This window comes from Syzygium oleosum, unplaced genomic scaffold, assembly GCF_021117445.2.
Source record: "Syzygium oleosum isolate NSW1041296 unplaced genomic scaffold, Sole_v2.1 Sole_v2.01, whole genome shotgun sequence".
Taxonomy (NCBI): domain Eukaryota; kingdom Viridiplantae; phylum Streptophyta; class Magnoliopsida; order Myrtales; family Myrtaceae; genus Syzygium; species Syzygium oleosum.
In genome coordinates this window covers 22235242-22375562 of record NW_026607485.1, presented here as the reverse complement: position 1 = coordinate 22375562, position 140321 = coordinate 22235242, and the positions used below count along the sequence as shown (strand labels likewise).

General features: G+C 41.5%; 12 protein-coding genes, 2 long non-coding RNA genes and 1 pseudogene across 27 annotated transcripts; 11 read left to right on the top strand and 4 right to left on the bottom strand.

The window, feature by feature from the left end:
• Positions 1-3450: 3450 nt before the first annotated feature.
• On the bottom strand, positions 3451-40326 carry LOC115690680 (uncharacterized). 6 transcript variants are annotated; one of them, XM_056302503.1, is made up of 6 exons: positions 11051-11321; positions 5022-5200; positions 4849-4929; positions 4545-4612; positions 4079-4127; positions 3451-3751 (listed from the first exon to the last, which is right to left on the bottom strand). In XM_056302503.1, the coding sequence occupies exons 2-6, from the start codon at positions 5070-5072 to the stop codon at positions 3692-3694; spliced, it is 309 nt and encodes a 102-aa protein (XP_056158478.1). In that variant the 5' UTR covers positions 5073-5200; positions 11051-11321; the 3' UTR covers positions 3451-3691. The 6 variants fall into 6 exon arrangements, 4 of the variants coding, with proteins under 4 accessions (XP_056158478.1, XP_056158476.1, XP_056158470.1 ...); XR_008814306.1 differs by lacking the exon at positions 3451-3751 and having other exon boundaries at positions 3816-4127; positions 4545-4640; XM_056302501.1 differs by lacking the exons at positions 3451-3751; positions 11051-11321 and adding an exon at positions 40191-40326 and having other exon boundaries at positions 3816-4127; positions 5022-5066.
• Positions 13917-24668, top strand: LOC115690673 (uncharacterized; annotated as a pseudogene).
• Positions 26468-27598, top strand: LOC130136884 (putative F-box protein At3g25750). Its single transcript, XM_056307452.1, has one exon. It carries the CDS (start codon positions 26468-26470, stop codon positions 27596-27598), a length of 1131 nt encoding a protein of 376 aa, XP_056163427.1.
• Positions 27618-29653, bottom strand: LOC130134803 (uncharacterized). Its single transcript, XM_056302508.1, has 4 exons — positions 29407-29653; positions 28997-29045; positions 28332-28442; positions 27618-28149 (listed from the first exon to the last, which is right to left on the bottom strand). The coding sequence occupies exons 1-4, from the start codon at positions 29499-29501 to the stop codon at positions 28075-28077; spliced, it is 330 nt and encodes a 109-aa protein (XP_056158483.1). The 5' UTR covers positions 29502-29653; the 3' UTR covers positions 27618-28074.
• Positions 36704-37834, top strand: LOC115668670 (putative F-box protein At3g25750). Its single transcript, XM_030590081.2, has one exon. It carries the CDS (start codon positions 36704-36706, stop codon positions 37832-37834), a length of 1131 nt encoding a protein of 376 aa, XP_030445941.2.
• Positions 40327-60799: 20473 nt separating the features above from the next.
• LOC115690656 (S-adenosyl-L-methionine-dependent uroporphyrinogen III methyltransferase, chloroplastic) lies at positions 60800-63656 on the top strand. Its single transcript, XM_030617086.2, has 5 exons — positions 60800-61467; positions 61695-61772; positions 61895-61964; positions 62150-62427; positions 63090-63656. Exons 1-5 carry the CDS (start codon positions 60874-60876, stop codon positions 63237-63239), a joined length of 1170 nt encoding a protein of 389 aa, XP_030472946.1. The 5' UTR covers positions 60800-60873; the 3' UTR covers positions 63240-63656.
• A 1204-nt stretch (positions 63657-64860) lies between these two features.
• LOC115690655 (uncharacterized) lies at positions 64861-71611 on the top strand. 3 transcript variants are annotated; one of them, XM_056309606.1, is made up of 11 exons: positions 64861-65223; positions 65500-65568; positions 65821-65916; positions 66157-66281; positions 66364-66559; positions 67256-67431; positions 68343-68472; positions 69116-69276; positions 70605-70681; positions 70794-70896; positions 71044-71611. In XM_056309606.1, the coding sequence occupies exons 1-11, from the start codon at positions 64960-64962 to the stop codon at positions 71252-71254; spliced, it is 1608 nt and encodes a 535-aa protein (XP_056165581.1). In that variant the 5' UTR covers positions 64861-64959; the 3' UTR covers positions 71255-71611. The 3 variants fall into 3 exon arrangements, with proteins under 3 accessions (XP_056165581.1, XP_030472944.1, XP_030472945.1); XM_030617084.2 differs by having other exon boundaries at positions 64863-65223; positions 70788-70896; XM_030617085.2 differs by having other exon boundaries at positions 65084-65228; positions 70788-70896.
• A 5063-nt stretch (positions 71612-76674) lies between these two features.
• Positions 76675-79569, top strand: LOC115690653 (probable inactive receptor kinase At1g48480). The gene is made up of 2 exons (XM_030617083.2): positions 76675-78355; positions 78619-79569. Exons 1-2 carry the CDS (start codon positions 77005-77007, stop codon positions 79248-79250), a joined length of 1983 nt encoding a protein of 660 aa, XP_030472943.1. The 5' UTR covers positions 76675-77004; the 3' UTR covers positions 79251-79569.
• Positions 79554-90036, bottom strand: LOC115690652 (probable serine/threonine protein kinase IREH1). Of its 3 annotated transcripts, none has more exons than XM_056317494.1 (19): positions 89066-90036; positions 88168-88232; positions 87885-88040; positions 86431-87792; positions 85752-85924; positions 85104-85350; positions 84639-84731; positions 84417-84557; positions 84245-84337; positions 83906-84110; positions 83510-83595; positions 83338-83426; positions 82817-82868; positions 82666-82722; positions 82389-82559; positions 82188-82265; positions 81812-82004; positions 81651-81708; positions 79554-81127 (listed from the first exon to the last, which is right to left on the bottom strand). In XM_056317494.1, exons 1-17 carry the CDS (start codon positions 89895-89897, stop codon positions 81921-81923), a joined length of 3984 nt encoding a protein of 1327 aa, XP_056173469.1. In that variant the 5' UTR covers positions 89898-90036; the 3' UTR covers positions 79554-81127; positions 81651-81708; positions 81812-81920. The 3 variants fall into 3 exon arrangements, with proteins under 3 accessions (XP_056173469.1, XP_056173466.1, XP_030472940.1); XM_056317491.1 differs by lacking the exon at positions 79554-81127 and adding an exon at positions 81468-81552; XM_030617080.2 differs by lacking the exon at positions 79554-81127 and having other exon boundaries at positions 81468-81708.
• A 12488-nt stretch (positions 90037-102524) lies between these two features.
• Positions 102525-108115, top strand: LOC115690659 (protein TIFY 6B-like). Of its 2 annotated transcripts, none has more exons than XM_030617091.2 (7): positions 102525-102826; positions 106050-106210; positions 106404-106702; positions 106829-106919; positions 107007-107295; positions 107407-107467; positions 107664-108115. In XM_030617091.2, the coding sequence occupies exons 1-7, from the start codon at positions 102754-102756 to the stop codon at positions 107794-107796; spliced, it is 1107 nt and encodes a 368-aa protein (XP_030472951.1). In that variant the 5' UTR covers positions 102525-102753; the 3' UTR covers positions 107797-108115. The 2 variants fall into 2 exon arrangements, with proteins under 2 accessions (XP_030472951.1, XP_030472953.1); XM_030617093.2 differs by lacking the exon at positions 102525-102826 and adding an exon at positions 105758-105943.
• Positions 108116-109580: 1465 nt separating this feature from the next.
• LOC115690658 (TPR repeat-containing thioredoxin TDX) lies at positions 109581-113788 on the top strand. Of its 4 annotated transcripts, XR_008816918.1 has the most exons (11): positions 109699-109893; positions 110172-110205; positions 111059-111202; positions 111288-111375; positions 111478-111558; positions 111656-111720; positions 111848-111988; positions 112072-112185; positions 112613-112643; positions 113015-113402; positions 113626-113788. XR_008816918.1 is itself a non-coding variant. In XM_030617090.2 (10 exons), the coding sequence occupies exons 1-10, from the start codon at positions 109778-109780 to the stop codon at positions 113341-113343; spliced, it is 1143 nt and encodes a 380-aa protein (XP_030472950.1). In that variant the 5' UTR covers positions 109699-109777; the 3' UTR covers positions 113344-113541. The 4 variants fall into 4 exon arrangements, 3 of the variants coding, with proteins under 3 accessions (XP_056168877.1, XP_030472950.1, XP_056168873.1); XM_030617090.2 differs by lacking the exon at positions 113626-113788 and having other exon boundaries at positions 113015-113541; XM_056312902.1 differs by lacking the exons at positions 110172-110205; positions 113626-113788 and having other exon boundaries at positions 109581-109893; positions 113015-113541.
• A 353-nt stretch (positions 113789-114141) lies between these two features.
• Positions 114142-117384, bottom strand: LOC115690674 (ABC transporter G family member STR-like). Its single transcript, XM_030617108.2, has 4 exons — positions 116773-117384; positions 116485-116664; positions 115874-116142; positions 114142-115786 (listed from the first exon to the last, which is right to left on the bottom strand). Exons 1-4 carry the CDS (start codon positions 117124-117126, stop codon positions 114142-114144), a joined length of 2448 nt encoding a protein of 815 aa, XP_030472968.1. The 5' UTR covers positions 117127-117384.
• A 6597-nt stretch (positions 117385-123981) lies between these two features.
• On the top strand, positions 123982-124445 carry LOC130134580 (non-specific lipid transfer protein GPI-anchored 3-like). Its single transcript, XM_056307295.1, has one exon. It carries the CDS (start codon positions 124095-124097, stop codon positions 124443-124445), a length of 351 nt encoding a protein of 116 aa, XP_056163270.1. The 5' UTR covers positions 123982-124094.
• A 633-nt stretch (positions 124446-125078) lies between these two features.
• On the top strand, positions 125079-125580 carry LOC115690675 (uncharacterized). Its single transcript, XR_008816207.1, has 2 exons — positions 125079-125133; positions 125263-125580. It is a non-coding gene; the product is annotated as an uncharacterized LOC115690675 (long non-coding RNA).
• Positions 125581-130568: 4988 nt separating this feature from the next.
• Positions 130569-133265, top strand: LOC115690660 (uncharacterized). The gene is made up of 2 exons (XR_008817219.1): positions 130569-130878; positions 132992-133265. It is a non-coding gene; the product is annotated as an uncharacterized LOC115690660 (long non-coding RNA).
• The last annotated feature ends 7056 nt before the right edge of the window (positions 133266-140321 follow it).

Below are 140321 nucleotides of genomic sequence, written 5' to 3'. Positions count from 1 at the left end.
GACACTAAATTCCGACGAATCTCCGGAGCATATAATACGTCATGTAGGAACAATGTGCGTCCACCACGCATCATCAACTGGCAGGTGCCAATTCCTTTAACTTCAGCTTTGGAGTTGTTCCCTACATAGATCCATTTCGTTCAGGTCGGAACCCGTCGGAACTCCACGAAGGCATCTCTGTCCTTCGCTACATGGTCTGTTGCTCCCGAATCTACAGTCCACAAAGGATTAGACTCAGTTAAAAATACAGAACTTGACACATAGGCAAAGTTCTCAAGAATGCAAGGGGAGTTTACCTTCTTTGGCTCGCCGCAATCGCGAGCGAAGTGGCCCTTCTTGCTACAGTTGTAGCATTTCACCATCGACATCTTCTTAACAAAAGAACGCTTTCCTTTGTCATGTTGATTAAATTTTGGTTTCTTACCCGAAGAACTTGCTCCCTTGCCTTTCCACTTCATGAACCTTTTGACGCGCTTGCGCTTGGAGCCCGAAGCCCCATGTGAGCTAGAACCAGCATAATAGATGTCGGTTTCTGGTTTCGCCGCCATGAGGCGATCCTCTTCTAACTCAAGATGGCGCATGGCATCTTCAAAGGTCTTGATGTTCTCATTATGGGTCAGGTGCACCTTCATGTGCTCCCAGCTTTGAGGCAAGGAACGGATCACTGCTTGCACTTGCTGTTCATCAGTCAGAATGTGTCCAGTATCCTTCAGCTCAACAATCATGTTCGACATCTTTCTCAGGTGTTGTTTCATGGACTGACCATGAGGTTTTTTATACGAGTCAAATCTTATAGTGAGCTGTCTCAGCTTGGTCACCGACGTATGACCAAATCTTGCTGCTAATGCTTCCCACATTTCCTTGGCATTCTCAAAACTCCTGAACTCTCGCATGATATCATTCTCCATGCTACTCAGCAACGCGATGCGAGCAAGCGAGTTCTTCATCTTCCATACAGCAAATGCATCTCTGTCTCTCTTATGCTGTGCAGTGTTCCCATCCTCAGGTTCTTCCATAAGTTGGTTAAGAGCTTCTAGTGCTTCTTGTTCTTCTAGCACATATTGGATTTTCATGTTCCATATTTCATAATTTTCGCCGTTCAATTTCTCTCCTTTGTTCAATTCAGCCACTATGTTCTTAGTTGCTGAAGCCATGGTATCTGAACATTTCAGACATATAGCACGAATTATTAATGCCACTCATTTATGCATCAGTTTTACACAAACTGATTATATTAATGAGTAATTCACATAGTTTTTAGATTCGAAAGTTCACTATGTTCCCAATCATCATCTAAAAATCCTAATGTGAAATTATCGTTAATATAATCATTAAGGTAAAATTACGTTCTTTAAAGTTACTAAAACTTTTAGAACTCCCACTCAACCATATAATATTAATAAGACAAATATTATAATAGAATAGTACCATAAACTATTCATAACAGAAAATATCCATCAACATCTATTCATTAAAAACTATTTACATAAGGAACCAATCCAGCATAGGAAAGAAAACATCAACATCAACATGAACAGTAATATCCACCTAGGATATCTAAAACCAAAACTAAGATAAAATAAAGCCAACGATTCCTAATTTTCTTAAGAACTGGGAAAAGACTTAAGAAATTCCTCATTGTCAAAACCCTTTGAAAGATCGATGGTCGTATCGGGCAGCCATGAAAAGACCGTTGGAAATCCCTTGGGTTTTCCCCATGGCGCATTCATTCTGCGCCAGGATGAGTTCATCCTAAGGGTCGACGTCTTTTTCGCCCCAATCCTTATGAATTCCTTAAGAAAATCCACAGCAAGCTTTTTGTATTCTGGAATCCATAGATCACCCCCGTCATCCCATCCACCATCCTCATAAAATATTATCTCCGGACCCTTCCACAAATCATCAATCAGCATTTTCCACTCATATGGAAGAGTGGTTCTTAGGGCATCAATCTTTTCTGAATCCAACATATGGTATCCATTCGAGATGATAGCCCGCATCATCTTGTTAACCTTCATGATGTGCATTTCCATGTGGCATCCATCCCACCGATAGGTAGCTAAATCAGTTTTCAACTTCGCGAGTGTATTCATTTGTTCATCCACCTCACGACTATCGGTGTGTGTCAATGGCGCGCCTTTGTTCTTGCAACAAATGCAGAACAATAAAGGATTAACACATAATCCATTGAACATCACAATAGACATTCCAGTATGCACATATTGTTGCCAAGAACGCTCCAGTTAGAGCTCCCACGAGACTATTCAACCTGACAGAAACTTTTTTTTTTCTTGGGGTCAGCGCCGGTCAACGGTCAACGATGGTCAACGACTGTCAACGGTCAACGGATGACCGGGTCAGGTCAACGGGTCAGCAGGATAGGGTCACGGGTCATAAACCAGGTCGGATCGGGTTAGGCCTGTCGGGCCGGGCCTTTCGGCCCAGAAGAAATAACCGGCGTAGCTGACGTCAGCGTGACGTTAGCCACGTCCACACGCACACGCATGGCGCGTGCATCGCACATGTGCGTGGCAACCGCTGGGCACGTGCGACGCACGTGCCGGCGAAGCCGCCACTCGCGGCGGCGCGTGGAGGCGCGTCCGGCCTCCCCCGGCGGCGTGCCACCCGTCATTTTGCTCGTCTCGACGAGCAATACGACCCTATGCCTTCAAAAATAAAATTTATCGCACGGAATTTCGAGAAACGATCCCCAACAGTACGGTCGGGTGTCAGTTTTCATACCCGAGCGTTCGTCGGCGCCGTTTCACGAATTCCGGCCATCAATCCGTGTTATAAGCATATTAAACGATCAGGAAACAAGAACACATGCTCTGATACCAATGAAGAGAAACACAATCTCGAAAACGCATTCTAAAACGCGGAAAACGTGCCCACTCTATACTTGAATCACCGATCGAACGAAGCATATTACGTAAACGAACATACCTCTTTGCCACAAATTAAATGCCCCTATTGCAGAGAGAGATAGCGATCATTCTTTGCTTTTTTTTAGTTTCAAGTGAGTGAGAGTTTTTACTTCTGGATTATGAAACAAATTCATACACACTTTAGGGCATACGTGAGTTTTTCTCATCTCACTTTTGTTCCCACAAAATAACTGCCATTTGCGGTTATTTTCTTTCATGGGCTCTTTTAAGGTTAATGGGCTGGGTTTGGCCCAACATGGGCGGCCCATTTATTTACTAAAACCCATCAGTTGGCGAGAAAAACCTGCAATTGAATGATTCAGAAAATCTTCAATATAGCGTGAAACATCATTTCATTATTTAACAGATAAATTTATGAGCAGTTTTGCCATTTAAACATGTTGGATTGCCGGACAACTATAGTGTAGGCTTGAGAAGGGAAGAAATAGACCTTGGCAATAGTAATCTCATAAAACCCATGAATACCTTGAACAATAAATGGAAAATGTGTATGACATTTTTCCTTCCCTTATTCTCCTTCTCTTGTCCCTCTTCTTCCACAACCAAACTCAGTCTCACCGTGTCTTCTTCTTTCTTCTACGTGAACGAACGGAGTCCGAGAAAAAACAGCCCAAAAGCAAATAAGAATGACAAGAAGGGAGAGAAGCTTTTCATTTTTCAACACCCGTGGCCCTTGCACAATGGCGTTTAAAGCAACGTTGCTTTATCTCGAACGGTCATGTGGATATTTTGCGCATTTACTCTCACCGATTGACGTTGTTTGCACAACAAACTAATCCAAAGAGTAAGATGTTGGTACTTACCTGCAAAACATCAAAGACATGGAGATAAAATACAGCACAGTACATCACATCCAAGACAAAAATATAACAATCATTCAACATTTGGCAGCTGGATTATAATCTCGCAGAGCGATGATATCATATCAAACTAACAAAATTGTCCATAATAAAGTGACAAGAACTATCATTTGAAGTGCTGAACCGAGAGAACAACTAGTAAGTATAGAGTCAAAGAGTTAAGAAGCCGAATTCCAAAGGTTGAACTGTTTTATAACGATAGTCTTTCAGACCATAGCTCATGATAGTGAAAATATAAAGGTAAGGCATAGCAAGGGAAAGAAAACATACAAGTTCCCAGGCATCGATACCTCTTGGTGCCGTCTCTTGAAGGAGATTCCTGTCCACACCAGAATGCCACGAAAAGAAGAATAAGGTTACTTATAAACAATTTAGGTACGCCATAGTTAAAGAATTGCGGCTGGAACAGATCAATCCCCTCATTAGTAGTGGATAAACCAATGTCATGTGACAAGGTGAGTGATAAGCCACTGACCATGTTTGATTCACAAAGTGCATTAAGAAAAGCAGAGAGAGAGAGAGAGAGAGAGAGAGAGAGAGAGAGAGAGAGAGAGAGAGAGAGAGAGAGAGAGAGAGAGAGAGAGAGAGAGAGAGAGAGAGAGAGAGATTATACAGTGCATTAGTACAGTTGAATGCTAATCATATTAAAGATACCTCACATGCATAAAGGACATCACTGGAAAATATATAAGATGCAACAGATAGGGAAAGACAGTAGCTGAGACGTTTCACTAACCGAACCCCATAATGCACATCACGATGGTTGCAATGGCCTGAAACACCATAATCATCAAAAGTGATAACCTGAGAAGCCCATTTGATGAGTATCATCCTACGAGCAAGGTCACTCACTATGTTACTAGAGCAGCTAGAGTTCTCAATTTGACATAGTGGATAAAGATACTCAATGCATACACCACAAATGAAGAAATTTCATGACTGCTAGCATAAATTACCAAAGGCGAATATGGAAACAGGGGCGGAGAGCATCTGACTTCAGAAAGATTAATTAAAGTGCCTAATTTCAGTCAATATCTTACCGCATGAATGCCACGAGCAAGGGCTTCCTGTTCTATGATCTTGGATAATAAGTTACGATTCCATTTGTTGCCAAAACCATCCTGGTGATAATAGATAAAGTTAAAGATAACTCAAGCCGACATTTCTAATGACATGAAGATAGACAATAATAGACTTCACTATCAGATGGTACCTGCAAATCTGGATGGTCCACGACTTTAACTTGTTGGCGTGGCATCTTCATACAAGATTCCACATTAGACAATTCAAAATGTGGACAAAATGATGGACGAGTTCTGAAAATCACCCCGAGAGTCACACAAGCTTGGTAGAGCTCTTCTTTTCTCACATTTCCTTTGCCATCAGCATCACCTTAAAAGCAAATGAAGAAGCTAAGCAAGAGAAGCAAGTGCACAACAGATCAGAGAGTAAAGAATACAACTTTTCTAAGAAGATCCTTGACAGAAAGGCGACATGAGACGATGTGCTAGAAATTCCTTCCGCTCCCAAGTTATCACGTGATGAGATGACACAAAACGACATTACCGAAACAATTACCAAAACATTTGGAAGCCCGCAGAGTGATGCATGGAATTATATTCCGATAACTTCTTCTTTGCTAAGATCATACTAGTATTGCTCTCAGAAGCACATAAGCTTCAACTACAGCTCATGGTTTAGACCATTTCGGAACCTTTCCATTTTAATACTCAGACAACAGCGAGAGCATCTGTGCTGGTCCGGCACACCAGTATAATGTGTTAAAGGGTAGTTTAGTCTTTTCATTGTTAGTGAGCCCTAATACTCGCACTATATGTATTGATGTAATCCGTAATTATAAAATAGATTGAACTTTTTCCTTTTCACATGGTATCAAAGCGGGTTTTTAACCCTAGTTGAAGAAGCGACGACTCGCCGCCATCGACCCCTTGCCGGAATAGCTTGCCCGTCTCTTCCTCTCGTGCATCGCCTCTCGCGCGGGTCGCGCACCCTCTTTGCGCGAGTCCCGCCTCACGCTAGGTCGCATCAAAACCGTCGTACTTGATATGCACATCCAATGGTAAAGTTCTCTTTCTTGCATTAGAGTGTATTGTTTGTGTTAATTGTGATCCAAGGCCGTAGGAATTGACTTGGTAGTCAATGGGGAGAGAGAGCAGATTCTGAATTGAAGCTGATTTTGGAAATTGGAGAAGGAATCGAAGTTGCTTTTGGGAAAATAGGCAGATTTCGAATTCTCGAGGAAAATTCATGGGCGTTGTTGTCTTCTGCTATTCGTCGGGAATTCTCGAGGCAAATTCATTGGCATTGTTCCGTTCTGTTGGTGGAGTTCTGTTCAGTTGTTTTTAGATTAAATGGGAAACTTCGTGATTTTGGGAAAAGAGTCAGACAAGGGTTGTCACTAGACCCCGAAATACACGCACTAACCTTTAAATCTCTCTGGCCCTTCGAACATCGACATGCTATCAAGCTCTTTCTTTGTCCTGAGTGAATATGGTGCAGACGTGCAACAGTCGGCTAGGATCTCTTCCTGACATGCATCTGCGAATTTGATGGTCTGGTGTATTAGTGCCCCACTCATGCACAGCCACATATATATGATAGTGTTTTCAATTTTCCACTAAATTTTCGCATGGCTAGAAACCCTAAATCAAGTATGAGTATGGATACCGGTCTTACTAATCTGAAGTTGAGTTCTGTCAAGCTAGATGGGACCAATTACCCTTCTTGGTCTATGGCGGTTGAGACGTATTTGTTGGCTACCAAGCAGTTAAGTTATCTGACTTCACCTCCACCTTCGGATAAAGCAAAGCTGGATGATTGGCGCTCTGGCGATGCTGCCATTCGGACATTGTTGTGGAATACTATGGATTCCAAGATTAGTCCTCAGTTTATGCGGTGTACATCAGCCAAAGCCATTTGGGACAAGTGTGCTCTTATGTTTTCAGGAAGAGATAACATGACCCGTGTTTGTAATGTTTGGGAAGAGTTATTTGATCTACGTGCAGGAGATATGTCTATATCTGATTACTATTCTAGGTTTGCCACTCTTTGCGAGAGACTGGACACTTATTTGCCTGCTACCGATGACGTTAGAGAGTTGGCCAAGCGTCAGGAAGATATGAGAGTTATGTTATTTCTCCGAGGGCTTGGTCCTACTCATTCTTCTCTCCGACAGCAGGTTACTTCTCAGAGTACTCTTCCATCAGTTGATGAGGTCTTTTCTCGGGTCCTTCGATACATGCCTACTTCATCATCTGCACTCTATTCTGCACCAGTAGCAAATGCTATGGTTTCTCAGTTGTCTGGTGGTCGTGGAGGCCGAGGGCGTGGTCCTCGTGGTCATGGTAGATCTGGTTTTTCTCCTGGTCGTGGCCGAGATGGTGGTAGGAGTACTGGAAGTTCACGTTATTGCAACCATTGTCAACGAGCTGGCCATACTGAGAATTATTGCTACACTCTACATCCCGAACTTCGTCCACAGGCTGCTTATGCTGATGTAGGTGAGTCTCCAGTGCAGAAGGTTCCTGATCAGTCACGAGAACTGCCTAACACCATTATGTTGTCTCGTGCTAAGTATGAGTCCTTAGTACGTTCCCACCAGGTGGAGAATTCCTCAGCTCCTACTGCTACTTTGGCACAGACTTCTTCAGGTAGTTTGTCTTGTTTACTCTCTTCTGCGCCCACTTCATGGGTCGTAGCCTCAGGTGCTACAAATCATATGACCGGTAATTCTAACTTATTATCTGGTATCACCTCTATGTCACTTAGTTCTGTTACACTTGCCGATGGTTCACAATCCCACATTACTGGCCAAGGGAATGTAACCTTGGGTCCCTCTCTTTCTCTTTCATCTGTTTACCATTTACCAACTTTTCCATATAACTTGCTTTCCGTTAGTTCCCTTACCAAAGATTTGAATTGCTCTGTGACATTTACCTCCACTGGTTGTGTCTTTCAGGATCTGAGGACCGGACGGATGATTGGTGGAGGGCATGAGTCCAATGGGCTGTACTACCTAAACAAAGATCTTATTGCTGCTGCCGTCCAAAAGAGTACCACTATTCAGAAGAGTACCGCCTCTGACTTCTTTAAGATGCATTGTTGTATGGATCATCCACCGCCTGACATACTTCGTCATTTTTCTAATGTTTCATCGTTTAGGAGTCCTATCCAGTGTGATGCTTGTCAATTTGGCAAACATCATCGAGTATCTTTCCCTTCCCGTGTCCAGAGTCGTGTGTCAAGTTCTTTTGAGTTGGTCCATTATGATGTTTGGGGACCATGTCGTGTCAGTGATATATCTGGTTATAAGTATTTTGTTACTTTCGTAGATGATTATTCTCGTGTAACATCGTTATATTTAATAAAAGATCGAACTAAAGTTTTTTCTAGTTTTCGTATGTTTTACTTTGAAATTCTCAATCAGTATCATGTTTCTGTTAAATGTTTGCGCTCCGATAATGCCAAAGAATATATGGCTGTTTCCTCTGGTTTTCAACCATTTCTTACATCTCATGGAATTCTGCATCAGACCTCTTGTCCCTATACTCCCCAGCAGAATGGGGTGGTAGAACGAAAAAATCGCCATCTCTTGGATGTTGCTCGCTGTCTACTTTTTCATATGAACCTCCCAAAAATGTTCCGGGGGCATGCTATTCTTACATCATGCTATCTCATAAATCGTCTCCCATCCTCTGTTCTTCGTGGAGGGATACCTTTCTCTACTCTCCATCTTGTGAGTCCACTTTTTTCTTTACCGCTGCGTGTGTTTGGTTGTGTTTGCTTTGTGCATCATCTTGCTCCTGGTCATGATAAGCTCGATCCACGGGCTGACAAGTGTGTATTTCTTGGGTACTCTTGAACTCAGAAAGGGTACAAGTGTTATAATCCGGTTAGTCGGCGGTTGTATGTCTCGGCAGATGTAACCTTTTTCGAGGATCAATCATATTACTCTTCTTCTACTCAACCGGTGTCTCCTTATGAAGATACATTGTCCTCGGACATAGTCCCCCTACCACCTATCCCCTTGTCTAGCATACCTAGAACGTCGCCAGATTTTCAGTTTGCCGACAAAACTTATCAACGGCGTCGTACTGTTCAACGTGAGGTAGCACAGTCATCGCCTACATTGGATATGCATGATTCTCCACCAATTTATGCCTCGGCCTCTGATCCACCAGTTTCTTCTGAGCCTAATCCTACTACTGATATTCCTATTGCATTGCGCAAAGGTACGCGTTCTTGTGTTGGTCAACCTAATTCCCGGTTTGCCCCCTATACTGGTTTGTCTTGTCATACACATACTCGTCACCCTCTTTCTCAGGTTTTATCCTACGATTATCTTTCTCCTACATATTCCTCTTTTGTTACTTCTTTATCTGAAGTGTCTGTGCCAAGTACTGTTGCAGAGGCTCTTGCTCATCCAGGTTGGCGGCGGGCTATGGAGGATGAAATGCAAGCGCTACAGCATAATGGGACATGGCATCTTACACCGTTACCTGCTGGCAAACAGGTTGTAGGGTGTCGTTGGATTTTCACAGTGAAGTTTCAACCGGATGGTTCTATTGAGCGTCTGAAGGCACGTTTGGTTGCCAAAGGTTACACTCAGACTTATGGAATTGATTATGATGACACGTTTTCTCCTGTTGCAAAGATACCTTCTGTTCGTGTTTCATTTCTCTTGCTGTCCGATATGGCTGGACTCTCCATCAGCTTGATGTCAAGAATGCCTTTCTTCATGGCGACTTGGCAGAGGAGGTATATATGGAGCAACCTCCAGGGTTTGTTGCTCAGGGGGAGTCTACTAGTGTTTGTCGCCTACGCAAGGCATTATATGGGTTGAAACAGTCTCCTCGTGCTTGGTTTGGTCGTTTCAGTGATGCAGTTATTCGGTTTGGTTTGCGGCGTTGCACTGTGGATCATTCTGTGTTTAGTTCCACTTCTTCTGCGGTGTGTGTTCTCCTAGTTGTGTATGTGGACGATATTATCATCACCGGTAGTGATTCTCTAGGCATACAAAAGTTGAAATAGTTTTTACAGGCAGAGTTCAATACAAAAGATATGGGTTGTCTACGGTATTTCTTGGGCATTGAGGTAGCCTACTCACGTGATGGTATCTCATTATCACAGCGAAAATATGTTCTGGATATCCTCAGTGAGGTTGGTTTTCTGGGAGCTAAGCCTGTCGATACTCCAATGGATCCTAATGTGAAACTTGATGCAGAACACGGGGACCTTCTTCATGACCCCAGTAGGTATCGAAGGTTAGTGGGTAAGCTCAACTATTTAACTGTCACTCGACCAGATATTTCTTTTGCCGTTAGCGTGATTAATCAATTTATGAGTGCTCCTCGTACTACACATTGGGAGGCAGTACTACGTGTTGTTAAGTACTTAAAGGGAGCACCAGGTAAAGGGATCCTGTTCAAGAATCATGGACATCTTAGTGTTACTGGCTACTCTGATGCTGATTGGGCCGGATGTCCTACTGATAGGCGATCAACTTCTGGCTATTGTGTGTTCTTGGGAGGCAATCTTGTGAGTTGGAAAAGTAAGAAGCAACAGGTAGTGTCTCGATCAAGTGCAGAGGCAGAATATCGGGCCATGGCTCATGTAACTAGTGAGTTGCTTTGGTTGAGGATGTTGTTATCCGAACTTCGCATGCCATCTTCAACTTCCTCAATTCTGTGTTGTGATAATCAATCTGCTATGCATATCGCTTCAAATCCAGTTTTTCATGAGCGCACGAAGCACATCGAAGTGGATTGCCATTTTGTGCGATAAAAGATTCAGAACAAGGACATAACACTTCAATACACACAGACTGAAGACCAACTTGCTGATCTTTTCACTAAGTCATTGCGGGGTAGTAGAGTGACCACTTTATGTAACAAGTTGGGGCTCTTTGATATTTATGCCTCAACTTGAGGGGGAGTGTTAAAGGGTAGTTTAGTCTTTTCATTGTTAGTGAGCCCTAATACTCGCACTATATATATTGATGTAATCCGTAATTATAAAATAGATTGAACTTTTTCCTTTTCACATAATGCAAGAAATCAATTAAGAAGAATCCTCATGAGATGAACACGAAGAGAATATCACATTACCAACTGACGAGCATAAAATACGAAGGTAATGTCCCCTTGAAGTGAGGTAACTTATAGATGGCGAGAATGACCCAGAAAATCTTCAATACAGTGTGAAAAATCAAGGCATCGGTACCTGACAGCGACTAAGGAAGCGGATGACACTATCTTCGACTTTCGCATCAAACAGATTCACCCAGCAAAAAGCAAGAGAATGTATGATCCGGTAACAGAGCCACGGGGCGACTGCAAAGGATTCCATTAACATTAAGAAGTAATCCAGCTCAGAGCTAGCAAATTGGCATCGAAATTAGTAAACCCAACAAGAGCTAAACACAAGCACATCCCACTCAACAAGAAAGGGGCTCCTTCGTTTCGTTCCAGGACTTCTGGCAAAGCCGAAGCAGAAGGAGCCACTCCGACGAGACAGCAATCACGACAGAAAAAATGCCCAAAAATTCGAAACACGAGGGGCCGACCCTCCCAATCAAACTACCAAGTTTTACCAGCTCCAACAACTCCGGATCCTCAGACACCACAGGCGAAGTGGGACGCACAAAAAACAACACCCCTCTCTCTCTCTTTCTCTTTCCTCTCTCACCTTCTCCTTCCTTCCTCGAACTCCTCCCTCCCGAAGCCATGCGACGGTGTTCCCATCCCAACTGCGGGATGGTCTTCACCGTGAATGGGCTTGCCGATCATAAAAAGGACCGTCCACCGCAAGAGCAAGGAGAAATCTGGCCATCGCGGCTCTGCCTTCCGATCTAAGGCGGAGCTTGAGGCATCGCTCGGTCCTTGGACACCGCAGGAGGCGAAGTGGGACGGACGGTGGCCGTCGACGGAGCATGCGAGTCAACGGAGGCCGTGGGTCAGGTCAAGCACTCGACTCGACGTGCCGATCCCCGGTGGAGAATCTCCTCCTCCTCTACCCCTCTCTCTCTCTCCCTCTCTCTGCGCTCACGCCCGGGGATTATAAAAACCCATTTCTCTTTTCTTTTTCTTTTTTCTCCATTTTCGCTTTTCGAAATCCCGCCACTTTCCCTCCTCCTCCTCCTCCCCCACGCCTCGGACTATAAATACCACGACGCGCAAAAACAAACACCCTCCCTCCCTCTCTCTCTCTCTCTCTCTCTCTCTCTCTCTCTCTCTCTCTCTCTCTCTCTCCTTTCTCCTCATCCCTTCCACCCTCTCCTTCCTTCCTCCTACTCCTCCCTCCCGAAGGAAGCCATGCAGCGGTGTCACCATCCTAACTGTGGGAAGCTCTTCACCGTGAATGGGCTTGTCGTTCATAACAAGGATGTCCACCGCAGGAGCAGCGAGAAGTGCCGCCTCTGCGGCTCCGCCTTCGACCGGAAGGCGGAGCTCGAGGAGCACAGCTCCCTCCACGGCCGGAACTGCAAAGGAACCGCCAAAACCAGAACATTGACGATCAACGAAGCTGCAGCGGCGGAGGCGACCGCGGAGGAAGCCGCAGCGGCGCAGCAGCCGCACGAGTAGCTGCATGAGGCCGCCACCGCCTTGAGTATGTTTTCCTCTTTTCTCTCTGTTTGTGCGGCTGTGGCGGCGACCACGGCGGCGGACATACGTCCGATTTTCTCTTCAGCTTACATGATGTTGTTTTTCCGTTCCTGTTCCGATTGTGTGTGTGAATAAGGGTGGATGTGACTGCGGAAGCCACGGCAGCGAAGCAGCAGCGACCTTGAGGATCTATTTCCTCTTTTCTCTCTGTTTGTGCTGCGGCGGCAGAAACCACGGCAGCGGACATATGTCCGATTTTCTTCGTTGTCTTTCTGTTCCTTTTCCGAAATAAGGATAGCCGGCGATTCTAGGTTGTCGTTTCTTTTCATGTCTTTTCCTACGGTCGGTGTATCTTCGAATCCTTGGGACACTCCGTTCTTCTCAAAGCCAGACTTGGCAAGTGCACTCTTCAAGAAAGCGCCTGAGATAGAAGCAGATCATGAACATGTGGCTTTGCATCTGAATGTTGAATAGCTTGCTTGACCAATACTTAGCTCACCAGTTTTTCTTCTCCAACCTGCCACTGACAATAGAAGTGGCATCATTGTACCTAGGGGTGATCGGTTCCAGGGTGGGTAGGGTCCAGACCTGGAACCTGGAACCTACCCTGTTACAATCGGTTCCCAGTTTTTGGAATCTGGAACCTACCCTGTTTTCCCTAGACCCTGTTTTGGAACCTACCCTGTTTTTCCGGTCCGATTCCAGGGTCTACTCGATAACCTGTTTTTTTTTTTCTCTGGTTTCAGAAATTTGGAGCAAAATAAACAATCCACAAGCACCTTCTTCCTAAACACCAAAATCCCAACCCATCCCCTCGGAAACTTCTCGAAGTAAAAGAGCGGCTTTGATGAAGGACACGATAGGCAGTGACAACAGATCTAAAGATCCATGTTGTCCCTCTCCAATCCTGCAAATCATCCTCACCAGCCAGGCTATTCAAACACAAGGCTTGGTTAATCAAAGAAGGGGCCTGGTCTAAGGTCATCTCAACTACTTTTTTGGCAAAGGGGAAGATGGGAACATCAGCCACCGTTGCCGATTCACTTCGAGAACAGAACCAGAGCACAAGATTTCAAGCGGCGGCAAATAATCCAAGGTCTGGGGTCACTGAAACTCGAACTTAGGCAATGGGAGAGTATCGAAATACAATATGCGATATGCACATAACATTCTATTCCTTTCCCTTTTTGAGCTCTTTCATGACACTTCCTCGTCACAAGCGATTCGATCGTTCTCGTCTCTTTTCCACATCAATTCGCCCTCACACAGAAATCGCGCGCTCTAAAAACAACAGTAGTAGTGGGAGCGGGATCGGGGGGGGGGGGGGGGGACCGTGAGCTGACCTTCGCGGCGGCGTAAGGGTTGGACGAGCTGGGTTACGGCGACTGAGATGGCGAGCAGCCGCAGCGACGAGCGGCGATGAGGGGCGACAAGCTGGGTTCCGGCAACGAGCGGCATTACGGCGACTCAGGCAGCGAGTAGCTATGGCGACGAGTTGGGTTGCGGCGAGCAGCCGCGGCGACGAGATGCTACGAGCTGGGTTGAGGCGAGCAGCTGCGACGACGAGCTGGGTTGCAGCGACGAGAGGCGATGAGCAGCCGCGGTGATGAGAGGCGAGCAGTCGCAGCGACGAGTTCTCGCGAGCAGACTGAGAAGGGCCAGAAGAAAGGGGACTCGCAAACTGGAAGAGGAGGGAGCGATTGAGAGTAACAAATGCTAGGGTTTTTTTACAGTAACTTACAACCGGTTCTAAAACCGGTCCGGGTGGGTTTTGACTTAGACCCGGGAACCGGACCGGTTCCAACCGGTTCCGAAAAAATAGAACCGTTTCCCGGACCGGTTCAAACAGGAACTGGTTCCCGGACTTGTTTTTCGGGTGGGCCGGTTCGGCTCCCGGGTAAACCCGGTCCGGTTGCACACCCCTAAATTTGTACCTATCATCCCAAGTACTTGGCATTTGTCTCTCCTCTTCGAAGACTGTTTCGTTTCAGATTATCAATAGAAAAAGGAACTCTATGAGGTACATTTACATAGACTCCAGAAGCTAAGCGTTGGTGGTTGAGGTAGCTATTTCATTGAAGAAGATGCTGATGGAACGAAAAGCAGCGAGAATGAACCTCGGATGTCGCTAGCATCCAGCCATCCATTGTGTATCCCTCCTCTACTTGAGCACGTTACAATTGCATCACTGAAATAAATAAAGAATAAAACCTCAATTATAAATAACAACAATAATAATGACAACCGTAAATGAAACCCGATTATAAATAAATAAAAGTGCAGATACCAGTGAAATTTAGTTGATCGAATCAACTGAGCCAACGAAATTGACAAAAATCAACGACATTCTGATCCATTCGCCCTCGGTTTTGGTGGGGTGGAAGTATAATCTCGGTGCAGCCAATGAAATTCACGGACAGACGAACCCAAACAGGTTCCTCTATTTTTCTAACTCTGTCATCATCACCACCCCTATTGGCAGAGTGATTAGCTTTGAGCTCCGACTGATATCGGCCTTGCATTCCCAGATTTCTCGACAAAAACAATAATCAACTAAGGCACTGAAAGGACATGCAAGAGACTAGTGTCACGGGTCGATCGATCTAGCGTTCCCACACCCGTGCGGCCTTAGGAATTTCTCCCCAAGTAAGCCTTCCCACACTCACACTCACAAGAACTTTAGAGAGAGAAATTCTAGAGAGAGAAGCTCTGAACTTTGTATTGCTTCTTGGAAATGAGAGACGATAAAATGAGGGGGAGGAGACCCCATTATATACAAGTATCGGGCTGACCGTATCCGTAGATCTCTCCCCGATCTCAACGGTCGAGATCGTACTCCCCCAACTACCCCACCTACCGCATTTATTACGAAAGGGTACAATTACCGTATCGCCCGCTCCTAGGAGTATTCTAGAAGACATCAAGAAAACCCTAGTACTAGAACACTCGGGGCCCGCCTTCTAGTCCAAGGATCGGTCACGGTCCATCGTCTAGGAAACCTCAGGAATGATCCAATTCTTCGGGCCGTGACACTAGCATGCATGATTTCATGTGGCATGTAATCTAGTTGAGGTTGGTGGAAGCACCTCCATCTGCATGCATGCATGCATATATGCACGAGAAACACACGTGGATGCAACAGTAGGTCCGAATATACACACCAATGAAAAATATCATCATGTAATAATATAAGGAAATCGAAGGTCCACCGCCGCATCAGTCGGTCCGGTAATCGCAAAGAAAAATCAGCCTACTATAGCGAAAATGACGATCCATCACGACAACAGTCCTGAACGTAGTCGCAGAGAGAAAAATAGACAAGGCACGAAAAGGAGAAAAAACCGATATGTGGTGGCCGCTGAGAAATGGCTAAGGGAAAACATATCTAATACCAAGCTCCACGGACCCGCTACTCAAGCGGCGGCGGCTCCATCCGCTACGGCTCCATGAGCTCCGACCGCTGCGACTCCATCAGCTCCGGCTGCTGCCGCTCCGTCAGCTCCGACCGCTGCACCAGTTCTGACAAGTGCTTCTTCAGTGCCGGTGCGCCGGTCGGACCGCTTGAAATGGAAATTCACTGCCGATGCGAAGATGGAGAAAGGTATCGCTGCGTGAAAAAAAGGCCTAATTGTCGTGATACATCGATGCGAAATGGGTTTTTGGGTCGAAGTTTACTCGGTATTCGGAGGTGGAGAGGCATATGCTTTTTGAATAGTTCATCCGACAGGATAATTGATATGGTGTGATCTGCTATGTGAGGCAAAATCAGGTGAAATTGGCCATCTGCGTTGGTTCCGATCGGTTGAGACGTGTAGCTGCCGAGTCGGTGCCGAAACAACCCGCGGCATCGGATTCTGCAAACCGCTCATCTGAATCGTCACTCGACGGTATCGCTCGTGGCCTCTTATCTCTTTTCGCTCTCTCGTTTGGCCGACATTTGGGTATATGATAGCTTATTCAAGTAACGAATTAACCATGTGCTTTAGCAAGTGTATCTTGCCTCACCGAATGAGACTCTTCAGAGCAAATCCATTCATTGTATCTATGCTGAAGCTCAGCTCTTTCCATGTGGGTTAATGGAAAAGCAGGGAGTGATCATGAAGAAGGTGGAGAACTTTGGTCTACTGGACGTTAAAGCATCAGGCCTGCCAATAAACCGCTGCCGAAACTACGGGGCTCTCTCAGAGTATCGTCTTTCAGCTGGTGCTTCTTCCAGACGTTGCAATAGCAAGGGCAGGGGCAGCAGCATCTATGATCCCGTTTTTGGAATTTCATGCCATTTCTGCAGGTGCTTCGTGCTTTCAGGCATTCGCGTTCTTCCCACGAATCTCATTTTGAGTAGAGGATAAATGGGCAGGAGGCCAATGTCCTTGGCACAGTGGAGTTCATACTTCACCTTGTCTTAGTAGTCGTCTTATATTGTTAAATCGCTGAAAGGCCAGTTTTAGTAATCACATGGAATTGTTGATGCTGGAACTTAGTCAAGCTTTGATTAAGTACATGAGAAGTTACTAAGAAGAAGGTTCATTAGTTTTCTTATTTCTGACTTTGGAGCTGGATCATCGATAGCCTTGGCTCGAAGAAGTAGAAGAACCAAGAGTTGGAGCCAAAAGTAGTTGCAATTCGAAATCCAGTACTCAATGACAAAAAAATTTTGCTCTTCATCATCTTTCTGCAAGATACAGCAAGGGTCGGCTTTTATTTATCTGGTTTTGTTATCTTAATTGAAAAGTAATGCTGGAACAATTAATCTGTATCATCAGCTATTTTCCATTTGACAGCGATTGATAAACCATTTTGTGGCTTCACTAATCCATCTCAGATGCTTCTGAAAAAATTCATGGGTGGTGGTTGTCATTATTTCCTTTTCTCTTTTTGGCATGTTCTCTACATTTTTTCCATGCTTATAGAGAATGTACCACGAAGTTGCTCTTGTAAATAGTGTAATGTAACAGCGAAGCCATTATTCTATAATTGAGTGAAGTAATAGCTGCTAACAGGAGCCGCAAAAAGTGCAGGCAAAAGAAATTGTGCGGTGAAGAAGATTGCAAACGATGCGGTAATCTTGATATGGACGAACCATGTATAGGTCAGTTAGGACCTTGACGCATTCTCAAAAGCCAAGGATTCCCATGGTTTGTAAGGTTTTCCATGTCTCGTGCAGGAAAGACGGATTGTTCAGTTTTCCATTCTGCCATCGGTGTTCTCTGCCGTGCTTGTCTCAAGGTTAGATATGGCGAGGGTAAGATGCTCTCCTATGGAAAGTCGATGGAAAAGAATCTGTAAAATCATGGCTATTAGCTTTTGTGTCTGAAAGGAACAATGTGCGAATAGATCCATGTTTTGTTACTGCGATTATAAGAGATATATTGGTTTCTTTTTGTTGGCTCTTCCAAAAACTGGCAATTTCATGCACTGAGCTTTCCAACTGCTGCCAAGCATGCAAATCTTTTGCTAAATTCTCCCTATGTTGCAGAGATGGAGGAAGTAAGAGAAAACAAAGATTGGATGTGCCCTCACTGCGTTGAAGCAACTGGATCAAACCCATACTGGATATGTAATAGGTAAACTTTTATCGGTCATTCACTCGACAGTTTGGAATCTCTCGCCTACGAAATTTTGGGTTCTGCACATCTGTTACTTTCATTATGATTGACACTAAGTTCATCATCGCCTTCATGTTTCGGAAGTTCAATATGCTTGAAGAAGCGAAACAGGGCACCGACAGGAATTGCGGTATACAGAGGTACGGACAGCTGCTCTCCTGCTCATCGACGATCCTTTTTTGTGCTCTGTTAAGTCAGCCCTTATCTCTGAGTTCTCATGACGGAATTACCTTTCGCGATTGAAGCTCGGGAAATGGGATACAAGTCCGTGGCGCATCTTCTAATGGATGAGCTCCAACGAGCCGCAAAGCGCAGGCGGTGATGGCGGGGGGCGGGCATCGCCAAAGCAATGGATTCCGAGGTCGAAATGCGGAGAAAGACCAGCAGCATGAGGAGCCCGGCTACAACATCTCGGCAACGGCATTGTGTTTTGGATCACATGCTAGACTTTCGACGAAAACAACTGCAGTTCTGCTAAGTGTGTCTTGCAGATTTCTTTTTCGTCCAAGTTAAGACAGCCGTTAGCACTGTTGTAAAACCACAGCTTCATTAAACCGTTGGGCATTTTCACCTTGATTTTGATTATTTTTTGGACACTATCTTCTCAGTCCCTTTCTCAATGCTCAAGTGAAATTTTGACGAAAGCCTATTATTATCAGCTCGAAGAAGACTGTCAATTTGTTGGCAATTCAATTTTTCTACGAAATCTTTTTTCGATTTGTGGGAAAATGGGGAAAGGGGGAATGCTTCTTTGTTCGCGCAATCGAATATCTTCTATAATTTCTCAAAGGAAAAAGAATATGGCTCGAAATCAAAATCGGGATTGTTCAACTCAAAAGCCAACTTCTTTTTTTTTTTTATATAACCTCTTCGGAAATCGATCTTTCGGAATTGATGATTGTCGAATCGCAAATCAATAAATTATAAATGCCTAACGAAATTTCAGCTTTCCACAAAAAAAAAAATCGATGATAATTTGCAATAACAATTGACAAGTTTTTTCCATGGTCAAACCGCAATCTACTTCTCCGCAGCCGCCATCGTTCAGCTGTCCAGTCGCAGTGGCCCAATACTTCCGCGACACGCATACTAAGACAGGAGCCTGCCGCTTCATCAGCAGACACGTAGGTCCGTCAAATCACGGCTTACCATGGGCACGACTCCAGCCTATCACACCCTCCTCCGTCAAAATCAGTAAAGCTTGGAAATAAAAAAAAATGAAACCTGAGAAATAAGTCTTTTTATTCGACCGCTCCGGTTCAACCTGAACCGGCTAGACCGAACATAATATAGTATTCCGTGGCCTTACCTCGGTTTCTCTGAAAGGAGAACCACAGGTTATTTCTCGCACGTAACTAAAAATTTCCTTAAAAAACTGATTGTGTCTAAAACAGGCGAACCGATCGATAAAATTTCATAGCATGAAAATTATTGAGTCTCTTCTTCTTCTTCTTCTTCTTCTTCTTTTTTTAAAATGTGTCAACCTATTCGATAAAAGATTAAATCGATTTTCTTATAAATCCAAAAGCATATTATTCCGTAAAAAACTTAAACTCAAACAAACGTTTTTTTTCAACTATTTTCTCACTTTTACTCAAACCTTCACTATACATATCCATGTGTTTGCAATTTTCACCACTTCATGATACCAAAATCCGACAAAAATCACACTATTAGATTTTCTCTTTTGGCTTGACGATATCTTTCTCGCTTGTCTATTTTAGCATTGTATATCTGGGAAGATACTTGTTATCTGATAAGCATAATTCAAACCAGCACTCTGTTTCCTTTTTTATTTTTATTTTTTAAATAGAGAATTTGGATTCCTATTTGGTACGAGTCTATCTTTTTATGAGTAGGCAAATATATATATTCTCTCCCCTTTGTGGAAACATCCATCATACAAGCCTCCTCTCTCTCTGCTTTCTCTCAATACGTGAATCAACAATGGCGGAGAATTGGGCCGACCTTCCCCAAGAGCTGCTACAACTGTGCTCGAGACAACTCCTTCTAAAGGACCGGCTCGCATTCCGATCCGTGTGCTCGACGTGGCGTGCCGCCGCATTCGAAGAGAGGTTCGATATACCATGGTGGATGCTCGAGGACGATAGGTGCACCGAGACCAAGTGGGCTGAGTTCTACAGCCCCTTCAGTTCGCAAATTCACAAAGTTGTATTGCCGGAAGTGAAGGGGAAGAGGTGCTTCTCTTCACGGGGTTGGATCTTGACCGTCGGCACAGACTCGGAAGTCCACATGCTGAATCCCCTGTCCCGTGCCTTGCGCTATCGCGACGACGACATCATTAAGCTCCCTAACGTGAACAAACTGTCAAGTTGGGAAGACGAAATAAGCAAACCGGAAGTCGACAAGTTCATCTTGTCTGCAAGCCCCGCTTCATCTCCAAACTATACAGTTATGGTCATCTATTGGCCCTCTGGACCATTAGCCTTTTGGAAACCAGGCAATGAGGAGTGGAAAACGTTGACTCCCCCGGCCCAGTATGATGATAACAAGTATAATGATGACCTGGAAGATGGTGACCTGTACGTGGATAAGGATGTTTTGGATGTCATATATTACCGCGGGCAATTTGTTGCAGTTAACTCCAGTGGCAGTATATTCACTTGTGATGTGGATGGACCAGATCCGACGGCGCAAGTTATACTGGAGATGCCTCTGGAATTTCGAGATCTCTGGAAGCATAGCGAGGATCAGTACTTGGTGGAGTCGGCCGGCCGTCTGTTGATGGTCTCACAATTATCACGACCAGAACGATATAGTAGTGTGATTACCGGATTCCGGGTTTTCGACGTTGATTTAGATACTAGAGAGTGGACGGAGCTTGAGAGCATGGGGAACGTGTCCCTCTTTGTGGGTTTTAACTCTTCCTTTTCAGTACGTGTTGATGACAACAAGCACGGTATCAAGCCAAACTGTGTTTACTTTACCGGCTTCGGGGGGATAGGAACATACTACATGGAAGATAAAAGAATTGAGTTTGATCAACAGGTTGATTATAATTCTTATCCGCCTCCATGGATCGAATCTCCACCTCTATGGATTGAACCAAGTTTTTGATGCAGCACTATGTCGATCGGATCAATAATTGTCCCTCATGTCCAAGTAGGATTGTTGCTAGACATTTAGAAGTATCTTTCTATTAGTAATTATTTGTGGTGAGATTTGCCTATTTTATGTTGCTATAGGGCTAGTTTTTTCAAACGGAAATTTATATATTTTGTTCATCTTTTTGTATAGTGTATGACAAGTGGAAAGTGTTGCTATATTAAAGTTACCAAAACATTTGGGAGCTCACGGTGTAAAGTAATGCATGAAATTCTATTTCGACAACTTCTTTTTCGCTGAGATCGTACTAGTATTGCTGTCAAAGGCACAGAAGCTCCAACCACAGCTCATGGTTTAGACCATTTCAGAACCTTTCCATTTTAGTACTTAGACAACAGTTTGAGCATCTGTGCTTGGTCCGGCACACCAGTATAATGCAAGAAATCAATTAAGAATCCTAATGAGAGAAACAAGAAGAAAACATCGCATTACCAACTGACAAGCACAAAATATGAAGGTAATGTCCCCTTGAAGTGAGGTAACTTATAGTTGGCGAGAAAAACCTGCAATTGAATGATTCAGAAAATCTTCAATACAGCGTGAAACATCATTTCATTATTCAACAGATAAATTTATGAGCATTTTTGCCGTTTAAACATGTTGGATTGCTGGACAACTATAGTGTAGTCTTGAGAAGGGAAGAAACAGACCTTGGCAATAGTAATCTCATAAAACCCATGAATACCTTGAACAATAAATGGAAAATGTGCATGACATTTTTCCTTCCCTTACTCTCCTTCTCTTGTCCCTCTTCTTCCACAACCAAACTCAGTCTCACCGTGTCTGATCTTCTTCTTCTTTCTTCTGCGTGAACGAACGGAGTCCGAGATAAAACCGCCCAAAAGCAAATAAGAATGACAAGAAGGGAGAGAAGCTTTTCATTTTTCAACACCCGTGGCCCATGCACAATGGCGTTTAAAGCAACGTTGCTTTATCTCGAACGGTCATGTGGATATTTTGAGCATTTACTCTCCCCGATTGACGTTGTTTACACAACAAACTAATCCAAAGAGTAAGATGTTGGTACTTACCAGCAAAACATCAAAGCATGGAGATAAAATACAGCACAGTACATCACATCCAAGACAAAAATGTAACAATCATTCAACATTTGGCAGCTGGATTATAATCTCGCAGAGCGATGATATCATATCAAACTAACAAAATTGTCCATGATAAAGTGACAAGAACTATCATTTGAAGTGCTAAACCGAGAGAACAACTAGTAAGTATAGAGTCAAAGAGTTAGGAAGCCGAATTCCAAAAGTTGAACTGTTTTATAACGATAGTCTTTCAGACCATAGCTCATGATAGTGAAAATATAAAGGTAAGGCATAGCAAGGGAAAGAAAACATACAAGTTCCCAGGCATCGATACCTCTTGGTGCCGTCTCTTGAAGGAGATTCCTGTCCACACCAGAACGCCACGAAAAGAAGAATAAGGTTGCTTATAAACAATTTAGGTACGCCATAGTTAAAGAATTGTGGCTGGAACAGATCAATCCCCTCATTAGCAGTGGATAAACCAATGTCATGTGACAAGGTGAGTGATAAGCTACTGACCATGTTTGATTCACAAAGTGCATTAAGAAAAGCAGAGAGAGAGAGAGAGAGAGAGAGAGAGAGAGAGAGAGAGAGAGAGAGAGAGAGAGAGAGAGAGAGAGAGAGAGAGAGAGAGAGAGAGAGAGAGAGAGAGATAATACAGTGCATTAGTACAGTTGAATGCTAATCATATTAAAGATACCTCACATGCATAAAGTACATCACTGGAAATTATATAAGATGCAACAGATAGGGAAAGACAGTAGCTGAGACGTTTCACTAACCGAACCCCATAATGCCCATCACGATGGTTGCAATGGCCTGAAACACCATAGTCATCAAAAGTGATAACGTGAGAAGCCCATTTGATGAGTATCATCCTACGAGCAAGGTCACTCACTATGTTACTAGAGCAAGCCCATTCTGCAAGATACAGCAAGGATTGGCTTTTATTTATCTGGTTTTGTTAATTTAATTGAAAAGTAATGCTGGAACAATTAATCTGTATCATCAGCTAATTTTCCATTTGATAGCGATTGATAAACCATTTTGTGGCTTCACTAATCCATCTCAGATGCTTCTGAAAAAATTCATGGGTGGTGGTTGTCATTATTTCCTTCTCTTTTGGCATGATGTGCACATTGTTTCCATGGTTATAGTGAATGTACCATGAAGTTCCTCTTGCAAATGGCGTAATTAAACAATGAAGCCATTATTCTATGATTGAGTGAAGAACTAGTTTCTAACAAAAGCTGCAAAAAGTGCAGGCAAAAGAAATTGTGCGGTGAAGAAGATTGCAAACGATGCGGTAATCTTGACATGGACGAACCATGTATAGGTCAGTTAGGACTTGACGCATTCTCAAAAGCCAAGAATTCCCATGGTTTGTAAGGTTTTCCATGTCTCGTGCAGGAAAGACGGATTGTTCAGTTTGCCATTCTGCCATCGGTGTTCTCTGCCGTGCTTGTCTCAAGGTTAGATATGGCGAGGGTAAGATGCTCTCCTATGGAAAGTCGATGGAAAAGAATCTGTAAAATCATGGCTATTAGCTTTTGTGTCTGAAAGGAACAATGTGTGAATAGATCCATGTTTTGTTACTGCGATTATAAGGGAGATATTGTGGTTTCTTTTTGTTGGCTCTGCCAAAAGCTGGCAATTTCATGCACCGAGCTTTCCAACTGCTGCCAAGCATGCAAATCTTTTGCTAAATTCTCCCTATGTTGCAGAGATGGAGGAAGTAAGAGAAAACAAAGATTGGATGTGCCCTCACTGCGTTGAAGCAACTGGATCAAACCCATACTGGATATGTAATAGGTAAACTTTTATCGGTCATTCACTCGACAGTTTGGAATCTCTCGCCTACGAAATTTTGGGTTCTGCACGTCTATTACTTTCATTATGATTGACACTAAGTTCATCATCGCCTTCATGTTTCGGAAGTTCAATATGCTTGAAGAAGCGAAACAGGACACCGACAGGAATTGCGGTATACAGAGGTACGGACAGCTGCTCTCCTGCTCATCGACGATCCTTTTTTGTGCTCTGTTAAGTCAGCCCTTATCTCTGAGTTCTCATGACGGAATTACCTTTCGCGATTGAAGCTCGGGAAATGGGATACAAGTCCGTGGCGCATCTTCTAATGGATGAGCTCCAACGAGTCGCAAAGTGCAGGCGGTGATGGCGGGGGGCGGGCATCGCCAAAGCAATGGATTCCGAGGTCGAAATGCGGAGAAAGACCAGCAGCATGAGGAGCCCGGCTACAACATCTCGGCAACGGCATTGTGTTTTGGATCACATGCTAGACTTTCGACGAAAACAACTGCAGTTCTGCTAAGTGTGTCTTGCAGATTTCTTTTTCGTCCAAGTTAAGACAGCCGTTAGCACTGTTGTAAAACCACAGCTTCATTAAACCGTTGGGCATTTTCACCTTGATTTTGATTATTTTTTGGACACTATCTTCTCAGTCCCTTTCTCAATGCTCAAGTGAAATTTTGACGAAAGCCTATTATTATCAGCTCGATGATGACTGTCAATTTGTTGGCAATTCAATTTTTCTACGAAATCTTTTTTCGATTTGTGGGAAAATGGGGAAAGGGGGAATGTTTCTTTGTTCGCGAAATCGAATATCTTCTATAATTTCTCAAAGGAAAAAGAATATGGCTCGAAATCAAAATCGGAATTGTCCAACTCAAAAGCCAACTTCTTTTTTTTTTATATATAACCTCTTCGGAAATCGACCTTTCGGAATTGATGATTGTCGAATCGCAAATCAATAAATTATAAATGCGTAACGAAATTTCAGCTTTCCACCAAAAAAAAATTGATGATAATTTGCAATAACAATTCACAAGTTTTTTCCATGGTCAAACCGCAATCTACTTCTCCGCAGCAGCCATCGTTCAGCTGTCCAGCCGCAATGGCCCAATACTTCCGCGACATGTGTACTAAGACAGGAGCCTGCCGCTTCATCAGCAGACACGTAGGTCCGTCAAATCACGGCTTACCATGGGCACGACTCTAGCCTATCACACCCTCCTCCGTCAAAATCAGTAAAGCTTGGAAATAAAAAAAAATGAAACCTGAGAAAACGTTTGTTTGAGTCTCTTCTTCTTCTTCTTCTTCTTTTTTTTTAAAAATGTGTCAACCTATTCGATAAAAGATTAAATCGATTTTCTTATAAATCCAAAAGCATATTATTCCATAAAAATAATTAAACTCAAACAAACGTTTTTTTTCCAACAATTTTCTCACTTTTACTCAAACCTTCACTATACATGTCCATGTGTTTGCAATTTTCCCCACTTCATGATACCAAAATCCGACAAAAATCACACTATTAGATTTTCTCTTTTGGCTTGATGATATATATTCCGCACTCGTCTATTTTAGCAATGTATATCTGGAAAGATACTTGTTATCTGATAACCATAATTCAGACCAGCAATATGTTTCCTTTTTTATTTTTATTTTTTAAATAGAGAATTTGGATTCCTATTTGGTATGAGTCTATCTTTTTATGAGTGATGTTCGATTCAATGACAGAATACTTCTATCTTTATTACTTAAGGCGCAATCTAGGACTTTGCCCCTTTAGTATCCTTGCGATTGCTCCGCTTTAGCAGATGATCGTATTGCACCTCAAAACACACTTTTGAGTTTAGTCATAGATAAGATATTATTAGAGCGCCGTACCTTTTTGCTAATTACCGTTATTTCCGGCATATAACCGAGAATTTCCTTAAAAATCAAATCGTGTCTAAATCATTGGATCTCTTCTTTTTTTTTATAAAATATGTTAGCCTATTTGATCTCAATTAAATTTATTTTTCTTTATAAATCCAAAAGCCTATTATTCAAAAAAAAAATTTACTAAAACAAACATTGTTTTCCATAATATTCTCACTTTTACTCAAACCTTCACCATACATATCCATGTGTTTGCAATTTTCACCACTTCATGATACCAAAATCCGACAAAAATCACACTATTAGATTTTCTCTTTTGGCTTGACGATATCTTTCTCGCTTGCCTATTTTAGCATTGTATATCTGGAAAGATACTTGTTATCTGATAAGCATAATTCAAACCAGCACTCTGTTTCCTTTTTTATTTTTATTTTTTAAATAGAGAATTTGGATTCCTATTTGGTATGAGTCTATCTTTTTATGAGTAGGCAAATATATATATTCTCTCCCCTTTGTGGAAACATCCATCATACAAGCCTCCTCTCTCTCTGCTTTCTCTCAATACGTGAATCAACAATGGCGGAGAATTGGGCCGACCTTCCCCAAGAGCTGCTACAACTGTGCTCGAGACAACTCCTTCTAAAGGACCGGCTCGCATTCCGATCCGTGTGCTCGACGTGGCGTGCCGCTGCGGTCGAAGAGAGGTTCGATCTACCATGGTGGATGCTCGAGGACGATAGGTGCACCGAGACCAAGTGGGCTGAGTTCTACAGCCCCTTCAGTTCGCAAATTCACAAAGTTGTATTGCCGGAAGTGAAGGGGAAGAGGTGCTTCTCTTCACGGGGTTGGATCTTGACCGTCGGCACAGATTCGGAAGTCCACATGCTGAATCCCCTGTCCCGTGCCTTGCGCTATCGCGACGACGACATCATTAAGCTCCCTAATGTGAACAAACTGTCCAGTTGGGAAGACGAAATAAGTAAACCGGAAGTCGACAAGTTCATCTTGTCTGCAAGCCCCGCTTCATCTCCAAACTATACAGTTATGGTCATCTATTGGCCCTCTGGACCATTAGCCTTTTGGAAACCAGGCAATGAGGAGTGGAAAACGTTGACTCCCCCGGCCCAGTATGATGATAACAAGTATAATGATGACCTGGAAGATGGTGACCTGTATGTGGATAACAATGTTTTGGATGTCATATATCACCGGGGGCAATTTGTTGCAGTTAACTCCAGTGGCAGTATATTCACATGTGATGTGGATGGACCAGATCCGACGGCGCAAGTTATACTGGAGATGCCTCTGGAATTTCGAGATCTCTGGAAGCATAGCGAGGATCAGTACTTGGTGGAGTCGGCCGGCCGTCTGTTGTTGGTCTCACAATTATCACGACCAGAACGATATAGTAGTGTGATTACCGGATTCCGGGTTTTCGACGTTGATTTAGATACTAGAGAGTGGACGGAACTTGAGAGCATGGGGAACGTGTCCCTCTTTGTGGGTTTTAACTCTTCCTTTTCAGTACGTGTTGATGACAACAAGCACGGTATCAAGCCAAACTGTGTTTACTTTACCGGCTTCGGGGAGATAGGAACATACTACATGGAAGATAAAAGAATTGAGTTTGATCAACAGGTTGATTATAATTCTTATCCGCCTCGATGGATCGAATCTCCACCTCTATGGATTGAACCAAGTTTTTGATGCAGCACTATGTCGATCGGATCAATAATTGTCCCTCATGTCCAAGTAGGATTGTTGCTAGACATTTAGAAGTATCTTTCTATTAGTAATTATTTGTGGTGAGATTTGCCTATTTTATGTTGCTATAGGGCTAGTTTTTTCAAACGGAAATTTATATATTTTGTTCATCTTTTTGTATAGTGTATGACAAGTGGAAAGTGTTGCTATATTAAAGTTACCAAAACATTTGGGAGCTCACGGTGTAAAGTAATGCATGAAATTCTATTTCGACAACTTCTTTTTCGCTGAGATCGTACTAGTATTGCTGTCAAAGGCACAGAAGCTCCAACCACAGCTCATGGTTTAGACCATTTCAGAACCTTTCCATTTTAGTACTTAGACAACAGTTTGAGCATCTGTGCTTGGTCCGGCACACCAGTATAATGCAAGAAATCAATTAAGAATCCTAATGAGAGAAACAACAAGAAAACATCGCATTACCAACTGACAAGCACAAAATATGAAGGTAATGTCCCCTTGAAGTGAGGTAACTTATAGTTGGCGAGAAAAACCTGCAATTGAATGATTCAGAAAATCTTCAATACAGCGTGAAACATCATTTCATTATTCAACAGATAAATTTATGAGCATTTTTGCCGTTTAAACATGTTGGATTGCTGGACAACTATAGTGTAGTCTTGAGAAGGAAAGAAACAGACCTTGGCAATAGTAATCTCATAAAACCCATGAATACCTTGAACAATAAATGGAAAATGTGCATGACATTTTTCCTTCCCTTACTCTCCTTCTCTTGTCCCTCTTCTTCCACAACCAAACTCAGTCTCACCGTGTCTTCTTCTTTCTTCTGCGTGAACGAACGGAGTCCGAGATAAAACCGCCCAAAAGCAAATAAGAATGACAAGAAGGGAGAGAAGCTTTTCATTTTTCAACACCCGTGGCCCATGCACAATGGCGTTTAAAGCAACGTTGCTTTATCTCGAACGGTCATGTGGATATTTTGCGCATTTACTCTCCCCGATTGACGTTGTTTGCACAACAAACTAATCCAAAGAGTAAGATGTTGGTACTTACCTGCAAAACATCAAAGACATGGAGATAAAATACAGCACAGTACATCACATCCAAGACAAAAATATAACAATCATTCAACATTTGGCAGCTGGATTATAATCTCGCAGAGCGATGATATCATATCAAACTAACAAAATTGTCCATAATAAAGTGACAAGAACTATCATTTGAAGTGCTGAACCGAGAGAACAACTAGTAAGTATAGAGTCAAAGAGTTAGGAAGCCGAATTCCAAAGGTTGAACTGTTTTATAACGATAGTCTTTCAGACCATAGCTCATGATAGTGAAAATATAAAGGTAAGGCATAGCAAGGGAAAGAAAACATACAAGTTCCCAGGCATCGATACCTCTTGGTGCCGTCTCTTGAAGGAGATTCCTGTCCACACCAGAACGCCACGAAAAGAAGAATAAGGTTGCTTATAAACAATTTAGGTACGCCATAGTTAAAGAATTGCGGCTGGAACAGATCAATCCCCTCATTAGCAGTGGATAAACCAATGTCATGTGACAAGGTGAGTGATAAGCCACTGACCATGTTTGATTCACAAAGTGCATTAAGAAAAGGAGAGAGAGAGAGAGAGAGAGAGAGAGAGAGAGAGAGAGAGAGAGAATACAGTGCATTAGTACAGTTGAATGCTAATCATATTAAAGATACCTCACATGCATAAAGTACATCACTGGAAAATATATAAGATGCAACAGATAGGGAAAGACAGTAGCTGCGACGTTTCACTAACCGAACCCCATAATGCACATCACGATGGTTGCAATGGCCTGAAACACCATAGTCATCAAAAGTGATAACGTGAGAAGCCCATTTGATGAGTATCATCCTACGAGCAAGGTCACTCACTATGTTACTAGAGCAGCTAGAGTTCTCAATTTGACATAGTGGATAAAGATACTCAATGCATACACCACAAATGAAGAAATTTCATGACTGCTAGCATAAATTACCAAAGGCGAATATGGAAACGGGGGCGGAGAGCATCTGACTTCAGAAAGATTAATTAAAGTGCCTAATTTCAGTCAATATCTTACCGCGTGAATGCCACGAGCAAGGACTTCCTGTTCTATGATCTTGGATAATAAGTTACGATTCCATTTGTTGCCAAAACCATCCTGGTGATAATAGATAAAGTTAAAGATAACTCAAGCCGACATTTCTAATGACATGAAGATAGACAATAATAGACTTCACTGATCAGGTTGTACCCCCAAATCTGGATGGTCCACGACTTTAACTTGTTGGCGTGGCATCTTCATACAAGATTCCACATTAGACAATTCAAAATGTGGACAAAATGATGGACGAGTTCTGAAAATCACCCCGAGAGTCACACAAGCTTGGTAGAGCACTTCTTTTCTCACATTTCCTTTGCCATCAGCATCACCTTAAAAGCAAATGAAGAAGCTAAGCAAGAGAAGCAAGCGCACAACAGATCAGAGAGTAAAGAATACAACTTTTCTAAGAAGATCCTCGACAGAAAGGCGACATGAGACGATGTGCTAGAAATTCCTTTCGCTCCCAAGTTATCACGTGATGAGATGACACAAAACGACATTACCGAAACAATTACCAAAACATTTGGAAGCCCGCAGTGCGATGCATGGAATTATATTCCGATAACTTCTTCTTTGCTAAGATCATACTAGTATTGCTCTCAGAAGCACATAAGCTTCAACTACAGCTCATGGTTTAGACCATTTCGGAACCTTTCCATTTTAATCCTCAGACAACAGCGAGAGCATCTGTGCTGGTCTGGCACACCAGTATAATGCAAGAAATCAATTAAGAAGAATCCTCATGAGATGAACACGAAGAGAATGTCACATTACCAACCGACGAGCATAAAATACGAAGGTAATGTCCCCTTGAAGTGAGGTAACTAATAGATGGCGAGAACGACCCAGAAAATCTTCAATACAGTGTGGCGACTGCAAAGGATTCCATTAACATTAAGAAGTAATCCAGCTCAGAGCTAGCAAATTGGCATCGAAATTAGTAAACCCAACAAGAGCTAAACACAAGCACATCCCACTCAACAAGAAAGGGGCTCCTTCGTTTCGTTCCAGGACTTCTGGCAAAGCCGAAGCAGAAGGAGGAGCTAACTCCGACTAGGTGGGGACAGCAATAACGACAGAAAAATTGCCCAAAAATTCGAAACACGAGGGGCCGACCATCCCAATCAAACTACCAAGGTTTACCAGCTCCAACAACTCCGGTTCCTCAGACACCGCAGGCGAAGTGGGACGCACAAAAAACAACACCCCTCTCTCTCTCTCTCTCTCTTTCCTCTCTCACCCTCTCCTTCCTTCCTCGAACTCCTCCCTCCCGAAGCCATGCGGCGGTGTTCCCATCCCAACTGCGGGATGGTCTTCACCGTGAATGGGCTTGCCGATCATAAAAGGACCGTCCACCGCAAGAGCAAGGAGAAATCTGGCCATCGCGGCTCTACCTTCCGGTCCAAGGCGGAGCTCGAGGCACCGCTCGGTCCTTGGGACACCGCAGGAGGCGAAGTGGGACGGACGGTGGCCGTCGACGGAGGGTCCGAGTCCGACGGAGGCCGTGGGTCAGAGGTCAAGCACTCGACCCGACGTGCCGATCCCCGGTGGAGAATCTCCTCCTCCTCCACCCCTCTCTCTCACACACACACTCTCTCTCTTTCTGCGCTTACGCCCGGGGATCATAAAAACCCATTTCTTTTTTCTTTTTCTTTTTTCCCCATCTTCGCTTTTCGAAATCCCGCCACTTTCCCTCCTCCTCCTCCTCCTCCTCCTCCACGCGTCGGGACTATAAATACCACGACGCGCAAAAACAAACACCCACCCTCTCTCTCTCATTCCTTTCTCACTCCTCCCCTCCACCCTCTCCTTCCTTCCTCCTACTCCTCCCTCCCGATGGAAGCCAAGCAGCGGTGTCACCATCCTAACTGCGGGCTGCTCTTCACCGTGAATGGGCTTGTCCAGCATAACAAGGACGTCCACCGCAGGAGCGACGAGAAGTGCCGCCTCTGCGGCTCCGCCTTCAACCGGAAGGCGGAGCTCGAGGAGCACCGCTCCCTCCACGGCCGGAACTGCAAAGGAACCGCCAAAACCAGAACAGTGACGATCAACGAAGCCGCAGCGGCGGAGGCGACCGCGGAGGAAGCCGCAGCAGCGGAGGCGACCGCGGAGGAAGCCGCAGCGGCGCAGCAGCCGCACGAGTAGCTGCATGAGGCCGCCACCGCCTTGAGTATGTTTTCCTCTTTTCTCTCTGTTTGTGCGGCTGTGGCGGCGACCACGGCGGCGGACATACGTCCGATTTTCTCTTCAGCTTACATGATGTTGTTTTTCCGTTCCTGTTCCGATTGTGTGTGTGAATAAGGGTGGATGTGACTGCGGAAGCCACGGCAGCGAAGCAGCAGCGACCTTGAGGATCTATTTCCTCTTTTCTCTCTGTTTGTGCTGCGGCGGCAGAAACCACGGCAGCGGACATATGTCCGATTTTCTTCGTTGTCTTTCTGTTCCTTTTCCGAAATAAGGATAGCCGGCGATTCTAGGTTGTCGTTTCTTTTCATGCCTTTTTCCTACGGTCGGTGTATCTCCGAATCCTTGGGACACTCCGTTCTTCTCAAAGCTAGACTTGGCAAGTGCACTCTTCAAGAAAGCGCCTGAGATAGAAGCAGATCATGAACATGTGGCTTTGCATCTGGATGTTGAATAGCTTGCTTGACCAAGAATGACAAGAAGGGAGAGAAGCTTTTCATTTTTCAACACCCGTGGCCCATGCACAATGGCGTTTAAAGCAACGTTGCTTTATCTCGAACGGTCATGTGGATATTTTGCGCATTTACTCTCATCGATTGACGTTGTTTGCACAACAAACTAATCCAAAGAGTAAGATGTTGGTACTTACCAGCAAAACATCAAAGACATGGAGATAAAATACAGCACAGTACATCACATCCAAGACAAAAATATAACAATCATTCATGAGACATGCAAGAGACTAGCGTGCATAATTTCATGTGGCATGTAATCTAGTTGAGGTTGGTGGAAGCACCTCCATCTGCATGCATGCATGCATGCATATACGCACGAGAAACACGCGTGGATGCAACAGTAAAAGCATCAGGCCTGCCAATAAACCGCTGCCGAAACTACGGGGCTCAGAGTATCGTCTTTCAGCTGGTGCTTCTTCCAGACGGTTCAATAGCAAGGGCAGGGGCAGCTGCATCTATGATCCCGTTTTTGGAATTTCATGCCATTTCTGTAGGTGCTTCGTGCTTTCACGCATTCGCGTTATTCCCACGAATCTCATTTTGAGTGGAGGATAAATGGGCAGGAGGCCAATGTCCTTGGCACGGTGGAGTTCATACTTCACCTTGTCTTAGTAGCCGTCTTATATTGTTAAATCGCTGAAAGGCCAGTTTTAGTAATCACATGGAATTGTTGATGCTGGAACTTAGTCAAGCTTTGATTAAGTACATGAGAAGTTACTGAGAAGAAGGTTCATTAGTTTTCTTATTTCTGACTTTGGAGCTGGATCATCGACAGCCTTGGCTCGAAGAAGTAGAAGAACCAAGAGTTGGAGCCAAAAGTAGTTGCAATTCGATCCTTTTTTGTGCTCTGTTAAGTCAGCTCTTATCTCTGAGTTCTCATGATGGAATAACCTTTTGCAATCGAAGCTCGGGAAATGGGATACAAGTCCGTGGCTCATCTTCTAATGGTTGGGCTCCAACGAGCTGCAAAGCGCAGGCGAAGATGGCGGGGGCGGGCCTCGGCAAAGCAATGGATTCCGAGGTCGAAATGCCGAGAAAGATCAGCAACACGAGAGGCCCGGCTACAACATCTCGGCAACGGCATTACGTTTTGGATCACATACTAAGAATTTCGACACGAACGACTGCAGTTCTGCTAAGTGGGCGTGTGCCTTGCAGATTTTCATTTTTTGTCCAAGTTAAGACAGCCCGTGCGCTCTGGAACGAAAGGATGGTCCTAGCACTGTTGTAATGTAACCAGCTTATTAAAACGGTTGGGCATTTTCACCTTGATCTCGTTATTTTTCGGACACTATCTTCTCTGCCAATGCTCAAGTGAAATTTTGATGAAAGCCTATTATCGCCACAAAGAAGACTGTTCAATTTGTTGGCATTTCAAATTTTCTACGAAATCTTCTTTGATTTGTGGAAAATTGGAAAAAGGGGAAATGCTTCTTTGTTTGCGAAATCGGATCTCATCTCCAATTTCCTAGAAGTGGAAAAGAATACGACACACGATCAACATTGGGATTGTCCAACTCAAAAGCCGAACTTTTTTTTCATATAATTTCTCCGAAAATTGACCTTTTGGAATTGATGATCGTTGAATGCCAAATAAATAAATTATAATTGCCCGAGAAATTTTTACTATATACGACAATTTCCACAAGAAAAAAATTGTGATGATAATGCTATAACAATTGACAAAGCACCATATATAAGCCTCCCCTGTTGGCTGTCCACGGTCAAACCATAGTCAACTCCCCGTAGCCGCCGTCGTTCAGCTGTCGACGTTTCTTCCCCTACAATCGCGCTTGAGAGGCTTCGGCTCGATTCGGTTAGTATCCAATAGTTTCACGACACGTGTAATCTGACAGGAGCCGACCGCTTCATCAGCAGACACGTAGGCCCGTCAAATCACGGCTTACCATCAGCACGACTCCAGCGAATCACGCCCTCCGTCAAAATCAGTAAAACTTGGAAATGAAAAAAAATGAAACCTCGAAAAAACACAAGCCTTTCTATTCGATCTCTCCAGTGTTTTTTTGTATTCGATGTCTCTTCTCTTCCGATATCGTCGTAACTAGCGAACATGATTTTCAACCTTTCGATTACGGTTGGTTCGTCTCCCATTTATTCACGGTGCACTCGGTGTGCAAAAATTAAAAGTTATGTAGTAATTCTTCGCTTGTCTTTTTGAATATCACGTAAGGTAATAACATAAACAAGACATCGTAAGTCCCAAAATGACATTAACGAGATCACCGATACTACTTGTATTAAGAGTCCTTAAGATAAATAAAATGATTTAACTGACTATTAATCCGTAGCGAATATAACCATATTTAAAATACGAGCCGACGACTCCCCCACATGACTCGCTCTATAACATCTTTATATATATATATATGAATCATATTATATTTAATGAGAAATAATTTCTCGGTAAATCGAAGACTACCCCCCCCCCCCCACCCCCCACGGTGTGGTTCCGGGAGCTACAAAAAAGCTCCGAACTTTATATACATTCCCGTCTCCATTCATCGAACCCCTCGCTCTCTCTCTCTCTCTCTCTCTGCGACTGCAATGGCTCTCGTCAGCAGGCTCGCTTCCTCCTCCGCAGCCGCTTCACCTCGCCTCCGTCGGAGCTCCTCCTCCTCATCCTCCCGCGCTCGACCGCCCCTCATCTGCTCCCTCCACTACACCCCTCCTCCTCCAACTCCTTCCTCGCCGTTCATCGAGAGGCACTCGTGGAAATCACGGCTTACCATGGGCACGACTCCAGCCTGTCACACCCTCCTCCGTCAAAATCAGTAAAACTTGGAAATAAAAAAAATGAAACCGGAAAAACAAGTCTTTTTATTCGACCGCTCCGGTTCAACCTAAACAGGCTAAACCGAACATAATATATTATTCAGTGGCCTTGCCTCGGTTTCTCTTAAAGGAGAACTACAGGTTATTTCCCGCGTGTAACTAAAAATTTCCTTAAAAAACTGATTGTGTCTAAAATAGGTGAACCGATCGGTAAAATTTTATAGCATGAAAATCATTGGGTCTCTTCTTCTTCTTCTTTATAAAATGTGTCAACCTATTCGATAAAAGATTAAATCGATCTTCTTATAAATCCAAAAGCATATTATTCCATAAAAAAAATTAAACTCAAACAAACGTTTTTTTTCCAACAATTTTCTCACTTTTACTCAAACCTTCACTATACATGTCCATGTGTTTGCAATTTTCCCCACTTCATGATACCAAAATCCGACAAAAATCACACTATTAGATTTTCTCTTTTGGCTTGATGATATATATTCCGCGCTCGTCTATTTTAGCAATGTATATTTGGAAAGATACTTGTTATCTGATAACCATAATTCAGACCAGCAATCTATTTCCTTTTTTATTTTTATTTTTTAAATAGAGAATTTGGATTCCTATTTGGCATGAGTCTATCTTTTTATGAGTGATGTTCAATTCAATGATGGAATACTTCTATCTTTATTACTTCAAGCGCAATCTAGGACTTTGCCCCTTTAGTATCCTTGCGATTGCTCCGCTTTAGCAGATGATCGTATTGCACCTCAAAACACACTTTTGAGTTTAGTCATAGATAAGATATTATTAGAGCGCCGTACCCTTTTGCTAATTACCGTTATTTCCGGCATATAACCGAGAATTTCCTTAAAAATCAAATCGTGTCTAAATCATTGGATCTCTTCTTTTTTTTATAAAATATGTTAGCCTATTTGATCTCAATTAAATTGATTTTTCTTTATAAATCCAAAAGCAAAAGCCTATTATTCAAAAAAAAAATTTACTAAAACAAACATCGTTTTCCATAATTTTCTCACTTTTACTCAAACCTTCACCATACATATCCATGTGTTTGCAATTTTCCCCACTTCATGGTACCAAAATCCGACAAAAATCACACCATTAGATTTTCTCCTTTGGCTTGACGATATATCTTTCTCACTTGTCTATTTTAGCAATGTATATCCGGAAAGATACTTGTAATCTGATAACCATAATTCAAACCAGCACTCTGTTTCCTTTTTTATTTTTATTTTTTAGATAGAGAATTTGGATTCCTATTTGGTATGAGTCTTATCTTTTTATGAGTAGGCAAATATATATATATATATATATATATATATATATATATATATATATATATATATATATATATATATATATATATATATATATATATATATTCTCTCCCCTTTGTGGAAACATCCATCATACAAGCCTCCTCTCTCTCTGCTTTCTCTCAATACGTGAATCAACAATGGCGGAGAATTGGGCCGACCTTCCCCAAGAGCTGCTACAACTGTGCTCGACACAACTCCTTCTAAAGGACCGGCTCGCATTCCGATCCGTGTGCTCGACGTGGCGTGCCGCCGCATTCGAAGAGAGGTTCGATCTACCATGGTGGATGCTCGAGGACGATAAGTGCACCGAGACCAAGTGGGCCGAGTTCTACAGCCCCTTCAGTTCGCAAATTCACAAAGTTGTATTGCCGGAAGTGAAGGGGAAGAGGTGCTTCTCTTCACGGGGTTGGATCTTGACCGTCGGCACAGACTCAGAAGTCCACATGCTGAATCCCCTGTCCCGTGCCTTGCGCTATCGCGACGACGACATCATTAAGCTCCCTAACGTGAACAAACTGTCCAGTTGGGATGACGAAATAAGTAAACCGGAAGTCGACAAGTTCATCTTGTCTGCAAGCCCCGCTTCATCTCCAAACTATACAGTTATGGTCATCTATTGGCCCTCTGGACCATTAGCCTTTTGGAAACCAGGCAATGAGGAGTGGAAAACGTTGACTCCCCCGGCCCAGTATGATGATAACAAGTATAATGATGACCTGGAAGATAGCGACCTGTATGTGGATAAGGATGTTTTGGATGTCATATATTACCGGGGGCAATTTGTTGCAGTTAACTCCAGTGGCAGTATATTCACTTGTGATGTGGATGGACCAGATCCGACGGCGCAAGTTATACTGGAGATGCCTCTGGAATTTCGAGATCTCTGGAAGCATAGCGAGGATCAGTACTTGGCGGAGTCGGCCGGCCGTCTGTTGTTGGTCTCACAATTATCACGACCAGAACGATATAGTAGTGTGATTACCGGATTCCGGGTTTTCGACGTTGATTTAGATACTAGAGAGTGGAAGGAGCTTGAGAGCATGGGGAAAGTGTCTTTCTTTGTGGGTTTTAACTCTTCCTTTTCAGTACGTGTTGACGACAACAAGCAGGGTATCAAGCCAAACTGTGTTTACTTTACCGGCTTCGGGGGGATAGGAACATACTACATGGAAGATAAAAGAATTGAGTTTGATCAACAGGCTGATTATAATTCTTATCCGCCTCCATGGATCGAATCTCCACCTCTATGGATTGAACCAAGTTTTTGATGCAACACTATGTCCATCGGATCAATAATTGTCCCTCATGTCCAAGTAGGATTGTTGCTAGACATTTAGAAGTATCTTTCTATTAGTAATTATTTGTGGTGAGATTTGCCTATTTTAATTTGCTATAGGGCTACTTTTTTCAAACGGAAATTTATATATTTTGTTCATCTTTTTGTATAGTGTATGACAAGTGGAAAGTGTTGCTATATTAAAGTTACCAAAACATTTGGGAGCTCACGGTGTAAAGTAATGCATGAAATTCTATTTCGACAACTTCTTTTTCGCTGAGATCGTACTAGTATTGCTGTCAAAGGCACAGAAGCTCCAACCACAGCTCATGGTTTAGACCATTTCAGAACCTTTCCATTTTAGTACTTAGACAACAGTTTGAGCATCTGTGCTTGGTCCGGCACACCAGTATAATGCAAGAAATCAATTAAAAATCCTAATGAGAGAAACAACAAGAAAACATCGCATTACCAACTGACAAGCACAAAATATGAAGGTAATGTCCCCTTGAAGTGAGGTAACTTATAGTTGGCGAGAAAAACCTGCAATTGAATGATTCAGAAAATCTTCAATACAGCGTGAAACATCATTTCATTATTTAACAGATAAATTTATGAGCATTTTTGCCATTTAAACATGTTGGATTGCTGGACAACTATAGTGTAGTCTTGAGAAGGGAAGAAACAGACCTTGGCAATAGTAATCTCATAAAACCCATGAATACCTTGAACAATAAATGGAAAAAGTGCATGACATTTTTCCTTCCCTTACTCTCCTTCTCTTGTCCCTCTTCTTCCACAACCAAACTCAGTCTCACCGTGTCTTCTTCTTTCTTCTACGTGAACGAACGGAGTCCGAGAAAAAACCGCCCAAAAGCAAATCAGAATGACAAGAAGGGAGAGAAGCTTTTCATTTTTCAACACCCGTGGCCCTTGCACAATGGCGTTTAAAGCAACGTTGCTTTATCTCGAACTGTCATGTGGATATTTTGCGCATTTACTCTCACAGATTGACGTTGTTTACGCAACAAACTAATCCAAAGAGTCAGATGTTGGTACTTACCTGCAAAACATCAAAGACATTGACATAAAATACAGCACAGTACATCACATCCAAGACAAAAATATAACAATCATTCAACATTTGGCAGCTGGATTATAATCTCGTAGAGCGATGATATCATATCAAACTAACAAAATTGTCCATAATAAAGTGACAAAAACTATCATTTGAAGTGCTGAACCGAGAGAACAACTAGTAAGTATAGAGTCAAAGAGTTAGGAAGCCGAATTCCAAAGGTTGAACTGTTTTATAATGATAGTCTTTCAGACCATAGCTCATGATAGTGAAAATATAAAGGTAAGGCATAGCAAGGGAAAGAAAACATACAAGTTCCTAGGCCTCGATATCTCTTGGTGCCGTCTCTTGAAGGAGATTCCTGTCCACACCAGAATGCCACGAAAAGAAGAATAAGGTTACTTATAAACAATTTAGGTACGCCATAGTTAAAGAATTGCGGCTAATCCCCTCATTAGCAGTGGATAAACCAATGTCATGTGATAAGGTGAGTAATAAGCCATTGACCCTGGTTGATTCACAAAGTGAATTAAGAAAAGCAGAGAGAGAGAGAGGGAGAGAGATTATACAGTGCATTAGTACAGTTGAATGTTAATCATATTAAAATTACCTCACATGCATAAAGGACATCACTGGAAAATATATAAGATGCAACAGATAGGGACAGACAGTAGCTGAGACGTTTCACTAACCGAACCCCATAATGCACATCACGATGGTTGCAATGGCCTGAAACACCATAGTCATCAAAAGTGATAACCTGAGAAGCCCATTTGATGAGTATCATCCTATGAGCAAGGTCACTCACTATGTTACTAGAGCAGCTAGAGTTCTCAATTTGACAGTGGATAAAGATACTCAATGCATACGCTACAAATGAAGAAATTTCACGACTGCTAGCATAAATTTCCAAAGGCGAATATGGAAACAGGGGCGAAGAGCATCTGACTTCAGAAAGATTAATTAAAGTGCCTAATTTCAGTTAATGTCTTACCGCATGAATGCCACGAGCAAGGACTTCCTGTTCTATGATCTTGGATAATAAGTTATGATTCCATTTGTTGCCAAACCCATCCTAGTGATAATGGATAAAGTTAAAGATAACTCAAGCCGACATTTCTAATGACATGAAGATAGACAATGACAGACTTCACTGATCAGGTAGTACCTGCATATCTGGATGGTCCACGACTTTAACTTGTTGGCGTGGCACCTTCATACAAGATTCCACATTAGACAGTTCAAAATGTGGACAAGTTCTGAAAATCACCTCGAGAGTCACACAAGCTTGGTAAAGCTCTTCTTTTCTCACATTTCCTTTGCCATCAGCATCACCTTAAAAGCAAATGAAGCTAAGCAAGAGAAGCAAGCATACAATAGATCACAGAGTAAAGAATACAACTTTTCTAAGAAGATCCTCAACAGAAAGGCACCATGAGACGATGTGCTAGAAATTCGTTTCGCTCCCAAGTTATCACGTGATGAGATGACACAAAACGACATTACCGAAACAATTACCAAAACATTTGGAAGCCCGCAGAGCGATGCATGGAATTATATTCCGATAACTTCTTCTTTGCTAAGATCATACTAGTATTGCTCTCAGAAGCACATAAGCTTCAACTACAGCTCATGGTTTAGACCATTTCGGAACCTTTCCATTTTAATACTCAGACAACAGCGAGAGCATCTGTGCTGGTCCAGCACACCAGTATAATGCAAGAATCCTAATAAGAAGAATCCTAATGAGATAAACACGAAGAAAATATCAGATTACCAACCAACAAGCATAAAATACGAAGGTAATGTTGTTAGAAATTTAACTATAGCGGAAGACTGAAGATTCCGATTATTCATGTATAAACTATAACCATGCATAATCAGAATCGAGTGCGGAAACGTGAAAAAATCTATACTAACCTCCAGCCATTGATGAAATCGAGAACCTAATATGCGGAGCTTTGACGATCATCGATAGATACTTCTAGCCAAGCCCTCTCAACGTCGATAATGTGTTTTTCGATATCTCAGATAAATGAATGAGAGATCGATCTTAAAAATTATGAGAGGATTTGGCTTAGATGACCTATTTATATCCCAATTCATATCCTTATAGATAACTTCTCCCATCAAGATAGTTATCTTAATATTGGGCGATCATAGTTATCACGTATTTAAATGCGCTCAATAAACATCGACGAAAGTAATTAATGTGGGCAATAATAAACTAAATGTGAGATCACATTATAGATAATATAATTATAACATTCTCCCACTTGATCCCAACATTTCATCAAACGAAATATTGAACCAAACAAAAAAACTTCATGCTGAAAATAAAACACATGAATCATGGCGATAAGTCCTCTTATAACGAGTATTATCTTCCATGTATCACAATGCGTCTCATCAGCCCATATGTGATAACATAACTTAATGAATAAACCTTATGTTTATTCTAGGTAAAAAACGATTGTTATTCTCAAAATAACTGAATATGTACACCATAATTGAGAATAACATCACAATGAATAAGAGTTTCACAAATTCGTCCATACGAAGAAATTTTACATAATAGGATCAATTCCCATCCTAAGCACATGATCCTTATAACTCATTGGTGGCATGCCTTTAGTTAAAGGATCAGTTAACATCAATTCAGTGCTAACGTGTTCAATGACTACTTTGTTCTCTTTAACATATTCCCTTATGGCTAAATACTTAATATCGATGTGTTTGCTTCGATTACCACTTTCGTGGTTTTTAGCCATGAAAACAGCAGCTGAATTGTTACAAAATATCCTTAATGGCTTAGCAATGGAATCAACAACTCTAAGTCCTGATATAAAACTCTTCAACCACACACTATGTGAGGTAGCCTCAAAACAGGAAACGAACTCAGCCTCCATAGTGGAAGTAGCAACCAAAGTCTGCTTCGCACTCCTCCAGGATATTGCTCCGCCATCTAACATAAAAATGTATCCAGATGTTGATTTTCGAGAATCAACGCAACCAGCGAAATCCGAATCCAAATAACCAACTACCTCTAAGTTGTCAGTTCGTCTATACATAAGCATATAATCTTTTGTACCTTGAAGGTACCTCATTACCTTCTTTGCAGCTCTCCAGTGGTCCATACCTGAATCACTCTGATATCTTCCCAACATTCCCACAGCAAAAGCAATGTTAGGTCGAGTGCAAACCTGAGCATACATCAAGCTTTCGACAGCAAAACCATATGGGATGTTATTCATTTGTTCCCTTTCGAGATTGTTCTTCGAGCATTGGTTCAAATTGAACCTGTCACCCTTCACAATAGGTGCTATACTTGGTGAATAATCTTTCATCCGAAATCTCTCTAAGACTTTATTGATATAGGTTTCTTGAGACAATCCTAAAATGCCTGGAGGCCTATTCATATGGATCTTAATGCCAATGACATAAGATGCCTCACTCATATCCTTCATGTCAAAATTCTTAGAGAGGAATTGTTTCACCTCATGTAAAAACCCCTTATCATTGGTTGCAAGTAAAATATCATCCACATGCAGTACAAGGAAACAAATTTTGCTCCCACTAACCTTCTAGTATATACATTTTTTTTGACATTCTCAACAAAACCGAATGAGGAGATGACATCATGGAACCTTAAGTACCATTGGCAGGATGCTTGTTTCAAGCCATATATAGATTTCTTAAGCTTGCACACCAAATGCTCACCATTACTAGAGGAGAACCCTTCTAGTTGTTTCATATAAACCTCATCCTCTAGTTCTCCGTTGAGGAACGCCATTTTCACATCCATTTGATGCAATTCTATGTCAAAATGGGCAACCAATGCCAAAATGATACGAAAAGAATCTTTTTTAGATACAGGAGAAAATGTCTCCGCGTAATCGATTCGCTCCCTTTGAGTGAATATTTTGGCAACGAGTCTAGCTTTATATCTCTCAATGTTGCCTAATGAGTACTTCTTAGTTTTGAAGACCCATTTACAACCAGTGGCCTTCGCACCATTAGGCAACTCAACCAAATCCCAGACTTTATTAGATGCCATAGAACTCATCTCATCCTTCATGGCATTGTACCACAAATTGAATTTATCGCAACTTATGGCTTGTGAAAACGTTTTAGGATCATTATCAGCTCCAATATTATAGTCAGATTCTTGTAGATACACTATGTAATCACTAGGTATTGCTGATTTCTTCATTCTAGTAGATCTTCTTAATGTTGCATCAACATTCTCACGAGGAGCATGTTGTTCAACTAATTATTCAACAGTTTCTGGTAATTGCTGAACAACTGGATCCACTAGATCAACATTAGTAGGTTGTAGAACCTTAATGATTGGTTGTTCAATAGCCGGTTGAACTAAAGGGGCATTATGAATAACAACCAATCTATTACTTGAGGTGGAAAGTTGAGCATACGAATGATCTCATAAACAAAGTTTCGAGAATGATCGCTTCCACTGACCAAGTCATTTTCAAGAAACTAAGCGTTCCTCGATTCCACAATCCTAGTGGTATGAGATGAACAATAAAACCTATATCCCTTAAACTTTTCGGCATATCTAATGAAATACTCACTTATAGTCCTTGGATCTAACTTCTTTTCTTATGGATTATAAACTCTTACTTCAGACGGGTATCTCCAAACGCGCACATGTCGCAAACTTGGTTTCCAACCTTTAAATAACTCAAAAGGCGTTTTTGGGACAGCCTTGGTCGGAACTCAATTCAATATGTACATAGCCATCTTAAAAGCTTCAGTCCACAAGGATTTAGGAAGTTTGGAGTTGCTAAGCATACTCCGCACCATGTCCAATAAAGTTTGGTTTATTCTTTCTGCTACACCATTTTGATCCGGAGAACTAGGCATAGTATATTTGGCAACTATCCCATGCTCTTGAAGAAACTTCGCAAATGGACCAGGTGCTTGTCCATCTTCAGTGTACCTACCAAAGTATTCCCCACCTCTATCTGATCTCACGATCTTAATTTGCTTACCGCATTATTTCTCTACTTCGGCCTTAAATACTTTAAAGGCATCTAATGCTTCGTTCTTATTATGAAGCAAGTAGAAATACATGAAATGTGAGTAATCATCTATGAAGGAGATAAAATACTTCTGACCACACGAGTCCATGTCTAGATTACAAATATCTATATGTATGATTTCTAATATTTCTGTACTCCTCTTGGCACCTCTCTTTGTCTTGTTGGTCTGCTTTCCCTTTATGCAGTCCACACAAGTGTTATAATCAGATCAGTAAAATTCAAAGTACTAAATACTCCATCATTTTACTAATCGTTTAACTCTATCTATGGAGATATGTCCCAATCTCCGGTGCCATGACATAGAGGAATCTTCATACACAACACATCGCTTTATACCGGCATTATCATGAACATGCATCGCATTATAAAAGGCATTGTCTTGTAAATTAATTCGGAAAAAACCATCAGACAAAATACCACTCCCAACAATTTCAGATTTAAACGATAAACTGAAGTTTAAATCTGAAAAGTTAAAGGAGTAATCCAATGGTACAAGTCTTGAAACTGAAATTAAGTTTCTAGAGAAACTAGGAACATAAAAGGTCATTTCCAAATTCAAAACAAAGCCACTATTGAGAACCAATCTACATGCCCCAATAGCTTCCACATGCGAACACATCTTGTTTCCTGAATAGATGCTTTGTTCACTTCCCATTGGTTTCCGGTGGTTTTGAAAACCTTGCATGAAATTCGAAATGTGGATTGTAGATCCAGAATCAATCCGCCAAGTATTGTGACTTACATCAGCTATATTATATTCATAACATACACAAGAGGTTGGATTACCTTTCTTCTTGAGCCAAGCCTTAAATTTGACACAATCTTTCCTCATATGCCCCTTCTTTTTGCAGAAGAAACATTTGGATTCTTACTTAATGTCAGCTCGGGGAGGTATTTTACCTTTTTCCCTTATGCTTGCCTCGCTCTTTATGCTTTTCTTGTGTTACTAAATGAACACTCTCTCCCGATTCCATAAGCAACCTTTCTTCCTCTTGAACACACATGGTCATGAGTTCATTAATTGACCATTTACTCTTATGTGTGTTATAAGAGATCTTGAAAGGTGCATACTGATGTGGAAAAGCGTTCAGAATATAATACATAAGAAAAGACTCAGATATCTCAACCTCAAGATTCTTCAGCTGAGCCACAATGTCCCCCATTTTCATGATGTGCTCACGCACACCTCTAATACTAGTGAGTTTTAAAGATGAAAACTTCATAATCAGGGTCATGGCATGAGACTTTTCTAACGTCTCAAACTGCGCACCAATGGCCTCCAACAAGGCCTTAGCATTGCTATGCTGAGTGACTGAATCACGGATACTAGGAGATATTTTAGTCTTTATGAACATCACACTAAGGCGGTCGGACCGCCCCTATTTTCATAAAGGGCTATCTCAGCTGCAGTGCTCGTGTCAGAAGGAGCAGGTGGTTCGTCTTTTCTTATAGCATAGTCAATGTCCATGCACCCCAATTGAAGAAGGATTAACTCCTTCCAAACTTTATAGTTTTCACCATTTAAAACGGGAACATCATTATTAAATTCAGATAAATTCATAGGTTGTAAAACTGCATATCAAATATACATGCTTACGTCACAAAATTTGAGGCACATCAAACATATATCATTCTTTACCAATGTAAAACATGTTACAAATATGAATCACATAACATAAAAACTGCCTGTGGCTAAGTTTTTAATTTAAATAGATTCATAATTACTTTATGAAGAAACTATCATATTATATTCATTTTCTTAATCCTTGTGGGTAAATTAAGAAAAATAATATGATATTTCATCATAATTAATCATATTAATATAATGAAAATTCCCGTGGGATAAAATTCATTACATTTATACGATTAATTACAATCAATGTCCTTTTCTAAATGTGATCCGGAGGCTCTTAATATATAATTTCAACTAATTAAAGCTGCTGTGGCTACTCACTAATTAATTAAAACTAATGGATCACTAGACATTTAATTACATGTATAATATATCACAAAATTGTATGTAAGGGCACAACCGTAAATTAATGTACCCAAGGCCAAAATAGTAGATAAAAGCACCAAGGGACAAAATAGGAATTTTCATGTAGCTAAGTGAGGGCAAAACTGTAATCAACACGGAGAGGGCAAATACGTAAATTCAGCGAAGAAGGGCAAAACGGAAATTTTCAGGCATCGAGGTCCGCACACACGTGCTGCGCACGCGCCAGTGTCCGCACATGTGCGTGGATCCCACGTGCCTCGCCTGCGCGGGTGCGTGGACCGCACACGCCTAGCCTTCTCGGGCAATCAGCCGCGATTTTACTTCTTTCGTGCATCAAGCCGCTCCCTGTTTCCGCCGCCTTCCACCACCTGGGTCTCCTCTGACAGCCCACCTTAGACTAAATTGAATGGTGGGTTTTGGAGACCACACCGGCGCGACCACACAGGTCCAAGATTCGGCGAAAACGGCCAAGAAATTGGCCCGAATTAAGCATAATTCCGCCAAAACGCAAATCCTGACCACCACGACTTCCGCCACCCAATTCACATCCGGCGATCACCGTAATACAGAATTAACTTAGGGGTTTTATTACCCATGGCGGTGCGATTGTGCTGGTCCAAAGCCGGGTGGTGGGTTGCCCGAATTTGGCCGGAATCGCCAATTTCTCTTTTGCCCATAGATTGCCCCGATTTTTAATTTATTCAAAACCCCACTAAAAATCATCAAGACAGAGATATAAACATGCTCTGATACCAATTGTTAGAAATTTCACTATAGCGGAAGACTGAAAATTCTGATTATTCGTGTATAAACTATAATCATGCAAATCATAATCGAGTGCGAAAACGTGAAAAAATCTGTATTAACCTCCGGCCATTGATGAAATTTAAAACCTAATACGCGGAGCTTTGACGATCGTCGATAGGTACTTCTAGCCAATTGCCCTCTCAATATTGATGGTGTGTTTTCCAATATCTCATATTAATGAATGAGAGATCGATATTAAAAATTATGAGAGGGTTTGGCTTAGATGACCTATTTATATCCCAATTCATATCCTTATAGATAACTTCTCCCATCAAGATAGTTATCTCAATATTGGACGATCATAGTTATCGCGTATTTGAATGCGCTCAATAAAAATCGACAAAATTAATTAATGTGGGCAATAATAAACTAAATGTGGGATCATATTATAGATAGTATAATTATAACAAATGTCCCCTTGAAGTGAGGTAACTTATAGATGACGAAAATGACCTAGAAAATCTTCAATACAGTGTGAAAAATCAAGGCATCGGTACTTGACAGCGACTAAGGAAGTGGATGACACTATCATCGAGTTCCGCGTAAAAAAAATTCACCCAGCAAAAAGCAAGAGAATGTATGATCCAGTAACAGAGCCATGGGGCGACTGCAAAGGATAGTAATCCAAACATCAACTCAGAGCTAGCAAATTGGCATCGAAATTATTAAACCCAACAAGAGCTAAACACAAGCACATCCCACTCAACAAGAAAGGGGTTCCTTCGTTTCGTTCTAGAACTTCTGGCAAAGCCGAAGCAGAAAGAGCTACTCCGACTAGGAGGAGATAGCAATCACGACAGAAAAATTGCCCAAAAATTTGAAACACGAGGGGCCGACCCTCCCAATCAAACTACCAAGTTTTACCAACTCCAACAACTTCGGTTCCTTAGACACCGCAGGCAAAGTGGGACGCACAAAAACAACACCCCTCTCTCTCTCTCTCTCTCTCTCTCTCTCTCTCTCTCTCTCTCTCTCTCTCTCTCTCTCTCTCTCTCTCCTTCCTCGAACTCCTCCCTCCTGAAGCCATGCAGCAGTGTTCCCATCCCAACTACGGGATGGCCTTCACCGTGAATGGGCTTGAAAATCATAACAAGACCATGAATGGGCTTGCCGATCGTAACAAGACCATCCACCGCAAGAGCAAGGAGAAATCTGGTTGTTGCGGCTCTGCCTTTCGGTCCAAGGCGGGGCTCAAGGCACCACTCGGTCCTTGGATACCGCAGGAGGCGAAGTGGGACAGTGGCTGACGGAGGGTGCGAGTCGACAAAGGCTGTGGGTCAGAGGTCAAGTACTCGACTCGATGTGCCTATCCCGGTAGTGAATCTCCTCTTCCTCCACCCCTCTCTCTCTCTCTCTGCTCACGCCCTAGGATTGTAACGACCCGGTCCGATGAGGGCGGGGAGTGGTCGCCGGGGTCCGAGGACCTGGACAAGGAGCGGCTTCCGGCAGGCTTCTAGGATGGCAAGGGATTGCATTGCTCTTGTCCCACATTGCTTAGGGAGTGAGATCTTGGTGAGTTTATAAGGCTTGGCCCCTAACCCTTGTGTAACGCGTTTTAAAACCATGAGGACTTAGTGTCCAAAGCGGACAATATTACACAAGGAGTGGCGCAGTGAAAGCATGGTGGGGCCGAGGTCCTTACAAATGGTATCAAAGCCGACTCCCGACCACGTGTGGGGCCACAGCGAGGACGCTGTGCTCGAAGGAGGGGAGAATGTAACGACCCGGTCCGACAAGGGCGGGGAGTGGTCGCCGGGGTCCGAGGACCTAGACAAGGAGCGGCTTCCGGCAGGCTTCTAGGATGGCAAGGGATTGCATTGCTCTTGTCCCACATTGCTTAGGGAGTGAGATCTTGGTGAGTTTATAAGGCTTGGCCCCTAACCCTTGTGTAACGCGTTTTAAAACCGTGAGGACTTAGTGTCCAAAGCGGACAATATTACACAAAGAGTGGCGCAGCGAAAGCGTGGTGGGGCCGAGGTCCTTACAGGGATTATAAAAACCCATTTCTTTTTTCTTTTCTTTTTTCCCCATTTTCGCTTTTCAAAATCCCGCCACTTTCCCTCCTCCTCCTTTACGCCTCGGACTATAAATACCACAACGTGCAAAAACATCATCCTGTTATAATTATATTATCTATAATGTGATCCCACATTTAGTTTATTATTGTCCACATTAATTAATTTCGTCGACGTTTATTGAGCGCATTCAAATACGTGATAACTATGATCGCCCCCAATATTAAGATAACTATCTTAATGGGAGAAGTTATCTATAATGGTATGAATTGTGATATAAATAGGTCATTTAAGCCAAACCCTCTCATAATTTTAAGATCGATCTCTTATTCATTGATATAAGATATCGGAAAACATACCATTGACGTTGAGAGGGCAATTGACTAGAAGTACCTATCGACGATCGTCAAAGCTCTGCATATCAGGTTCTCGATTTCATCAATGGCTGGAGGTTAGTACAGATTTTTCCACGTTTCCGCAAACAATTCTGATTATGCATGATTTTGTTTATCCACAATTAATTAGAATCTTCAATCTTCTGCTATAGTTAAATTTCTAACAATTGGTATCAGAGTGTGTTTATATCTTTACCTTGATGATTTTTCGTGAGTTTTGAATGAATTAAAAATTGGGGCAATTTATGGGAAAAGAGAAACTAGCGATTTTGACCAAATTCGGACAACCCACCACCTGGCTTTAGACCAGCATAGTCGCACCGCCATGGACAACAAAAGCCCTAAGTTAATTCGGCATTATGATGTTCACCGGACGTGAATTAGGCGGCGGAAGTTGTGGTGATTAGGGTTTGTGTTTTGGCGAAATTTTCATTGATTCAGGCCAATTTCCTGGCCGTTTTCACCGATTCTTGGACCTATGTGGTCGCGTCGGCGTGGTATCGAAAACCCACCATTTATTTTGGTCTAAGGTGAGCTGCCGAAGGAGAATCGGGCGGCGGAAGGTGTGGTGGATACGAAAAACGGCAAACGGGCGCGAAGGAAGGGCAAGAGCATGGAATTCATGCGCCTGCGCTAGAGGGCAGGCTCGTGTGGCCCACATGCCGGCGTTAGTCCTCAGGTGCGTGTGCCGCATGCGCCCGCGTGAAGGATTGCGTGCGTGGGTGCCACGCACCCGTGAGGATCTTATCCATGAAATTACGATTATGCTATTTTTATTTAATTTTACAGTTTACCCCTCTTCGCGCTGAAAAATCCTGTTTTGCCCTTTTAGCCACTGGATTTTACTGTTCTGCCCTTATCCACATGATTTTATTGTTTTGCCTTTGCCAATTAGTTTTACTATCCTGCCTTTAGCCGATTTATTTACAATTTTGCCCCTTGGTGCTTTTAATTACTGTTTTGGCCTTGGGTACATAATGTATAGTTTTACCCTTGCACGCAATTTGGTGATTATTATACCTATAATTAAATGTCTATGTGATCCATATAGTTTTAATTAATTAGAGAGTAGCCACGGTATCTTTAATTAGTTGAAATTATATATTAAGAGCCTCCATATCACATTTAGAAAATGACATTGATTGTAATTAATCGTATGAATGTAATGAATTTTATCCCACAAGAATTTTCATTATATTAATATGATTAATTATGATGAAATATCATATTATTTTTCTTAATTTACCCACAGGGATTGAGAAAATGAATATAATATGATAGTTTCTTCAAAAAGTAATTATGAATCTATTTAAATTAAAAAATTAGCCTACAGGCAGTTTTTATGTTATGTGATTCATATTTGTGACATGTTTTACATTGGTAAAGCATGATATATGTTTGATGTGTCTAAAATTTTGTGACGTAAGCATATATGTTTGATATGCAGTTTTACAACTTGTGAATTTCTCTGAATTTAAGAATGATGTTCCCTTGCTGAATGGTGAAAACTATAAAGTTTGGAAGGAGCTAATCCTTCTTCAATTGGGGTGCATGGACATTGACTATGCTATAAGGAAAGACGAACCACCTGCTTCTTCTGACATGAGCACTGCAGCTGAGATAGCCCTTTATGAACAATGGGAGCGGTCCAACCGCCTTAGTGTGATGTTCATAAAGACTAAAATATCTCCTAGTATCCGTGGTTCGATCGCTCAGTATAGCAATGCTAAGGCCTTGTTGGAGGCCATTGGTGCGCAATTTGATACATCAGAAAAGGTACATCCATGATCCTAATTATGAAGTTTTCATCTCTAAAGCTCACTAGTATTAGATGTGTGCGTGAGCACATCATGAATATGAGGGACATTGTGGCTCAGCTGAAGAACCTTGAGGTTGAGATATCTGAGTCTTTTCTTGTGTATTATATTCTGAATACTCTTTCACAATAGTATGAACCTTTCAAGATCTCTTATAATACACATAAGAATAAATGGTCAATTAATGAACTCATGACCATGTGTGTTCAAGAGGAAGAAAGGTTGCTTATGGAATCGGGAGAGAGTGCTCATTTGGCAACACAAGGAAAGCATAACGAGCGAGGCAAGCAGAAGGGAAAGGGTAAAATACCTCCCCAAGCTGACATTAAGAAGGAATCCAAATGCTTCTTCTATAAAAAGAAAGGGCATATGAGGAAGGATTGTGTCAGATTGAAGGCTTGGCTCGAGAAGAAAGGTAATCCAACCTCTCGCGTCTGTTATGAATCTAATATGGCTGATGTAAGTCACAACACTTGGTGGATTGATTCTGGATCTACAATTCACGTTTCGAATTCCATGCAGGGTTTTCAAAACCACCAGAAACCAATAGGAAGTGAACAAAGCATCTATTCAGGAAACAAGATGCGTTCTCATGTGGAAGCTATTGGGACATACATATTGGTTCTCAATAGTGGTTTTGTTTTGAATTTGGAAAAGACCTTTTATGTTTCTAGTTTCTCTAGAAACCTAATTTCAGTTTCAAAACTTGTACCATTGGGTTACTCCTTTAACTTTTTAGATTCAAACTTCAATTTATCATTTAAATATGAAATTGTTTGGAGTGGTATTTTGTCTGATGGTATTTTTCAAATCAATTTACAAAACAATACCTTCTATAATGCGATGCATGTTCATGATAATGCTGGTATGAAACGATGTGTTGTGAACGAAGATTCCTCTATGTTGTGGCATCGGAGATTAGGACATATCTCCATAGATAGAATTAAATGATTAGTAAATGATCAAGTACTCAGTACTTTGGATTTTACTGATTATGATACTCGTGTGGACTGCATAAAGGAAAAACATACCAACAAGACAAAGAAAGGTGTCAAGAGGAGCACATATATATTAGAAATCATATATAACGACATTTGTAGTCCAGATATGGACTTGTATGGTCAGAAGTATTTCACTTTTTTCATAGATGATTATGAAGCATTAGATGCCTTTAAAGTATTTAAGGCCGAAGTAGAGAAACAATGCGGTAAACAAATTAAGATCGTGAGATCAGATGGAGGTGGAGAATTGGTAGATACATTGAAGGTGGACAAGCACCTGATCCATTTGTGAAGTTTCTTCAAGAGCATGGGATAGTTGCCCAATATACTATGACTGGTTCTCCGAACCAAAATGGTGTAGCAAAAAGAAGAAATCGAACTTTATTGGACATGGTGCGGAGTATGCTTAGAAACTCCAAACTTCCTAAATCCTTGTGGACTGAAGTTCTTAAGATGGCTGTGTACATATTGAATCGAGTTCTAACTAAGGCTATCCCAAAGACCCATTTTGAGTTATTTAAAGGTTGGAAACCGAGTTTGCGACATGTACTCGTTTGGGGATGCCCGTCTAAAGTAAGAGTTTATAATCAACAAGAAAAGAAGTTAGACCCAAGGATTATAAGTGGATATTTCATTAGATATACCGAAAAGTCCAAGGGATACAGGTTTTATTGTCCATCTCATACCACTAGGATTGTGGAATCGACGAACGCTAAGTTTCTTGAAAATGACTTGATTAGTGGGAACGATCAATTCTGGGACCTTGTTCCTGAGAAAGATCATTCAGATACTCAACTTTCCACATCAAGTATTAGATTGGTTGTCGTTCATAATGCCCCTCCAATTCAATCGGTTGTTGAATAACCAATCATTGAAGTTCCACACCCTGCTGATATTAATCCAATAGATCCAATTGTTCAGCAATTACTAGAAATTGTTGAACAATCAGTTGAACAATATGCTCCTCAGGAGAATGTTGATGCAACATTAACACGATATGCTAGAATGAAGAAATCAGCAACTCCTAGTGATTACATAGTGTATCTACATGAATATGACTATAATATTGGAGCTGAGAATGAGTTATGATAAATTCAATTTGTGGTACAATGCCATGAAGGATGAGATGAGTTATATGGCATCTAACGAAGTCTGGGATTTGGTTGAGTTGCCTAATGGTGCGAAGGTCATTGGTTGTAAATGGGTCTTCAAAACTAAGAAGGACTCATTAGGCAACATTGAAAGATATAAAACCATACTCGTTGCCAAAGGATTTACTCAAAGGGAGGGAATCGATTACACGGAGACTTTTTCTCCTGTATCTAAGAAAGATTCTTTCCGTATAGTTTTGGCATTGGTTGCCCATTTTAACATGAAATTGCATCAAATTGATGTGAAAACGGCGTTCCTCAACGGAGAACTAGAGTTGCAGCTTTATATGAAAGAACCAGAAGGATTCTCCTCTAGTAATGGTAAGCATTTGGTGTGCAAGCTTAATAAATCTATAAATGGCTTGAAACAAACATCCCGCTAATGGTACTTAAGGTTCCATGATGTCATCTCTTCATTCGGTTTTGTTGAGAATGTCATGTATCAATGTATATATTAGAAGGTTAGTGGGAGCAAAATTTGTTTCCTTGTGATGTATGTGGATGATATTTTGCTTGCAACCAATGATAAGGGGTTGCTACATGAGGTGAAACAATTCCTCTCTTAGAGCTTTGACATGAAAGATATGGATGAGGCATCTTATGTCATTGGCATTAAGATCCATAGAGATAAACCTCGAGGAATTTTAGGACTATCTCAAGAAACCTATATCAATAAAGTCTTAGAGAGATTTCGGATGAAAGATTGTTCACCAAGTGTTTCACCTATTATAAAGGGTGAGAAGTTCAATTTTAACCAATGCCCGAAGAATGATTTAGAAAAGGAACAGATGAATAACATCCCTTATGCTTTTGCGGTTGAAAGATTGATGTATGCTCAGGTTTGCACTTGACTAGACATTGCTTTTGCTGTGAGAATGTTAGGAAGATATTAGAGTAATTTAGGTATGGACCACTGGACTGCAAAGAAGGTGATGGGTACCTTTAAGGTACAATATGTTACATGCATATAAGGCCACTTCACATGGTGTGGGGTTGAAGAGTTTCATATCAAGGCTTAGAGTTATGGATTCCATTGCTAAGCAATTAAGGATATTTTGTGACAATTCAGCTGCTGTTTTCATGGCTAAAAACCACAAAAGTGGTAGTCGAAGCAAGCACATTGACATTAAGTATTTAGCCATAAGGGAACGTGTTAAAGAGAATAAAGTGGTCATTGAACATGTTAGCACTGAATTGATGTTAGCTGATCCTTTAACTAAAGGCGTGCCACTAATGAGTTATGAGGATCATGTGGTTTGGATGGGAATTGATCCTATCATGTAAATTTTCGTCATATGGACGAATTTGTGAAACTCTTACTCAATTGTGATGTCATTCTCAATTCTGGTGTACACATTCGATTATTCTGAGAATAACAATCGTTTTTTGACCTAGAATAAACATAAGGTTTATTCATTAAGTTATGTTATCATATATGGGCTGATAAGACGCATTGTGATACTTGGAAGATAATACTCGTTCTAAGAGGACTTATCGCCATGATTCATGTGTTTTATTTTCAGTATAAAGTTTTTGTGTTTGGTTCAATATTTCGTTTGATGAAATGTTGGAATCAAGTGAGAGAATGTTATAGTTATATTATCTATAATGTGATCCCACATTTAGTTTATTATTGCCCATATTAATTAATTTTGTCGATGTTTATTGAGCGCATTCAAATACGTGATAACTATGATCGCCCAATATTAAGATAACTATCTTAATGGGAGAAGTTATTTATAAGGATATGAATTGGGATATAAATAAGTCACCTAAGCCAAACCCTCTCATAATTTTAAGATCGATCTCTCATTCATTGATTGAGATATCGAAAAACACATCATCAACATTGAGAGGGCAATTGGCTAAAAGTACCTATCGACGATCATCAAAGCTCCACGTATTAGGTTCTCGATTTCATCAATGGCTGGAGGTTAGTACAAATTTTTTCATGTTTCCGCAAATGATTCTGATTATGCATGATTTTGTTTATCCATGAATAATTAGAATCTTCAATCTTCCGCTATAGTTAAATTTCTAATACACCCTCTCTCTCTCTCTCATTCCTTTCTCCTCCTCCTCTCCACCCTCTCTTTCCTTCCTCGAACTCCTCCCTCCCAAAGTCATTCAACGCTGTCACCATCCCAACTGTGGGAAGCTCTTCACCATGAATGGGCTTATCGATCATAACAAGTACGTCCACCGCAAAAGCGGCGAGACGTGCGACCTTTGCGGCTTCGCCTTCAAGCGGAAGGCGGAGCTCGAGGAGCATCGCTCCCTCCATGGCCGGAAGTGCAAGGGAGCCAGCAAAACCAAAACAGTGACGATCAAGGAAGCCCCAGCTGCGGAGGCGATCGCGGAAGCCACAGGAGTCACACCAGTAGTGGCATGACGCCGCCACCTTGAGTATGTTTTCCTCTTTTCTCTCTGTTTGTGCAGTGGCGACGACTACAGCAACGGACATTTATCCAATTTTCTCTTCAGCTTACATGTTGTTGTTTTTCCGTTCCTATTCCAATAGTGCGTGTGAATAAGGGTGGATGTGACTGCGGAAGCCGCAGCAGCGGACCAACCGCGCGCGAGTAGCGACATGCCGCCACCGCGACCTTGAGGATCTATTTCCTCTTTTCTCACTATTTATGCTGCGGCGGCGGCGGCAATCACGGCGACGGACATATGTCCGATTTTCTTTGTTGTCTTTATGTTCCTTTTCCGAAATAAGGATAGCCGGCGATTCTATGTTGTCGTTTCTTTTCATGTCTTTTCTTACATTCGGTGTATCTCCGAATCCTTAAGACACTCTTGTTCTTCTCAAAGCTAGACTTGGCAATTGCACACTTCAAGAAAGCGCCTAAGATAGAAGCAGATCATGAACATGTGGCTTTGCATCTGGATTTTGAATAGCTTGCTTGACCAATACTTAGTACCAGTTTTTCTTCTCCAACCTGCCATAGACAATAGAAGTGGCATCATTGCACCTATCATCCGAAGTCCTTGGCATTTGTCTCTCCTCTTTGAAGACTATTTCGTTTTAGATTATTAATAGAAAAGGGAACTCTATGAGGTACATTTACATAAACTCGAGAAGCTAAGCATTGGTGGTTGAGTAGCTATTTTATTGAAGAAGATGCTGATGGAACGAAAAGCAACGAGAATGAACCTCTCGGATGTCGCTAGCATCCATTCTGTATCCCTCCTCTACTTGAGCACGTTACAATTGCATCACTGAAATAAATAAAAAATAAAACCCCAATTATAAATAATAATAATAATAACGACAACCGTAAATGAAACCCAATTATAAATAAATAAAAGTGAAAATACCAATGAAATTTAGTTGATCGAATCAACTAAGCCAATGAAATTCACAAAATCAACGACATTCTGATCTATCCGCCCTCGGTTTTGGTCGGGTGTAAGTATAATCTCAGTGCAGCCAATGAAATTCATGGACAGACGAACCCAAATAGGTTCCTCTATTTTTCTAACTTTGTCATCACCACCCCTATCAGTAGAGTGATTAGCTTTGAGCCCCAACTGATATTGGCCTTGCATTCCCAGATTTCCCGACAAAAACAGTAATCAACTAAGCCATTGAAAGGACATGCAAGAGACTAGTGACACGGCCCAAGGGAGAGAAGGGTTCCGAGCCCGTCTGTGAACGAGACGTGGCCCCTTAGGTGCATGGGACGTGGCCTATCCATGCACGGGACGTGACCCATCCGTGACTAGATGCGAGTATCATCCGTGACTCTTCAGTTGCCTCTGATAAACAACCATGCAGCTTCCCTTGGCAGGCGTCCCTTTAGCTTCCCCACGCCCTCAGGGCCTCTGGAACTTCTTGAGTAGCTATGTAATAATTGTATCGGTTCAAACACCATCGTTGGATCATTAGGGGATCAACGGATTAGATTAGATCCGCACTTGTATATATAGGGGACCCTCCCCCTTCATTTAAACAAACTCATTTGCAAGAAATACAACTACACTGCTTTCTCTCCATTTTTGTGAATCGAGTGTGTGTGTGTGTGTGTGTGTGCAAGGCTAACTTGAGAGTGATCCTAAGGCCGCGCGGGTGTGGGATTGTTGTGAAATCAATCAACCCATGATAAGTGGTATTAGAGCCTTCGTACCTAGCACAATGGCTGACCCATGTTCCAGTGTCGCGAATGTCCAAGGTGAGGACTGCGAGGACCGTGGAAGGGCAACTGAGAGAGTCGGCGTCCAAACCAGGAGGAGTCGTGCTGCCTCCAGCTCGAGGGATCAAATGGGTGATTTGGAACGTCGAATGACGACATTAGAGGGAATTGTCATGGACGTCCAAGGGATGGTTGATGACCTACAACAGACTGACGAAGGAGTGGAAGCCAGAAGGGAGGAGCTCTTGGCCGAAATGCAAGAGCTCAAAGCCGGCATGGGAGAGCTCCGCGATGAGGTGTTGGGGCCAGTGACTCACGAGCTGCAGCAGCGGGATGACACCTGAGAGGTCGCGATGGTGGCCATGTGCGCGAAGATTACCGAGCTCAAGGAAAAGCTCACGGAGGTAGAAGCAGCACGCATGAATAGGGTGATCACCATGCAACCACGTATGGACGCACCCAAGCCAAGAAAGTTCAAAGGCTTGCGGGTGGCCAAAGACGTGACAACTTCCTGTGGTACATGGAGCGGTACTTCTAGGCCACGGAAATGAACGACAACACGACCAAGGTAAACACGACAGCAATGTATTTAGCTGATAATGTTTTGCTGTGATGGCGTCACGGGTCAGATGATAGGAGCGGCGACCTTATCACGACCTAGGCCAAGTTTGTCGATGAATTTCGGCGGAACTATTATCCCACCAATGCGGAGGAGGAAGCTTGTGACTAGCTCAAGCGCCTTGAACAAAATAGCACCGTCATCGAGTATGTGAAGCAGTTCTCGGAGTTGTTACTACAGATCCCGTCAATGAATGACACGAAGGCATACCACCAGTTATTGAGTGGCCTCAAGCCATGGGCCAAACAAGAGCTCAAACGGTGCAACGTGAAAGATCTCACGACGGCCACTTCCGTGGCAGAGTCCTTAGAGGAACCTAAAGCTTTATTCACAGCCAAGCCCGACTTTTGTCTAAGGGATAGGGCCAATGGTGGGGGAGATCGGAACAAATACAAACGTCCGAATGGAGGCAAGCCAACACCGGCACCACCTAGGGCCCAATCGGAGTCGAGCAATTGGGGACAACAAAAGGTATACACCTTTAAGTGCTTCTTTTGTGATGGGTCACACATGACTCGGGAGTGTCCTAAGAAAGGCAAGTTGGTGGCCCTATACAAAGAAGATAAGCCGCGAGAGGAGGCGCGGTTGGGTTCACTGCGAATCCTTAGTTCCATTAAGGCCAAGAAGACCAAAGAGTCCAAAGGAATGATGTTCATGGACGTGAAGATCAGGAGTACCACGATGAGTGCGCTCGTGAATACCAGTGCGTCTGACCTCTTCATATCCCAAGAGGTTGCGAAAAAGCTAAATTTTCGGGTCGAGAAAGGAGGAGCCGAGTGGCTCAAAACAGTGAACTCCAAAGAGATCCCGACTAGCGGTGTGGCTAGGGACATAGAGCTCCAGCTTGGTCCATGGATCAACAAGGAAGACATCAAGGTAATCTCCCTTGATGATTATGATCTTGTGCTGGGTTTGAGATTCCTTGATCATATAAATGTGGGCGTAATGCCCTTTGCGAATTGTATATGTATTCTGGACGTGCGATGCCAATGCGTGGTCCCGATCCATCGCGAGTCGGGACACGATCGGAAGATACTCTCGGCTATGCAGCTCAAGAAGGGAGTGAACAAGGGCGAGGTGACCTTCTTAACAATCTTGAAGGTCGAGGATGACGAGGGCAAGGGCAATGAGAGTGAAGTCCCAACCGAGATGGCCCACATCCTCGACACGTTTCAAGATGTGATGCCGCCCAAGCTGCCGCCTCGAAGAGAGGTGGATCATAAAATCGAGCTGGTGCCCCATGCTCGACCACCGACCATGGCGCCCTATCACATGGCCCCGCCCGAGTTGGAGGAATTACGGAAGCAACTCAAGGAGCTACTCGATGCGGGGTACATTCGACCGCCCAAAGCTCCGTTTGGCGTCTCGGTACTATTTTAGAAGAAGCACGACAGGTATGTGCATTGATTACTGGGCATTAAACAAGCTCACCACAAAGAACAAGTATCCGATTCCCTCATTGTAGACTTATTCGATCAGTTTGGGGAAGCTTGTTAGTTCACCAAGTTTGATCTTCGATCGGGTTACTACCAAGTACGGATCGCCGAAGGGGATGAGCTGAAGACCGCATGCGTGACACGATACGGGTCATACGAGTTCCTCGTCATACCATTTGGCTTGATCAACGCGCCGGTCACATTCTGCACCTTGATTTGTGGGAAAATGGGGAAAAGGGGAAATGCTTCTTTGCTTGCAAAATCGAATCTCTTCTCCAATTTCGTAGAAGGAAAAAAGAATAGGACACACGATCAAAATCGGTATTGTCCAACTCAAAAATACTACTTTTTTTTATAACTTCTTCGGAAATCGACCTTTCGGAATTGATCAACATTGAATCGCAAATAAATAAATTATAATTGCCTAAGAAGTATTTATGATAATTTCCACAAAAAAAAATTTATGATGATAATGCGATGACAATTGACAAAGTACCATATAAGCCTCCCCTGTTGGTTGTCCGCGGTCAAACCATAGTCAACTTCCCCATAGCCGCCGTTGTTCAGCCGTCGACGTTTCTTCCCCTACACTCGCGCTTCGGCTCGATTCGGTGGAGTTACCAATAGTTTCGCGACACGTGTGATCTGACAGGATCCGACCCCTTCATCAGCAGACACGTAGGTCCGTCAAATCACGGCTTACCATGAGCACGACTCCAGCGAATCACGCCCTCCGTCAAAATCAGGTAAAACTTGGAAATGAAAAAAAATGAAACCTCGAAAAAACACAAGCCTTTCTACTCGATCTCTCCAGTGTTTTTTTTGTCTTCGATGTCTCTTCTCTTCCGATATCGTCGTAACTAGCGAACATGATTTTCAACCTTTCGATTACAGTTGGTTCGTCTCCCATTTATTCGCGGTGCATTCGGTGTGCAAAAATTAAAAGTTATGTAGTAATTCTTCGCTCGCCTTTCAAATATCACATAACGTAATAACATAAACAAGACATCGTAAGTCCCCGAAATGACATTAACGAGATCACCGCCGATACTACTTGTATTAAGAGTCCTTAAGACAAATGAAATGATTCAACTGGCTATTAATCCGTAGCGAATATATAACCTTATTTAAAATACGAGCCGAAGCCTTCCCACATGACTCGCTCTATACCATCTTTATATATACATATGAATCTTATTATATTTATTGAGAAACAATTTCTCGGTAAATCGAAGAAATCTAGAAAAAGAGAAGACCCGCGAGAGCCTCCAAGAGACAAATGTCCAATCTATGATTGTTATTATATATAGATTTTCAGGGAACCCCAAAAGCTGATTTCGCCTTCTCGTCTTCCCCAAAAGAGCAGAGCTTCTTCTGCTCTCTCTTTCCTACCCCCCTCCCAACGGTTGTGGTTCCGGGAGCTACAAAAAAGCTCCGAACTTTATATACATTCCCGTCTCCATTCATCGAACCCCTCGCGCTCTCTCTCTCTCTCTCTCTCGGCGACTGCAATGGCTCTCGTCAGCAGGCTCGCTTCCTCCTCCGCGGCCGCTTCACCTCGCCTCCGTCGGAGCTCCTCCTCCTCCTCCTCCTCCTCCTCCTCCTCCCGCGCTCGACCGCCCCGCATCTGCTCCCTCCACTACACCCCTCCTCCTCCTCCTCCTCCAGCTCCTTCCTCGCCGTTCACCGAGAAGCACTCGCCGGAGAGGTACCGCCGCGACCGGTGGCTCTACGCCGACTCCCCCTGCCAGCCTCCACTCCCCTCCTCCGGCGGCTCCGCCGCAGCGTCCGATCCCGACTCCCTCAGGCGGGACGACATCGCCCTCCAGCTGCCGGAGCTGAGGAACCTGCTCCGGGTGCTCAAGGACAGGAGGGAGCGCGCATGCGGCGGCGGCGGCGAGAAATGTGGGCCCGGGAACGTCTACTTGGTGGGGACGGGGCCGGGCGATCCCGAGCTGCTGACCCTGAAGGCGGTCCGGGTCATCAGGGGCGCCGATTTGTTGCTCTACGACCGGCTGGTGTCGAACGACGTGCTGGAGTTGGTCGGCCCCGGCGCGAGGCTGCTCTACGTGGGGAAGACTGCCGGGTACCACAGCCGCACTCAGGTACATGAATCTACTTCCCGTCGCGCCTGCTTCGGTTTCTGTGTTCTGTCAGATTTTGAGGAAGAATTGGGCCGGTGTTTTTGCTTTGATTAGTGTTGTCTGGGAGTCGGTTATTACGGAAGTTGACGAGCTTACTTTTTTTTGTCCTCCACGTGTTTGATTTTTGGTGAATGTATTGTTGGGCTGTGAAAGGTGGTGTGATTCTTTTTCGGTACTTGTGTGGGCAGGAGGAGATACACGAGTTGCTTCTCAATTTCGCGGAGGCCGGGGCTACTGTTGTTAGACTCAAGGGAGGTGACCCTCTGGTGAGTGTATTTCGCTGAATTGAAGATCGAATTAATCTGCAGTTCTTTTGATGTTTACTTGGAATGTTCATTTGTTCCGATTTGTATTTGATCGGCGCGACTGTTGAACATGGTTTGCGTAGGTATTTGGGAGAGGTGGGGAGGAGATGGACTTCCTGCAACAGCAAAGCATTCGAGTGCAAGTCATACCAGGTGAAGATGAGCCTTCAATGAGAATGCACCTAACTCGTGGAATTTTTTAACCCGGTTGTTGATTCCCACTTGGTCGTTGGCCTGTTCATGATGTTCTTTTGCATATAAATACTTTGGCTCCGAAAAGGCAAAGGAAGTGTTAGCCTTGTGGAAGATATTGAACTCCTTGTCTCTCGATGTTCCAGGCATAACTGCTGCTTCAGGAATAGCGGCGGAGCTGGGAGTCCCATTGACTCATAGAGGTGTGTCAAACAGTGTTAGATTCCTCACGGGACATTCGAGGAAAGGTGGAACGGATCCTCTGTTTGTAGCAGAAAATGCAGCGGATCCTGATTCTACTTTGGTGGTTTATATGGGTCTCTCCACTCTCCCTTCTCTTGCACAGAAGTTAATGGATCATGGTTTGCCGCCAAGTACACCAGCTGCTGCAGTTGAGCGTGGAACCACCCCCCAACAACGTGTGGTAAGCTAATATCTCATTCATATATGTTTATGAGTATATATGTCGAGGGCAAATGAGAGTAGTATCTGTGAATTAGTGATAGCAAACGTGGTAGTAATTCTTTATGGAAACATGCTGCGTGATTCAGTCTGAAGCAATTGGATGCCACATGGAATTAAAAGCTTTTCATCCGGCTAAATTGATAAAATGGCATGAAAGCTCCATCTTGGTTTGATCAATCCAAGTAAGAAAACTTAGTGGACAAATGCATCTCAAGTTGACCATCAAATCTTCAATCGGATGTTTTAACCAAATTAATGATGCTGCATATGTTTTAAGAGGTATGGCATCATGTTTTATGTGTAACCAGATAGTAGGCTTTTTTCCTCAATGAGTTGTCTTCCCTGCGCTGGGTGAGTTATCATAACTGTAGTTGCTGTACATTGAAGAAAGAATCTGTATATTCACTGTTCAATAACTTCTCGAGCCTTTAGGGCAAGGCTACCAATAATAACCTGTGTTTTGAAGTCATTAGTCTTCCATGATCTTCTTTTTACCTCCAGATCTTTGGCAAGCTATCATGTGTGGTACTCAAATTTGCATGTAATCATGTGGGTTTAAAGTATTTCTTGCAATTGCATACTGTTGGAGCAAATGCCTGACTGTCCTCCATTAATCATCAGGTTTTTGCTGAACTGAAGGATCTTGCTGACAAAATATCTGCTGAGAAGTTGGTCTCACCCACATTGATCATCATTGGAAAAGTTGTCGCACTTTCACCATTCTATTCAAATTCTTTCGAGGAAGCATCTATGTTAGTCGAGGCTAAATGAGGCAACTTGCTTTCCCATGTTCAGAGGGTTTTGGTGGCTCAAGCCTGTTGATTATAATTTTTTCCAACTGCTGGATCTTGAAAACATGGCGCCCATAGCTCAATCAATCTCATGAGCGGCTTATCTGATAAAGAGGAATTTCCTCCATGATATTTATTGTTATGTCTTCTGGAAGGCCAGAGTTAAAGTTCCATGGAAGCTAACAACATAGGTGACTCATGTCGGCTATTGAAGTGGAGGAAGCGTCAGTGACCTCCCGAAGTGCTGCTAGGCACTAACAAGTAGCACCTCTCTTGGCCGGGATTAACCTGATGGAAGGCAACGAGTTTTGGAGCGGAGGTGTGCCGACTCAATTTTGTGAGGCGATCTGTGACTTTGCGTCTGTTGTTTTCATAATTTATCATGATCTATTATCAATGGAATTCTCTTTCTGCTGTTGTTGTTTCACTATTGCTAGCTTCTGGTCGACCGGAATCTCTCTTCTTAAAACTCCCACCAACCACGCTCGGCAACTCAAATTCGATGTTTAGCTTGTTTCATCCTTTCCAAACTTTCTTGTTCCTGAACTTCTCCTGTTCTAGTTTCTGTTTTCATGGCTAACTGAGAAGATCCTCTCCCTCTCAAGTCAAGGAGAAAGTCAAGTGAGGAAGGTAAGAGACTACTGAAAAGAGTGCGAACCGTTTCTTGATAAACCCTTTGATGGCGTAACTCGGAAAATCCGACAAGTCTATTGTCGGATTTGGGAACTTGTTACAAGTAGGAGTAGCTAGAAAAGAATGTAAGGCGTACGAGCTCTTAAGATCATTAAATCGAATTGCATTTGCGAATACGACTATATAGTTTGCAAAAATGGGAGAATAAGAGGACTCTAAAATGTTGGCGACGAGTGGGGCGACGAGTTAGGGAAGTCTCCGGCGTCGAGAGAACTCATGCCTCGGACACGGTCCACGACGGATCCAGCGAATGACAATCATGGATTTTGTGGGTTACATCGTAAATTGCTACATAGGCCTCGCGATCACGATTAAAGACATATTGGGTCAAAGGGAAAAGTACAAAAGAAAAGGTCCTAAACCTATTATATCGGTATCAATCTCAGTCCCAAATCTTTCAATTGAACCAATTTAGTCCTAAATTTTTTTACATTGATATCAATTCAGTCTATCCGGTCAATTTAGGCAGAAAATTGCTAAGGCGAACGCAATCGTCCCACATGGCATGGCTAAAGCTGATGTGGACATTTCTAATTATTTTTTTATTTTTTTTCTTCCCTTCTCTTTCCGCCAGTGGCCGGCAATGGCCAGCCGACGCTGATGTGTCGACCACCGGCAGAAAAAAGGGAAAGAAAAAAAAAAGGAAAAAAATTTAAAAAATATATTAAATATATCTACGTCAGTGCTGGCCATATCACGTAGGACCACCGATGTTAGTAATTTTTTGTTTAAATTGATCAAATGGACCGAAGTGGTATAAATGTGAAAATATTTAACGCTAAATCGGTCCAATTAAAATATTTATTATACTTTTCCCTTGCAAAAATTTCCGTGATTTGGGCCCGAACCTGCCGAGCGGGGTTTCGTAGCTGCAGAGCTCTCTTCTCGCGTTAAGACAAATCCCAAAACCCCGGGGCAAAAACCCCTCCACCGTCGACCCCCCCCCGTCTCCGTTCACGTCATTTCGTCGAACACCTTGCATGCCTCATTTCCATCCACGCTGAAAAATGCCCGTCGCCTACAATCTCCCTCCATTCCCGATCGCGGCCTGCTCTTCCTTCCGGGCTTCGTCCGGCTCCGAGCTCTCGGGCGCGAAGTTCTCCGGAACCCAGCTCGGCCACAGCTTTCGTCCTCCTCCCGCTCGCAAGGGGCGGCGGAGCCGCGGCGCCGCCATCCGCGCCGCGAGGAAGGACTACTACTCGACGCTGGGCGTCGGCCGCAACGCCACCTTGCACGAGATCAAGAGCTCGTACCGCAAGCTCGCCCGTAAGGTGAGGTATAATCCGCGTCGAAATTCACGTCGTTTTATGCTTTATGCTACGCCCGTGCTCCCGCGCTTGCGAAATGGAAGGACCAGAGGTGGATGATGCTGCTCTAGAGTGATGTGGGATGGCTTTGTTAGAGATGAAATGGGATGATTCTGATTTGAAATTTGGTTGTCATTTAAGTAGATTGGTGTTTGTGATGGGAATATAGGATGCCTACCGGATTGGCTTGCGAAATTTCATTGATCGTTTCGTTTTCGGTCTGTTGTGGTCTTTGAGCAGTACCATCCGGACATGAACAAGGGACCTGGGGCGGAAGACAAGTTTAAGGAGATAAGCGCTGCGTACGAGGTAGCTTCTCCAGTTCTCAGGATCTTGCTTCGGTTGCCAGTGTTTTTAGTTGTTTATTTTTGTAGAATTTGGATATTCGTTTCTGGAATTACTTGCCCACTTGATGAACTTATGGTTGTGAAAGTTTATACTCTTCCGGGACCAGTTACTACCGAATTTTTTTTTTATCGTTCATGATGCATTTGCTCTGTCATTGTATCGTCTTTATTTTCCTCCTTTCTTGAGCTGACGGTGCGGCGTGCATTGGTGCAGGTCCTATCAGATGAACAGAAAAGATCTATGTATGATCAGTTTGGAGAGGCGGGTTTACAAGGCGAATATGATGGTTCAGGTGGTGGTTCACAGGGGGTAAGATTTTCCCTGACTTCGAAATTTCAAACCAGTTAAGCAACAAACAATCTTGTCTATCTTCCTGAGGGAACAATCTGTTTTACATACTTTTGGCTCTCTTGGATATGGGGGTTGATTTAACAAAACCTTTTCCATGTGCATATTTCTTTCTCCTTTTTTCTCTGATGAACTCTCTCTCTCTCTCTCTCTCTCTCTCTCTCTCTCTCTCTCTCTCTCTCTCTCTCTCTCTCTCTCTAGGTGGATCCATTCGAAGTCTTTGGTGCATTTTTTGGTGGACCAGAGGAGCTTTTTGGAGACAGGGGTGAACAAGGGGGCCTGAACTTCAATTTAGGAAGTGGAGGAAGACATGCGCTTGATATACGGTAACTAGAAAGTATCACCTTGTACTAAAGTTTTCCTCATGAATACTTAAAGTTCTCATTTCTTTTGTCTATTGCGTTATAGGTATGATCTGTTCCTGAGCTTTGAAGAATCAATTTTTGGAGGTCAGAGGGAAATTGAAGTTTCGTCTTCTGAAGTGTGTGATCAATGTGGTGGAACAGGTGCTAAATCCAGTACCTGCATTAAGCAATGTGATGCCTGTGGAGGCAGAGGTGGGATCATGAAAACTCAGAGGACTCCTTTTGGTATGATGTCTCAGGTAAATGTCACCACGAAGAGCTTTTTGTATTTTTCAATTTCCAGAGTCATTCTCTAAGTTCCTTGTGATGATACACCGGTTTTCCACTCTAATTATGGTTGTTTAATAATGGAACATGCATCATCGTGATGGTGTCGATGTCACTGTGCTGTAACTGCAACCAGCAATGTGAATTCTTCTGATGGCGAAGATTGACTCTTGAAAGACATCTTTCTGTCTCCTGTAGGATGTTATACTTAGAGAGATGTTACACTCTCCTATAGAGAGGACTATTGCTTGAGTGGTCTTCAAGTGATGATTCCACTTAGGTGGTATCGAATGAGAGGTCTTTGGCTTTGAACATAGTAGTTGAAACGTCTTATCGCTACTTTTGTTTCATGGGTATTACTTTCTTGTCCTCTTTTATTTAGGTTACCTGGGCCCAAATCTGGTTAGCGCACTTCACTTCTGTAGATTCCAAAGACCAACATTAATTGCATTTTTATCTGCCAGCCAGTTTTCTTTTGCTTATGCTTTTGAATACCTTGGTAGTATTAATACATCCTTAGACGTAAGATAGACATGGTAATCCTACAGAGTTGACCAAGTTACGTTTGATTCCAACTATATTATAGGCGTGGGTGAGAGTTTCCATCATTTTACCATTAGATTCACATCTCTTTGGCATGTTCTTCATGTTTATTGGATGATTGCCAGGTGTCTACTTGCTCCAAATGTAGTGGTGATGGTAAGATGGTAACTGACAATTGCCGGAGGTGTGGTGGTAGTGGCAAGATAATGTCAAAGAGAAATATTAGTATCGTCATCCCACCTGGAGTTAATGAAGGATCCAGAATGCGAATGCCAAAGGAGGGAAACTTCGATAAAAAACGGTGCGTTATTGTTTTAAGGGTTTTCTCAAATTAATTAAACCTGTTGTTGGAAGCTATTTGAAGAGTCGTCCCAAATACATTTGCCTGGTTTATTTGACAAAAAAGATAACTGAGATCTACCTGCCTTTATGGTGGCAAGGCCTTAGCATGTACAAAGAAATAAATTGTATCAGACCTTAACAACTCATGTCCTTGAGTGCACGAAAAAAATATCTTTTGAAGGTTTTGAAAATTTTTGCTAAGAAATTGACAAAACGCAAGCAAGCACACAGTCCAAGACAACATAACTCTTCGAGGCTTTGGACTGTAGTCAGTCTTGTTCAGAGGAAAAGAGAAGGTGGTCATGATTTTGAACTTCCTGTATGGTTGTGGCTTAGTTTGCCTTCACTTTGTGGATGTTATCACATTTGAGGAATGATTTTCCCTTGTTAGGTAATTCCGTAAGCGCCTCAGTGAAGTTTTATGCTTGGGGAGATTATTTTCAAGGCCAAATGCCTCAGATGTCAGATTGAGAAACTAGCATGGAGATATAATTTGCACAAAAATTACGCATTTTACTAGTGGCGTCTTACCAAAAAAAAATAATAATAAATGTCATCTTACCTGTATAGTCATGAATGCATTTTGAAGCTCCATTTCCTTGTTCTTGGGAATTAAATATCTTACACATTTCACCCACTGGATGTGCTTGTTCTTCGTTCAATTATAATTACTGCCAAGTCAAGAATCTGTGCACACCAAGCACTATATATGTTCGTGTGGATGCACGCTCTCTATTCTCCTAAAATAATAGCAATTACCTTGTCAATATAAATACATAATTTTAAACTTAGGTTTTATCTTGAGAATGGGTTCTACAGTAAGCTGTGTGGACTGACTCATTTCTTCTCTTCCTTGTTTCTATCTGCCAGTGGTTTAACTGGTGATCTTGTCATAGACCTCCATGTAGATGAAAAGCAGGGAATCAAAAGAGATGGCATAAATCTCTTTTCAAAAATCAATGTTGATTTTACTGCTGCAATACTCGGAACAGTATTAAAGGTACGTGGTTATGCCTATTGTACATGTACAAAAAGTACTGCTGTTGTCAACTTCTACGGATCTTCATGATATTTCTGATCAATTAATTGGTGCCTTGTTATTACTCTAATTAATCATTACTAGTTTGATGAATATTTCCTTTCTTTGGCTGGAACTTGTTGCCCTAAGTTCAGTTTTACCTACATGCCATGGATTAGTTCAGGTTAGCTTTTGAAGAAGAGTAATTTGAGACCTATGCATTGCCTTCAAAAGGTGGGTACTAATATGTTTTGAGAATTTGCTTGTCCAGAGTTGCAACACACTTCATTTTATCAAATAAGCCTAGTAGTCTAGTTTTATGTTGTCTGCTATGTGCATGTGCAATTATATGTGGCAACTCTTAAAAGTTCTTCACTTGAGGAAAAGAAAGAAAGCAGATCTTTAGATTCTAGAATCAGGCAACAGGGGAAGAACTGCCAAATATGGAACTAATTACTCCATGGACAATTAAATGAATTGAAAATGGCATTACTCCACAATGCATTAGTTTGCTCATCTGTGTACTGTATTCATTTTTCTAATATGGAAGGTTTCATAATTATAACAATTTTACTGCTAAATGGAAGTCATTTGCCAGTTGTTTGACGTAGGTATCTAACTTCAGGTTGATACCGTTGCTGGTCTGAAGGAGCTTCAAATACCTTCTGGAATTCAGCCTGGAGAAACTGTAAAGTTACCGGGAATGGGTGTTCCAGACATCAACAGACCAACTTTGAGAGGTGATCATCAGTTCATTGTCAATGTTCTGATCCCCAAAGATCTTAGGTGAGTTCTGTTATATCTCGATTTCTATGGGGCTCAAGAATTAGTTCTTTATGAGGTCCTTCATTATGGAAAAAGTAGTGATTGTAGACAGAAGTGCCTGAAACTATTTTTCTGCTTACGTTCTAAATTCAAGACACCAAATTGTGTCTTCAGTCTTGTCTTTCAATTGACTTATCCTTACCTTCAGATCCGGTTGTATGATTAGGCGCAGTAAGGCCGCAAACTTTTGTCCTTTTACCTCTGCAAAAATGAGTTGGATGCAAAGGATGAATTCACCTTAATATATGTGGGCAATCTAACTTTTTTTATATGATATCATTCTATTATGTTTTTCAAGCTTTTTTCCATATGCCCCCGTAGTACTTTTATGAAAGAATTTGGAGTAGCAATTTTTCCTTTTTTGTTCATTTCGCCCCCACATTGAAGAATCTAAATAGACATTCTCCAGTTATGATAATATAATTACTACGCAGTCAAAATTTTACTCAGTATCATACTCACAAATCTATATCTACGAGTAAGAGATCACTATGTAAATTTTGTGAATCACTAAAATTTATAAACTTTGAATTGATCATTAAAAATTTGTCCCCACCAGGAAAAGTTCCAGATTGGTCCCTCTTTGGGTGTGTGATTGTAGTGGTTCATCTGGTCAATCTAGATACGATTAAGAGCAAAAAAACATCTAGATATGATTGATTGTACCTTGCAATTCAGCAGGGCCTTTGCCAAGAGTTGCAAACACGATGCGGATGTCTGATACTAGTAGCTGAGGGGTCTAGTTTAGGGTCAACCAAAAGCCTCTTCTTAGCATGAGATCCGGAAGTAGCTACCAGTTTGGTCTCTTGAATTGATAGTTGAAGTGGCTAGATTTGATTTTATAATTTTTGCTAGTTTGTGTTGTACGTACTGTGAAGGAGATAGGAATGATGCATTACAAGTGGTTTTCTTCGCTGTCGAATAATTATGCTGATGTGAGGAAGACCTTCGAACAATTCAGATTAGAATAGTTGTTGTATTGCAAGGAAAATTCAGATTAGAATAGTTGTTGTATTGCAAGGAAAAAGGCATATGATAATTAACTACATGGAAACCTAGTGCACTTTCTGTATTTGAAGAATGAGGGAGAGAGAAATCTGATTAACTGTGAATATTGATAATCATTCCTCAATTCACGATAGCATTTTTGAAGATGTAAGAGTTGCTTATCGGATGCTTTAACCAAAATATTATTTTAGACATAAGTATACCCACTGCACACATACTTTCCTTTATTTCTTAATTTAATCACATTTTACTGGAGCTTAATGTGTAAATTATGATTACAGCGATGCGGAGCGGGAACTTGTGAAGAAATTAGCCTCACTCAGGGCCAAATGCCATCCAACTTCTGTTGGCAGCAGTGGTAATTGTTATGCTTGTTTTAACTCCTAGTGAACCATGTCTTTGCAGTTTGTCGTTGTTTACCAGGATTATTCTGATGCATTGATGTCTATTTGTCATTGCAAAAGGTTCAGAGGGCAAGTTTGAGAATCAGAAAACTAGGGGCAGTAGTACAGACTCGTCCAGTGAGGGAAGCAATGCTTCATCCTTCTGGAACTCAATAAAGGACTTTTTCGGGTACATCTTCATGAATTTTCTCGTTTTCCTTATCAAGTTCCACTACAATCCCCAATCCTCATCAAGGGTATTTTAATATTTCGTCTAAAACAACTATTGGAATGTTAGTTTGGTCAAATTTCCGCTTGATTATTATTTCACATGCAGGCAGAGGCAGTCTCGAGAGCGGTTCGCGTCAGTTAGTTTGGACATATCAGCAGCATTGCCGTCTAACAAGCCAGATCCCTCATTCATGATTTCAGTGTCCTTAGCTCTAATAGTAACTTTTATATTCACTTGTCTAGGGAAATCTGATTGCTGCTTGTTATCGCAAAAAAGAAACAGAACCCGCTGTGACAGCAGCAGAATCAGAGGATAGCAGCATCAAAAGGATTTTTCCAGGAAGTACATAGTTTACATTTTTCGTTTTCCCTAAATACTTTTACCTATCATGGAAAAGTGGGAAATTGGTTATCCATGCGCGGTGGGTACACGTGGATTAATTACGCCGGGGAAGATATCCCAATCATCAGTAGTTATTAGTTCATTCTTCTCCTCTTCGTCTTTTTTGGCAATTTTAATTCAGTCTTTTTCCCTGGAAAAGAATTTGGATTCGCTTCTTGATTCTTAGTACTCTTTTGCAACACCATAACTGTGATATCCCCATGGATTGGCTTTTTGTTACTCTTGTCATGGGTATGTTCAATAAATTAGGTGACCTCAATTGACTGTTGCATTTCCTGAGTCGTGTTATTATCTGAATTTTCTCACCATGTTTAATAGCAGTCACAGCTCATGTATCTACCATCTAGAATATATCTGGTCTATTGCAGCACCAACCCAACAAGCATTTCAAGCTATTAATGCTGACCACCTCCATCAGTTTTCGGTCCTTTTCGAATTGAGATTGATGTGCAGTTGGACACATGGGGGTTTTACTGTCGCTGTTCTTTTCACCTGTGTGATTTTCCTTCTGACCAACAGGTTTCTTTCCTTGTAAAGCAATCCTTTGAACCAGAAGAAGAAAGGGAGTGTAGGAACACCCTTGTCCTCTAGGTTTGGTGATACTCTGCACGTTTTGTGCATAGTTCTTACCAATCCTCGCTCTACGCCTAGGAAGTTGCCATAGGCGTGAAGTGACTAGCAAGAAAAGCGTGCGTCTAATCTACCCTCAGCTAACCTTGGGGGTTTTAAGCAAAGACACGAACAGAATCCAATTCCTTATGTTGTCGTCGTCAATTATGCTTGTGAATCATTGCATGAATTAGAGAGAAAAATCGTAGATATTAGCTGTTGATGAATAGGTGAGAAAGGTGGGTCAACGTGATGCAGCATCAATCTCCATATCATTCAAGTCGGACCCCAATGATAAGCCGGTGCCGGCTCCAACCCCATCTCACTGCTAGAAAGGCCCGAAATGAAAGGGAAAACAATGCACTGGATCATATGTGGCTCGATCGTGGCGATTGGCTAGCGTGTGAGCCGACAGTGAGATGGGCGATAAGTGAAAACTTGCAATATTCTCATGATATTATAAAGCTTCTAGCAAGCACCAGCTAATTCTGAGTTTAAATTATTCAGCTTAGGTAGTCTGATTTGTTTCGAATTGAGCTTCTCTTTGCTAATCTAATCAAACGATTGTACGACATCGCGCGCGCATGATTAGTTTAACAGGGAAGGTGTAGGTTAGGAGGTCCCTCGTCAACTCGCTGGCGAAAGAGGAGGAGGGGGTTTTCTGGGTATGGACTTTGGTTGCAATGATTGCTAACACAGCCTATAGCCTCGACTCCAAAGAATCAACGTCTTCAGCTTTTAAGCTGTCTCCACATAATATTTTTCAATTCCTTACATCGATATCAATAAAAAAAAAAACTATTCAATTGCTCGGGAAATGGGCATTCACTCAGATTCCGTTTTGTTCCGTGTTAAAGCGAACGATGTGAATATTACTTTCGTAAAAATTATCGCCCGTATCATTTGAAGCAAGTGGTCAATAAATTATCCGAATATTTGCGATAAATAAATTTTCCTTTTTCTTCTTCGCTACTTTGATTCCGTAGTTTCTTTCTTCTTCTTCTTCTTTCTTTTTTTATTTTAATTTTTCCAGAAAATAGATGGTAAAAAGGAATGAATCTCGAATGGGGTATGCATGTGAGATGGAAAGGGACATGGTTGCTGGGAGTGGCCCCAACAGAGCATGGCCTAATGCAGCGAATGTCCCAACTCTTCTCTTCTTTTAAATTATTTTGTGTGTCTCTTGATTTTTATTTCATTTTTCCTTGATTTTTGTCGGCCTATATTATTACTTTTTTGTCTTCCTATTCTCCATTATATTTTCTACAAATCATTATTTTCGGGAGCGTAATTTGTAAGCAAATGCGTAATACTTCCGTCGGCTTAGTTTTCATCAGCATCGAAAGCCGACGAACATAATTTTCGACTCCGGCTATATTCCGGCCTAAAAGGAAAAGCCGAACTGCGAATCATACGATACAAGTCTTATGCATTTTCAAAAAATTCCACGAGATCATCGAATCGTATGTGTATAACATGCAAATACGCCTCGAAATTAGGACAAGTCAACATTCGACGTTTTAATCTGAAGTAATGGTGAGAACATTACCCACTCCTTGACTTTGGAACATACATTTAGTGATGTGTATCTATTTTCAAAATCCTCTTTAATTGCACTTTGGTCAAGTTATAGATTAGATAGGAGGACCCCCAACGTTATCGTCATCCTCTGTCCCTAGCTAGCTAGAAAACAAAAACGGATGGAGATACCTATCCATACATTCAAAAACACCTTTCGGATGAATTTCATGGGTTGACGAGTGACTTCGAAATTTTTTGATCGAGGATATGTAATTTGATATAATTCAAGGATTTTGTTAACGAATACCCTCGATTTCTGTAAATTATTCGGATGAAGAAATTTTGTCATTATCAAAAGATCACCTTTCTCGTGTTGTGCACGACCAATGTACTGAAAAATGCATCTATTTCTTTGTTGGATATGATTAATAAGTGTTTCGAGAGCTCTAAGTTAATGATACTCATAGTTTAATAAGGAAAACATTAAAGAGTGAGGAAAATGACACAAATGATCCTTAAACTTTGACTCAATTTGTAATGCGTTCCTTGAACTTTTAATTTGTTCAATATGGTCCATGAACTTTTGGTACATATTCAAACTAGTCCTTAAACTATATGAAAATATCCAATGTTGTCTGTGAACTTAAATCAATGGAAATGATAACATTGGATATTTTCATATAGAGTAGGGACTAGTTTGAACATTTACGAAAATTCATGAACTATATTAAACACATTAAAAGTTTAGGAACAATATTGTACATTGAGAAATGTGCTTTGGAAATGTAAATATATATTATTCAAAGTGAATAGCGTAATCAAAATAGAATAAATTATCCAATTAATCATAAATCTATTTTACGGATGCCAACTCAGTTTAAAACTTTTCAATTTGCTAATTTAGTCCTAAATTTTGAGAATAATTTCAATGTAGTTTTTGATATCAATTTTTATCGAAAATCGCTAACGTGGCAGTCCAGCCATTGCCGTCCTACGGTGATTTCCGAAGAAAATTAATCGGAATGACTATATTGGAAGTATGCACTAAATTGGCAAAATTGGAATATGGCCGAATTGATATCCGTACAATAAGTATATAACCGATCGGGTAATTTTTCCAATTGAAACATGTACTTCTTTCGTTGTCAACGTCCCTTTTGGAAAATGTTATTACCGCAAGCTTTTTTTCTTAATACACGAGTGTTTGGAACTAACACTCATAAATAAAATCCATACGAAAAATCCAATACAATGAAAACCGTATGTGTTTGGCTTTGGGAAACTAGTAAATAAAATTATTCCTTTAATTAGGATCATGGTACGTGGAAAAAATCAAATTTGTTAGCCCGATTATATTAGTGACCACTGTCCATCGATAGATTTTAATCCGATGTTTAGCACACATCGTAACCCGACGTTATGAGTAGAAATAATTTTCGTTGGCTTCTATAGAATAATGATTACAATAAAATAAAAGGAATTACCTACACTAATGCTGGTCTTTAGGGATGGAAAACTATTGCTCTTGCTTGCGAAATTATAAATTGGACAGCAGAAAAAAATTGAGAAAACCCCTTAAAGAACGCCAACTCCATACAGTGATGCTCCTAGCTGGTGATGTAGATTCTAGCCTCAATTTCATCAAACTGATTTGACCTCACTTTAGTCGACTATGCTAGTGTGGCTAATCCCTCATCAAATTATGCAATTGCAAGTGAAACTTTCTCATAAGGGTATCATGAAGTTGAATCAAGTTTGAAAATCGTGCAAAGTGACACGACAAGAATCGACCGGTAATTATGTGAACTCCAACTCACTAATTCATTTTATATGTACGGATTTAGATGCATAAAAGTTTTGTCAGTTTTTGATCGATCAGAGAGATCGATCAATCAAACTCAAATCGCGCAACGAAAAGCAATCAAAATCTACAATGAAAGACAGAAAACTAACATCTGAACAGACCCATTGGGAAAAGACTAAACAATCTTCTGGAGCCCATCACTAAATTAAATAATCACCATTTTCCCAGGATTAATTATTAAGCTTATTATTATTATTATTATTATTATTATTATTATTATGTGGGGGAAGAAATGAAAGCAAAAATTCTCCTCAAAAAATAAAAATAAAAACCCTTTTTGTCTTCTCCTCCCTCCTATCGCAATCACATCATTTAACGAAATGCCAACAAAATTTCAAAAATATTTGTCAGTGATCGCTTCCACTTCAAAATTCAACCACCAGAAATAAAAAACCTCATTTTCCAACCGTTAGGACATCCAATGTCGCTGCACACGAAATGGTTATTATTGCACAAGAAAAAAAATATAAAAAAAGGGGGGCAAAAAATTAAGAAAAAATAAAAGAAAAATTAATTTTTTCAGTTCAATGTCTGAAATTCTCTGAAAATCTTTGAATCAATGCGCAGTTGGTACTCTTAAACAATAAGTTTTACTGTCAAATCGATGTACTTTGTGTCCAGTCCATAAATGGGGAGGGCTCCCCCTCCCCCACTTCATATTTATCCTCGCAAAAAAAACTCAATTGAAAAATATCTGGTAAATATGACGTCAGCACTGCACATTGATTTTCTCGAGTACTAACTGGTATTTAGGACACCAAACAACGTATTATTATCTCATAATTTCATTCTTTTTTCCGTGTTCAGCAGTCGGCCACCTGGGAAAATGCCTGGGGAAAATTCTGCAAGATGGTACTGCACAGACCAAAAGAAGGAAAACCAAAAAAGGCAAAGCAATAATGAACAACAAAAAGGAAAGAAGGGAATGGAAATCCCTCAGGGGCCATATCCACCCCTAACCAAGAATCATTACACTCATTATCTTGGAAAGGCCAAAGAATAAAAAGGGGATTGAATAAAGAAAATGAAAATGGGTGTATATAATAAATAAAAAAAACCAGGGAAAATAAGGAGAAGAGGTAGATGCTGCAACATGCAGAGAAAGAAAAGGCACAAGTTGACTAATCACCAGCAAATCACGCACCATCACTCACTCCCTCACTGCACTCAACAACAGCTAGGGTTTTGCCTTTTTTATCCCCCCCTTCCCCTCACGTTTCCTTTCTTCTCTTTCTTCTTTTCTTTTTCACTTTCTTGTTCTTCACCGTCCTTCTCTCTCTCTCTCTCTCTCTCTAACACACATATACACACACCAAGACAGCAACCCACATACATACAGCCTGGACTACTACCCTCTTCTCCTTCTTCTTCTCCTTCTCCTGCTCCTTCTTCTTCCAGTCTCCCACTCTTCACCAAGAAATACGCCACACAGCACCACACACAAACCCAGAGAAAAGCAAGAAGACCCAAAAGAAAAAGATCCTATTTTTATTGCAGTTCACCCAAACTCCTCAGACCCTCCAAGGACCAACCACAGAACTATGCAGTTGCACTCTCATTTACTCCAACCATAGCCTCCCGCTCACCGGCAGAGAGGGAAATCAAGGAGACCCATCATCTGCAGCTGCGTTTCTTGATCACCCACCAGCTCGGAAGAACAATCCCCCACAATGCAGCTTCGAATTCTTGCCTTGCTGAGCTTCTTCGCGGCCTCGGCCATCCTTGTCCCCGTCGCGGAGCCAGATCTCGCGTCCGACCGAGCGGCGCTCCTCGCGCTGAGATCCGCCGTCGGAGGCCGCACTTTGCTCTGGAATGCCAACCTCCAGAGCCCCTGCTCGTGGGCGGGGGTCCAGTGCGAGGCGAACCGGGTCACCGCCCTCCGTTTGCCCGGCGTCGCTCTGTCCGGCCAAATCCCCGACGGCATTCTGGGTAACTTGACCCAGCTCCGCACTCTCTCGCTCCGGCTCAACACGCTCTCCGGCCAGCTCCCCTCAGATCTCGCGTCCTGCACCGACCTGAGGAACCTCTACGTGCAAGGTAACCAGTTCTCTGGCCCGATCCCTGAGTCACTGTTCAGCTTGCGTGATCTCGTCAGGCTCAATCTCGCGTCCAATAAGTTCTCTGGGGAGATTCCTGCTGGTTTCGGCAACTTGACTAGGCTTAGGACTCTCTTTCTTGAGAACAACCAGCTCTCTGGGTCGATCCCCGCTGAGCTGAAGCTGCCCAACCTCGAGCAGTTCAATGTCTCTGACAATTTGTTAAACGGGTCGATACCTGACAGCTTGGGGGCTTTTGCTAACACTTCGTTTTCGGGTAACTCTCTGTGCGGGAAGCCGCTGGCTTCTTGCTCTCAAGAAATTAGTCTGCCCGCCGGCGTGCCGCCTGCTAGTACTGACAACGGAGGAGGAAAGAAAAAGAAGCTTTCTGGGGCAGCGGTTGCGGGCATAGTAATTGGGTGCGTGTTCGGGTTTATATTCCTCGTCGTACTGTTGATGTATCTGTGCCGGCAGAAGGGTGGCAAGAAGACTAGATCTGTGGACATCGCGACCTTCAAGCACCAGGAATTGGAGATTCCAGGCGAGAAACCGGTCGGGGAGGTCGAGAATGGCGGTTACAGTAATGGGTACTCCGTGGCGGTAGCTGCATCTGCGGCCATGGCGGGAAGTGGAAAAGGGGAAGTAAATGGTGGTGCTGGTACCGCGGCAAAGAAGCTGATATTCTTCGGTAATTCGGCAAAGGTGTTTGATTTGGAGGACTTGTTGAGGGCTTCGGCGGAAGTTCTCGGGAAAGGGACCTTTGGAACGGCTTACAAGGCGGTTTTGGAGGCCGGGATCACGGTGGCTGTGAAGAGGCTAAAGGATGTCAACGTGGCTGCAAAGGAGTTCAAGGAGAAGATTGAAGCAGTCGGAGCTATGGATCACCAGAATCTGGTTCCTCTGAGGGCATACTATTACAGCAATGATGAGAAGCTTCTCGTCCATGATTATATGCCTATGGGAAGCTTGTCTGCACTTTTACATGGTGATAATTTCTTCCTGAAGTTTCAATTATGTTCTGCTTTTCTTCGGGTTATTAAAATTTCCTGTTATTGTAGCTCCTTGCAACAGTTTTCTTCTGATTGAAGTTCAATTACTTCCATTATACATATTTTAAACTACTTATGATTGGTTCATGCCAGCTTTCATTCCTGGAGTTGATCGCGAATGCATAACTATCTGTTAACATTTTCTCACGGCTGTAACTGCATTGATATGGTAGAACTCATGTTTGCAAAATTACTGCAGGAAACAAAGGAGCAGGAAGGACTCCGCTGAACTGGGAAATCAGGTCTGCCATCGCCCTTGGAGCTGCCCGTGGCATAGAGTACCTACATTCCCAAGGTCCGAACGTCTCCCATGGAAATATCAAATCCTCCAACATCCTTCTCACGACATCATACGATGCGCGAGTGTCCGACTTTGGCCTGGCCCACCTTGTAGGGCCTTCCACCACTCCAAACCACATTGCCGGCTACCGAGCACCAGAAGTCACTGACCCTCGTAGAGTTTCCCAAAAGGCCGATGTCTATAGCTTCGGGGTGTTGCTTCTGGAGCTCTTGACTGGGAAGGCGCCTATTCACGCTCTCCTCAACGAGGAAGGTGTGGACCTTCCAAGGTGGGTCCAGTCCATTGTTCGCGAGGAGTGGACTTCCGAAGTCTTCGATCTCGAGCTCCTGAGGTACCAGAACATCGGGGAGGAGATGGTTCAGCTATTGCAGCTCGCGATAGATTGTGCCGCCCAATATCCCGATAAGCGTCCATCAATGTCCGAAGTGAGGAGCCAAATTGAAGGGCTGTGTCATTCTAGCTCACAGAAAGATCGCGCCCCACAGCTCGACCAGGTCAATGAAGTGAACGATGACGCATCATCTCGGTGAGTTGATTTCCGAGACTGGCGAGCGAAATTCCCGAAGGATCATCTTGCAACATTATGCCACTTTTAGCATCATAATCTGGGTTTTCTTCTCTATTTTTCTGTTCTATGTCAATTTGGGCCTCTTTCTAATGTCATTACGAGGCAATAGTCTTCTCCCCTTTTTTCTCTCATCATTTTCTGTAATTCCCCATTGTGCTACTTTTTTTCACCTTCTCTTCATTTATGCTTTGGGGTGGATATCAGTTACATTTGTTCTTGTTGGTAAGTATGTTGGATCATGGTTTCTTGTAATTATTACTCATGCTTTTGCTTTTGCTTTCCCCTTTTGCTTTTGATGCAACTCGTCATCTGTTCAGATTGAGATGTTTCGGTTGCTTCTTAGGATGCTTGGTGCAATAGTGTTTTCAAGTGTATTGATCCACCAAACTTTGTTTAAAGTTTTCTGGACCTTTTGAAAATCAGATTGAGATATATACCTGAAGTCTAAAGTTGAATTTGTGGCCTCCTTGGAGAAGTTTCTTTTTGGCTAATTCACTAGTCTTTAATCAAACATTGCAGTGAGCCAACTTGTTGGTACAGTTATTGCAGCATGTGCTTTCTCTGTCACGATGGTTGGCAAATCTCCATAATTGTTATAAAATAAAATAAAATATTAACTTCGGGAACCTTATGAGAATGTAATTATTGATTTACAGCTAACCAATCGAATATCTTTGTACCTGCTGCAAGAGAAAAGAAAAAAAAAAGTAAAAGGCTTTCCTTTGATGAATTTAAAATTTTGAAATTGGTGCTGGAGGTGGTGGCGGCAGGTGGGTTTGTATAGGATTCTCCTCATATGTGTGATTCCCAGCAGCTACTTGAGGGTCTTTTTAAAAAGGATGTGAATTTATGGTGCCTAACAAAAAGGTTGACAAACTTGGCTCCATAGACATGGCCAAGATCATCAGTCTGATTTCATGTGGTCCATGGTGGATATGATAATCAAGCTTTTGTTTTTCATTCAGGCCCCGGAAAAACTCTGGGACCTGTCTCTGTTCCTCTCTACTTATCTTTTTTAGATTGGTTGCATAAGATCCAATAACAAGGAGTCAGATAAGGTATGGAAATAAACAAAAAGTTGCACCTCTGTGTTCTAATTTTTTTAATTAAAATCTTTTTGAAGGGTTTTCTTGTCTCGTCTCTTGGGTCTGGGTTGATGCTGTCCCCCCCACATCTCCACCTTTTAACATGGAACAGAGTTTTGTATGAGGGGAAAAACACAAGATTTGTTGATCACATAAATACAAAAACATCTGGGCACACAGAAAACCAGTACACCAGGCTAGTGGGCCAATCATCTGTCTGATTTTCTCTTTATCTGAATAGCATTCTCAGATACCTTGCTCCAGGCAGATTTTCTTGGACATTTGTCATTATGATTTGACTCACTTTCACATAGGAGAGAAAAGATGATATGGATCTTAAAAAGGTTCATTAAGTTATATGATATGAACATATTTAGATCTATGATGGAGCGGAAACATATGCTTTCCAATTACTCGTTAAAATCGACTGTTCAAGACTCTTGTGAATAGTTTCATGGTCCACATCCAATTCATGAACATGAACGTATAATTCGGCGCTTCTCAAAGAGGGGACGGGCAATTATCACCGCTATTATTCACCTCCGCGAGTTGGCATGCCCGAGAAGCACGATGAACACGAAATCTTCACCGGACAAAAATGGAAGTTGCACCGATGGTCAATTGCTTTAGAAGTGAGACGATCGTCAGGGGACAGGAGAAGTATTTTCCTCTAGGATGGAAAAGATTATTAGCTCTCCACATACCGGGACATCTCAGATCGCCATGTTTGATCCTTAGAAAGATATAGCTATTCCTGTCTTATGAAGTGGTGCTTAAAATTCAAATCAAAGTAGAAAGGATCAACTTACCACTGACCAGGAAACTACGGACACAAGTGAAGGACAGCACCAACCTATTGAATGAACTTCGTTTCCGATTCATAACGACTAAAATAAGCAAAATTTACGTGAGATAACAAAATTGAGACGAGTACGACTTCGATCTAGATTTCATCATGAAGTTCATTTTCCACCGCAGCATATTCTTACAGCTCTCATACATTCTCAAGAAGAGTAGCTCGTGTTTTGTGATGATCCCCAAGGCCTTGTAAGATATTGTCACACAGCCCCTATAAAATAGACGGGCGCTAAGAATTCGAGAAAAGGGAGATGTGCTCTCATTGACAACTTTGGAAAATTGCAGATGATACACTTTGGAGGGTCACAAATACACCAACACCTAGGCTCGTAAGTTGTAGGTACATTGACAACCCAAAATCATTACCAACACAACAATTCGATGGCAAAAATGGAAACCCTGCGGTGTGGAAACATTACCTAACTGCAGAGAGAGCACATCTCCGGCACGGTTTCTCTATCAATGTCTCTTCTATCTCTGCAAAAGAAAGATCACATTCAACAAAGATTCAAATTTGTAAAACAGAGAATTTGAAAAAGGAAACTCAGATAAGGAAAAGGCTGATCTTTCAGATTCATACATGTACAGGGTATATAAACAGCGACGAGGTCAGTCGGTGCCCTCCAAAGCTCGTCACAAGCCAAGTTCAATAGTATTCCCTCCCCGCTTTTGTGGGGGAAGATAAGCAATCATGCACCGGAATTGGGCGGAGGATCATCCTTCCATCCCTTAGAAAGCAAATCATAGTTGATCGATGCCAACTGAGAGAGATTCTGCAAAAATTGGAGGGACAAAAGCGCAAGACAAGTAAATAGCAGCCATAATAGCGAAATCGTAAAACATAGAAAGCATACTGAAAACAAACCTCAATTTTGACCCAACACTCGTATATCTCAATCCAACTTTGGATAAATGCACAATAGCATGTAATGGCATTTTATTAGTTTAGCTATTACCTTGAACGAGAAATTGCTGAATGAGTAGTTGATAGATGAGCCAGACTCGAACTCAGCAAGACCCCCAAATTCATCTCCCTGCATGTCATCATTATCCAGAACAAGTCCACTAACGTAAGGTCATATACTAATAGAAAACAGTAAACACCACAAAATATCACAATCATATTAACAAGTCCTAAATATCTTGATTAACTTTACCACTTCTTCTTGGCGATTGCTGAGGCAACTGCTTCCACTCAAGCTATCCTCGTCACTCAAGTCCTCAAATTCGCTGTCAGGATAAAATTGCTCATCTGAAGTATTCCACGAGTAGCGGCTTGTAAAGTAGCTCGTATCCAGGGCACTTTCTGAAGAGGGGACAAATGCCGCCTGTAAACAAAGTCGTCCAGATGCCATGGGTCAATATGAAAATGGAGAAAATATCAACAAACTAAATTCTAGGAAATTGTTTGATTGGTAAACTTGATAGTAAAACCTTCTGCCTGGCAAGAGTGTCCCAGTTGATATCTTTGAAGAAGACATGCTGCTTCACCTGTAGGATTAATTTTCAATTCACTGAATAACCAAACATCAACTTCACAAACATGATCATTCCCCCCAATTATATTTAAGGCAAAAACAATCACCTCCCATGCTCCACTAGCTCCAAGTCTCTGGTGAGGATCTTCGGTCAGTAACCTTTAAAACCAAATGAGTAGGCACATTGTTAATGTTTTAACATAATAATTTCATCTTAACCGATCATCATGGAAGCAAAAATATGAACTTCGGCAGTGTGAGTATCTGTTCAGAGTGTTCATTTCCATTCTCTCTTCCCTCATAAGTTTATTTCTCACAAAAATGATGAGGGGCATAAAGAAAAACACACAGAAACTATGCACTGTGAGAATCTTGCTAAAAACGTCCACTTTTTCTACTTTTGAATTTAAGAATGAATCTTTGTCTCGAAAAAAAAAATTTAAGAACGAATCTACCAAAGATCAAGACAGAACGGATCGCTAATGGGGGATAAAAATGGTTGGGGGGTAATAACAGAAAATTCTCCCGATAATTTAATTTCTCTGGAATCATGAAGATTGATTTGTCATATTAAATCATCCAACATCGACAGATTCTAAATGCCCAAGTAAAAGAGAAGTTAACTAACCGATCGATTAGGTCTTGTGCTTCAGCGCTCATTTCTTCAGGCACTCTAGGCCAAGGTATATTACGATTAAGAATGTTATCAAATATTGTCTGAAAGAATGAGAATGGTTAGTTTGAATAAATAAATATACACTAAAAATGCTCAACTACTAGGTAAAAGACAAGAAACCAACCTGTGGATGCTCCGCATTGAATGGAGGAATTCCAACAATCAATTCGAATAATATAACACCAACAGACCACCAATCAGCAGTCGTGCCTGAAATGCAATAAGTGAGATGTGATAATGTTAGCCCTACTGCTATAATCAGTGAATATAGGAATAACATAACGCAACATTCAGGAGCGTGATCAGTGATAACATGACTGTACACTAGAGGTTACATGCGATTTCCCTCAGCAATAAAAAAATCGATAGAGTGAATATGAAACACAAATGACAAATTGTAGACTTATCATGGACAAGTTAATTTTTACATCTCCAGATATGAAGTAGCCAAATAATTAACACACGATAAAACCGGACAATATTCATTGCATCTTAAATAAAGCAAATGGCAAATACAGACCATGTCCTGTTCCCAGAAGTATTTCTGGTGCCAGATAGTCGGGTGTGCCCACAGCAGAACGTTTCTTCCGCCTTTCTTTCTGACTCTCAGACATGGATAGCTCAGGCTCTTCATCTACAAGCATGGATGTGCCGCTAACTGCTGGACCCGATAAATCATCAGTGCTGTTGATGAGACCAACTTTAGAAAGCCCAAAGTCTGTCAACTGTACGTAAAAATTAACTATCAGCTAAACCAACATTGAAATTTTTATAATTAATGACTAGACACAAAGAGATGTTAAAAATTACTTAGTTAAATCCTCATGTTCCTACTGAAAAGAGTCTCTTCAATGATTACCTTGATATGACCATCGTGAGCAATCAACAAATTATCAGGCTTCAAATCACGATGAACCACGCGCAGAGAATGTAAATACTCAAGAGCAAGCACCTACATGGACATGTTCATGGTTCTTAAGACTGCATCATAAATGGTACAGTAGCACATCCAAGTAACACTAGCAACTTACCACTTCTGCTATGTACACGCGAGCCACTTCTTCATCTAAGCAGCCTAAATTTCTCAACAACGAATACAGGTCTCCTCCATTTAAATACTCCATCACAAGATACAAATTTTCACGACAAGTGAACGAATAAAAGAAGCGAACCTGAGACAGACAGAAGCAAATGAATACAGGAAACCATGTATTATGTAGACAATGAGGTGCTTCATAGATAGACCTGCTCACCACAAAAGGATTACGGACTGAAATCAAAATATCACGTTCAGCCAGAATACTTTCAACAGCATTCTTGCGAATCATATCTGCCTTTTTAAGAACCTGTTGGACAAAGCAGGACACAGATAATGCAAGTCACAAGCAATATACAGGTGAAGCCTCCATATATAATCATATCAAGAATAAAAAGAGATCCTCTGCCAAGTTTTAACAATTCGCTTCTTTCTGATACCTTTTCCCGACTATGATTCATAAAACAGGACCTTCATTAACTAAATGATGGATCAAGAGGGATAATTATGACTTTAACAATCATTATATGTCAACATGCATAACTCTAAAAAGATCTAAAAGTTAAGAACCCCTTCCGAAGCTAGTTCTTCGATAGAAAGAGAAAAGGTGCAACAATTGAAAGGTGCAACAATTGCTTAGGATAACAAACAAAGCATGAAAATCAAATTCAAAAGGCATCACCTTTATTGCAAAAAGGTCACCAGTCGTTCGCTTTTTAGCCAAGAAAACACGTCCAAAAGCACCACGGCTAATTGGTTTGATGATCTCAAAGTCATCGATGGATGTTCGATCTTTAGAAGAATGAACAGGACTTGTTCGCAAGCTACGGACCACATCATCTTCCAAAGGAGCATCTTCATCGATAACAGTACTTGTTATGTCGACCTTTTCATCATCCACCAGCTCACAGAGCTGTAAATACTTTTCCCTAGAGGATGAAATCTAATCAGAATCAATGATGAAAGTCGCATAAGAGTGACAAGTCTTCTTTCATACCAAGGTAATTCCAAGAGTTCAAAGGTATCAAACAAAATCAAGGATAGAGCAGATAAGCTCCGAGGTATCATTAAAATGGTGTGTTCTATTTTAGCTTCGAAAAGAACAAAGACTGCAAAATATGAGAAAACCACTTTTGCATCAAGAATATTATTTAACAAAAGATAGTTGACCCTAAGTTCTAATTAATCAAATTGCATATTACGCGTCCAATATTCCATCAAGGCATTATGCTTTTCGTATAATAAACAAAGCAAGCAAACTAATTGTTATCCAATAAAAAATATCACTACCGTACTGGATTTAGGAAGAAATTTTTAGTAAATTAAGCACCGTATCAACTTCTCAATCCGTGTTCCAAAGGTCTCCACTGTAAGCGCATCAAACTTCCGCCGATCGATAACCATCCTCAAATCTTCAAGACAGGTCAGTAAGAAGGGTGACGATCTCTCATCATCCATTGGTGTGCTTGCTACACATCGAGCAATATCAGCCAGCTCGTTCATCTGTAGAAAAGATACTTCAACTTACCATGACTACACAACTAATAAAACAAACTCATCATAAAGGATTAGTATAAACAATGCAAACTCAGCTAGCCCATTCTGATATGAATGTCATATTACTTGTCATGATTGACTTGTAAAACATGCAGTTATCCAGGCACGTAATTTCAGAGACACTAAGTATCGAATGCATGTTACTCGCTCTTAGGTCTAAGCCAATTGATGGACCAATGCATTATGGAACCATTTTGCAGCTTAGGGTTAGGATTGAGGATTGATGCATCAAACGTGTCTTTTGAAACTTTGCTTGTGACTTCCTCCAGTAAAACCAAAAGAAAATGCTGTAAGATCATCACTGTTTTTCAAACAAGGTAAGTCAAAATACAGAGGCTGAACTTACAACTTTCCAGTCATATATCATGCCAATGTATCAAGTTTTGCAAGCAAAATAGGATATCACTTAGAAAAGCAGCTCAAGCATTTTAAGACAGAACTGAAGAAGATACCTGTGGGAAATCCTCATTCTCACTGAAAGCACCCTTCCCTGCCAAGAGCAAGTCTATCTGACTGGTTCTTGGTGTCAATCCTGGAGACCGAGGTGTCATACTTCCAGCGGACGATGTTGTCATTCCCTGATCAGACTTAAGACCAAAACGGGTTCTACATGACATGGAAGGTAGACCCTTCATATCGTCCATGAAAATGGAGTTATCGACATCTTGGAAACAATCAAGCATGTCCTCTGAACCTCTCCTTGACCAGTCACTGAGTTTCGGAGAGGGTATGTCAGATTCTTCAGTGACACTTGAATTTGATACCTTGGCAACATCTGGACTGCCAACATGTTGAGCATCCTTCTGAAAGGTCTCCATCATCTTTTCAAGAGTTTCAGATATCCTGAGAAGACGCTCATTGACATTTATACCCTTCTGATCGCATCGGTCAGCAACTGCACAAATTCGAGAGTGATCTTCTACAAATGAAGTAAGAACCTCCTCTTCGCAAATACGACAGATTATGGTGCTTTCCTCAGAAGCATGTGCTTGATCTCCCCAGTAACCCCAAGAAGCCTTGTGCTGATGCTTAGAAGACTCTCGGGCAGAAAGGAGTTCAGGAGACTTCACAGCAACATCCCCGTCGGACATTCCTCTCCTATTGTTGAACGCTTTTCCAGGTTCAACTTTACTATCATGATGCTCCTTCGCTGGGACGGACTCTTTCAAGGCTTTCCCAGCTGGAGTTGGGAGTTTTTTCCATGAAGCCATCCGATTCCTACCTCCAGGTGACTCGTTCTTAGGAGTGTCATTAGCTGGAGGAGAGAGAACATCATCTCTCTGCATGGGACGTTCTCTCTTCCATTCCAAGCCATGCTGCTGCTCTTGGCTATAAGATTTCCTGGATGAAGGTGCTTTTGAGGGCTTTGCTGCACTCAAACTCTTACCATCTCTCCCAATGCTGGGCGAAAATCGCTTGTCAGCAGAATGCAGCACCCTGGACTGACGAAGATGCAGGAACTGCTCATCCTCGGCCAATCCACTTTCCTTATGGAACTGCAACAACCTAGTACACCTTGTCAGGATGAAAAGCATTCTTGTGTGAAGTTGTTTCAGTATTCCCATGGGAAGTTCTTGGCGCCTGTCGTCAAGCTCCTGAACTATTCCTTCACACTGAAGCCAAAACTCTCCAGGTGATGTCATAGCACAGCTACGAGCTAACACCAGCAGGTCTTCAATGGTCTCCTGCCACTCAGGATGAGTTTCAGCATTTTTCTCAAGAATTCCCACCAAATCAGCAGCAAAGATAGCCAGATCAGAGTTGACTTCTTCCTTGGCCTTGTCAAATTTGGTTCTGATTACAACCAGAATCTCCTGTAAAGAGCATCAAAGTTATCAGAACGAGATAGAATATCCAAAAACAAGTTCTATCGTCTGGAGAGTTGCAAGGCTTTAAATCACGGTACCTCCAGATTATTCAAGCCACGAGGTTTCCAAAATGGGAAAGGCCGCACACCTTTTGAGTTCAACTCATGTGAGAAACTTTTGATATCACCAGGAAATCGCTTCTTTGGTGCACTTGTCACACGGAGAATCGCTTGAAAACGGGGAGACTCCGATTCCTTTATTCCGAATCATATTTAGTATAAATAAGCATATGTTCCATTTTCACGATATACGCATAAATAATGGTGATTCAGAACATTAGGAACTGCATGTACAGCATTAATAAGAATCTTTTAACAGTACCTCCGGTGTACAAACATCTGAACTTCTTATGTCTCCAGCACGGCCCCACGATGAATCCACATGGCCTAATAGAGATAATTTAAGATATAGAATGAGGCTAAGAAAGAAATATTGAGTCTGGCAATGTACATAGCTTGTAGGCTAGCATAACTCTCGCGTCTCATGATTATGATTACGCATCCTCTTGTGCATCAGAAATTGACCCTTCCAACTCCCCCTACACCCCCCCAAAAAAAAAAAAGAAAAAAGAAAAAAGGCCCTCCTCTACAGCTTCATATACTGAACTCATATTGCACTAGCTGTAACCAGTTTTTGTCACACACTTCCTTTACAATTTTCCAATTAATTGTTCGCAACAGCTTACCTAAAGTGGATAAAAGAGTTTTAGGCAACCACATCCGCGCTCATCATATGGTCTTCCCTATCGTTATGGCTCGTTCATCAACTTGACCATACAATTATACTCATCTCATCTTCATTTTCACTTCCTTTCCTTCATTCATAGTACAAAATATCTCTCTTGTATTATACGCAATCATACCCCGCCTCGTGATGCACTACCCTGTGCTACTCATATCTTCCATTCTGTATCAATATCTCCTGCATAGCGCATACTTTAAGTTATCCTAAAACTCATTGGCCAATTCACAAAGAAGTTAGACTACACCTAAAGTTGTTTTGTCATATGCTCGCTAGTCGAGACTCCAAACACATTGGCACATTGAACATGAACGGCCAACAATTTGACTGATTTGGGAACTTTTAGAATCTCATTCGACATATAGGCAATTCATACCAGAATTTCAACTAGGTTCAGCAGCTAATATATAGTTGCAAATGCCATATATGAAGAACTGAAGGGTTAAAATAAAAAGCACAAACTATACCAAATGTATACCTGCTTCAGAAGATGATTCGGCATTTGCCAAACTGGAAGCTGCGGGCAAATTGGGGCTCTGATCCCTTGACAGCACACTCCCTGGCGACACACCGTCGGAATTGGTCCCATTTTCAACCCAATTTCCAAACCTCGCATTGTCCTGAGGAACACCCATTCTGCTAGGAGCAAACTCCACTTCCTTCTTCTTACCACCACTACCGGAACTCGAATTCGCCGACCCCGAACTCCGATCCCCGACATTTACACTCGGCCTGGAGAGATTACTTGCCCCCAAACCCGACCCCTTCTCACCCCTAAACCCGAAAAAGCTCTCCTGCGGCAGCGGGCCGGACCGCGTCTTTATCCTATTCAATCCCAACGAGGAAGCCAATATCGGCGACACCGAAGACGGCGCTTCCTTCTCCTCAACCGGGTTCGTCCCCGTCGCCGTCGCCGCCGCCGCGGCGGCGGCGGCTACCGTCCCTTTCTTGGACTTGGACCCGAGCGACGAGCCCGACTTGAAAGACACCGGGTTGTGCTTCTGCGGGGCGTGAGCCTGGCTCGGCTTCTCGGGCTCCTTGCCCCTGGCATCCTTCTTCTTCTGACCGTCCTTGACTTGGGTTTGACGACACGGGGAGGGGAACCCGGAGGAGGAGGAGGAGGAAGAAGTGGCGGCGGCGGCGGCGGAGGCGGCGGAGGTGGCGGAGTCGTCGAGCTTGGAGGCGGGCTTGGGCTTCCTCTTGTCGGATCGGATCGGGGAGTTGGATCCGAGGGATCGGGGGCTGTTGGATCCGTCGGGGCTGGAGGAGTCCGACTTCTTGGAGGAGAAGAACCTGCCCTTGAACACCATGTCGTCGTCGTCGCCCCCCGCTCCTCCTCCTCCTCGACGCTAGACCGGAGGCTCCCAAGAAGCATAGACGACTACCTTCTTCCCAGTGGCCGACACTGTTGCTGCGGCATATATATAGAGAGAGAGAGAGAGAGAGAAAGTGGCTCCGAAAGCTTCGGCTTGTAGAGAGAGAGAGAGAGAGGGGGAGAGGGACACGGAGGGTTGCGGACAATCTTGGACTTCCGATGAACAGAGGGTCGGAAATCCTGGGGGGAAGAGAGAAGAAAAGAGAAGAGAGACGAGAGATGGGGTTGAAGCAACGAGGAGGAAGATGCGACTTTTGAGTGTGGAAATCTCGTCGTCGGAGGATAATTGCAACTCCAAAACTGTCTGTAAAAAAAAAAAACTATGGAATTTGAACTGAAAAACCCAGCCCCACAAAGGAAGGGAAGAAAAAAAAAAAAAGGAAGGAAATTTTTTTTTTTCGGCCAATTTTTTTTTTCTCTTATGGAAGTGAAATTTGTGTATAATGTATGGTATGCGATGTGTGGCGTGATTTGATTTGGCGGTGGCTACTTTTTGGTTTTGCTTTATATGGCATATAATTAATAATATATTGTTTCTCTTTTTTTTTTGCAACTTTGGAAGAAAAGTAAACCTTGGAGGGCAGTGGAAGAGTTCGGCCACCGGTCCTTACCAAGAAGACTACCAATGTGGGGAGGATAGGGTTTGACCACCGCTCGACGGGCTTAAAAATAAGGTTTTGGCTACCATTGATTGGTATGTCTAGGGATTTTATATCGTGAGATATTTCGGCCACTCGCGTTGTAAATGTGTGATTGGAAATATGATAGATCGGTCGAATCCATGTTATCTGTTTTGGAGAGGAAGTTGGGTCGGATCGAGATTCTCCTCTTTTTTCTTGATGGATGATGCCCTGAATCAATTGAGATGAGATTAGCCATCAGCCGGACCGGATCATCGGGTCTCGGCTAGACGGGCCGGCCCAACCCCATCGGGCCGAAACACGTTCGAACCCCGCTCACATGCTATTTGCGGGTGGAGGAAGGGGAGGAAAATTTGAGGGGGTAGGGAACAAGAGTTCGCAGTAATTTGTAATGTTTCCCACCCTCCCCCCCACCTCTCTATTGACGCCTTTCTCACGGGAAATTCGATACCGTCTCTATTTCCCGCACCCCAGCTCCATCTCCTCCTTGTCCCTTCGTTTGCCGAGCGGAGCGGGCTCGGCATCCGACCGGAACTGAACGTCGAACGGCTTGACCGCGAGCCCGTGGCTCATACCTTCAAGGGCCTATATGGGCTGGACCATTTTGTGTGGACTTGACTGTCGAAGGTGCATGGTATGAATTCGACGCATAATTTGAGAACAATTGTTATTCCATCATCGACGACTGTCTCTTTTTTTACTTCGTTTTATGTAAGCCGAGGAGGGCCTTTGGACCGGCGGGCTTTTTTTTGGGAGATCAAGGCCCGTATCCACCGGCCCAACCCAAGCCCATATCATTCTAGGCCCAGTACATTTAACAGCTTGCCCGCTTCTTTTACTTTTCCTTGGGGGAAAATTGTCACCTGGAGACATCTCCGCTGTTAATTAGCAGGGTATTAATTTGATCAGTCCCTAATCTCACCTTCTATTAGGGAAACATTTATTGGAATTTGAGAAAATAAAAGGAGGGTTTGTCTCACTTTTAGAAAATTTCCAAACATGCCCCTCATTCGATAAAATTCCAAAAACAAGTTTAGGATAAATCGAACTATTTTCATAACCCCACCAAAATCTCCTAAAAATTCTTCTATGTTTCCTCAAGGGGTTAATACCACGAATAACCGCAAACTAGTGCATTTATGATAAATTTATCTCATATTAATTTTTTGACCACCAAAACCTCAAAACTGGTGCACTCGTGATAAATTTACCCTCCGTTAGTTTTTGCTAAATTTTACGAGTATATTAGTTTGAGGTTTTACCTTCCGTTAACGGTTTGTAATTTTTCGTGGTGTTAATTCGATTTAACGGAAATTAATGGATGATAAATTTGTTACAAATATACAAGTTCCACATTTTGTTTGATTATGACTATTAAAAAGTCCAACTCAAAAACTTGACTAACAAAGGGGCAAAAGCTGGCACTGATATAGTATTAGATGTGGAAGGAGACCACAACTTTATGAAGAGAATATAAATCGCCATTGTCGAGCTATGTGAGATTTTCAACATACACAACAACGTTCATAAAAAAATTCATCCAAAAATCGACACGAAGAACCCGAACATAATCGTTGAACCCGTCGAGATAAGTGGGATCTGTATTATATATATCATCTATCATATATTATATTTATCTTATGCATAATATAAATAACCAATATTTTCCTCATTATTTTAATCCGTGGCATATATTTTTCGGCAATTATTGTGCAGAACACAGAACAAGCAATTGAATGTCCCACTCGATAAAGCAAGCAATTGGCCATTTCTCGTGCCAACCACCAATTCCTTGTGAATGTAATGCCACGGTCTCGGGAAAAAAACATAGGGAGATCACTCTCTATCGCTCTACTTGACGTCTCCGTAAATCTCGACATTCGATCGAAGTCTCATTTCGATAAATCGAGTATTGAGATTTATCGAGACAAAAAGGAGCTTCACAGGAAGTGAAAGATTCTCACTCCCGAAAAGCATTCATGGTGCATCGGAGGAGTCCGGGAGAAAGATGAAAATTAAGTACTTTATTAAGTCGTATCAACCGATGTGATGTGTAATAATTAGCGCGTATGATTTGTTATGGACAGTTCAGTAGTTGACGATGCGTGTAGCGCTCTTTGGATATTTGCTCCTAATATATTTAAGAATGTTTCGCCTTTTGAACTCGGTATATACACATGTTCCCTTTATTATCGAAGTGATCGAACTTTTCTCTTGACTAATTCTCGTGGAGTAAAAGATTAAAACTAGCCTTATTTTGCTACTAATTTTCATGGAGTAAGAGATTAAAACTAGCCTTATTTTTAAGGATTAATATCATGAAAAATCCTAACCTAGTATACCTGCAACAAATTTACCTAAAACTAATTTTTTGACCATAAAAAATCCCAAAGTGGTGCATTTGTGAAAAATTTACCCTTCGTTAAATTGAATTAATATCGCGAAAAATCACAAACTGTTATACTTGTGACAAATGGAGGGTTAAACCCCAAACTGGTACACCTATCAACTGCCACGTATCATTCAATTCAGAAATTTGAAGGTAAAATTTAACGGAAATTAACGGAGGGTAAATTTATCACGATGTACCAGTTAGGGGTTTTTGTGATCAAAAAATTAGTTCGGGGTAAATTTGTTACAGATATATCAGTTTAGGGTTTTTTTTTTTGTGATATTAACCCTATTTTTTATACAAGCACTTTTCTGACCGTTCAAAGGTCGCTAATGGAGAGAGGATTCTCTTTTGGCCTCTCAATCCAAAGTACCTCAAAACTCAAAATTAGGTTACGATATTTAAGTTTATGAGGGGAATGTGCAGAAAAAAAAAACCAACTCACATTTTATCATCGCGTTAATTTACACGTTAAGTTTTGAAAACCTATAATTAGCATCCCAAATCAAGTCTAGCTTCCGGTCCTGTTTATAAGTGTGCCGTTGTCCTTCCGGTTTTGCGAACTCCCGCCAGTTGAAATCCACCCATCAACATTGGACGTGAGATTCTTGCAAATGTAAGTTTTCCAAAACTCGGTATGAAATTTCTAAGTGGACATTGCCAGCGCAATCTAATGTTATATGGTGCGTGTAGCGCACGCTGGACCTGCTATCTAATCTGTAGCCATATTTTTCCATCTAATCTTTAAATCTAAGTAAAAAAAATAAACACCATTTGGTCTTTACTTCTATCCCTTCCAAAACTTCTCTTCACAAAACAATAACAAAAATAACAATTATATTCAATCCATTACTCAAACACCCACTTGCTCTAAGCAAAAAATAACCATCCCCACCCATTTTTCGACTAAACAAATAGCTAACCTTTTTCTATTTTTTATATATATATATATATATATATATATATATATATATATATATCTCCTAATCTTTTTTCCTCATTGCATATCTATTGCGTGCTCGACACTAAACCATTTATATTGAAATTTTTTTTTAGATGGGGCTCGTACTAATAGTCTAATAGCACTAGGCACACCCACTGTCCCCCTTCTTTTAGGAAGTGCATGCACATTTGCTTTACACAAATAGACAGAGAAAAAGTAAAGCATTCTTTAAGAAGTTTATTTAGATAATTGATGGAAGATGGAACGATTAATACATTATAGTTAATTCCTAACTTATCGGCTTAGGTTACCGTGTGAAGATAACTCTAGTTGAATATGCTCACGGGCTGAAATTCAGACTCTTTCTCTTGGTGATGTATCGGGCTCCGAATCGAGAAATTGACTAAACCTATAAAACCCTAGAAACAAAAAATAGAGCATCGCAATCCTTTATATTTCATTTTATTTGCCTATCCGTAATATAGAACTAAATCAAACAATAAGATACGGACGTTGACATAAAGGAGGGCGGGGACTGGTCGCCGGTGACCCCGCCGTGTTGAGGAGATCGGGTTGTGGGGACCGACGGCGACGGCTGAGACGCGGTGTGTTTTTTTTTTTATTTTTTTATAATATCATTTTGTTTTTGTTAAAGAAAGCTGGCCAATCACGTGCCCTCTCTTCGATGCGATGCTTTCTCGTGCCAATAAATATAAATATCTCTTATCACGCTCGAGTCCACGAGATTTCTTTATTCTTCAAAATCACATGGTCAATATTTTTGCTTTTGACCCAATTAAATAAATAAATAAATAATTGAGTTGGGCGTAGGGGATATTTACCAACTTAATAAGCCATCTATCTTCTTTATTTGATTTTACTAATTAATTGATTAATTTTTTTAATTGCTGTTTGGATATCGTGGCCTATTTAATTAGTATTATATTTCGACCAAAAAAAAATTAGTATTATATGTACGCCAATATAACATATCTCAATTGTTTAGCGTGAGAAGAACACTTGATAAAGAAAGCCTACGTAGAACACCTAATTGTGTTTAAGATGTATGACTTTTCGATTTAGAATAAAAAAAAAGGATTGACTAGAATTTTTTTTTGTCTACGACTATAATTTAGTTGTTCGGCCTCGTGGCAATACGTCTATACATTTTCCTCAAACTTTGCGAAATTACATGTTTGCCCTTGAATTTTTTACCACCGCGTGCATGTCTCGGTTGGAATTTTTATTTAGGGCCCGTTTGATTTAACTTTGCAAATGAGACTTGGAGGAATGCAAATACCTTTACGTTAAAGTCTATAGGAGAAATGCAAATGACGTTTGATAAAAAATCCTTTGTGAAGCTACTTTAGCTCAAGTAGTGTTTGGCAAATTCTTTTTTGCAAAGAACTTTGAAAATTTTCTTTTTTATTAAAAAAAAAACTTACCCTACCCTTCGTCGGAGCAGGCGAAGGCCTATGGCCGTCGGTGAGCTAGATCTGGCATCGGTGGTTGTCGTCCGAGGTCGGGCGACCCCCGACGAGCGAGATTTGTTGCCGGTGGCCGTCGCCTGAGATCGCGCGACCTAGGCGACGGCCACCTGCGTCGCATGACCCCAGGCGACGGGGTTGCGCGACCCAAGCCGGCAGTGCCTAGGCGGTCACGTGACCTTAGGCGGCTGTCGCCTGGGTCGTGCAACCTCGTTGGCCCGATTTAGTGTCGGCCGTCCTCGCGTAAAAGATGAACAGTGATAAGATGGGCAAAATCGGAATAAGCCAAAATAAGTGAAAGTAGTTTGGGCGCAAAAAAGTTGGAAAGCCCAAAGCTGGTCCAGATCAGCTTTGGGCTTTGAGCATTCCCAATGCTGGCTTTTGGCTGAAAGCCCATTGGGAATACTTACTAAGGGGCTTTTGAGGCCGAAAGCCCCTTGGGAATACTGAACCCAACGGGACCTTAGTTGCGAAATAAAAACCAACGCACAACTTACTTTTCCGTTAGCAAGTGCATATTGCGCATGACTTTCAAGCATAAATATGCATTCTTCTTTATTTTTATGAAGAAAAAAATTTGTACAAAAATCCTAACTTAGAGAAGTCGTACCTACCTGCGTATTTCCTTTGCATGTCAACAGCACCACAAACCCTAATTCGTGCAAGTTATGAGAAATTTGATGATTCTTAAAGAAACAATTTATGCACACTTGAAACATGAGAAAAAAAAAATAACGCTTCAATCAATATAAACCAAACAATTCCAAGTGCTATTAATTTATTTTTAATGTAATTATTTTAACCTCCATACCATGTATCAGAGTCTAGTGGGAAATATAATATAAGTAAACCTTAACGAGTCAGATGATTAATAATTATTGTGTCCTATTATTTATAATGCGAAAGCTATATTTATATCCGCGTAAAGAAAATGCGATTCGCCTTTTGAACTCAGTACACAAACACACCTATGTTCCCTTAAGTATCCAAGCATTCGAACTTTTGTCTCGACTAATTCTTAAAATATTAAAACTAGCCTTGTTTTGATACAAGCACTGTTCTAACTGTTCAATGTTCACTCAAATGGAGAGAGATTTTTCTTTTGATCTCTCAATCTAAAGTACCTCAAAATCAAGTTATGCTATTTAGTTGCACGAGGGTCAGCTATCGAAAGGCATCCTCACATTTCATCCTTAAATTAATTTTCACATTGAGTGTTGAAAACTTACGATAATTATCCCAAGTTGCGCCTTCCTATTTGCGAATTTGTCATTTACCTTTCGGTTTTGCTCCTCCCACTATTTCAAATCCACCCATAATGAAAATCCACTTGCCCAAAACCCTAACCCACCCATTGCTCAGCCCCTCTCCTCTTGGCGCCGCCGAGCTATTCCCACTCGCCACCCCAGTTGAGCCACGACCCGGCGAGCTTGACTCGGATTTGTCAAGTTTCGGCAAGGTCGAGCTTAACTTGGATCTGTCGAGCTCCGTCTGCATTGAGCTAGATAGATCTATTGAGTTTTATCGACAGATCTGTCGAGCTCCACTGACATCGAGCTCAACTCAAATGTTGAGTCAACCATGGCGGAGAAGAGGGAGAAGAAGAGAGCATAGTGTTTGTGTGTGCATGGGAGAGAGAGAGAGAGAGAGAGCTCAGCCAGGGACTATGGTAGTCCGATGTTGGCGGGGGTCGGTGGTGGGAACCCATGGTAGAGAGAGAGAGCAGCGGTGAGAAAAAGAGAGGGTAGGGCAAGAGAGCGTAAGGTAAGGGAGAAAGAGGGAGAAGCAGAGAATGATTTGGGGTTTGGATGACTTTGAGAGTAGATGGATATTTTTAGATTTGGGGTTTCTATTTGGAGATGGGTATATTATGTTTTCAACACTCAAGATGCAAATTGATATCGGAATGAAAAGTAGATAAGGTTTTTCGAAATTATCCCTCGACTTAAAATCACCATTAACTCCGCACTTCACATAAAAAAAATCCCCCTCGTAATTCTAAACTTACATTTTGCATTTCCCTAAGCCGAAATCTAGATCGAAAAAGTGAAACCCAATATCAAGGATGAAATAATAAGGCAAAGGAAATAACAACATGTTAAATTATGTACGAACAAGAGATGCAACTCGAAATCTAATGCAAAATTGGCGTAGCAACGATATGTTTTAGAATGTGAGGAGAATATTCGATATACAGAGCAAACTTAACGATGACATTTGAACGGAACCATAGACGATTTTCGTGATTTAGCATTTAAAAGCGAAAATTATCATCAATCGCCGTTCTTCTTCACCACTCTCCACTTAGTTAATTAATCGCAATATTTTATTTTATCTTATTTGTCTACACATTATATAGAAATAAAGTAATTAATAAGATATGGACGTTGACAAAAAGATTGGCGGGACAGCAGGACCGGGGGGACCAGCGTGGCTTTTTTTTTTTTTTTTAATCATGATTTTTATTTTAAAAAAAAAGCTAGCCAATCACATGCCATCTCTTCAATGCATGCCTTTTATCATGCTCTACTCCACGAGTTTCTATATTCTCAAAAAACATCACATGGTGAATTATTTTCGCTTTTGACTCGATTAAATAAATGAATAATTTGAGTGGCTGTCATCTACTTTATTTCATTTAAAATTATATATCTATTTATTTATTTATTGCTTTTTGGACTCCGCAGCCTATTTTAATTAGTTTATAATATGTATAGGCGACACGACATATCGCGATATTTTAGTGTGAGAAAAATACTTGATAAAGAAGTTTACGTATGGACTTCATTGCATTTTAGATGTATGACTTTTCAACTTATAATTATAAAAGAAAGGGTTAATACCATGAAAAACTCTAAACCGGTATATCTGTGATAATTTTACCCCGATCTAATTTTTTGACCACCAAAAACCCCACACTGGTACACATGTGACAATTTTACCCCGAACTAATTTTTTTACAGTAAAAAACCCAAAACCGGTACACTTGTGACAATTTTACCCCGAACTAATTTTTTGACCACTAAAAATCCCAAACTAGTACATTTGTAACAAATTTACCCTCCGTTAGTGTCCGTTAAATTGAATTAATATCACGAAAAATCACAAATTGATAAACTTGTGACAAAAAAAGGGGTAAAACCCCAAACCGGTACACCCGTCAACTACCACATGTCATCAAATTTAGTAATTAGACAGTAAAATTTAACAGAAACTAATGGAGGGTAAATTTGTCATAGGTGTACTAGTTTGGGATTTTTGGTGGGAAAAACATTAGTTAGGGGTAAAATTGTCACATGTGTATCGGTTTAGGGTTTTTGGTGGTAAAAAAATTAGTTCGGAATAAAATTGTTATAGGTGTACCAGTTTGAGATTTTTTGTGATAAAAAAATAGTTTGGGGTAAATTTATCACGGATGTACTGGCTAGGAGTTTTTCGTGGTATTAACCCTAAAAGAAAAGGGTTGACAGCAATTTAATAATTCCTCGTCGCGGCAATACATTTATACAATATTAAAACTAGCCTTGTTTTGATACAAGCACTGTTATGACCGTTCAATGTTCACTAAAAGGGAGAGAGATTTTTCGTTTGGTCTCTCAATCTAAAGTACCTCAAATTCAAGTTATGCTATTTAATTGTATGAGGGTAAGATATCAAAAGGATCAATTTTCACATTGAGTGTTGAAAACTTACGATAATTATCCCAAGTTTTTTTTTTCTTTTTTGGTGACCTAGGGAACCCCGCACGGCCGACGGCCGGGAGGTAAACCCTGGGGGCGACACGTGCTAGCCACCATACACGTGCACCGGTTAAGTCACCCTGCGGCACCCGGGATTTGAACACTCAACCTTTGCGCCTTCCTATTTGTGAATTTGTCATTTACCTTTCGGTTTTGCTCCTCCCACTATTTCAAATCCACCCATAATGAAAATCCACTTGCCCAAAACCCTAACCCACCCATTGCTCAGCTCCTCTCCTCTTGGCACCGCCGAGCTATTCCCACTCGCCACCCCAGTTGAGCCACGACCCGTCGAGCTTGACTCGGATTTGTCAAGTTTCAGCAAGGTTGAGCTCAACTCGGATCTGTCGAGCTCCGTCTGCATTGAGCTAGATAGATCTGTCGAGTTTTATCGATAGATCTGTCGAACTCCACCGACATCGAGCTCAACTCAAATCTGTTGAGTCAACCATGGCGGAGAAGAGGGAGAAGAAGAGAGCATAGTGTTTGTGTGTGCATGGGAGAGAGAGAGAGAGCTCAGCCGGGGAATATGGTAGTCCGATGTTGGCAGGGGTCGGTGGTGGGAACCCATGGTAGAGAGAGAGAGCAGCGGTGAGAGAAAGAGAGGGTAGGGCAAGAGAGCGTAAGGTAAGGGAGAAAGAGGGAGAAGCAGAGAATGATTTGGGGCTTGATTGAGTTTGAGAGTAGATGGATATATTTAGATTTGGGGTTTCTATTTGGAGATGGATATATTATGTTTTCAATACTCAAGATGCGAATTGATCTCGGAATAAAAAGTAAATAAGGTTTTCGAAATCATCCCTTGAATTCAAATCATCGTAAAAAAATCCTCCTCATAATTAGAAACTTACATTTTGCATTTCCCATTTTGCATTTCCCTAAGTCGAAATCTACATGGAAAAAGTGAAACCCAATATTGAGGATGAAATAATATGGGCGAGGATATAACGACTAGTTAAATTATGTACGGACAATAGATGCAACTCGAAATCTAATGCAACATTGACATAGCAACGTTACGTTTTAGAATGTGAGGAGGATATTCGATATACATAGCAGACTTGATGAGGGCATTTGAATGGAACCATACACTATTTTCGTCGTTTAGCATTTAAAAGCGAAAATTATCATCAATCGCCGTTCTTCTTCACCACTCTCCACTTAGTTAATTAATCGCAATATTTTATTTTATCTTATTTCTCTACCCATTACATAGAAATAAAGTAATTAATAAGATATGGAAGTTGACAAAAAGAGTGGCGGGACAGCAGGCCCGGGGACCAGCGTGGTTTTTTTTTTTTTTTTAATCATGATTTTTATTTTAAAAAAAAAAGCTAGCCAATCACATGCCATCTCTTCAATGCATGCCTTTTATCATGCTCTAGCCCACGAGTTTCTATATTCTCAAAAAACATCACATGGTGAATTATTTTCGCTTTTGACTCGATTAAATAAATGAATAATTTCAATACCTAAAAAAAAAGAAGAATAATTTGAGTGCCTGTGGGGGCTTTTCACCAACTTAGCCAAGCCATCTACTTTATTTAATTTAAGATTATATATATTTATTTATTTATTGCTTTTTGGACTCTGCGGCTATTTTAATTAGTTTATAATATGTATCGGCGATACGACATATCACGGTCGTTTAGTATGATAAAAATACTTGATATCTACCGCATTGCATTTAAGATGTACGACTTTTCAACTTATAATTATAAAAGAAAAGGGTTGAATTTTTGATAAAATATGTGTGTATCTCACTTGAATATTTATTTTTAGTGATGAAACGAAACCAACGCACAACTTGCTTTTCCGTCAGCACGTGCGTATTGCGTGTGACTTTCAAGCATAAATACGTGCCTGTCTATTTATTTATGGAGAAAATAGAAAAAAAATACACGAAAACCCTGACTTTGAGAGATCTGCCATCACCGCGACTGCATTACACCAAGATAAAAATCTCTTTCTCATAGAATCGAACATAATATTAGCGACATCTGCGTAGTATTTCCTTTGCACGTCAACAACTCCACAAACCCTAATTTATACAAAGCAAGAGAAATTCGACGATTCTCCAAGAATCAAATTACGAACACTCAAAACTTAAGAAAATTAAAGCTTCAATCAATCTAAACCAAGCAACTCCAAATGCTATTAGTTCTCTTAAATTTTAATTTTCGTAACCTCCATACCATATATTTTGACCAAAAAAAAACCTCCATACAATGTATCTAATCAAATCGTCATTAAAACCAATTTCTCCCCCCCCCTCTCTCTCTCTCTCATACCAATTTTAGAGGATCATTTATCGACTAAACTATGCTCAAGAAACTTCGTTAAATGTTTTACCCCAAAAAAAAAAATTTTGTTAAATGGCTCAAATATGCTCCATTTTCCTTACATAAAAAAAGGGCGACGTGTCGAGAATTTAGTGGCGACATGTCGTATTTTGCGGGAAAATACTTTAAAACGATACCGTCATTATGCGGGATTTTTTGGGTCAATAATAGAGCGATAACAACGACACGAAGCTCGAGCCCCATGTGCAAAGAACTTAGAGGAGACAGGCCTCATTTCGTGGGATTGATTAGGAAACTTCCGAAATTATCCCATCATTGGCCGAGATATTTAGAGCGGCAAGAATACAAACATACATGGTAACATACGAAGATAGGAACCCTAGTGCGACCGCGTCGCCACGTCCAAATGAGAACATCGACCCCTACAAGCTTAAATCGAGGGGGGCCTCAAATGGAAAACAAAATCTTCACTCGAGAGCCCACGAAATTGAAGATAAGATCGCGCACCGCGGGAACTGAGGTCGAAAATAACCCGGGGGACCTGTAAGAATTAATATTTGTACACTTATACATAGATTGTTACTGACGATGGAAATTTTTTTCCGTTAATTAATTTTTTTCTCAACGATATAAGTAATCGTTTTTCGGAAAAATATTTTACGGGGGTTTCTCAATTTTGGTAATTTTTTCCTCCCGTGAAAAACGATGACGACGCATTTCGTAAATTATTCAATTCCTTTTTTCCATCGAAGAATTAACAAAAAAAAAAAAGGAATTTCCCCCCTTCTCTCTTTCCGTTTTCGGGCTGCATTTATCTGCAATTTTTTACCCAGTAAATGCGCAGAAACACGGGGATCCCGCCACGTGGCGGTGACGGTGGAATCCCCCACCCCCCTGGCGCCCACGCCCGGGAGATGCCGCACGTGCTCGGCGACCGGGAGCAGCCGGTCACCCGCGATCGTACGGTCAAAACGGGTCTCCCCCCTCCTCGCCCTACATCTTTGAATGACCTCTTGAAAAACGTCTCTCTCTCTCTCTCTCTCTGCGGCGTCTGCGCAGCGCTACTTCAGTTTGCCTCTGCTCTGCTCTGCGCCTCCCGATCTTTCTCTTCATTTCTTCTTATCCTCGTTGGATTCAATCTCTTCTTTGCTTTCGCGAGCAGCGCGCGCGAGAGAGAGAGACAGAGAGAGAGAGGGAGAGATTCTTTGTCATATATGTTCAACGTGTTTCTCTCTCAACATCTCTGAGGTTGGAGAGAGAAGTTCGAGCGGGGCTGGAGTTCAAGATGGACGGCGATTTTCTGGGCTTGGGTCTGAAGACGGATTGGCTTCCTCCCCAGAAAGGAGACGAGAATCCTGGTACAACACGCCCCCATTTCTCTCTCCCCTCTCCCCCTCTTTCCACGTCCTACGGTTTCGTTCGATCTAGGGCTGTTTCTTGATCTTCATCGGTTTCCGGGTTTCGTGTCGGACGTTCGAGCGGTGCGCGGAGCGCGCACAGCGCGCGCGCGCGCCAGTTCTAAGTTTTCGGGGAGAGTTATGGCTGTGGAGAATTAAGGCACGCTTGTTTTTCATCTGCAGCTCGTCCTGACATTTATGCCTTTCTTTAATGCCGTTTGCTGTTTTCTTGTCAGCCCGTATTCATCTTGCTGATGTTTTTCTGCCCTTTGAAGTTTGAAGTGCTTGTTTGATTTTTTATGATATGTTATATGAGCTGGATGCTTGGCTCTACCCACTGAATAATCTCTTGTCTTCTTATCTACCTTCCGTGGCCAATGGACAGTTTGCGTTTGTAGGGTATAGAGTGGCCTGACTCTGTCAATAGATGTTTGACTTCGGCAAATGATTCGAGAAGGAGAATATCGGGCAAGCATTATTTGTACTCTTTCTAGGGTTTTTTATTTAATGTGCTTTGAAGAAGTAAAAAATATATATTATGACATAAAGAAATCGAAAGGTGTACAATGCCCGGAATTAGTGGGCGCCACTCTACGCGTGCCGCGTCCAATCTTTGCAAATGAACGTGAACAATTTCTAATGTACGAGTAGTGTGGGTCGGTAAATGCTCGGGCTTGTAACTCCCCGCTTCCACATTTATAGGCGTGTCGTCTATCGATTTCTCCCCGGAAGAGAAAGCGCTCCTTCCATCTCTACATATTAGGGGTCTGTTTCGTAACGTTTATGTTCCCAAAAACGATTTCTGTTCAGAAATAGTTTTTTCTATTTTATTCTCTCGACAAGTTTCTGAGAAAAAAACTCGTTTAGTAACTACATAAAGTTTCTATTCCCAGAGTAGAAAAAGAACAGAAATGCGTTTGGTAGGATACTAAAAATTTCTACTCCCAATTTTTTCATTTAATTATAAAATTGTCGGTGGAGACTTAATAATTCATGTTTGGATAAAATTGGACTATAAATAGCATAAGGATATATTATTGGATGACCTTAATACAATCATAAAGAAAATTACTCCTTATAGACAAAGCAAATACCGGGTGGTGGTCAAGGAAATTGCAGTTTAGGGTGTATGATTTTAGGATTTGGGTGTTAGGGTTTAAGGATTTCGATTTTGAGGTTTAGGATTTGAGGTTTAGGGTTTTGGATTTTAGGGTTTAGGGTTTAGGTTTTAGAGTTTCGGATTTTGGGTTTAGTGTTTCGGGTTTAAGGGTTTGTGTTTAGGGTTTGGGATTTAGTGGTTTAGGGTTTTGGGTATTGGGGTTTGGGATTTAGGGTATAGGGTTTACAATTTAAAATTTGGGGTTTATGGTTTAGGATTCGGGGTTTTGCAATTTAGCGATTTAGGGTTTGCAATTACGATTTTAGGGTTTAGGTTTTCGGGTTTCGGGTTTGGAGTTTTGGCGTTTAGGGTTTAGTGTTTCGAGTTTTAGGTTTGAGATTTTAGGGTTTGGGTTTTTAGTTTTAGGATTTGGGGTTTAGAAGGTTTAGGGTTTGCGTTTGGGTTTAGGGATTTGGGTTTCGGGTTTTAGGGTTTCAGGTTTTTGATTTTAATGTTTTGGGTTTTAGGGATTGGGTATTGAGGTTTAAGGTTTTGGGGTTTAGGGTTAAGGTTTAGGGTTTTGAGTTTATGATTTGGGGTTTAGGGTTTAGTACAAGAATATCTTGTGAAAGAGAAATGGCTGATCTTGTTTCTCTTTTTTGTTCTAGAAACAGAAAAGTATATTTTTTTTACATCTTATTTTTGTTCCAAATATATTCCCTGACCACTTTTCTATTCTGGGGAACAAAACAACTAACTGACGTTACTAAAGGGATTTCTATTCTTTTTCTGTTCCGGGGAACAAAAGAACAGAAAAACAGAGAAACAGAAACGTTATTAAACAGACTTTAGATTACCGTTCGACCCTACCTTTCGGAGATGCACGCGAGATTAGATTTTTTGGTTTGTTGTGGCATAAGCCATGACATGTTTGGACAAGACCAATGTAAAGGGAAATAGAGGATAAGTTCGTGGGCTACAGCTTTGGCGGAGTAGAGGAAGATCAAAATGGAAGATGGGGTGAACCGTGAACCCCAATGGCATTATTGTGAGTCTCATCCCAAACCGAGGGCATGCTTGTGAATTCATCCTCGGTTAATGTGGTCCTTGTGTGGAATTTAATAACCCGCGTCTTGTCAGGTGTTCCAATCTTCCATGATATTATTATTATTATTATCCCTGTGGCCCTTAAAAAAATTCGATCTTTGGCCATGATTGCATTAACCAATTCCACTTGTGCATCACGTTAAATTATTAAAAAAGAGGGGGAGGATGATGATGATTTTTTTCTATCTTATTTACACGAGCATTATAGAGCGCCGGTCTAGGTAGATGCGGGCATCCGTACCAAGACTCACTATATGAAAATAAAAAAAAGAAGAAGAAGAGGGTTTTTCGAGTTGTTTAATCGAATATAAAATTCGGAGAAATTAAAGTAACACGGGGTTCGTAGCTTTCTTTGCATGAATCTAGGCCGAGAGGACCACGGCCCCCTTGCATTAAAAATCGCGAAAAGAAAAAAAAGGGGTTCGCAGCTTGTTCGTCTTGGCCAATCACGTTGCGGCACCTTGGTGGGTCGTCTGGCCTTAGTTTAGTAATTCTTGATTTAATCAAAAGCTTTTCTTGCGCATTAGCTGTGGTTAGTGATGATCATATGTGTAAATTATATCTTAAAGTTTGGGAATTTTTATATGGTGCACGTTCAGTGTTTTTAAGGCGCGTTTTATATTGCGGTTGATGCCCTCCTACGTTGAACGTCCCCCCCTCCTTTCCTAGAACTTAGCCTTTTTTTCCCTCCCCTGTTGCTCAATGCGCTCATCTCACGTGTCGAGCAATAGAGCTCTTGAGGAAGAACCAGCGTTTCGCTCTCTGCATTTGAAGGAAAGTTTTCTGGTTTTGGTGTCTGCGAAGGTGTTCTGGTTTGTTTAGTTGAATCTGTAAAACTTTGCTTCGGTTTCGCTCTGTGATTCAAACGCTAGGTACGGTGAAAGCTCTTAGCTGTTGCTCCGTTGTTTTGTTCGTATGGACGAGTGATTTTAAGGATGGATCGACAATTTCTTTTGCGTCAATGTTTTGATTGTGCAGAGCTAAACGGACCCGGAATGCAGTGGTCGTTTTCGAACGAGCGCTCTGCTCCTTTTCAGCTGCTTTCTTTCAAGGCCTCGTCGGATGACGGGCTGGGGAAAAGCGCCGGCGATTCGTTAGCGTCATCTCGATCTATGACCACATCTAGGTTGGATGTCGAGGTATGCATTGGTCCGATTGTTTCAGCTTCCGAAGTATCTGAACTCGCGCTTGATCTTTTATAAACATCCGAGTCATAGTACATTCCTTTTGGGCCGTGCTTGGAGTTTGGAGCATTTGCTTCGCTCATTGGTCCTTTTCCTTTCTTGTTGGTGAAGGAACATAGAACTGATTTTGAATTCCTGTGGCTTGCAGACGAATAGGTTCGGCGACAAACAAGCAGGAAGCTACTATGTGACGACGGCTTACCCTCAGCGGCACTTGAATGCGCAGGCGATCTCCCGGCCTCAAGAAGCGAGGACTTTCCCTTCCCCGAAGCACCTCAGTCAAGTGGCCACAAATACTCCGGTCCTTCAGTCCCATGTGGCGGCATCCACAGAGCAAAACGTGATTTGCTCCTCTGTAAAACCGCCATCTCTCGGGGGATTTACGTTTGTCCCTCCTGCATCAGTTCCTCTGACTTCGACTTCTCTTGTTGGCTTCACGGATTCTAGGTGATCCAGATGTCTGTTAGTTTTTTTTCTTCCTGCTTGTTTGTTGAACTGATTGATGCTTGGCAAGGAGCAGAAACTCTGCAAGTTCAATGGATGATCGGTCAAAGTGGTGATCTTATTTTGTAGGAATGCTACGAGATCCCCTGCAGCACCAGCCCAGTTGACCATCTTCTTCGGCGGTTCGGTTTATGTGTACGATGATGTATCTCCAGAAAAGGTGTACATCTCTTGCTCTTTCGATGAGTGTTACCATTTAAGCCTCCAAAATTGACAGGCAGCCTAAAATGTTTCGGCCTGATTTTAGGCTCGGGCGATCATGTTGCTGGCTGGAAACGGTTCTTCTGCAACTGGGTCTAAGACCGTTCCATTGACTCAAATTCAAGCGCCGATTGCACCGATCACCAGACCTGGGCCTGTTGATGATTTCAATGGGAGCGGAAGATCGTCGATGCTCTCGTTTTCTGCAGTTCCGAGCAATGTGGATCAGAGGAGAGTAAAAACACTGGGAGCCTATGATACGCCCATCAGACGACCTGAGACTCCAAGAGCAATAACTTCTCTTGCACCCGCTAGACCAACTATTTTTCCGGCCGGTATGTCGTTGTATCACTCTCTTAAATCTTTTGGGTGGAGCTTTCTGATAATTACCAATCAGCTGATTTCAAGACTGAATCAAATCGGTGAAACTAATTGTTGTCTCGCAGTTGCTCTACCTCAGGCTCGGAAGGCATCCTTGGCTCGATTTCTAGAGAAGCGCAAAGAAAGGTCAGTATTATGTACCGAAACCTTCACTCGTAATTCATTTCTTCTGCCGATGTTTGGTTTAGACTGTTGGATGATACTCTCTCTGGATCATTCATTCGGTCTCTGATCATAGGCACTGTTCAATGTGAATCGAAGCGGGTTGAGCTAAACATTCGTGATATTTTTAGCCCTAAACCTAAGTTCTGTTTGTATTCAGGGCGATGAGCACGTCGCCTTATGCCCCGGGCAAGAGATCTCCAGATCGTACCGACTCAGCTTCGGACAGCTTTAGCCGCTCTACCAATTCCACCGCTTCCTGTCATCACATAGACATCAACCAGAAGCCATAGCAACCGTTTTCGACGATGATTCTGGGCATGGGAATCCCGACTCGGGTTTTTAAACGCGAGCCAGCCAATGCCATCATCAGCAATTCCTTCTCTTTTTAGGTCCAAGATGGATCTTTTCAGCCATGACTCTTGGTTGAAAGTCACTAGTCGTATGCCTTTCAGTCCTATGTTTTTATTACCCTCCTTATCTGCTGTCTTTCTCGATCCGATTTGTTGAAAACCATGCGATTTCATCGTGCCCTTCCTATGTTGCTGTGTAATGGTTAAAGTTTTGTTCCGGCTCGAGCCTAGCGTAAACATAATTCAAGGAATTTCCTCATATTGCCGAAGTGTTTTATGGGCGATGCGGCGATTCGAATGGAGCGCGATCTGTGCTGCATCAGATTGGATTTGCAGCGCTGGTACTACTTGAACTGCAGATACTCACATGCCTTGAAGACTTCCATCTTTGATCTGTGCTGCTTCACTGCTTCATTGCACTCGGTCAAACTGGAAGGATCTTGAGCAATTGCCACCAATCTGCACTGCCTTTGTTTGTTCATTCCATGTTGATTGGTATGTGCAGAGTTCATGCATTGGACAGTGAGACGAAAACCAATGGTCAAAAGCTGGTGGGCCGTCCTGACAAGCTCCATCTCGTTTGCTGTAAAACGATCTTTTTCTATCAAGGACTTGTGTACGGAATCCTCCTTTCTTAAATCACTCAAATGAAAGGTTTGGTGACTTAATCCAATTCTTAATTACTGCGGTTTTGGTGGCATCGCCACGGGATGTCACGCGGTGGAGGCGATAAACGGGGGCGATCGCTCTGTGCGTCGTTAACTTGGCGGTCGGTGTCGTGACGGTGACTCGTGGCGGTGTGATGACGGCTGTGAAATCGTTTATCTAGGGACAAACTTTTCATTAGGAGTTCAGCATGCATTTCTGGATTTACCTTACAAGTTGACCTTAACCTTACTTCACAACTACTTCCATTTTTCTTTTATATAATTATAATAATGCTCTCGAAATGTTGAATCATCATGAATTTCGTGTACTAAAAAAACGACACGATAAGTGTTTAGGTGCTCTCAATGCCTTAACTTTCCCATCGGCCAATGCCGATCACCTCATGTCAATCGTGATAATCACCCGACCAACCATCGTCACGCGAGCGCCCAAAACTAAAAATTTGTCTTCCTAAAAACTATATCGTATTCAGATTTTCGTATCGGCCTATTCGAAATGATTTTAACATTTTCAATTTTTTTTGCTTTTGTGAAACTATGCGGCCTAAGTAATTTGATTTTTATATAACAAGAAACACTCGGAAGTTTTTCAAAACGTGCATATATTGTTTTTGGCAAGATATCAATATAGAGGATTTTTGATAATTTCTAGGATGATGGTACAAATGATCTCCGAACTTTAGCTTGATGTGCAATTTAGTCCATGAATCTTAGCTTAATGTTCAATGTGATCCCCAAACTTCTTAATTTGTTCAATGTGGTTCCTGAATTTTTGGTACATGTTCAATGTTGTTCTTCTATTATTTCATGATTAGGGATAACAATTAATATTTTCATATAGTTCAATGACTAAATTAAACATGTACAAAAAATTCAGGGATCACATTATACAGTGAGCCAAAGTTTAGAGACCATTCGTGCCATTTTCCCTAATTATTTCGAAGTCCAGTCAATATGTTTGACTTTTTGGCCAAAATAAGCAACGTTTTAAAGTTTTTATCGCTTTGGAAAGGGCAAAAACCACCGGTTGCAATCGCTGTGAAGCCTGTGGGTTCGGGCCGGGCCGACCGAACCCACCGGAAAGCCCGTTCGTGGACCCGAAAAGAGGCCCGGCCCGGGAGGCCCGACGGCGGCGGTTTCTAGAGAATTCCGGTTGCCGCGGCGCGTCTCCCGCACTTCTTCCTCCGTCGCTCGACACCGCCAGAACACAGTAGAGAGAGAGAGCGAGAGAGAGAAGAGAGAGAGCGAGAGCGATGGAGATGGAGACGGAGAAGATAGACGAGCTGCGGTACTTCATCCGCCAGTGCAGGTCGGATCCTTCCATCCTCCACGATCCTTCGCTCGCCTTCTTCAAGTCCTACCTTCAGAGGTACCGTGTCTCGAGCGTCCCCGTACGGGGGGGCGCGCGCGCTCTCGCGTTTGTGTGTTTTTTTTCCCCCGCCGTTCTGAATCGGTCGATCGCTCAGCGAGGCTGCTGATGCTGGATGGTCAGCTGGGTAGTAGATAGATAAGCCCGAAAGGGAATCCACAATTTGTATCATTACGGAGCATGTCAGTACGTTTCAGCCTGCCTGCCGTGCGACATGTTCTCTCTCTCTTTTCTGTGTTTGGGAATTGTTTCAAGAACGTGGCGTGTTTTGTTTGCAGCTTAGGTGCTCGAATCCCGCCCGCCGCGAAATCAGTGAGAAACTTGCTCCTGAAATGCTCGCTCTTTACACGGTTCTTTCGTGTACTCGCTGGCCAGGAAGTGCTGTCTCTCTAGTATAATTGGCTGCATCGACCACACGTTTTTCGGTTTGCTGGGTGTTCGTACGTTTGCTTGCTGAATAGAATGAGAATTGTGCATCTGGGGTGCATTTTATTTCGCAGAAAGTTGGCGAGTTGGGAAAAATGTTTGACCTCGAAATGATCGGTGGAAGAATTAGTCGACGGGAAAGCAAAATGAAATGCAATTGACGCGTAGTTTTCCAATCACAAGAAAGGCAAAAGTATTTGACTATTCAAAGACTTTATATATGGACCATATGATATGACTGGAGCATGCCGTTAAGAAAGGTACTTTGGATTCATAAAATTGGCGTTCAGAATCAGGTCGAGGTTTAACAAAAGTAAAGAAAGCTTGGGAGAAACTACGACATTGAGCAACCGCAAAGTTAAGTTCTTTTGGATGTAATGGTCATAGTTTTCGGAAGAAGTCATATATTTTTGTGCCAAAATAATCCAGGTTTCTACTAAGACACCTAAAGTTACTGAACTTAAATCTGAACTGGCAAACTCTTTAGATGGACCATAGCTTCGGGCGAGCTGATAAAAATCTCCCTCGGGGAATTGAAATTGCAACCTGGTCTAATGCCTGCATCGACCCGCATGTGGTTCGTCACTTGCATTAGCACTTTTTATATAGCCAATCATACTGTGTCTCGAAGAATTTGCATGACAGTTTTCTTGATTTTTGGCTTTGTGTACTTGAAAGAGTGCTTGAATTCGTAATCTCTCTCTTCATGCTTGCAATAATCTAGTTCTCAATGTGACAGGAGAGCCGTGGCATGCCAGGCTCGGGGTCTGATGCGAACAAAACTGATTTGGAAATGGATTATGATGATGATAGCTTTGTTGAATCTGATATTGAATTAGACGAATCTGACACCGTAGCACCTGATGATGATCCTCCGCAAAAGGTGAGCGGTGGAAAAGATTTCCGGGAGAAGCAGCTTTAGGATTCTCCTCTGTAGAAAAGTGAATGTGCAGATTTTCTAATTACAGATGGGAAACCCTTCTATCGAAGTCACAGAAGAAAAGCAGGACGCCGCACAAATGGAAAAATTAAAAGCTGTGAATGCAATGTCAGAAGGCATGATATTTAAGCTAACATTATTTGGGCTTTTTAACTAAAATTCCTCAAGTGCTCTTGCTGGAGAATTATCTGTCTGTTTAAATTGCTTGTACTTCCCAGGTAAGCTGGATGAAGCCATAGAACACCTAACAGAGGCGATCATGTTGAATCCAGGTTCAGCAATACTATATGCGACTAGAGGTAACATCTATTCCCATGCGTTTATACTGAATAGTGCAGTCTCAGTATACGTGTGGCTTGGTGGCTTCTCCTTAGCAGTTCTCTTTTTTCCATCCAGCTAGCGTCTTTGTCAAATTGAAGAAGCCAAATGCTGCTATTCGTGATGCAGAGGCAGCTTTACAGGTGGGTGTTCATAGACTTTTTGGTGATTCAGCTTTACTGCTTAGGTTTGCATTTGGATGAGCGTGACTTGTGGATGTTTCTTATGTGTCTGAATTGGAGTGATGAAGCTCCTCTATCTTTTTCATAGATTAACCCTGACTCAGCAAAAGGATACAAAGCACGAGGGATGGCGAGGGCCATACTGGGTAAGTGGGAGGAAGCAGCCAGTGATCTGCATGTAGCTTCAAATATAGATCATGACGAGGAAATTAGCATGGTGCTCAAGAAGGTACTGTACTCTCCGACTCCTTTAGAGTTGAGACGCTTGAGCTGCTGAGGGATTTATGTTTAAGATTCCGTATGGATTTGCAGGTTGAACCCAATGCCCGCAAAATAGAAGAGCATCGCAGAAAGTATCAACGCTTGCGTAAAGAGAAGGAGCGAAAAAAGGCTGAACGTGAGCGGCAACGCCAGCGCACTGCTGAAGTGAGATGACAATACATACTTTTTTTCTATTTGGGATTTTATTTTCACGTAATCTTTCATATGCCTCGTTAATTGATCCTTAGTACTTAAGAAATGATCATGGTCGGGGCTAACTCAACCATAGCTTTGTGTCCTCAATTTCTACAGTGCTTTGCTTGTGGTCCATGTGCAGTAGTAGCAATAGTGGTATCATGACCTTGCTGTCGGGGTCCAAAAGCAAGCGAAACTGTTGGCTTTTCCATGCCCCTTGCTGAGTCTGTTTGCGCATGGCTATTTCTTTGACTTACCTTTTGGGGTTTGATGAGAGTCATGAGATTGTCAATTGAGTTGAAAGTGAATATGCAAGTCCCTTCGAGTCCTCTAGAGTTGCATAACCTTCACCTTTGCTCTTACTCTGAAATTTAGGATTATTTTTCACTTGTTGCAGGAGTCGGACGCTTCAACCGCTCTCAAGGATGGTGAGCATCATTGTTATGTTTTATATCTAATTTATCACTGGCATCCTTCATTATTTAATGCTTATTAGGACTCCACTTGAAAGGATTAATTGCAAACTAAAACCTGAGACCGGATTTTCTTCTTGTTTTTAATTTGTCATTTTCAGACAATTCTAGTGTTTTTTTCCCAGCACCTATTTTTTGTGATAAAGTGTACTCGACCTGTGGTTGGAGATTGCTGTACACTCATAAGAGCAGTTCCCCAAAATTTCTTTCCTCATGAGCAAACTGATCGTGATGATTCCTCTGATCAATTTTCTTGGAACGTAACATTGATATGGTTCTTGCTCTTTCTTTTTTTCTTTGTTTTTTTTGGTTCTTGCTCTTGACAGGGCAAGTAATTGGCATCCACTCTCATCCTGAACTGGATTCCAAATTGAATGCTGCTTCAAGAACATCCCGCCTGGCCATCCTTTACTTCACTGCTACCTGGTGTGGGCCCTGCCGCTTCATTTCTCCTCTTTTTACTAGCCTAGCCGCAAAATACCCGAAAGTGGTATTCCTCAAAGTCGACATTGATGAGGCAAGGGATGTGGCTGCCAGTTGGAATATCAGCAACGTCCCTTCTTTCTTCTTCGTGAGAGATGGCAAAGAGGTCGACAAGCTAGTTGGTGCTGATAAGGGCGCCCTTGAGAGGAAGATAGCGCAGCATGGAGGCTGATTTTGGGGATGTGAAAAGTGAGAAACTTGGCCCTGTAACCCGTGTTTGCAACATGGAAGGTATACATACTGGTTTTTGTCCTGCTGTAGGGTGAGAGGTGTGTTGAATTGTGTGGGTTGGGGTAAAAATGACATATTTGCGACTCAAAAACTGTGTTTGGTGTGGTTTCTTGAGTTATACATGCCTATGGTATCCTCTCGGTCCTCTTCTATTACTCTACTCGTCTTAACCCTGAATGAAAGCATGGATGAAGCGACTTACCCTAAATGTTTTGTTTTGCAGGTCTAGACCCACTTAGGTAATTGGAAAATATGAGCGAGATTTATCTGATAGATAATCTTTAATTGAGGATTACTACCAGACCGAAACATGTCTGGTAATGAATAATTATTAGCTTAATGACCCCGAGATAATTAACCCCGTCTCCTCTTATGACGCTGACAAACAGAGGTGCTGAACTATGAGATTAACTTGGCTACAGCCAGTTGTGACTGTCAACTCTTTGAACATGATTGAGGAATTCTTCTCCAGATTCGAAGCTCGCTGCACGGTCCCCTGTTCTTTTATTCCGAACATGCACGGTAGCACATATTGCATGAGAATAATGTGTGCAAGAGAAACGTAGCTTAGTTTCATTTATAGCAAAAGCTTATCACGAATAACATATAGAATCGGTCCTGTTTTTTATCATTCTACACTTATGGGCAGTGCCAGTATCTTGAATGACTATATATTTCAAAGTATATTTTAAGGAATAGCATGGCTTAGAACACAGGAGCATTACCAAAATAGAAATATTCACTTCCTCTCGTTCTTGGAATAGAATCTCAGGACCACATAGAAGAGGAGCCTGTAAAGGACTCCCCACGCCAGCAGGATACCGATGTTATACCAGATGTTCGTTATATCAATGCCCATGGTGGACAGAACGTCCTGTCCCACCAGAGGGCAACTTCCGCCAGAAGTACCGTTATTCGGATGCAGTTTGCTATGCTTGATTTCTCCCAACGGACCTGGCGAGAGATCTGTTGCATTGCCTGTGTAGCAGTGAGCCCCTTTGAATTCATTTGTTAGCAGTGCCTCGAATGGATACTTTATGGCGGAGATGTAATGGAGCCACCTCCAATACGGTGGTATTTGTGGTCTCTTTAAGAAGAAGCCACAGGTGAGGAAGAAGAGAGCTGTGGTTGCTATGACGACAGCATATCCCGTGATGTAGCTCGGGACGAGCGCGCTCACGAGCATCACGTAAGCATTGGTAGTGATCAGGGAGGCGAACAGGATCATCCAGAAGTAGAAAAGTCTGCTTCGAAGTTCAAGAATGTACCGAGTGATAACTGCGAATGTGAAGCCCTGGACGGCAAAGAAGGGGAGGTATACGATGAGAGATGAGATGACGTAGGATGAAGCTCGGTATGCGTTGTGGGACGTCTCTCGAATGAAGATGAACCGCTCTTGGATGAAGGTCGGGACGGCATCGTTAGAGGAGAAGAAAACCAGGCAGACAGCGAAAATGTAGAAATTGAGGAGGCGGTTGATGGTTTTGAAGTCGCTGTGGTGAAGGTTCTTGAAGAGGGAGGATAGGATCAGTGCCATGACAGCAAGGACGATCTCGCGCGAGAGGAAGAGCTCCGGCGTGCGAATCACATTAAGAGCAGTGCGCCAACACAGGACCGTGACCTCACGCAGCCATGGATTCGCGAATTTCTGACCATGATCGGGCTCGTCGAGGACTTCCATCTCAAACTCCTCGTAGGAAGTAGCGTAAGATAGGTCAGGCACGGGGCTGAAGACCAGCGGGGTCTTGGGGCGAGGAGGGTTACGCTGAGGAGTCGGGTACTGGCTTGAGATTTGACTCTGTGGGCCATACATCGGCGTCTTACCTCCAGGCGTCCGCCCAGGAGTCCTCGCAGGTGTCCAGGATGGCGGGCGCCGTGGCGTCCCCTTCACACCATTGTAGAGCCAGACGGAGAAGTCCTTGTAAAAATGGGACGCCAATCTCGGGTGCACACCGCTCTGCATGTGCATTGGCGTCTGCACTACTTTGCGCTCCAGTGAGTTGTCGAATTCGTCGTCGTCGTCGTCGTCGTAGTAGTCAAACTGATCAGAGTCGGATCGAGGAGTCTTCTGTCCTTTAGGAGTGTAGGTCTGAGAGCGGAGATTGAGCTTTGAACTGGGGGTGTGTCCGTGCGGAGTCCGCGGAGTCTTAGGTGTTTTGGGACGTTTTGGTGTCTTTCGGACTGGTGTCCTAGCTTCTTGGGTAGGTTTGATGCCATCTCTTTGATACAGCACAAGCGGATCGAGGCCAATGGTCGACTCGTCATACTCCTTGATCACATCTAGGAGGTACTCGAGGCTGTTCTCGCCCTCGGGAACTGGCCTTCCGAATCCGGAAAGGTGATCAGGCAGCGCCAGAGGATTCCCCATATATATCAACCTTCCCCTGTGATCACATCACACGTATTCGTAACAAATTAGTCGACCGTGTGCATAATTTGAAGCTGCAACATTGCGAGACTGATGTCGTTACCTTGCCAGGACTGTGATGCGGTCCAGGAGCAATTGAATCCTATAGGAAGGCTGGTGGATGGTCATGAGCACAATGCTACCGCTTCGAGCTATGTCCTTCACCTTCTCAACGACGCTGTAGGCGCTTGTGGAGTCCAAACCGGAGGTAGGCTCATCGAGAAACAGCAGCGACGGCTTATGGATGATGTCGATTCCTATGGAAACCCTTCGACGCTCCCCTCCCGACACTCCTCTCCTTCCCTCATCACCGATATATGTATGAGTCGCGCTCTGTGAAAACAAAAGGCTGAGTTGCGTGAAAATTTCGACCGAGTATGCAGTTGAACATGAAACTCGGTTTCGCTATGTATGTCGATTCTATAATTCCAACTTGCTGGCATATGTAGTATAGTATGCACTGATGACTGTTTAGATCTTATCTTACAAATATGCAATACTGCTTTGTCTTCTTCAATATTCTGATTCAAGATTTCCTCTTTCACAGCAAACCTCCCATCTATTCCGACAAAGCCGAATCGAAGCGAACCGTTCTTTTTGTCTTGATAAGTCATATTCTGTCTTAGTCGGATTGTGAACAACATCAAGTACGTGAAGTGCGCATAGGATATGTACCTGTAGGCCAAGCTGATCGAGGAGATCGTAGACGCGCTTCTGCTTCTCAGCCCTGGAGATCGAAGGAGGAAGCCTGACCTCAGCAGCGAACATGAACGTCTCGAAGACGGTCAACATCGGAAAGAGCTGATCATCTTGCATCACATAGGATGAGATCATCTTCATGTAGCTAGTAGTAATCTGTCAACGACCATCTCATCAACATCAGTTATCACAACGTAATCTGTTCCTAATAAAAGCATATCGTGACTAGTAATGAAAATGATCATCTCCCATAGCGCGACTCACCGGTTTACCTTCAATCCTGACTGAACCTTGGAGGCTCCCCTGCGCGATCCGCCCTGCCAACGCGTCAAGGAACGTGGACTTCCCCGCCCCGCTGGGCCCAATGATCGCCATGACCTCGCCCCTCATCGCCTGGCCCGAGATGTCGTTGAGGAGGTACGCCTCTTTCATGACGGACACATCGTCCTTCTTCTGCTTCTTGATGATACTGTAGGAGAGGCCGCTGAACTCGAGCCCATGGCCCGGGACCATCTTCCTCAGGGGCGGCGCGGTGCTCTTGCTCCTGGCCACGGACTTGTCCATGTCCAGCAGTGTCTCGAGGCTCCGGTTCGTGTCGTTCTGTGCGTCCCTAGCCATTGTTGTGGTGGGAGGAATTGCTGGGCCTCCCTTGCACAAAGACACTGCTAGCGGGAAGAGGTCTTTTAAGGGGCTGCAAGTTGTGAGACTTTGAGCGAGTGTGGGGGAATGATTATACCAATGAGGACAGGTTAAAGTTTGTCTAATGGAGACAACATTTGACGGTTAAAATGATAGAAGAATTCAAGGGACTTTGCGAAGGACAAAGGCGAGAGGCTGCAATGAGAACTCAAGGCGGCAACACCAAAGTGTTGCTGGAGAGGGAGTGTGAAGTTTTGTTTCCTTTTGCACAAGAGACAGCTCAATCCTCCCTTTCATTTTTTGCTTATTCTTCTTGTTCTTTTCAATGGCATTGATAGGCTGAAAATCACTACATAATTTCTTGTTTTGCTAAATCGAGTCAATCAACATCAACACACAAGACACAAACGAACAACCTTTATTTCTTGGGTCAGTCACTGCTTTTGGCTTTACCTTGGTGCAAATTACATGTTGAGGCTCCGTTTGTTTGAGGGAAGGTGTTTTCCCGGAATTAATTTTTCGAATTTTTACCTGTTTGGTTTGTTGAAAATGATTAGTCGACTGAAAACACTTTTCCAGTCAAGGAAAATATTCATGCATAAAATTAGGAAAGTGAATTCCTAAATCTAAGAAAGTAAAAACACTTTTTGAAATTTCTCCTTTTGATTTTTTTTAATAATTTATTTTTTCTTTTTTTTCTTTTCCTTCTTCCTCCTCCATTGGTCGCCGAGGCTCGACGATAGCCACGAAGGCCACTGGCAAGGGTAGACTTGATCGGCCTCGGGCCGGGATATGGCAATGCTCGACCTCGCTAGATCCCAATGAGCTCGACCTCGCCGCGGCGAGCTCGATCCTTGCTCAAGACCAGCCCTCACTAGCCCGTGCTTGTGGCCGGTCACTAGTCGTCACTAAGGCCCGGCAACCGGTGGAGGAAGATAGAAATAAAAAAAGAAAAAAGAAAAAAATTAAAAGATTCAAGAGGATTAATTCCGGAAATTATTTTCACCTTCTTAGATTTATGAATTCTTTTTTTTTGTTTGGTCAGATAGATTTAGGAATTCACTTTCCTAATTTTATGCATAAATAATTTTGGATTGATTAATCATTTCCGGCAAACTAAACAGGTGAAAGTTCGTTCCGTGAAAACACTTTCCCTCAAACAAACAAAAGCCTAAATTGTCCAATTAAGTTGGACACTGGTGATTGAGTTAGCCCGATACCATGGTTCGATCGGCCCGTGATGTTTTGGGCTCTCTTGCTTTGCCTTTGGATTGGGCTGAGCTCGAATTGAAACTTAGGCCCAATCTCTATGGTCGTGCCCTTTTTCTAGTCCTAACCCTAATTAGAGCCTCCAATTCTTGGCACCCCTTTGACCCTTGTGTTCTTCTTTGAATTTTCTCCCCTATAAGTTCCTATGTTCTGACGAAAATCATCTCGATTTACCTCGAATTTTTGCGGTCGGCTGCATACTTCATCTCCGAACATGATGTTGTCGCACAATCCGAACAAGAGTTCGGGCGATTGTTGAAAGCCGAACCGCTTTATTTTGAAACACCTACTGGTCCTCACAATCTAGTACGATTGCATCCATAGCTGAAATCAGAACATTAGCTAAAAAGCTCAACTATACCACCAAATTGAGGGTCCAAAGTTAGGACAATTCACCCTCGAAATGGACGTGACCGAGTCAACTTTGACCATCTATTATAAAACATATTGACTTAACTTTGCCCTCGGTCTTCCGCCCCCCCACAAAAAAGAAGAAGAAGAAGAAACGAATGAAATACAAAGGGCGTAAATCGAGAAGAAACCTCTAAATTTCATGAGTTAAATCATAATTAACTTTTAGGCTCCGTTTATTTTACGAAAAATAATTAATTCGAAAAATATTTTCCTAAAAATAATCCATTGTATCGCTTGAAATAATCAGCTAATGAAAAGTATTTTCATAATCGATAATAATTTTTGTCTAAATATCTCCCTAAACGATGAAAATATCTTTCATTCGTTCATTTTTCTAATCGATACAAATATATTCCAAATTATTCATTCTCCATGAAACCAACGGAGCCTCGGACATTTACGAGCGTTATCGAAAAAGGTTCGATTAGGGTTTGAAGCTGATTCCGAGACTAAAGTCGTCTTCGAAAGAGTCGACATATGTACAGACATGGAAGCTTGTCCAAGATGAAAATGGTTGTGCACAAAAGGCTTTGATGAACCAGCCGGCTATCCCAAGAATCCTCATCGCTATGCAAACTCCATTTGGCCGGCATCCGCTACTTCCCCTAGAGAAGATCGTGTTTCTTGTGTTCTGTCCTATGTAATCATCTGATTAAACGAATTGTGTATTGCCAAAGTTAAACTTAGCCTCGACAAGCTCCCTATAAATCTGCCACCAATCACGAGTTCTTCATTCCATGGCTCTCCTGAGTCTTTGATTTAGGTTTTCTTTTGCTCACCTTTTTTTTTTTTGTTCTTTCGCGATTTTCCGAGTGATCGACAGTAGCTATGGCATTTAGTTGGGCCCGAGGTGTTGTCGTGGTTCAACCTCACTGTGACATCAATTGACGAGAGTTTGATTCCAAGGTTTCGTTGAGCCGCGCCAATTTCCCGTGCCACGAAACTGCCGTAGTTTTATTTAGTTGTTTATTAATCCTTGTAATATGGAGTTTATTCAATTATTTTAGGTGAAATTACTACACATTGTTCCTCATCATCTTGATTTAATTTTTTTTCTCACTTCTTTGTTGCTTTGACATTTTCTGAATGTATTTATCACATTTTGTTGGGTGCGAGGTGTTGTCCCGGTTCAACCTCACGTGACATCAATTGACGAGGGTTTGGTTGAGCCTCGTCAATATCCCGTGCCACGGAGCTGCTGTAGGTTTTATTATTATTATTTAATAATCCTTGTAACATGAAGTTTATATAATTCTTTTACGTAAAAATTTGCTACACATTGTTCCTCAATGTCTTGATTTAGTTTTGTTCTCACTTCTCTGTTCCTTTGACATTTTTTGAATGATTGACAATATCTATGGCATTTAGTTCGGTGCGAGGTGTTGTCGCTGTTCAACCTCACCGTGAAATCAATTGAGGGTTTGATTTCGAGGTTTGGTTGAGCTGCGCCAATATCCCGTGCCATGAAACTGCTGTAGGTTTTTATTTATTTATTAATCCTCGTAACATGAAGTTTATTTTATATTTTTAGGTGAAATTTGCTACACATTGTTCCTCATTGTCTTGATTTAGTTTTGTTCTCTCTTCTTTGTTCCTTTGACATTTTCCGAATGATCGACAATATCTATGGCATTTAGTTCGGTGCAAGGTGTTGTCGCGGTTCAACCTCACCGTGAAATCAATTGAGGGTTTGATTTCGGGGTTTGGTTGAGTCGCGCCAATATCCCGTGCCACGAAACTGCTGTAGGTTTGTATTTATTTATTAATCCTCGTAACATGAAGTTTATTTTATATTTTTAGGTGAAATTTGCTACACATTTTTCGTCATTGTCTTGATTTAGTTTTGTTCTCTCTTCTTTGTTCCTTTGACATTTTCCGAATGACCGACAATATCTATGGCATTTAGTTCGGTGCGAGGTGTTGTCGCGGTTCAACCTCACCGTGAAATCAATTGAGGGTTTGATTTCGGGGTTTGGTTGAGCCGCGCCAATATCCCGTGCCACGAAACTGCTGTAGGTTTTTATTTATTTATTAATCCTCGTAACATGAAGTTTATTTTATATTTTTAGGTGAAATTTGCTACACATTTTTCGTCATTGTCTTGATTTAGTTTTGTTCTCTCTTCTTTGTTCCTTTGACATTTTCCGAATGATCGACAATATCTATGGCATTTAGTTCGGTGCGAGGTGTTGTCGCGGTTCAACCTCACCGTGAAATCAATTGAGGGTTTGATTTCGGGGTTTGGTTGAGCCGTGCCAATATCCCGTGCCATGAAACTGCCGTAGGTTTTTATTTATTTATTAATCCTCGTAACATGAAGTTTATTTTATATTTTTAGGTGAAATTTGCTACACATTGTTCCTCATTGTCTTGATTTAGTTTTGTTCTCTCTTCTTTGTTCCTTTGACAATTTCCGAATGATCGACAATATCTATGGCATTTAGTTCGGTGCGAGGTGTTGTCGCGGTTCAACCTCACCGTGAAATCAATTGAGGGTTTGATTTCGGGGTTTGGTTGAGCCGCGCCAATATCCCGTGCCACGAAACTGCTGTAGGTTTTTATTTATTTATTAATCCTCGTAACATGAAGTTTATTTTATATTTTTAGGTGAAATTTGCTACACATTTTTCCTCATTGTCTTGATTTAGTTTTGTTCTCTCTTCTTTGTTCCTTTGACATTTTCTGAATGATCGACAATATCTATGGCATTTAGTTTGGTGCGAGGTGTTGTCGCGGTTCAACCTCACCGTGAAATCAATTGAGGGTTTGATTTCGGGGTTTGGTTGAGCCGTGCCAATATCCCGTGCCTCGAAATGCTGTAGGTTTTTATTTATCCTTGTAATATGAAGTCTATTTCATTCTTTTAGGTGAAATTTACTACACATTGTTCCTCATCGTCATGATTTTTTTTTTCTCACTTCTTTGTTCCTTCGCCGTTTTTTGAATGATCAATGGTAGCTATGGCATTTAGTTGGGTCCGAGGTATTGTCACGGTTCAGCCTCACCGCGACATCAATTGACAAGGGTTTGATTCCAAGGTTTGGTTGAGCCGCGCCAATATCCCATGCCACGAAACTGCCATAATTTTTTTATGAATTAATGGAAGGACTACATTGAATATTTTCATATAGTTCAGGGACTAAATTGAACATGTACCAAAAGTCTAGGGATCACATTAAATAAATTAAAAGTTCAGGAACTACATTGAACAAATTAAAAGTTCAGGGATCAAATTGCACATTGGGCCAAAATTCAGGGACTGTTTGTATCATTTTCCCTTTTTTTTTTCTCACCACTTTGTTCCTTTGGCATTTTCTGAATGATCAACGATATCTATGGCATTTAGTTGGGTCAGCAGTGTTGATGCAGTTCAACCTCACTGTGACATCAATTAAAGAGGTTTCAATTCTAGGGTTTGGTTCAGCTGCGCCAATATCCCGTGCCACGAAACTGCCGCACTTTTTTTTATTTATTATTAATCCTTGTAATATGAAGTTTATTTAATTCTTTTAGGTGAAATTATTACACATTGTTCCTCATCGTCTTGATTTAGTTTTTTTCTCTCTTCTTTGTTCCTTTGACATTTTCTGAATGATAGACCATACCTATGTCATTTAGTTGAGCCGCGCTAATATTCCGTGCCACGAAACTACTATAATTTATTTTAATCTATCCTTGTAATATGAAGTTTATCTAATTCTTTTACGTGAAATTTACTACATATTGTTCCTCATCGTCAATTGTTAATGCGTAGGTTCAAACTTCTCGGAAATTATGGTGAGAGCGAAATGTCTCAGCATGCCATTACGCATGGATATTATTAAAAAATCTCACATCGTAAGTGTACGGGACTTATATGCTTTTTACATACATTTGGTATCTCTTTACCTATTAGCTTAGGATTTTGATTGTAAAGTATTAAAGCCACGTTCCACCCCAGTTTACTTTGCATGTGTAGCCCCATGTTCATCAGATTCCACGTATTGTTCTTAATCTGACCGGCGCACATGAGAGGGGTGTTTATGTGCTCTTTATATATAAGTGATTTCCCCCTATCTATCAACCCAAGAGACAATTTAGTAGATATATGCTGAAAAATAATCTATAAATCATGTACGTCTCTCTTGTATCAATTTTTTTTTTTTTGCTGCTAAAATCTCTCTTGTATCAAATAATTCTTGTGTGAGATTTCACTTAGATTGCTTGGGGAGGGTTGAAAGCAGTTTATCTGTCTATCTTATCTCTTGCGATTAGATTTGGGAGACACCACATTTTAGCTCAGCTCAGAGATCCGTAGCAGCTATTCATCATTGACCTTTCTCCTGTCTGAAGAATTAAAGTCAATTTGGCTCAACGTTTTTGTGGTTTTCCAATATAAAAATTTAGGAACTTGGATGATATATACACACACACCCATTTGAAACCGGTCTTCCGCGTTTCGTTGTCATATACTGCAATTCTTCGTGCCCTTGTACTCCTTTGAGAAGTTATTCGAACGTTTGCTCTCTCGGTCTCGCCGGATTCATAGAGCTCGAAGAAGAAGAAGAAGAAGAAGAAGAAGAAGAAGAAGATGATGATGATGATGCACGTGTCTCGTTAAACTATATATGTTCATGTCAACTAACCAAGAACTACAGTTCTGCAAGTGAATCTCAACATCCGATCTTGATATAACTCCTACAGATTCAAAATCTCAATGTGGGTGTATATATCTAGACACGTGTTGGTGTTTACTTGGTTATTAACGTAGAAATTAGGGAAAATCACGTAGAACCATGAACTTGAGAGTGATAAGGATCGGAAACGATGAGCCTAAGATGAAATATATGAATTGGAAGTCGATCTTAAATTTCGAATCATTTGAAAATTGAAAAAGAGAAACAAGATAAGGACAGGTATCTGAGAATACATTGAAATTGCCTTCCTTTTGCGCATGAATGAAACTATTCAAAAGCTAATCTTATGTCTCGATAAATATATCATCTAACGCAATCATTATCTACTAAGAAGTAAGAATTGTGCTATGGATTTTCTTTTTTTTTTTTCAAAATTTAAATTATGATGCTGGTGATAACTTCTTGAGAAAATCAGAGATAATCATGCAAGTTAATAGCAACAAACTCCTTCACTGCTATCGCATTGAATCGCTAATCTCTATATATTGATGCTTTCTCACTCTACAACAACTTCCATCCTTTGAAGAATTTACCAATCAACACCACCTTTCTTAGTTCTCTCTCCCAAACCCTAATTACGCATCAGCAATGGCCTCCAAATCCCTCATCCTTCTCCCTATCTTGCTCACCTCGTGCGTCTCGATCGCCTTCTCGGGAAACCCGAGCCCGTCTCCTCCGGGCGGGGACGACGGGACCTCGCTGCCGTGCATCGGGGAGCTGATGCCGTGCTTGGCGTACCTGACGCCGTCGCCATCGCCGCCGGCCTCGTGCTGCATCCCGTTGAAGGAGGTGGTCGCGAACGAGGCCAAGTGCCTCTGCAAGGTCTTCAACGATGGGGACATCCTCAAGAGCTTCAACATCACCCAGGATGATGCACTGGCGCTCACCAAGGCGTGCGGCGCCAACGCGGACACCTCAGCGTGCAAGACAGGCCAGTGATATTTTTTCTCTCTCAATCTAGTTGTTTCAATTTCAGTACTACTAGTTATGCATCCATGATAGTTAGGTTTTCAAAGTAGAGTGAAACATGGTCCATGCAAGTGCAAGTCTTTGGTACGTGGTCTCGGTGTTATTACCGTCCCATGAACTCAAATTACTATAAGATTAATTAATGGTCAGATTAAAAGGTGTTCGTATACATTTGGTATGTTAAAGCTTGCGTGGCTCATTACATGTCGTTGCTGTCTTCTTTTTCTTATAGTTATATCGTTGTTTTCTTTATACTAACAAATCACGGTCACAATAGTAATAATTTGGCACCTAAGTTTTTGTGTACCGATTCTAAATCGAGATCTAAAAACTGGAATACACACACACGAATCGCGTTACATGTTGTGCTGTCAAACTGCTTTTGTTTTGAATCAGACCTTTGATCAATCCTTTGTAATTGAATGATGATTGGAAATATAAACTTTGTGAACTCGATGTAATTGAAGTTATATGTGATATCATGTTTGTCCTGATCGAGGCCGCGCATATTCGTATCTTTTGATCTCTGCACAGACAGAGTAAGTAATCACAAACACAAGCAAAAACTTCTGGCCGAAGTAATTACTTTTCTTTTCTCTGGTTACAGAAGGAGCTCCATCAAGGTCACCAGCAACACCATCTCCAACCCCATCTCAGGGTGAGTTTTTCAACTTCTTTTCCTGTGGAATATAAGTTTTTCGACAATAAGTTTGTCTCCTTAATTTCATATTTTACAGATCTTATTTGATTGTTAACAGGGTTCTTCCAACTTTTTTTGTTTTTGCAGGAGCTGCATCAAGCAACTCAAGTGGAGCACCATCAAGCAACTCCAGTGGAGCACCCGAGACTGCTAAGAATGGGGCAACTGAAGTGATGGCTCACTTTTTCGGATTAGGAATGTTTGTTGCAATCTCTACGGTCTTCTTAATTTCAGGCATTGTAGGATTTTAGGACTAGGTTTGTCTCTGGTTTTAATTTGGTGACTTCGGTAGAACTTTGATTTATTTTATCCCTTTAGTTAGGTGCTTGAGTACTCTACACATCTGTTAATCTGTCTTAGTTATCTTGCTGCTTTGAGTTTTCAACTTGATTTTCCAGATCTTTATCCCTTGTTTCACCGCAAAGCTTTCTTACGAAAAATTTATATATGATTTTCCAATTCGTGCTTAACAGCCTGTGTTGCATGTGTTCCCTCCAGAAAGAAAAAAAATTAGCTCTTTGAAGATGTTGGTATTTGATATAAGAACAAGACCAAAATAATAAACCACTTAATCACTTATTTAATGTATGCGGTTCGTATATTATTTTTAATTTTAAAAATACCCATAATTAAAGTGTTAAAGGTACGGCGTAGTAAGTTTAGAAATACAAATATCCAGATAGCAATATTTTCACATAATTATGCAGCTAATTCGTCATCTCGAATGAATACCGAATCTCGTTTCGACTTCAATGGTACGTAGCATCCCTAATTTCATTTTCCGAAAATCGAAAGCACTGTTTGTAAATGATTTGGTAAAGTCTTTATCAAACATATTTCATTATTCATAAGATTTTACATGTGAAAATTATCCTTCTCCAACAAGATCTTGTCACCATGTACATCTCTCTGCAACTTATGCGGTCCCTGTTCCATAAATTCTAGCAGTAGCAGCAGACAACAGGCCTCTATACAAACTGCTGCTGCTGCTTCAATCCAACACAGGAGAGAGAGAGAGAGAGAGAGAGAGCTTTTGTTGTTACCTCTTCTGTGACCATATTATGAATCTACGGGAGAGAGAGAATATGTAAATGTTTCCTCTGCAGTGACAGCTCATGCTGGATCCAATAAGGACCACCCTAGGTTTTTGCAGGCTCCAAGCAAGTGCTGTAGCCTCTCTTCTATTTTTTTTTATTCTTTTAGTAATTAGTGCTGAGGTCCTTAGGCATGCAATTTTCCTTTTAATAGGTACCTCGTAAAAGAAAAATAAAAAAAACCCCACTAATTTGTTTGGTTCACATGAGTTCTATCACTTCAATCGAACAGTTATTATGGCAAGAATCCAACCACGTGATTTTGTGAGTTTAAGAGGCTGTGCGTTCGGTCGCCAAGATAAATTTTCGAATAGAATAAGATGAGGTTGAAATGAAGAAACCCTAGATTGATTATGTTCATATCTCGTTTAAATAGCCGCGACGCTACCTTTATGTAGTTGCAATTTATTCTTGGATTGCTTATTAATATGTTAAGCTTATTCTAATTTGATACCACTTAAAAAGAACTTTAAAACCCAAGCTACAATGTAAAGAAAATCCAATTAATACCAATAATGTAAGTACTTTATGGAGTTTTTATTTGTATATTATTTGTGTCACAATTATTATATAATTGAATTATGCTCATAGGATATTAAGTCTTTGATTACTTTGACACTATTTATACAGTTAGATAGATATGTCCAAAACTCACATTTGACGCAAACGAGGATTTTAGAGCAAAAATCATATTTAAGGGTGTGGTTATCTCGCGGAAAATTAATAATTTGAAAAATATTTTCCTAAAAATGATTGTTTAAATCGCTTACAAAAATGAATGTAGGGATAAAAGATATATTTATTGTCCCCGAAAATATTTTGACATAGATTATTATTGATAATAATCCTAAGTATGCCAATGCCGGGCGAATCGCTTCTTCTTTTGTGACAAACAAGATCTCTTCATCGGGAAAATCAGTTCTAAGCGGTTCGTAATCGAAATATTTTTTAAATCATTCGTTTTCTAGAAAACAAACTGAGTCTAAGTTTAGATTTATCGATATTTTGGATTGCAGACATTATCATACCTTATAATCATATTATGTTTTTTTTATTTATCGACATAGATTAGGAGTCGAGTGGGGAAGTGGGAATTAATGTGGTTGAATGGAACCTTCAATCGACCAATTAGATAAGCGGACTCAAATCGTTAACATCCCTGACAGGGTAAACCGCCACTCAAAAAAACACCCTAGCTCCGTCGCTCCAGGATTGTACCTTCTAAAGGTAAAAAAAAATCTCTAAATCCAGAAGTGTGGTGACCATTGCCGTCGTTGACGATCTCTTGTGTTGTAGTTCGATAATTTGCTCTCTCTCTCTCTTCTTTGATTTTGCAGCCAAATTCTTCTCTCGTATCGTTTAAGTGATGTGCACAAACTTCTAAAGTTCATAAAAACAATAAAAAGAGTTTTTTCATTATTCGTTATTTTTCTCTACAAAATACTATCAAACAGTTGTAAAACGATATAATCAATATGTGGCATGAAATTCGAAATCCGACTTGGACTGAACCGAGCCGACCCAAAATTTTCGTATTGGATAATATCGGTTCATATTCCGGGTTGGGTTAAAACAAACACGCCTGAGCTTTTTACGGTTTGTTTAGGGCCTTTGGCGACATTCGAACCGAAATGACCATCGACAGCCCTAGGGTTAGCACCTCAGCTTTTGGCATGCTTGTTGAGACCCTCTCCTCTCATGCGTTTCCTTATAAATCTCAAAGCCATGTGAAAGGATCATATGTCGTTGTCCCACTCTAGATTTGGGGCGATCTGCTATATCATGGCTGGATCGCCAAGGACATCTTTTTAAACGAGGTTTCCTTAAAGCAAGGGCTTCGAGCCCCCTTGGTTCCTCTAAGCTCATCATCATATGCCCCAAAAATTTCCATTTTTTAAAATTGTTCTTGGGTTAAACTGTACGCCTCACCCTCCAAAACAAATTTTCTTTTTGGGGATTGATGATTAGATAGAACATGTTTGTTTCTCAACACGATCATCTATAAATACACAAGTAAGAACTCATGTCTTGCGATGAAACATGGAACTTAGTTTTTCTCAAGTGAAATGCTAACGCGATAGCCTTAAAAAAGATAAAACTCCATACAATAAACATAAAATACTCCATCAACTAAATTTACTCCAGCGATACTCCCTAGTGTTTTTTTTTTTTTTGGTAACCGAGGATCCGCCACCATTCCCCGGAGACGAGCCCGCACCGCCAGGGCCCCCCACTTAAATTACGGAACCGAGCGGGGATTCGAACCCAGAACCTCTCTGAGGGAAGGAAAACGTCCACCAACTCGGCCATGCGCAGGTGGGTTGATACTCCCTAGTGTTTTCATCTCATTTAAAAACAAATTTTCTTAGCACAAGAATATATTCCAAGAAACTGAACTTTTGAGAGAGAGAGAGAGAAGTTTCTTTGAAGTAGAATATAATAATGAATAAATGATAAGTTGCAAAGTATGATTAACACCAATAACGCCCTCTGTAATAGCATTAACATATATAGAGGGTTGGATCTGCTTTAGAGTCGATTAGCCATCTGCTCTAACTCATTAATGGCTTAGTTAGTGTTGGTACTTCGTTGTGTGTTTTGTCGTGATTGGGACAACAGTGGAGGTGTTCGATCAAGTAACCGAGAAAGTATTCATTTAGCCCTAGACAGTGCTTTTAAATATTCCATGATAAGATTATTGTGCGAAAAAGAAGAAGAAGAATAATATTTTGTAAGTGTCAAGATGAACTTTAATTGGCGGACGTTTTGTGCTTAAAGTTTTTTTTTAATGTTAAAAGACTACTTTATATAAAATTATCTCACATTTTGTTTATTTTGAAAGTTAGGTAGCTTTTATATTTTCGAAAGTAACCTTTCTCTCAAATAGAGCCAGACAACCACCATTTCTTTCTTTCTTCTTTTTCTTCTTCTTTTTTTACTTTTAACTCAAATATCGACCACCATGTATTAAATAGAACTTTTACTATATTTTTTGGGCTTGATTAATACTTTAAAAAGTATCTTTTGCCACATAAATAGCATGTTTTAAAAGCCTTCCATCTCGCTAAGTAATATAATTATAAGGTTGTAAGCATTGAAAGGACAACTACTATACCAAGTAATTTGAAATTAAGCGAACTATTTGTATTCACTATTCAGGAAGAGCTATGTAGGTCATATGAGTGTACTTATTTTTCCTTCCATCTCGCTAAGTATATATATATATAAATGCTTCCTTTTTTCTCATAGACACATGCAATTATCAATACAATCCTTATATGATAATTGGGTCTTTCTATTTGGATAACTCCATCCTCGAGCTCGATGTGCTAAGAAAAACTAAATTAGACCATGATTTATACTTTTCGGGAAGGACTTGGACCTTCTTACAGGTGAAAAAATCTCTGAAAGATCTCGATGTGCATAATCACGTAAACTCGAGATTTTACGGGCATTAATCTCAGGTTCATCTTCTAAGTAGAATGTCGGCATGTTCTTCTTTAAGCACATTTATCAGCTAATAATACCTCTAAATAATGCAGTTCAACTTAATTTTGATAATAGCAACAAGCAATTGCTTTTATCAGGTTTGTCAAAAAATAAGAAAAAGAAACCGCTAACATCAGGACGTGAGAAGAAGAATGTCAAGAGTATACATCAAGAGACTATATACACACCAATTCTTCTGATTGCAGATAATGAACAGACAAGAATGGTCCTGATTCATATACAAAATCAAGAAAGGAAACAGATTCACGTTATATTCTCCCGCTAAGATGCTCTCACCCTTTTCTTCTTCTTTTCTTTTCTTTGTTTTTAAAAGTTTTTCTGTCTCTTTTTCTTGCAGAAACCTAATATTTACTCCTTTCATGGCATGCAAAAATATGGTCCCCTCGCATGTCACTCTTCCCTTTTCCTTTTAAGCTTAGCCCACACAGTCACTGTGTCGATGCTTTTCTTGAGAGAGAGAGAGAGAGAGAGAGAGAGAGTCACATACAGAGTTAATTAATTCACTTACAGTTAACAGCGACAGTAGATATAGGAAAACTCGCAGTCCACGCTAACTCACCCTCTAGGCCGACCTTTCTGCGAACATGCATGGTGGTGATGTTGTTTTTGGCGTGACAATATTCAATTTGCACCATTTTCGGGACCACCCCTTCATTGTTTTTTTCTGATTTCATTGTTCTTATTTAATTTATTCTCTGAGCTTTTCTCTCTCACCCACTATTCCATCCATAAAAAGGGAAAAATAAAGAAGAATTCAAATTCATGATAATGCTTCATCAAAACCTTACTTTCCAAAAAAATTATAATCTCCTGATTTTCCTCTATATATATAGCCCTTTATCTTCTCACTTCTCTTTGTGACCTCTAATGAATAATACACCAAGACACCAAAGATCAAGAACAAAGAAGAAGGATGGTCATCCTCAACGTCGCGTCCTCATCGCGCACCACTATCAGTTGAAGCTGCCAGCGTGATCTCAACTTCCCTGGTCTCGTAAAGGAAAGATCAGATCATGTGGCAGCTTCACCTGTTGCTGGGAGCTCGAGAAAACCCTAATTCCAGATTTTAGTCTCCGGCCATGCTGGCGTTCTTCCAAAGGTACAAGAAGTTTCCGAATAATATATATCTTGCGATCATCTAAACTAATCTGGGTCACTGTAATTTTGTACTGCAATTTTCTGTTTGAGGAAATAATCAAGTGTGTTCAGTATCAATTTGTCCCCTTGTCTGTAGAGTCTTTTTAGATTTTTTTGGTTTGAATCATGCGTTCTTTTTCTTTCTCCTGGGGGCTGTCTGGTGTAGGGTTTTGAGGCAAGAACAGTAGTCAACTGTTTGGGATTGGAGGTTCCGATTCTAACTTTTGGTCTCAAGGCTCGGTGAAGGGCTTGTGCTGTGCGATTAATTTGCAGATCTGTACTTGTGCTTTGGTGATTGAGCCCATCACTGTAATAGTAATCCTGACAATTAATTAGGTATACATCGAGCTGCTCCTCTATCTCTGGTGTGTACATGTCGGACCGATCTCATTTTGTCATTTAATTGGATGTTTTCAAAATGTCTTCTGGCTCCTATAGGCTATATTTAACACTCTTGTGTTTTTGGTATACTAAGACCCACACATAAGATATGATGTCTTCTTTGGTACAGGAGTGTTAGCTTTAAGTTAAACTGAAAGTCTTTTCTGTTTAGTAGGTAAAATGCCAAGGCAAAGAAGATGATAGAGGCCACTTAAATACTGAAAGGAAATGGAGATATCAGCTAACAGAAGACCAATCAACACTCAGGTACAGGATTGAACCTAATTAAGTAACATTCGTGCTTGAATGTCTGCAAACGAAAAATGCTTGAACATTATATTCGAAGCTGGTCCATCAACTTTGTTCAACAGATTTGAGTAGATCTGACAAAAGGATTAACACTTCCAAGTTGGCATATGCTTAAAGAACAAAAGCTTCGATGCATAGATTGATTAACTAAGTGAAAAAACTGAATTTGCAAATTATGTGTAACCAGAATTGGTTTTGTATGCTTCATTTTCTCAAGTTTGAATTGGATCAGCTAATCACCTGCAGAAAGCAGACATTTTGTCCTCGCCTGTTTTGAAGCTGTGTGCTCAAAACATTCGAAAATGAGCGGCGACGTGGATGCTGAGCCAGAATGGTCTGATCCGGTTCAAGTGGTTATGTTCAGCTCTCTCCAGCGACACTTGCTAGATGTGTTTGCTTTGATACCACTGATTTATCTTTTCATGAAAGTTGGTGTCGGAGCCTCATAGAATGCCTGACTAAGTTCATCAGGTTGCGGTAGTCCTCTTGTCTCCGAGGATGACTATAAGAAATTTGCCTTTTGTTGTTACTGGAATCTGAGTACCGTTCCTGCAATGTTCATAACGAATTAAGCTAACTCTTTGAGCCTATTACAATATGCCATTGATTAAATGAGATGGTGGTAAGATATATTGAGATTGCATGGAATTCACAAAACATTCACCATAATGTCTGATAATACACACTGAGTTCTATGAATAATAGGAGATCTGACTTCACTATTATTCTTACACTCACTTCGATCACACATGGGAACTAGGTAGTTTGAAAGCCACCCACCTTTGTTCGTCAAGGTTCACAGATGGTAACATCTCTCTCTCTCTCTCTCTCTCTCACACACACACACACACACACACACACACACACAAATACACGGAAGACTGGTTTCTGCATGTTTAGTTGAAAAGTATAGATGTCTATTACCAGCAAAATTTTCCACTTTTTGATTAGGGAAATTTGGTCGATATCTTAATTATAGGTTGATACAAATTTCCAGGGAAAAGTTGTTATATTTTCGTTTTGCGAATCATAAGAAAGCCATTAGTATCACATGGAACCGGCGTGGTCAGGGTGGGGCTCATATTTCGCAAAAGCTTGTTGCTTCTCTATTTTCATACCTTTTTCCAGCTGGTAACTTCGTGCATATACACGGAGTTATTGTGGTACAATAACAGTTCATGAAGATACATGTGCTATTCTGGGAATTATAGAAGGAGAACATTTTATTATGAGGATGACTTTTTATTGATTCTTGTCCCTAGACCTTTTGAGACGTTTTATATATAGTCATCACATGACTATGAGGGTTCAAATGTCAAAGCCTTGGTTTTTTGTTTTGCTTTTTCCCAAAGCAGAGCGTGCTATTGTCACGTACAGATGGACAGGGAAACAACCAGCAAGTACTGAAGAGGCACTACATTGAAGTTGCTGAAAGAAGATGCAAGAAGTGGGATGTGAAAGAGATGGATCATGCACACTCGTGCACGGGTGCGGGTCTTGAGGGGGAACACAAGCCGACCGCTCATCTGTATTAGCTTCTTTATCATTAGTTGGAAAAGACGTTTCACGGATTTATTTACAGACGATGTGACGGACTGATAGATCTTACCATAATGGAGGATTATGTTTAGAAAAAATATAATTCGTGTTGTTATAGTAGGAAGAGTGGTATGGATATGTATTGAACCCGTAGGTCCGGGGAGAGTGAGGGGAGAGAGAGTATAAGGAAGGAAAGGCATGCTTTACCAACCTATGCAACGAGCTTTTCTAAATATCTAGATATGCCATAATAAAAATCCGAATACATCGTAATAATTTCATTATCAAAGTATATTGAAATGCTTTTTCCCTCTCCTCTCTAGGATTCTCTCCTCCCCCCCTGTCTTCACACAACTTTACTTTTCAACCTCCATCGAGGGGAGGGTTTGAGCTAGATCTCTCCCTTCCCTCCCTTTTTTCCTTATTTTTTTGACTGATTTGGTTCTCTGTTCTTTCTTTCTTGTTTTCCTCTCATTTTTTGAGGAGTTTTTCTCTTCTGATCTAGTTTAGAGCTATAAGTTTCTCTCTCGATTTGGGGAGGATTCTATCTCGGTATAGTCTAGATTTGTAGTTTTTTTGCGTATATGATTTTGAGGTTTCTCTTTCCTCGGATTTCATTGATGTACAAGTCCAGTTTCTAAGGATATCAGAGGAGTTTCGTGAATGTTTCGCTCTTATAGTTGTCAGATCTGTGCGCGTTCAACCTTGTTATGTTGCACGGTGATGGTGTTAAAGATGCCGAACCTAGGCGCACACCGCCGAAAGGCAAAGCCCTAGCAACATATGGAGATTTCGGTGTGTGCTCATTACTGAAGACAAATTCAGTGATCACCGCCGATTTTGTTTGAAGAAGTCATAGATTTGCTCTTTGAACATATGACCAATAATCTTGTTATAATGATTCATCTTCTTATCTAAAAGTTGTTTTGTTGTCTTGGTTTATAGTTAGATTGCTTATTTCTATTGTATATCCGCAGAATGAATAAAATGTTTCTATGACAAAAAAAAAAAAACGTACATTGAATGAAATAATTGAGAATTGAGTGTATGACTTTTGGGATGCGAGGAATCTCTAATACGTGCACAGGAAGCAAACTCAAGGAGGATTTCAACCTTAACTCTAGGTAAAAAAAAAAAATTCCATTAAGTACAACTTAACTTTTCTTAAGGTGTGTTATATTAGTATGACATAGAAAAATGGATAAAATTGTAATTTAAATAGTTGAGCTACTTGCTTTTCAATGTCTGGTAAATTTCTCTCTTTTCTTGGTAGAAAATACGGGATCATAGCCTATATATCAGAAAGCTATGCTTCAAGTTAAAAGAGACACCGTCATCAAGTAACATAGTCAAAACTCCCTCCGATTAATTAATTACTTCAAAAATTCTATTGGAAACTCTGTAAGATCCAGTTTTGTGAACCACACATGCATTTCCTTTTTTTTATTAATAGTATGAATTATATGAGTTCGTGGCATTTTGTGAAACATTTCACCAATATGGGCCGTCGGACCATCTCCCATCTTTCGATCATTGAAAATTCTTTCCTAACCTAAGTTGTGATTCGCAATATTTATCTCTTTTCACGCATTTACGAAGCTTTTTTTTTTCTATTTTCCGATGCACATAAGCATGTGCTCTTCCACTAGAAATGACGAAAAAAGAGAACATTTTCCTCTCTTCATTGGGAAAATATTTTTTCAAATAAAGTTAATGTCTAACTTGCTAGCTAGATTTATTTTTATAATTTAAAAGAGAAAGAAGAATCAACAGTTTCAAAAGATGATGATAAATAAATAACGTAAACAAGTGAATGCAGTAAATTTATAGTAAAACAGATATAAAAAAAGGAGGTAAGGAGGGATCATATTTCGCTTCCCAAAACCCTCATCGAGCACATAGTAGCTTGACAATATGTTCACTTTTCGTTGCAGAAAGTTCTGTCTATAGAGGCTACCCATAATAATGAAGATGACACTCTGTATCCCGCAACACAAGAAACATAACGGAGCAATTCATCTTAAGAAGTATATATTATAATATCACAAAAAAAATCAAATTATGTCTAGCGTGACGCAAATATCCCGAAGTTTTTTTTTATGTCACCGAAAATCCTAAACTTGTCCATTGCGACACAAATATTTCAAATTTTTTTTTGTATCATAGAAAACCCCGAACTTATACCGGTGTCATAAATTTATCCTGGATGGAACTGAAATAGATGGGGAAAAGTATCAAAAAAGTCTTAAACCTTTTGCATTTGTGCAAATTTAGTCCTAAACCTTTTTTTTGTGCTGATTCAGTCCTAAACCTTTTACATTGGTGTCAATTGAGTCCTGAACCTTTTTTTGGTGCCAATTCAGTCCTAAACCTTTTGCATTGATGCCAATTTAGTCCTAAACCTTTTTTTGGTGCCAATTCAGTTCTAAATCTTTTGTATTAGTGCCAATTCAGTTCTAAACCTTTTGCATTGGTGCCAATTTAATCCTTCGACACGTGAATGATTATTAGCCGGAAGGACTGAATTTGCATCAATGCAAAAGGTTTATGACTGGAATTGGTACCCAAAAAAGGTTTAGGACTGAATTGGCACCAAAAAAAGGTTTAGGACTCAATTGGCACCAATGCAAAAGGTTTATGACTGAATTGGCACCAAATAAAGGTTTAGGACTTAATTGGCACAAATGCAAAAGGTTTAGGACTGAATTGACACAAATGCAAAAGGTTTAGGACTGATTTGGCACCAAAAAAAGGTTTAGGACTAAATTGGCATCAATGCAAAAGGTTTATGACTGAATTGGCACAAAAAAAAGATTTAGGACTAAATTGGCACCAATGCAAAATGTTTAGGACTTTTTTGATACTTTTCTCGAAATAGATGGTATATATGTTACACATGTATAGTTTGGGTTTTTCCGTGACACAAAAAAAGTTGAGAGTATTTGTGCCACAGTGGGCAAGTTTAAGGTTTTTTGTGACATGAAAAAAAAGTTTGGGATATTTGTATCACAGTAGACATAATTCAGGGTTTTTTTGTGGTATTTGCCCTAATATGTAATTTATAGTAAATTGAGAGAAATAATGATGACCTTAAGGAATATTCATATGGTATACTCAAAGATAGATAAGAATTATAGATTAGTAAGTTCTTGGGCTTCGAGGTTTATTAAGGTTTGATGTTCGGTTATGCATCTCTTTTTCCCTTCTCAAATATGGCCAGGATTTAAACCCTAAGATCGGCTGGCTTCAAAACATCCCTTCACATCTTACGTGAACAATGTATGATACTGAGCTCTTCTGCATTAGTTTGCAATCTTCGATGGGACAGTAAATCGACATGATACGAGTCTATTTTGAAAAATCAAAACCCAACATCAGTCATGAGAAGACCAATTCAAAACTGTAGCGAATTGACAGTGTTTTCATCCGTTTTGAATGAGAAAGATTCCGCGGTAATGTCGAAATATTTCGACAACGTCATGAAATGACACCGACAATCGACCAAATACGTTGTTGGTCTTCGTGCATCGAATCATGTCATTATTGAAAGCGGATGGAGCAATTGAAGGCAGACTTTTGGTGAATTTACTTTGATATCTAGCTGTAAGTAGCTGGACTGCATACTTTTACTTCTATTCAAAGTTACTGCCCCCCTCCTCTTGCCTATAGGGGACTTCTAGCTCTGGACACTGGATAATGCACACTGCCTTGCACCAACCCTACTTAAAAGCAACTTAATTGTCTTCCTAATTAGTATAAAATAACAAGCAACTTGTCGACAAAAAATGAAATAATAACACGAACAAGAACAAAAGAAAAGTGTCTAGTCCTGCGAGTGGGTGAACCGGCTTTTGCTTGGGATCTTGTGACACACACAGCCGCCTGACATGGAGGCGGCGCCACCACCTTTCCCAATTTTCAAAAGTTCTTTTTTTCCTCTTGAAAAAGAAAATCGTGTTCATGAAAAAAAAATCGGAGTAAATTCTTTAATAATGGAAAATCACTTGCAAGTTGGGACATCAAATTGATACAAACTACTTGCATTTTGGCCCAATTCGCCCAAATGGAAACGAGATGCAGCACCAAAACCAATGGCCCAATTCGCCCAAATGGAGTAGCTGTCGTTCTAGTTTTGGGTGTTGGCTAGATCGAATTTGAATTGGGATAGAACCCAACTTTGACTTTATGGTATGATTCTTTCAAGTTGAATGTTTCAATATATTTGCAAATATTGAGATTAAAGGCAATAAAAGCAAATCATTGTGATGTTGCAAACGAAAAGAAAACCCAATATGTGAAGACAAAAACATAGAGAGGCTTGAAAAGAAAGAGCCGTGAGCTTTGGAGGGCTTGATAAACGTTTCATGAATGGTCGATCAAGGTGCGCTCATAAGCATGTGCTGCTTTCCTTTGACATACCCACGAGAGTGGATTAGAAGAGGTGTGCATAAGTTGACCTCGAGTGCGCGACAGTGCGTTTGCTGTCGACGATTAACTTCAGGTCTCTTTAACTTGTGATTTATGGACTATAACCCTAGGAATTACATGTACTATGTCGTCACCAGTCATTGGATTGATAAGGGATGAGAATCATGTCACCAACCCCGTATGTTTAAGAAGTTAAAATCTTCTCTCATGATCCTCAAAACGTGGCAGCTGAAATAATGAGAGTCGTTAATGAGTTTAGCATTCCGATAGTGTCTCAAGCTTCCCGCTATATGATGCCAACATGAATAACTCTCCAATCCTTAGTGTTGACACCTAAATTTTGACTAACCATTTAGTGATTAATTACATAGAAAATTAGGGATTAAATTTTAATCCCTAACAAAAATATTAAAGTTAAATTACATAGCATTTAGTTTTAAGAACATTTATTAAGTAGTTACATTTGCATCGGACTGGTGGCGGATGGGCTTAACAAAATTTAATTGAACTGGAGTTAATGGACTCAAGTACAGAGGTTCCGAATCCAATGGAATTAATTGGATCAAGCCCGTATGAATTAAAGATTTGGCCCAACTCGTTATTTCCTCAAGTGGTCAAGATTGACAAGTGCGTTGCGCGTGTGGCACATTAGATTAGGAAATATTGAGAAAATATCATGAAAATGTTTGGGTCAAGAAACAATTGGAAAGCAAAGCATTATCAGAGCAAGAATTAAGGAAAGAGGATTCACTCAAGCTGGTGGATACAAACTTGCGGACAAAGGGATTAAAGAAAGGAAAGAAAGGATTGGTAAGAAGATGTGGGTTCTGGAGAAATAACAAAAGAAGGAAAAGAATAAAAATATATATATTTCAATGCATCCACAATTGGAAGCCGCATCACGTTCTTTCCTTGGGGCCCTATATTGTTTTACATATAAAAAGAGAGGCCAGACAATCAGAAAGGGGGCGCCAGTACACAGTGACAATTTAGAGAGAAATCTTGAGTGGGTCCTCTCTCCTCTGTCGGGGGGCTTTTCTTTGGGTCTGATCACACGAGAAACACAGAAAGAAGAGACAAGAGAGAGAAGATTTATCTTCTTCCTCGGGCGTGTGTTTCCACGATCACGACCGAGAGCTCCACGACCGGGACGCTGTTTCTTGCTGCTCTCGGACCTCCTCGTGGTTGCTCTTCCGCTCATCGCTGCGTCACTCAACTAAGTCGGTGGCAGTCCGTGAAGAAGTTGCCGCTGCTGTACCCACCTTCGACGACGACGAGAAGGAGGAGCCGCTTCGACCTCTGGCCCTCGATGTCCCTACCGCATGTGCTAAACCGACGAGTCACATTGTCGAAGTTCCCTGTCCCATGATGATTGCCACGACCTACTTCCTGTGTAACACCCGGGGTCTACACTGTGTAATATTGTCCGCGTTGGGCCCACTGACCCTCACGGCTTTAAAACGCGTTACACAGGATAGGCCACGCAGGCCTTATAAGCAACCCCAAGACTCCCCCCTAAGCGATGTGGGACAGAGAGATGCCCCTTGCCATCCTAGAAGCCTGTCAGGAGCCGCTCCTTGTCCAGGTCCTTGAACCCCGACGACCACTCCCCGCCCTCGTCGGACCGGGTCGTTACATCCTGTCTTGGCCCCGGTGACGTGGCTCCTACTTTGTTCCGACGAGGATTCGCTATCCACGAGCTGTTTCGCCCTCACTTGATGCTGTCCTTGCTGCGAGCCCAACCGAGACTGAACTTCTACGTTTGGCTCGGTCTTCTCTGATTTTGCAGGTTCACCCAAGGCTGGCTTATTGTTGACGGAGTCAACATACTACGTCCAGGCAAAGTCCAACTTGGTGATACCCCTGCCGAATTGCTCATCATTGTTGCTGTTTGCCTCCCACCGCGAGTCCTCCGCCGTCACAGGGAGTCTGCGAACCACCATCGAGACGAGCTGCTTGTGATCCATCGCCAGTTCGATCTGCCACCGTCCGCTGATCCCGAGACATTCAACTTGAAAAGCAAATATTCGAATTAGGTAAAAAGCTCATCTAATTTGACTTTCGAGTATATTGTTTCCTTGTTTACAATATTACAATTTTGTGTGAATTTTTGAATGATATTATCGTATCCATTACGTCCCCGAATAGCCTTTAAATTAGAAATTATTTCCTAATTTCACAACGTGCATATGATCGACAGTTCGATTTCATGCCCGAAATATGACTTGCGATCGCACGGAAAATCGTCAATCCGATTTCATGCTCGAAATATGATTCGCGATTGCGTGAAAAATTGGCCAATCCGATCCTCATGCCCGGGATACGATTTGTCAATCTATTGTTTCTAAATTTAAATGGATATGGATACTATTTCTCTTGATTTGGTGTCGTGTTAATTTGATTGCTATTTCTTTCTGTTTTGTTTAAATTGAATTGATTGTGTTTCCATAAAAAAAAAATACAAAAATATCGTATGCATGTCATATAGATTAGTTGCATCATGCCTGCATGTCATCTTACCACGTCATTCATACCTTGCCATGTGTCATTGCTCGCGTGTCATTAGAAATTGCACGTCTAGGTTCATTTGGGTGCCATATTAGAATAGTCCATTTAATCGTTGCTAGAATTAAGACATTTAGGTAATTGTATGTCGTATTAGACTAGCATCATGCATTACATATAGTTTAGTTTTTTTCATTAAATAAGCGAAAACTCCTAAAAAAATGTGAGTGAAATTGCGTGTTA

Bases quoted from the DNA above. Each gene is read 5' to 3' on its own strand.
- LOC115690652 (XM_056317494.1), bottom strand. From the start codon at position 89,897: ATGGTGTTCAAGGGCAGGTTCTTCTCCTCCAAGAAGTCGGACTCCTCC. The intron at 87,793-87,884 runs GTACCGTGATTT...TGCTCTTTACAG, and splicing joins GTGGCTTGAATAATCTGGAG to GAGATTCTGGTTGTAATCAG. The intron at 83,596-83,905 runs GTCTGTATTTGC...ATTGCATTTCAG, and splicing joins ACTTCTGGGAACAGGACATG to GCACGACTGCTGATTGGTGG.
- LOC115690658 (XM_030617090.2), top strand. From the start codon at position 109,778: ATGGAGATGGAGACGGAGAAGATAGACGAGCTGCGGTACTTCATCCGC. The intron at 110,206-111,058 runs GTGAGAAACTTG...TCAATGTGACAG, and splicing joins TCCCGCCCGCCGCGAAATCA to GAGAGCCGTGGCATGCCAGG. The intron at 111,559-111,655 runs GTAACATCTATT...TTTTCCATCCAG, and splicing joins AATACTATATGCGACTAGAG to CTAGCGTCTTTGTCAAATTG.
- LOC115690655 (XM_030617084.2), top strand. From the start codon at position 64,960: ATGCCCGTCGCCTACAATCTCCCTCCATTCCCGATCGCGGCCTGCTCT. The intron at 69,277-70,604 runs GTGAGTTCTGTT...TTATGATTACAG, and splicing joins CTGATCCCCAAAGATCTTAG to CGATGCGGAGCGGGAACTTG. The intron at 70,682-70,787 runs GTAATTGTTATG...TCATTGCAAAAG, and splicing joins AACTTCTGTTGGCAGCAGTG to GTTCAGAGGGCAAGTTTGAG.
- LOC115668670 (XM_030590081.2), top strand. From the start codon at position 36,704: ATGGCGGAGAATTGGGCCGACCTTCCCCAAGAGCTGCTACAACTGTGC.
- LOC115690653 (XM_030617083.2), top strand. From the start codon at position 77,005: ATGCAGCTTCGAATTCTTGCCTTGCTGAGCTTCTTCGCGGCCTCGGCC. The intron at 78,356-78,618 runs GTGATAATTTCT...AAATTACTGCAG, and splicing joins CTTGTCTGCACTTTTACATG to GAAACAAAGGAGCAGGAAGG.
- LOC115690656 (XM_030617086.2), top strand. From the start codon at position 60,874: ATGGCTCTCGTCAGCAGGCTCGCTTCCTCCTCCGCGGCCGCTTCACCT. The intron at 61,468-61,694 runs GTACATGAATCT...TTGTGTGGGCAG, and splicing joins GGTACCACAGCCGCACTCAG to GAGGAGATACACGAGTTGCT. The intron at 61,965-62,149 runs GTGAAGATGAGC...TCGATGTTCCAG, and splicing joins TCGAGTGCAAGTCATACCAG to GCATAACTGCTGCTTCAGGA.
- LOC130134803 (XM_056302508.1), bottom strand. From the start codon at position 29,501: ATGATACTCATCAAATGGGCTTCTCACGTTATCACTTTTGATGACTAT. The intron at 29,046-29,406 runs GTTAGTGAAACG...TGGTGTGGACAG, and splicing joins GATGTGCATTATGGGGTTCG to GAATCTCCTTCAAGAGACGG. The intron at 28,443-28,996 runs GTATGTTTTCTT...TCGTTCACGCAG, and splicing joins GTATCGATGCCTGGGAACTT to AAGAAAGAAGAAGACACGGT.
- LOC130134580 (XM_056307295.1), top strand. From the start codon at position 124,095: ATGGCCTCCAAATCCCTCATCCTTCTCCCTATCTTGCTCACCTCGTGC.
- LOC115690680 (XM_056302495.1), bottom strand. From the start codon at position 5,072: ATGAAGATGCCACGCCAACAAGTTAAAGTCGTGGACCATCCAGATTTG. The intron at 4,930-5,021 runs GTACCATCTGAT...TATTATCACCAG, and splicing joins TGGACCATCCAGATTTGCAG to GATGGTTTTGGCAACAAATG. The intron at 4,613-4,848 runs GTAAGATATTGA...TGGGCTTCTCAG, and splicing joins TTGCTCGTGGCATTCATGCG to GTTATCACTTTTGATGATTA.
- LOC115690659 (XM_030617091.2), top strand. From the start codon at position 102,754: ATGGACGGCGATTTTCTGGGCTTGGGTCTGAAGACGGATTGGCTTCCT. The intron at 106,703-106,828 runs GTGATCCAGATG...CTTATTTTGTAG, and splicing joins GTTGGCTTCACGGATTCTAG to GAATGCTACGAGATCCCCTG. The intron at 107,468-107,663 runs GTCAGTATTATG...GTTTGTATTCAG, and splicing joins CTAGAGAAGCGCAAAGAAAG to GGCGATGAGCACGTCGCCTT.
- LOC130136884 (XM_056307452.1), top strand. From the start codon at position 26,468: ATGGCGGAGAATTGGGCCGACCTTCCCCAAGAGCTGCTACAACTGTGC.
- LOC115690674 (XM_030617108.2), bottom strand. From the start codon at position 117,126: ATGGCTAGGGACGCACAGAACGACACGAACCGGAGCCTCGAGACACTG. The intron at 116,665-116,772 runs GTGAGTCGCGCT...GGTCGTTGACAG, and splicing joins TCAGGATTGAAGGTAAACCG to ATTACTACTAGCTACATGAA. The intron at 116,143-116,484 runs GTACATATCCTA...TTGTTTTCACAG, and splicing joins TCGATCAGCTTGGCCTACAG to AGCGCGACTCATACATATAT.